Genomic DNA, 116,450 nt, shown 5'->3' on the forward strand with positions numbered 1-116,450 from the left:
GGCTACCCAGAATCAGGGCATTTTATGGTTTGTGGAGCATATTTGACTTTCTCTGACTGATCCTGAGTTGGAAACGGGCGAAAACTGCAGAAGTTGGCACTTCCACTGACAAGTCACTGACCAAGTTGTGACTGTTCTGGGCCGTTTGCTGCAGAGGTTACAGTTTGCGTTCCTGGACAGGTTGCTGCAGAGGCTGAGGGTCAGAGTTCTGTTGTCGTATATGGTCTGGCCCTTGTCTGTAGATTGAGTCTCTCACAATGGAAGCTTGCCATCACAGATATTTTAAAAGCCTGGCTGATGGACCATATTTTACTTTTTAGCGGTTGAACTAGGAGTCATATAATAATAATATTTGGCTGTATAACTCTTAAACTTTCTAATATACTTCCAAATACATTCTTCCCCACTTTTATCCTTACAGCAACCTTGCGATTCTGGGAGGTTAATTACCTAAGGTCACTCAATGGATTTGGGCTAGAATTAGGATTAGATCATAGTAGAGAGTGATTTGCGATATATCACTCAAATTGTCTGGTGTAGATATCATCTATAACGGCTTTAAAATAAATATTTTGGGGACCAGCTCAGTGGCGTAGCAGTTGGGTTTGGGCACTCCGCTTGGGTGGCCTGGGGTTCACTGGTTCTGATCCCAGGCGTGGACCTATGTACTGCTTATCAAGCCATGCTGTGGCAGGTGTCCCACATATAAAATAGAAGAAGACAGGCACAGATGTTAGCTCAGGGCTAATCTTCCTCAAAAAGTAAATAAATAAATAAAACCAATTAAAGTTTTTAAAAAAAATAAATAAATATTTTGGGTTCTGTGCTCTGGTAAAGGATCTGTTCCAGTTGTTTCTGATTTCACTGCTCCAAGTTACGATAAAGCCTTGGAGAGTTACAGGTCTTTTCAAATACCTTCGAGGCTGTCATGTGGAAAAAGGATTAGGTTTATTCCTATGACTCCAGAGGGCAGAACTCATGTCAGTGAGTGGAAGAGAGGCAGATTTCACTTTAGAATGTGAAATATCTCTCTAATAATGAGACACTTGCCCCCAAAAGAAGGGGTTGCCTTGTGAAAAAGCCAGTTCCTCATCTCTCCTAGTGCTGGGTGCGACTCCATGATCCTTCTGCTCTGGAGAATGCTTGAAATGGCCAGGCCAGCAAACCTAGAAGGACGTCCTAAACTTCAAGTTTATGAAATTGTGTTAAATTCTAAAAAGAGGGGTAGACATTTTAAATATAGCAGTTTAACATCATTCAAATTCTGGATGAAATTATGTTTCTCAAAAACAGTGAGGTCTATTTTAAACTTTACCCCTAGACCCTCTTTGTATTTCTGTTCTTACGCCCGTACATTTTCGAGAACAGTTTTTAAAAGATGACAATTGTCCTGATAAGGAGTCATCTAACTCAGTCTTCCATCAGCATTGTTTCCTGACTGTACAGTTATAAAACTTTGTACCAAATGTATTGTACTCATTGTTGACGTTTTAATGAATTGTAGGGATTCAATGAGGTAAAACAAGACAAAAACCAAAAACCTCCCTTTGAATGCTAAATGTTAGGATTTTAATCTGTAATCTTAACTCTTTGAACATGATCTTTTTCTTCTTTCTGGCTTCTTTATTAATGTTCCTTCAGGTTGAACGCAATTAGATTCTTTTCTAGTTTAAAAATAACTTGAAGCTGAAATAAAACAGCAAGTCCTCTTCTCTACCTGAACTGATTGTTTTTCTCCCAGGATTTCCGCGGATCTTCTCAACTTGCTTTTTATCTGCCTCTTTAGCTGTTTAAATTGCATTCCCTAATTTTTGCCAGAAGAGTATTTCCTTCTAATGATGGGCTGTGGTTTCTCTCATTTGAAAAACAATACAGAAGCCTGGAGATTCTCCCAGAATCTAAGAAGTCATTGCAGACGTAAAGTAGGCAAGAAGCTGGGGCGGAAAGAAATGCCCTCTGCATAAATCCGGTTACTCTGAGTCCTTTTTGACAACTTCCGGGACCAGACTTCAGGCGGTGTTCAAAATTGTCTTCTTCACCTTATCTATTTATTTTTTCACGATCGTACATATTTACATCCGTACGCATATGGCGAGCGGGAGAGAAAGCGATGACGTGAGGCTCTCGTTCAAAAGAGGAGGTAGTGAGGAAATGAAACAGGTGTCTGGGAACGGGTTCTGCTAGAGAAGGGAAAATTGAGAGTTAACACCCCATCATTCAGACGGCAGGAGTTCTCTGCAGGTAGCAGACTGGAAAGGCGAACTCGTGCACCCTCTTTGGGGACAGGCTCTGTTGCTTTCCATTTCTTCGCTTGCAGCCAGGGTGCACATTTACTTGAAACCGACTGAATTTCCTGCTCAATGGCTGGTCAGGTTGACTCTTCAAGACTAGTGGCTATTTCTTTTTAATGTTTCCAATGTTTTTACTTTCTTTCTGTCTTTTTTTTCGAGGTTGAGGGGAAAGAGATCGGTAGAAATTCTCGCTGGGTAGGTGGAGGATTCTCAGAAATGAGAAAGGGAGGAGGAAACGGACTTAGAAGCCGGAGAGCAAAGCAGCCCCCGGGCTCTGTATCCTCCGCCCTCCCAGCCCCTGGCCGCTGACCTCCCGCGGAGACCCCAGGCGGCTGCATCAATATTTGATCGGCCTTTCGCCAGCGCGTTGCCAGCACTCGCCGGCAGAGCTTGCCAGGCATCGCCGGTGCTGCGCTGCGGCCGGCGGCCGGGCCCGCGGGGGGCTTTGGAAGGACCGGCTCCGCGCTAGCCCCCTCGCGGGGCGGCGCCCACCATGCGGGGCTGCCCGCGGCTCGCGCTGCTCTGCGCGCTGCCCTGGCTCCTGCGGGCGGCGGCTCCGGGGCGCCCCGCGCAACCCCGCGACCCCCGCGACCCCGCCAGGGGCGCAGATTTCAATCGCGTCTACAGCGGGGTGGTGAGCCTCAGCACGGAGAACATCTACTCCTTCAACTACACCAGCCAGCCCGGCCAGGTAAGACACTCGCTCCCCTCACTCGACTCCCAGGAACTTGCCAGATCTCAGAGCCCCGTCGCTGCTTTGGGTCCCCTGGGAATCGACCTCGGGAGACCTCAGGGTCCAGGACCCTTGTTCCTGTTCTCCTTCGAAGTAGTCGCTGCCCTGCCCGAGCTGCCTCATCCTCCGCAACCGGCCCGGGGGACGACTCCGCTGGTTTCGCGCCTCCCCTGGCCTGGTCGCTGGCATTTCTCGGCTTTGCAGAGGCGCTGGTTCCTCGCGCCATCTGCGGGTCCTGGCCCCCTGCTGGGCTTTTCTCTAGGAAACTCGCGATTTCTAGGGTTGCGGAGGGAAGGGAGCGCACCTCTGTTTCTAACCCCCTGCGGGGAAGGAATCTCATTTCGTTTGAATGATTCAGCCAGACCCTTGGATTTCATAGTTCATGGGGAGGGAGAACTGCTCAGAATCTAAAATGGAAATGTGTGAGAACAGACGCAAGCTGCAGAACCTGTGTGTATTCAGTAGTCACTTCCTGCGTTTCTCTTCCATTGTCACACGTATGTGCTTCAGAGAAACCAGAAGACCCAGCCAAAGATATTGAAACTGCAGCCATCAGCTGATCTATCGAGGTTTTGATTTTAAATAAGAACGGATAATTGTGTGAAAGTTCTAGACCCGTTTCCGACAAGAATTGAAGTGAGACACGGGAAAGAAATGAGTGTTTCAGCGACTATCTGTTTGACACATATACCCTGATTATATAATGTAAGAAAATGCATACAGTTAGATTTTTTCCTCTAATGCGGGACCCTCTGGGGCCCAGGGGAAAGAGAACCCCTCCCTCTGCAACCTCCGCCCAGGTATCTGCCTCTGGAACTTCATCCCATATAAATGTGTATAGGTATCCCTTTCTATGCCAGCATTTCTTACTCCCTTGGAAAATTCCAGAACCAGATGCTTGGGATACAACTATATGCCTCCCTCTCTCACTTAAGATCAGAACTCAGAAACCTGGTAGCTTCAGGTAATATTGAGCCAGAGGGACCAGTGCGCCCATCACCACTCTCAGACATCTCCCAACTGTGTGTGTTGAGCAAGTGCCCCATCTCCAGTCTGGCACCAAATCCGAAGGTCCTGTTACCAAGGCAGCACAGCCCTCACCCTGTCCTGTCCTCTGCTGACCTTCAGGTCGCATGTCCCAAAGTGAGCAGAGTGGCATGTGCAGAGCCACTCCATTGTAGACAAGTGGGAGGGGGCGGTTTTTATTCTTCAAACCCCATGTAAGTGACCTCTTCCTGTCCAGTGTGGAGTATGAACCAGCTGACATTATACGAGAGGTGTGTTCCTAGCCCTGTGATTGGCTCAGAACAATAAAAGTCTGAGAAACCCCATGATCTCTGGGGGTATACTGTCAGTTTCCCCTAAATCATTGGTAAGGAAACTCAAATGATGTGTGCAAAGTTAGTCCTGACATCTAGACTTCAGTATTTCTTGCATTTCTGCTTAGAGATAGATTGACCATTGTTCTGGCTTTTTAACCCTTAGTATTCGGTGAGCTCCTCTACTAACAGCACAGTGTGCACTGTTTGCAGTTGGGGTCACCTGCTTGACTTTCCTAGAAACTCGTGAGATCTTGAGGACAGGAGCAGCTTCACATTCATCTCTGTACCCCAGGACCTAGCACAGTGCTTGGCAAATAAGAGGTTTACTATTTTTGAAAAAATGAATAAATAAATGAGGAAAGATTTAAGGAATCTTTTAAGATTTAAGGTGAAGACAAAGTAAAATATATACTGTTTCAATAGGTTTAAAGTGTGAGATCTTTTCAGATAAAACAAAATTTTAAAAATTGTTCTGAGATTATGCCCTTTCCATTTTTCCTGCATGTATGTTAAAATGCCCTTTATTTTATGAAACAATGGTGATAATTAGTTTTTTAAGTTTCTTTGCATAACACAATAAAGAGTTGACAACCCCAACAGTTCCTAAAATTTTACTACTCTCAGAAAAACAGGTGGGAACCATGCAACTGGCAAATAACTCAAGTATTTTAATTATTTTAATGTCAGTATGCAATAATATGACCCAGATGTCCTCCAATCTTACAGCTGAGACTTCTATTTAATATACAAATAAGACAGGGAAATCCTCAGCCCACTTACTTTGGGAAATGACCCTCCTTTCCCTCCAGTCAGTACTTCCACGGATTTCTCCAGAGATGGCATTTTTCTGATCTATCCTTCCAAGCTATTCTTCTCTTTCTATTGATGGCCTCCGCTCTTCTTGGTCTCTTTTGCCCCACGGTGGATACCAGTAGCCCTTCCTTCCAATATGATGAGCACAATGCTATTGGATGTAGCAGAATTTTACTGAAGGTTTGGAGTAACATAAGGGAATTGCAGAACAACACAAGATAGGTAATAGGTTAAATCAGAAATCTAGAGAACACTGTCGTAGCAATTTACCAGCTATTCCCCACCAGGGGAAATTGTTACCAAACCAGATTCGTTTTTGCCCGCCGCTCAGAAAGTCAAGCACTGAGAAGACGAGATTGCAGCAGAGAGTTTACTCACAAGGCAGCCACGAGAGGAAGCAAGGGCACGAGCCTCAAATTTGCTTCTCCGAAAATAGGGACTCAGGGATATTTATGAGATAGGGGGCAAGGTGGTCTGAAATGTGGAGAGAGGTGATTGGAGGTGAGGAGAGGTGAGGTAATAGATGATCTGCGCAAGCGTAGTCAGACTTCATGCCTTTTCATAGGACCCATGTTCACAAAATGGTGGCGTTAGCATGATCTGAGGGTGGAGTTTTTAGCCCCTTGACATAAATGGTCGCCTATCGGACATCTGCGCGGGCCTAGATGATGAGTTGGTGGTCTCAACCAGCCTGAAGTGGACAAGGAGTTCTAATTCCTGAAAACCAGCTCACACACCTATTACCATGGTGACCAAGGCTCCAGGGAGATGTTATCTATAGGAGCCTAGTGGGAGTCAGAGAGCACATTGCCTAAGCAGCACAGTTAACAATGGGTGGGTTAAACAGCTAGAAGCTGTAATCAGTAATTGCAAAAAGGAAAAAAAACTTCAGTACCTAGATACTTAATCATCAATGGCTGTTTGCCGGTTTCAAAATTTCAAGATGGTAGCACTATTTTTCAGCCCCTGGCTTGTCATGATCGTTTTGGTTACCACACATCCTAATGTTGACCTCCCACTCTCTAAATTTTTGTTACTTTCTCACGTCAAGCAGTTTTGCCCCATTGCTGACCCCAAACTCACTAAAGGACTGTGCTAAATAAAGATCTATGAACCCAAAAGCAGAAGCTTGGACATGATCATTTTTCCTTTAACCTGAGCAAAGTCTTGATCGGGGCCCCCTCCCAGCAGGGGTCATTTCCCACCCACCTCTCTTCAGTGCAACAAAGAATTTAGTTTAGGAAAAGAAGTCTAATTTTTTGAGTTTTAATCTTTTTTCCTTTTCTCTTCAAGCCATTGCTATGTTTGCCATGATCTTCCAATTGGCTTGGAGGAGAAAGACTACTCTAAGTTTAGGCTTTGGTGAAGAAAGGAAGCTGCCTAGGGCCTTGGCTCCTAATCTTTCCTGTCAGCCACTGTGTCTCTGGTCATGCTCATCAGCTGAGCTCAGCACCAGGAAAAGTCTCATATGCCTTCCAGGCAAAGAGTAATGTAAATATGACGTGGCCATTAAAAAAAAACATCACTGGAAGAGTGGAGGGACTGGTTTAAAGAGAATAATGAAAATAATGATTGAGGGTACAGATTAGGCAAGACCATGGTCCTTGTTATTTCATTTCCCTGGAGGGGAAGTGTCTGGAGACTCCTTTTAAGGGGAGGAGGGCTTCACTGTGGATAAGAGGGTGTTCTATAACCACAGGGCTGAGCTAAACTAGAAGGAAATCACCTTGTTGAGAAAGTTGCCAGGGATATGTTTGATGCGGACAATAGCAGGTTTATTGGGAAACAAGGATACTCCTGTAGAGACAGGTGGCAGCAACAATCAGATGTTTATATTTGAGCTAGCTGGTGATAAGAAGCCTTCAGTGAAGATCTATCTGTGGGCAACAGGGTGTCGTCTTCTCTGACATTTTCAGTGACAGAATTCATTGTTTGCCACTGATTTTTCAATTTGAAATGTTTCCCTGGAAATATTTCTTTTATTTTGTTTATTAAACTGGGCATTTTTCTTTTAATGACATATACTCTGCTCAAGGAACAATCGTTGGCTTTATTAATATCAATCAGTAGTTGTATATCTAGAACTGGTTACACTAGCCTCTTGGATCCAGATTCGAAAAGCCTGTTTTAGTTCTCATGAAAAATAAAATATATATCAGGAGGGTCCGGCCTGTGGCCGAGTGGTTAAGTTCACACACATGGCTTTGGCAGCCCAGGGTTTGCCCGTTCAGATTGTAGGGGAGAAGACATTTCCTCTATCTTCTCTGGGTTCGTCTGGCCGGAGAATGAATTAAATTCACATGAGACAGAATAGCAAGAGAAAATTAAACAAAGCTTTATAACATGTATACATGGGAGAGTTTCTGAGGACCATGGCCTGGGGTCTTTCTTCCCAAAGGAAGAAAGGGCACCAAAGAAGTGGGGTGCACAGAGTGGTTATATACCCCCAAACAGGATGTTTCACATATCATTGAAATGTCCCTCCCACAAGAGTCACAAGATTGCCCTGTCGGCACAGGCACAGCGCTTGATGGACACAGCAGGTAGTGGGTCTGCTATCTCGGAGGACGTAGCAGGAGGCAAGTCTATCGTCTCAAGCTGGTTAGTGGGTGGTCACAGGTGAGCGCAGCAATCAGTTCCTAGCCTAAAGAAAGATGCTTCATCCTTAAGGAAATACCAACGTTGGGAGAGGGAGGGAAGTTGCACCTTTATCTCAAGGACCTTTGTTCTTGCCATGGTAAATGTTTTAAAGCAGATATACAATGCATGCTCAACGGCCTTCGGCCTTCATCAGGCCCTTTTGGAAAGACAAGATCAGGCCAAATTAGGTTTACACCAAATGGCTTCCTCATGTACGCCAACACATCCCATTGCTTGCCATTTCTATTTGTCAATGTATAGATGGGAGAGGCTCAGGCAAGCCGAGCAACTCGCCAAAATGGCCAAAACCCCCACAGCTGAAATATCATATCCAGCTAAAGACAAAGGAGGATGTTGGGGGTGGGGGAAGTCAGTTACAGGAGGTTACCAGACAAGCACAATAAACAAATGTAGATTTAAGTCCTTGCCTTCACCATTGATTAAGAGTTTCTAGAGACAAGTTCATCCCCCCTTCTTCCTGGTAGAGAGGGAGATATCTTTACAGATGGAGAGTTCCTTTACAATGTGTCTGTTACAAAGGGTAAGTAAATTCTGCTTTACAGTTGCTTTCCTGTCTGCAAAGTAATGAGCCTCAAATAATCATCATGCCAAAGAGACATATCTTGGGGTGGCGAATTCCAGGCCCCCACAAGATCCTGGGCACAGACCTAGCACCGCTCATCAAGCCATGCTGAGGCAGCGTCCCACATAGAAGAACCAGAAGAACCTACAACTAGGATATACAGCTTTGTACTAGGGGGCTTTGGGGAGAAAAAAAAAGAGGCAGATTGCTGACAGGTGTTAGCTCAAGGCCAATCTTCCCAAAAAAAGGAGAGCGTATATTTATATATCAGGATATTACTAGTTATGAAGAAGAATTTAAAACTTCGATGTGCTAGCCTCAGTTCTCCCAGTCTCATGTGTACTTTCCCTGTGTCCTTTATGTACCGAGGCGGAGAAGCCTGTGCCACTGTCCCCCCACATCCTCTGATTGAACTGGACTGGTGCTTGTTTGTGAGGAGAGAATCACGGCATTAGCACAACATCTGGGTGATTGGTTACTGTCTCAGTCACTTTGGGCTGCTATAACACAATACAATAGACTGAGTGGCTTAAAAAAACAAACATTTATTTCTCACAGTTCTGGAGGCAAGAAAGTCCAAGATCAAAGTGTCAGCAGGTTTGGTGTCTGGTGAGAGCAGCCTTCCTGATGTGAAAACAATGCCTTCTAGCCATGTCCTCACTTGGCTCAGAGAGCAGAGAGAGAAGCAAGCTCTCTCCTATCTCTTCTTATAAGGACACTAATCCCATCCTGGGGGCTCCAACTCATGATCTAATTACCTTCCAAGGACCCCGCCTCCAGATACTTATCACATTGGGGACTAGGCTTTAACATATGATTTTGCGGGGGGGTGGGGGGCGGGGTGAGGGTAGACGCAAACATTCGGTCTGTAGCAGTTGCCTACCACATTTTTCTCTGTGGTTCTGAAAACAGAGCATCAATGTGTCACAAGCGTGTCTAGGGGCTGACATTACCCCAGTTGTGGGTCTGATTTTCTGGAGCACCCGTCTGCCTGCCTAGGCCTGATAATCACGTGCTGAATTGTATAATGGATTCTCTAAGTGTGTGCTGTGTAATATGGCAGCCATTACCTGCATGTGGCTGCTGAGTGCTTGAAATGTGGCTAGTCACAAAATGAAATGTATTGTAAGTGTAGAATACACCAGATTTTGAAGACAGTATGAGAAAAATAACATAAAATATATCAATGTTTTTTATTGATAATATGTTTAAATGATAATATTTTGGATATATTAGGTTAAATAACATATTAATAAAATTAACTTCACCTGCTTCTTTTTACTTTTTTATTGTAGCTACCAGAAAATTTTAAAACGCATATGTGGCTCATATTATATTTTTATTGGACAATACTGCTCCAACTACTACAAGACTTTAGAGAACTCATCATCCCACAGAGAGCTTTGTTGGAGGAAATGAGGCTTAAAAAGGTCATAATAGATAAGCAAAACTTGGGTTGGCAGAAAGAAAAGGGAAAGTTCTTCCAGATATAGAAGGATATATCTGATTTCTTTTTTGGCAAGGCTATGTCTTGCCAAATGTCTGGCACATAATGTCTGGATTTTGTGATATTTTTGTGATGATAGCCACTACTGATCATGATTGCCTATTTTCATGAATTCATTAGGAATGGCAAGATAATGATATTTTAATTATATCATTTATTTTTTCATTTATGAGCTAGAATATTTCTCTAACAAGAAACCTCATCATCTATTTGGTTGCCTTAAGCTAACGTGGAATGAAGTCTCCATTCTTTCCCTTTATTTACCAATTTTCAAAATAATGAAGTGGTCTCCTACCATCCTGTAGCAATGGTCAATGAGATGTTATTTAGCATGATAGAGCTCATGAATTTAAACATATCTGGTGTGTTTCAATCTGTGCAGTTACTATCCTTATTTAAGTTCAAATTGCTCATATTTGGGCGGTGAAAGTCAATTTGAGTTGGCTCCTGAATTCTTTTGATAAAACCCAAGTGCTCTCTGATGTCTTCCTTTCTGTCTTGAAAAGTTATTCAGGCCCATCAGGTTCAGTTCCTGTCCCCAACCTAAAATCAGCCATTTCTCCAGGAAAGTCAGGTTCTTTTGACTGATAAGTAGTTTCTGGAGACCACAGTTTGAGAACTAGAGGCCTTTATTGCTAATGGTTTGGTCATTTTCTTCTAAGCCTCCTCAGTGGACAGAGCTAAGGAATACATTATATCATGAGTTCATCCTAGTACTTCCAGTTCAAATTCAGAAATACAGGGTTTGTACTTAACCTCACTGATCTTACATCTATATCTCCTTTCTCCCACACCCAAAATCCTGGTTCTCAATTGTACCAACTTAGTTACTGTAGGGGAGGAAGACAATTCCTCTACCCTCTAGGTCCTTCTGGCTGGCCTAAGAATTAAATTGGCATGAGACAGAATAACAGGAGGAAATCAAACAAAACTTTCTAAGATGTATACATGGGAGAAACCCAGGAAAAGTGAGCAACTCATCAACATGGCCAAAGCCACCACCTTAAATACCATCTTCAGCTAAAGACAAAGGAGGATGTTGAGGGTAGTGGTTTGGGACTTCAGGGGAGGAAGACAATTTACTTGGAGATGGAAAAGCAAATGTTTGATAAACAAATGTTTGTTCGCCATCTATAGACAATGTGACCTGGGAGATAATGGACTTGGCAAGGAGCCTCCCAGTATACCATCCCCAGAGTTATCTATGGTGATGGCCAGTGACCATAGTCCTGGGACAGTCCTTCTATCTTGAATTCTTTTAGGCAGTTAGGGGGAAGGTCAAAGTTTCTTTCAGAGTCTTTTGTTCTTAAAAATAATCAAGGCAAAGAGACACATTTTGAGGTGGCCAATTCTGATCCCTCAATGACTCATTTGCTTTAAGCCACAATAAATACACAACAGTTTTAGATAACAATACTAACATTATCACCAACCATAACATTAGTGGAAACAGTTTAAGGTTTATTGTTACACTTCCTTTTACCTCAGGGTATATTTCGTTATGGATGCTGAGTCAAATTATTGTGTTTTAAACTAAGGTAGCATAGTTCTTTCCATTTGTTTCATTTTACTTTTGAATTTTAGGGACATTTTTTAATTTTGTTTGAAAATTAACAAACAAAAATCATGCAAAGCATGATTCAAAGAAATCTAGCTTCTATCCTGTCCCCGGGACCCTATGCCCTCTCTTCCTCCATAGATGACCATTTAAAAATGTATGGTCTATAAAATAAAACTTTTTTTTGTTCTAATGGTTTCCTTTTTACTGATAGGTTTAAATAATGCCCTCAGTCTTCTCTGTTTTATCTATCGTCTGTTAGTTCTCTATGATGAGCAATATTCAAATTAGCTGATACCTTCTCTTCTTTCTTCAATCCCCAAATCTAAACCCTAGTTAATACCTATAAAGAAATTAATGAATTTATTTTATTTTTCATACACTTTCTCCACTTTCCCCCTATTTTTGGTGTCTTCATTGTCAGAGCATATAATCATTACAAGCTTTACTACTGCCCTTAGAACCAACATTTAGTCTTAGTTCTACAAGTATATATATATTTAAAGTTCACAACTAATCGTTATGTTAATGTCCTCCAGTCACTTTGATTGTTGAAAGCTTGTTCTCTAGGAAGTGACTCAGGAAAGACTCATGGGAACAATACTCCTAGAATTCTTTCATATTCATAACAGTTTGTCCACGGCCTTTGTACTTGCAGATCTGTTTGGCTGACGATAAAATCCTTGGCTCACATTTTTTTCCCTTGACTTTTAAGTATATATACTCCTTTGTCTTCTGACAAAAGTGATAATTAATTATTTTCTTTCCCTTAAAAGTAACTTAATTTTTCTGCCTGGATTCCTGAAAGAATTGTTTTCCTTTTCTTTGAAATCCAGTAGTTTTACCAGACTGTGTTTAGTACGTCAATTTTTTCCAGGTCTGTAGTCTAATCTTTCAACATGTAACTTCAATGATTTTTTTTTAATTCAGGAAATTTTTCTTAGAGTTTTTAATATTAGTCTATTCCACTGCTTGATTATCTTCTTTAAGAATTCCCTTTTTACTTATGGTGGCCCTTCTTTGTTGTTTTATATCAGTTTTTCTAGAATTATTTTTATCTCTTTCTTTATTTCCTGCCTGAATTAAAATTTTTTCCCCTCCTTTCCATCTTCTATTTTCCTTAAGACATTATTGAGTTTTTGTTATATCCTTGTGCTCCTTCAAATGAAATATGCATTTATGAAATAATTTGTTAATTTATTTCTAATTTTTTCCCGAGTTCTCCCACTTCCTTTTTTAAACGCTCATTTTCTCCAATCATCTCATTTCTAAATTTTTAGAATTCTTATTTATACTTTTCTTTCATAGTGTTTTAAATTTTCATAATTTTTAATTTTGAAATATTAGGATATAATTTCCATCTATTTTGTAGGCATGGCTTTCTGGCCTATGTCAGCCATCTGAAATGATGTTTTCTGCTTCTTATTCTCTTTTACTTACTGTGACTTTATATGGGGTTCAACTGCTATCCTCGTCTGTTGCTCATCTTTATATTAGGTGTGTTTTCATTACTTTTAGAAGGGAAAGGTAGATCTGGAGAGCTTTCCTTGCTTTCTTCTGCAATCTTTGTGAAATGATCAAAATGAGATTTTCTTTCTGAGGTCTTCCTCCACACTGCCCCTCCCCCATTTTATGGGGAGTTCTCTTTCCTTTACCTCTGCTCTGTCCTGCTCAGTTTGAATTCCACTGCCACAGCTTTTCCTCAGGCAGGGCTTTTTCTAGGAAAGGAGTCTTGATTAGTTAGCTTTGAGAATTGATGAGGTCTACACTGTTCTGGATGCTCTGGACTTCCTGAAGTATCCTTAAATTTACCGACAAATTGCAGCCTACAAAACTCCCTCCAGTTTCAACTGCTGTTCTCAGATTGGCCCTCCAATCTTTTCAGTGAACACTTTTTGAAGAATTTTGGTGTTCTCTGATTCTCAGAGCCGTCAGATCCCCATGCCTTCCCTCTGCTTCACCACATAGTTGCTAACACCACAGAGGTGTTGAAGCTCTTGATAATTTGTTCCCACTCATTGATGTTTTGGGGATACCTTATCACCTTGGGGTTTTTTTGGTAGGGGTGGTCCATGGAATTTTGATTCTGCTATTTCAGTTGCTCTGTTTTCACGGGGGATATTCAGCGAGATTCAAAATCTATGCTGCTGCTGACACGATCTTCCCAGAATCCTCTCCTCATTGTTTTTTTTTCTGTAACTTTTAATTTTGAAATAACTTCAAACTTACAGAAATGTTAGAAGAGCGGTATAAAAAACTCCAGTATTCCCTTCACTTCAGTTTCCCAATTGTTAACATTTCGTCACATTTGCTTTATCAGTCTCTCCCTATAAGCACATTTTTTTCCCTGAAACACTTGAGAGTAAGTTACAGACATAATGCTCCTTTGTCCCAAAATACTTCAGTGTATATTTCCTATGAACAAGGATGTTTTCTTATATAGCCACGGAACAATTATCACAATCAGAAAATTAACATCGATACAGACTTTATTCAAATTTCACCAATTTCCCAATAATGTCTTTTATACCCAAAAAAAGTGGGGTTTTTTTCCCTTTCTTATCCAGAATCCAATCCAACAATACAAGTTGCATTTGGTTGTCATGAATCTTTAGTCTCCTTAATCTGGAATTTTATTTCAGAATGTCAACATTTTTGAAGAATACAGCCAGTTATTTTATAAATTGTTTCTCACTTTGGATTTGTCTGATGTTTCCTCATGATTAGATTCTGGTATACCATTTTGGCAGAACACTGCAGGCGTGATGTTATATCTTAGGACATCATACCAGAGGCACATGATATGAAGTTTTCCTCTTACTAGTGTGGGTAACTTTGGTTGCCTGGTTAACACGGCCTCTCCCAGTTTTCTCCACTCTAAAGTTACTATTTTCCTTTTGTAATTAAAAAGGAATTTGTGCCCAATTGAACTAAAATTCTTCTTTATCAACAATTACATTCTTTTTAGTTCTTGATGGTTCTCATGAAGAGTAGAATTTATTAATGCATTTTTCTGAGAACAGCATTTATCACTTATACTCATTTATCACCTTAAAGAACAATGATTTAAAAAATACATTGATGGTAAAAAAGTCAAAATAAGACATTGATAGCAGAATTTCGATGATGACTAAAGTGCAAGATAAACATTAAAGTTTAGAAGTGGTAGCTCCAGCAAGACTAAAACACCACTGGGGCCATCGGTGTCAAGAGAAATAGTTGGTGTTTACTCAGCATACTGCTAACTACTTCTTACATAAACAAGATGCTAAGAAACTTTGTCACAAAGTTACCCTTTCAAAATATATTACATATTATTGTTGGCATTTTTTACTGATAAAAATGGGTTATCAGATAGATCTTATTTATAACAATATGCTATGTTAAGAGATTAAACAGTTTCAAAGAAAGGAGAGACAACTGAACTTAGCATCTTTTTTTTTTTTTTTTTGAACTTAGCATCTTAATCTTGCTGTTCTGGAATCTGACTGCTCAAGTTCAAAGCATAGCTCTGCCACCTCACTACCTGAGTGATCTGCAGAAAGTTGTCTAATCTTGCTTAAGCTCAGTTTTCTCATGTGGGAGACAGGAATGATAATAAGAGATTGTGGTAAGGATGAAGTGATAATGGGCGTGTACGCTTTCAACACAGGCTCTGCTCCATAGTAAGTGATCAACACAAATTAGCTCAAGTTGTTATTGATAGTGTTCATAATATTTCAGCAATATCACTAGAGGGTTTTCAACAGAGGAAATATATGCTCTAACTTAGGTTTTAAAAGGTTCACCCAAGCTTCAGTGTTGAGAACACACTGGAGGCAACAAGAGCAGAAGCAGGATAATTATATAAGTGGCCATCGTAAGTAACTACCAACTTGAGAGTGTAGGAAGTGGTGAGAAGTGGGAAGGTTATAGAGACGTCGTGAACGATTGCCTTATCCACTGGACATTGGGTTTGAGAGAAAGAAAAGAGTCAAGATAACTAAAAATTGTAACTAAAAATTGTTGATTCTGTTTTGCTTTTCATGTGTGTGTGGAGGGGGGTATGTATTTGCTTGTTTATTGGGGGTTTTTGTTTTTTCTGAGTGACTGGAAGGATGGAGTTTGAAGTGGCAAGATACCTAGATGGGGATAATTATGCAGGTGCAGGTTTGGGTTGAGGAGGTGAGGATGACTAGGAATGTGGTTTTGTGTATGTTCAGGTAGAGATGCCTATCAGACGTCCATATGGAGATGTCAAGAAAGCACTTGGGTAAACAAGAGGAGAGGTCTGGGCCAGGGACTTAAAGCTAGAGCCACCAATGATTAAATTATATTGACGGATTGAGACTCAACTGTGAGATGCCAAGTTGAAAGAAGGCAGTCCCAAGTGGGCGGTTAACTACAAGGTAAACTAGGTTTTCCCTCAGTAGGGATTTTTTTTAAACCCTTAAATTATCTGAATAATTGCTAAGCTGTGTGCACAGCACACTTTGGCGTTGCCTGGATGTTGTTAAATATGTCTGGAAATCTCACACTCTTTAAAGCTACAGACCACTGTAAAAAAAAAAAAATTCATGATTCTAAGAGATGTCTATCCTGAAATGTGCATATCTGAGTAAAAACACAGGAAGTGGCCACTCCTCAGGAAGGAGAGAGATATAGTCCACGGATCTCAACTATTGATCCAAGAAACACTAATCTTTGCTTAGTTATAAGATTCCGACGTTAAAATAACTCTGCAATTCAAATAGGCAGTTGGCTATAGTCTCTAATAACTTAGCATATATTCATTCAGCCAGCCAGTCACTGGGCATAAAGATGAAAAGCCAAAGCTGGAGCATAGAGGTGCCTACTTAGGGAGACATGATTGTTGAGGGAGAAATTCCCACGTGTTCTTCTAAAGGCTCTCAAGGAGCTGTGGAAGCACAGAGATGGAGTCAGTCACTGGATCCATGCAGAACCAGGACAGACTTCCAAAAGGAGGTGACTTTTTAAAAAGATCTAAAGGAATCTAGGAACTTGCAAGATTGGGAATAGGGAATGGAGGAAGCGTGCTAGAAAAGGGAATGCCCAATGAGGGGCACTTCTCCATGGGCTTTGCTCTGCCCCCTGTGGCTGTTCTATTCTTATTTTTTAAACTGAACTGTCTTCACATCACTCAAAATTAAGTAATTGATTTTATAAGTTGACAAAAATAAATGTAACTGATTCGCAGAACAAACCCACTTTATTTTCAAAGGTTCTTACCTGGGCATTTATTCTTTCAATACAGGCATTTTGGAATGTAGACGGAATCTTCATCAGTGATCTAAGCACAGAGTTCGAGAAGTTTCAGGAAAGCTTCTAGGGCTGCCCATCATACTTCCTGGCCTGCAGATGCCCCAAATACCATAATTGGCTATAACTCATTTGAATCTAAAAGGTGGATTAAAATGCAAACATCGTGAGAAGTTGGTGATATTTACATCTTAATGTCGCTTGAGGGTATCAGATTCTGAAGACCTTCCCCAAAAAAGTGAAGTGGAAGAAGTTACAAGCACCTAGTGACAGAGCCAAAGACAAGAGGCTCACAGTAGACGTACACTGTGGTGGCGAAAAGCCTCATGGAGCGTAAATATCAGGAAATTGAGTTTATGATGTTTATCTGATTCATAAATGAAGAAAACTCTATTTACTTTTTATTGGTTAAAAGAGAGACTAAAGCAAGGCCAAGAATGTTGATTGATCATTGATTCTTGTTTTATAGTTGTGTTAGAAGTTTTATTATAATGAAATGCATTTTAATATTGCAAAGATGTAATAGAGGAATAAATAATATATCACTAACTGAAAAAAAAGTAATTTGTGGAGCAGTATCTTGAGACTATGTAAATGTTCCATGTCTCATCAAGGTTTCAGCCATTAGTTTTAGCAACCATTGATTATCTTTGCCTGAGTCAGCTATTACTATGATGGTTTCCAGCTAGTGATTTCCTAATTCATCATTCCTTCTACATTTATCAGTTGAAATTCTACTGTAAGAAAGACCTTTTCCTTCTCTCTCTCTCTCTTTTTTTTTTAAAGACTTTATTTTTCCTTTTTCTCCCCAAAGCCCCCCGGTGCATAGTTGTGTATTTTTAATTGTGGGTCCTTCTAGTTGTGGCATGAGGGATGCCGCCTCAGCGTGGCTTGATGAATGGTGCCATGTCTGCACCCAGGATTCAAACCGGCAAAACCCTGGGCCACCAAAGCAGAGCGTGCAAACTTAGCCACTCGGCCATGGGGCCGGCCCCTCCTTCTCTCTTGTTTATTTATTTATTTATATCAGTATGGGCTTATAGACTCTTATTTGATCCAATTACTCATTGCTTTTATTTACATTAAAATTTTGTTATAAGTAACCTATGATAAATAAATGAAAAGCAGTAGTATATATTGGAGTATATGAGGAAGACATTTGGTTTAAAACTAGTTCTGCCTGATCTTGTTTTTCCAAAAGGGCCTGATGTGGCCTGTTGAGCATGCATTGTACCTCTCCTTTAAACATTTACTATGTTCCAAAGACAAGAATGATCCCCCTAAAGATAAGGATGGAGCTTCCCCCTGTATCAGCATTTCTTTGAGGATAAGCATCTCTTCCTGGAAACTAGGGACTAATTACTGACCTGCTGTGCTCACCTTGTCACCACTGACCTGCTGACCACTGACCTGCTGTGCCAGCTAAGCGTCTCTTGATGGTAGTTAAGCGAGATATTCCTGTCATATGTGATATATGTTCTCTGTTCCAAGACGGTATATAACCACTCTGTACACCCCACTTCTTTGGTGCCCTTCTTTCCTTGGGGAAGGAAGGCTCCAGGTTATAGTCCTCAAACTTAGCTCATAATAAACTCACCCCAGTTGTGATTTATAGATTGATTATGGATTATTTGCCTTGACACCTACCATTCCAAGTTTTATGGGATTTTTTTCCCTTCAAATCTGTTATACCTCATGTCTTTAATGGGCAAAATAAGAATCTTTTACTTTAACCGAGAAAGTAGGTTTCTTCTCTCTCCTGTGATATTGTGGTTTAGAATAAGAAATATATGTTTGGTCTTTGACCCTTCTGGAACAAGCTCCTAAAACCCTTGGAATTTCCTAAGTGAAAAGAGTGATAACGGTGTCTTGTTATTCATAACAAACCCCTTTCAACTACACCTGAGCTCATGTTAATGAAGTGACTTTTGGAAAGCCCTTAAGTTTGGGGACTGGTTGCCAGGAGAACCAACCATATGATTGGAGGGTTGGAACTTTCAGTCCCACTTCCCTGACCTCAGGGAAGGGGAGAGGGCCTGGAGGTTGAACCCACCCCCATGGCCAATGACTTAATCAATCATGCCTGTATAATGAAGCCTCCATAGAAACCCAAAAGGACGGGCTTCAGAGAGCCTCCAGTTGGTGAACAGGTGGAGGTGTTGGGAGAGTGGTGGGCTCAGAGAGCACAGAAACTCTGCACCCCTTCCTGCACACCTTGCCCTGTGCATCTCTTCCATCTGGCTGCTCCTGTGTTATATCCTTTGTAATAAACAGGTAATCTGCTAAGTAAAATCTTTTTCTGAGTTCTGTGAACTACTCTAGCAAATTAATTGAACCTGAGAGGAGGGGTTGTTGGAACCTTCAATCTGTAGCCCATAGGTGAGAAGCCCAGGTGACAACTTGGACTTGGGATTGGCGTCTGATATTCGGGAGTGGGGCAGTCTTATGGGACTGAGCTCTTAACCTGGGTGATCTGGTGCTGTCTCCAGGTAGATGGTGTCAGAATTGAGTTGAATGGTAGGACACCCAGCTGGTGTCTGAGAATTGTTGGTGGTGTGAAGAAAACAGACACCTTGTAATCAAGGGTGCAGAACTGTACCACCCCATCACCAGCAAAATAATGATCTATCAGGGGCTTTTAAGGAATCACAACGTAGTCATCTAGGTCATTTATTGGGACCCATTATCCAGATCACCTGTTGGGTCCCAAGCAGATCTGCCCATAGATCATTTAATGAGTATAGTAATCTTCCACTTTGAATTTACAGTTAAAAGGATAAGCATTTAATTATTTTTTTATTCATGAGAAACTGAAAGCCAGAATAATGAAACAAATTATATGAGTGACAGCTGAGGCTAGGAGTCCTGAGCATCTGATTTCAGGTCCATAATTGTATCCATTTCAAATCCTGCACTATGGAATTCTCAGGATTTTTTTTTAGAAGATTGGCACCTGAGCTAACATCTGTTGCCAATCTTCTTTGTTTTCTTCTTCTTCTTCTCCCCAAAGCCTCCCAGTACATAGTTGTGTATTCTAGTTGTAGGTCCTTCTGGTTGTGTTAGTGGAACACCACCTCAGCATGGCCTGATGAGCGGTGCCATGTCCGCGCCCAGAATCCAAACCGGAGAAACCCTGGGAGTGTGCAAACTTATCCACTCCGCCGCGGGCCGGCCCCCTCAGGATATTTTTTTAAATGTGGGTTTTCATTAGTGGTTTCTGAAACATGATAAACTTTGCATTATCACTGGGTGGTGAGATTATGGGGAATTTTACTGTTCTTTTTTGTATTTTCTAGATATTTCACAGTAAGCATGTTTTACTTTTACCTAAGGCAAGGACAGTGAACAACCGAGAGGCTGAGCAGTACTGGGGACGAGCACCGGGTGGGCCATCAGGAAATGTGTGTTTTTAGCCCTGTAAGTACCTGTGGACCGTCTGCAAATCCTCCTCCCTCTCTGAGCTTTCTTTTCCCCACTGATGAGACAAGAAGATTGCATTTTGATCCTTGTTCCAGCACTGAGATTCAGTGTTCTGACATTTTATACCATATGTCAGACTGTAATTTTTTTCTTAACTATAGACAAGTAGGATAAACTTCTTGCCAAAAAGCTCATTTCTAACTCTTTGTCTTGAAAAAGCAAGTAAGTGAAAACTTTAAATTACTGTGTTCTAAATCTACTCTTTTTTCATTCGTTTGTTTTCATTTTGAGAAGCTTGCCATAGCGCTCTCCACAGCATGAAAGTGCTTTGTTTTGTTTTTTCCCTTTACCCTCACCCCGGGTGCTGAACTTGTGTTATAAGCCCTTTGTGTTTCCTGCTTGTACTCTTGCTGAACGCTGCCACGTGGAGAGGCTTGCTGTGGTATTGGTTTGGGTTTCTTGGTTGTTTTGTTTTGATTTTACTGCTGTGATGGTCCCTTCCGAGGGGGTATTTTGGGACTCTGATGCAATATGTAGGGATTTTCAGCTTTGCTTTCTTTCCCTCTTTGGTTTCAACACGTTACTTGAAGTATCTTCTATGTCATTTCTCACTGTTGGCTTAAATCTCAAAGACCAAACGTCTTGAAGATACCCTGATACCGTGGAACTTCTTTGCTGCTAGAAGGTGCCAACATTTCTTCCTTCTTTTCAAATAGAAGCAACCACGCTGTGTTGATATTATTACACGTTGCTGTGCAGCACCCCAAAGTATGTTAGCCAGCTCTCCCCACATTGTTGAATTCTGGGGCTAACTGAAGTTCCATGTCAACACACCATGATGGTGCATTAATGATTTAAAGGCACAGCTAACAAGCTATCTGAACTGGGGCCTCACCATCCTTTCTGCTTAATGCTAGGGAAAATATCAAAAATATCGTAGGGCTGCCAGATAATACAATCATAGTCTTTTCTATTTTGCTAAAAAAAAAAATATGAATCTATAGACATTGCTTTTTTTCTTTTGTTGGGTATTTTGAAAATGGAAACTTTGAGATTTTTTTCAGTACATTAGTTGGCTATGCTAACCACATCCAAAACCAAAACCAAACTTGAGGGCTTGTATTCTGCTGAAAAACAGCAAAAAGAGCAACATTGTCTTCTGTTGAGTCCTCAGTCTAAGATCCTTTGGTTTTCATATATGATAAGTTTCTAAGAATGTGTGTAAAAATTGTTTGTACAGGAGGAGCAGATGACTTACATGTTAACAGATAGCGCCCCATTCCTGGGAAGGGAAAAGCCAAGCTGAGTGTTACACGGCAAATGAAAATTATATATTAAATGTTATTAATCAAATTAACTTAAATTAACTTGTAGAAATTAATTACTTCAAATTCTCGTTCCCCTCATTCCCTCAGTTCATCTGAAATGACAATAATAGACCAAAAAAAAAAAATGATTTGCTGACAGGCAGAAGGATGTGCAGGTGTTGGTTGTGTACAGGCTTGAAGAGGGGATTTTTCATTGAGTTGAACGAGAAGAGAAAGTTAAATATAAGCTGCCTTTCCTAATAAGAAGGCTAGAGGAATCCACTTCCCTTTCACAGCTCCCAAGAACTGGGAAATTTTCTGTCTATTTGGACCAATGAAAAGCTTTTTAGGAGCTAGTTCTCAACCTATAATTTTAAGGAAATTTCTTTTGGACCCAGCCTTCTGCGTTGAGCCCAAGGCTGCCCAGGGATGTCAATATGTAATTATGAAAGTATTGGTTTACTTAAGGATAAAGATCAGCTATGTTTTGGGTAAACTCTTTTTTTTTTTCTTTTTTTGAGGATGATTAGCCCTGAGCTAATAGCTGCTGCCAATCCTCCTCTTTTTGCTGAGGAAGACTGGCCCTGAGCTAACATACATGCCCATCTTCCTCCACTTTATATGTGGGACACCTACCACAGCTTGCCTACCATGCCTACCATGGCTTGCCAAGTGGTGCCATGTCTGCACCCGGGATCCAAACCAGCAAACCCCGGGCTGCCGAAGCAGAACGTGTGCACTTAACTGCTGCACCACCGGGCCAGCCCCTGGGTACACTCTTAAGTCTTTGAATAAAATACTTTACTTCTGAAAATGGTGCAAAATTAAAGTTTACTGACATTAAGTAACATGTTGTCCTGAGTAAAAGCATCCTCTGGCTGCCTGGCTACACTTGATACCTTGGGCCTTTTAAGAGTGCAGATAAAGGTTTGCGGCTCCCTCTCTCTAACCTGGGATGCAAAAGTTTTTCAACTTTGCTTCCTCACTGTTCCCCTATATATATTTTTAAATAGATTTTATTTTTCATGGCAGTTTTAGGTTTATAGAAAAATTAAGCAGAAAGTGCAGAGAGTTCCCATATACCCACTTCCTTCACCCCCGCCACACACACATGCAGTTTCCCCTATTATTAACATCTTTCATTAGTGTGGTGTGCTGAAAACGAACCAGTATTGATGCAATATTGCTATTGTATTGGTCTTTATTATTTACTAAAATCCACAGTTTACGTTAGGATTTACTCTTGGTGTTGCACAGTTTTGACAAGTGTATCATGTCATGTGTCCGCCATTATGGTATTGCACAGAATAATTTCACCCCTTTAAAAGTCCCCTGTGCTCCACCTATTTATCCTTCCCTCCTTTCTTTAAATCCTGGCAACCACTGATTTTCTTTTTTCCGTCTCTGTAGTTTTGCCTTTTCCAAAATGTCATGTACTTGGAATCATACAGTATGGAGCCTTTTCAGACTTGCTTCTTTCACTTAGCAATATGCATTTAAGGTTCTTCTATGTCTTTTCATGGTTTGATAACTTATTTCGTTTTAGCACTGAGTAATATTCCATTGTCTGAATGTACCACAGTTTATCTGTTTACCTATTTAAGGACACCTTGGTTGCTTCCAATTTTCAACAATTATGAAAAAAATCGCTGTAACATTTGTGTGCAGATTTCTGTGGGGACATCAGTTTGCAACTCATTTGGGTAAATACCAAGCAGTTTAATTGCTGGATTATATGGTAAGAATATGTTTAGTTTGGTAAGAAACTGTCAAGTTTATCTTCCAAAGTGATTGTGCCATTTTGTACTCCCACCAGCGATGGGTGAGATTCCTCTTGCTCCACAGCCTCATCGGCATCTGCTGTTGTCAGTGCTTTAGATTTTAAGTGATATCTCATTGTTTTAATTTGCAGTTTCCTAATGGCATATGCTGTTGAGCATCTTTTCATACACTTATTTGCCATCTGTATATCTTCTTTGGTGAGATGTCAATTCAGATCTTTTGCCCATTTTTATATTGGATTGTTTGTTTCCTTATTGCTGAGTTTTAAGAGTTCTTTGTAGATTTTGGATACCAGTCCTTTATCAGATATATGTTTTGCAAATATTTTCTTCTTGTCTGTGGCTGGTCTTTTCATTCTCGTAATACTGTTTTTCACAGAGCAGACATTTTTAAGTTTAGTGAAGTACCACTTACCAAGTTTTTCTTTTCATGGATCATGCCTCTGGTGTTGTATCTAAAAAGCTGTCGCCAAATCTAAGGTCACCTAGATTTTCTCCTGTCTTATCTTCTGGAAGTTTTAGAGTTTTATATTTTACATTTAGGTCTGTGTTCCATTTAGGGTTAATTTTTGTGAAAAGTGTAATAAGGTCTCTGTCTAGATTAATTTTTTTTGCATGTGATGTCCAGTTGTCCCAGCACCATTTGTTGAAAAGACCACACTATATTTTTAGTATTACAGGATTGTGTATGTGTGTTTGCATTTATAGCCTGTTTTGGACCAAAGGGTTTGAAGCAGATCCATATCTGGGGCCCATCATTCTTATCACTGTTCCCAGACTCCCCTTCTGCTGCCACTACCTTTAATCTCTTGTCATTCCTTTATTCTGTGTCTCTTATGTCTCTCTGCATCTCCCATCCTTTTTGTCTTGCAAGTCTTTTATGAACACTGCGGGCCCGTCAAGGTTCTCCCACTTCTCTGGTTGATCTCCTCGGGTTGTTTGCAGCTTGGCTACTGGCAGAGACATTCCTTCTCCTTCATCTCCGGAGATATGTTTTGTTCCTTACTTCCTGATTCAGAGCCATGATGGGTAATCTCAGTTACTAGAGAGCTGGGGTCCCCTGATTTCCAAAGTTTTGCTATAGAATTTTAGTAATACCAATGATGGAAGTTGAAGAACATACGTTAGTTGGGCAGTTAGTATATATTTTTGTTGACTTCGTGTGACATCATTTCATTTTCAAGGAGTCAAGATTTTCTTCATCAAGTCTGCTCAGCTACAGAAGTGTAATTGGGCTTGTGTTTGAGATTTTTTTCTGTTCTGTTTCCCACCACTAAAATAAATTTATATAAAATATCCCTCAAAACCGTAAGAAGTGATTGTATTTTATACTTAAGATCTTAAAGGACCTTTTAAATCACCTAATCTCTTTTCACTTAACGGGAGAGAAAATTGAGATCCAGCGAAATAATTACTTGTCCAAAATCATGTAACTAGTTTGAAACAAAGCCAAGAACAAAACTCAGCTTCCTGAAGATATTTCCTCAAGATATGTCTATTAAACCACTCTCTCTCTCCCAAAAGTACATCTGTTATGCTTATCAACAACAATAAAAATAACTTTAAAATAACATAGTCATACTTTCACAGTCAGGTTGTTTGATCATGCAATTTAAGAGCTTAATGTCTGACTCCCTTACAAATTTATTGAAAATTGAAACAAGAGGTTTTTGTTATCATCTTTTCCTCGTAAATTGTCCAGGCATCCACTTGTGTAAGTCAGGCAAGCAGGGTTGACACTCAGTAAAACTGTGAAGTTGGCAGATTTTCCTCAGTGTTTTGTGGTGCCAGAGCCATCCACCAACCATGATCTTATTCTGACTCTCTGTGGACCAAGAAGGCCAATCTTCATCATTTTCCTGCTGTGTTTTCATCAATGCTGGGTTCCTTTTTTTGTGCCAGATAGAGGGCAGCCTGGAGACCCAAGCAATTAGCCTATCTGTTGCTCCAGGGCAGTATTAACCCTGAGAACTGGTATTTCTGGATCCCCATCAAACAGCCATGAAGATAAGCCATGGCAAACAGGAATAACGAGCAGTTTCTGTTTCTGTAGATTTAGCTGCCCTTTTGTGGACAAAGTGACTCATAAGTATTCGATCAACCAAACTGGAAGCATATGATATACTCCCCCAAAATTAACATGTGAATGCCCATGGTTTTGTTTTATTCTCTCCAATATTTGCAAAAAGGGATCCTGTATTTGTCTCCCCTCTCTCCCATATCATCTTCACTCGAGTGGAGGAATTATAGCTTGCTAGGAGAGAGATAATGTTTACCTTGGTAATAAAGAGATAAAAAGTGGGGATGAGGAGAGAGGCAAAGAGTAGCAAAGTCTAGGTGTGCAGAGACAGTTTGGGGAGGTCTGTGGACAGTGAGGCTCCAAGTAGCTGCAGAGGATGAGTGAAGGAGAAAAGGAAAGAGGATGTGGGGTCAGGCAAGGTTCTTGGCTGCAAGCAACAGAAATCAACTGGCTAACATAAGCAGAAAAAGAATTTATTAGAAGCATATTGGGTAGCTCGTAAATCTGAGTTGCTAGGCTTAGACTATGATTGAGGACCAAAGGAGACTAAGCTACAGGAAATGACATGCAGCAGGAATGGTTTGGCTGGGATGCATGCCTGGATACCGCCTCCTCCACTGCCATTAGATATGATCACCCCTGGACACTGCTGCCATGGACCCCGCTGGTATCACCCCTGCCAATGAATTCTAAAACTCTCCCTTCATCTTCGTATCATTTAATCACCGTTGAAACTACCGAGTGGGAGCATCCAACTCTCCAAGCGTGGGTCATGTATCTGGCCCCTTTGGCATCCACAGGTACCCCTGCCTCCCACAAAACTCACACAGTGAGGTGGAGTGGAGGAAGTTCCTCTGAAACATGCAAGAGATTTGGATGATGGGTAACCCCAAAGTCAACCCCACCAAAAGTCTTCATGAGGTGTTCTCAAGCTAGGGCACCTGTCGGAGGTTATGTGGATCTACACATAGGTGATCAGGGACCAAGGTGTGGCAGGCAGGAAACCTGGGGTGCTGTAGCTTTCTATGCCCATTTAAAGAGGAACATCTAATCTGAGCATCAGAGAAGTCAAGCAGTCTATGTTATCTCTGCCACGATGTTCACTGCACAATTAGAAATGCTTTTGTCTCTTAAACATAGCTTTCCCTGAGGCCTCTTCTGCTTATCTCAAGAAAATTTTTTTGAAGATTTAGAAGAGGAAAATGTTTGCAGATGATCGGTTTTGTCTGATTTAGAAAGCAGTTGCCTTAGGTAATACTTATATCCTGACAAATACTTATTTAATATTATAGATGGCACCAGCCTGGCAATAAATGGAAATGAATGGCTGCTAAGTGTCAAATCATAACTCTGACAGTCATAACAATAATTTTCTAGTGCTTTTCCATCTTCAGAGCATTAATTAAGTAGGCCTCAGAATAGCTCGAGGAGAAACTTGCCTGCAGTGCAATCACTCAGCACATAAATAAAATCCAGGGAGTAGATCCTTGAGTTCTGCCTCAAACCATAAAATAATTATTTTTCCCTCTTCAACCCCCTCACAGGAGAAGGAGTATAAGCAGGAGATAGAGAGAAAAAGGCAGGAAAGAAAAAGAGGAGAAAAGGAATCATGAACAGGAGGTGAGCAGACTCAGATACCTGAGATGATGGTAAATCAGCACTGGCCACTGGCTTTCAGCCAGGAACCCACCCTGGAGATCCCAAAGCCAGAGGGAGGTCAGTGGACAGAGGGACCAATGGAAAATATGTGAGAAACCCTGGAGAGACAGAAGATGGTTAGCTCTTGGAGGGAGAGGCAATTTAGCAATTACATCATATTTTCATGTTTCATAATATTTGCTAATTTTTCCATGTATTTGTTTTGCCTCTCTTTGAGGATTTCATCTGTGACATTTTTGGAATCAAGCATGTATTCAACACTTAGTACATACACTACAAACACTTACTGTTTTTATATGAGTAGAGGTAGTCCAGCTGAGGTTGTAGCTTTCAACGAGTCATAAATAACACCCCCAGGATATCAGGGAAGTAGCTGTTCTGAATTCTTCAGCATTATTTCTACAAATATTTCTTTCTCACCATTTGTTTTCTTCTTGTGGGACCCCTGTTATGTAGATGTCAACACTTCTCCTTCTGCTCTTACTATTTCTTAATTTTTATTTCTTTCTGGCTTTTTGGTTTTTTTTGTTTTTTGAGGAAGATTAGCCCTGAGCTAACATCTGCTGCCGATCCTTCTCTTTTTGCCAAGGAAGACTGGCCCTGAGCTAACATCCATGCCCATCTTCCTCTACTTTATATGTGGGATGCCTACCACAGCATGGCCTGCCAAGCGGTGCCATGTCCACACCCAGAATCCGAACCAGCAAACCCTGGGCTGCTGAAGCAGAACGTGTGCACTTAACTGCTGCACCACCAGGCTGGCCCCTCTGTTTTTTTTTTTTTTTTTGAGGAAGATTCGCCCTGAGCTAACATCTCTGCCAATCTTCCTCTATTTTGTATGTGAGTTGCCACCACAGCACAGCTGATGAGTGGTGTAGGTCTGCACCTGGGATCTGAACCCATGAAACCAGGCCACCAAAGTGGAGTGCGCAAACTTAAACACTACACCATGGGGCTGGCCCCTTAATTTTTCTATTTCTATTTTACATTTCTTTAGGTAGATCTTCAATCTGATCCTTCAGTTCTCTAATCCATTATTCATTTTAATTTCTGACCCCCTGCTGAGGTCTTTACATAAAGAGCATTATTTTTAAAATCTGGGATTTTCAGTTGGTTCCTCTTTATAACTGTAACCTGCTAAATTGAGTAGTAGAGTCCATAAGTTTGAGCATAAAATGATGAGATTGGGGTGACTTAGGGTCTTCAGGAAATACCTAACTTGACACCAGTTCTTGTGAAAACTATCTAGGGCAGCATTTCCCAAAGTCTGTTCTATGGAACGCTTGTTCTGTAGGATAGTCTTGGTGTTGCATGTAAAAGGGGTTCCACGTGAAGTGGAACTTGGCTGTGTTTTCACTGCCCAACACCTAAATCACACCCCCAAGATCAGGCATGGGCATATGGCCTCCATGCTGCCCTTCACATCTGCTTTCCCCAGACTGACTGGGGAACCAATGATGCAGGGAAGCAGCTGTTCATCAGCAACAGAGGCAACACTGTGTTTCCAGGGATGCCCGTGGCAATGGGGTGGTGGCACTTAAAACCTTCCAAAGGCTTTTTATTGCCCTCAGAGTAAAGCCGCAACCTCCCTAAGATGACTTGTAAGACTCTTCAGGACTATAATGGTCCTTCATGCACCTCGTGCTCCATCCAGACTGATTTTCTCCTAATTCTTCAAACATGCTTCTTGCCATCTCTCTCTTCTCTTTTTCTCCTCCCCTCCCTCCTTCCTTATGTCTACTACACTGTTCCCTTTGTTTGGAAATTTCTCCTGCTCTGTTCCACATTTTTCTGGTTAATTCCTCCTCATCCTTTAGGAAAACATTCCCCATGAGAGTCTACGCCATGCACTTCCGCAGGAGCTCCAGCATTAATGCAATGCTTCTTGAATTGCCATTTCAGGTGCAAACCTGTGGTCTCGGTGAGGTGGTGACTATGTCTACACTGCTTAGTAATCTAGCTCCTGTGCTCAGAACCATGCCTGGCACAGGATAGACAGTCAAATACTTATTGAATGAACAAAGTTCATCTTAAAGCGGCTAGAATCTGGGCTATACACTGTTCTGTTATTCCTGGCTTGCTAATTATTATTCTTCTCTTCAATGTTTTCCCATGTTTATTGGAATTGAAATTTTCAATATAAAATTTAGCTCATAAACTAAGTAGGAAAGCTTGTATGAACGTATTTGTGTCTAGGTTGTTGTTGGCATAATGAAATTGGTAAGATGAGGTCTGTAAAGTGCTCTTCTTAGAAAAGTACTCTGAATGCAAAATACTGAGAATCTGAAAGTATAGAGAATAAATAGTTCCCAAGGGGTAAACTGCTCTTTTCAATGAGATGAATGAGCTGTTCCAGGAAAGGTAGCAGCCAAGTTGTGAAAGGAAATTAACATAACCTGCTCCTTTGCCAGGGGCAATAGGCTTATAAATGGGTCTCCACACATGGAGAACAGACAATCAATAACTGGTTGATTGGTGAGTGTGTGGGGATTATTGAATTTCCTGGTGGGACAGGTCTGCCTTCTACTCTGCAGGTCACAAAACTGTCACCCATAGTCTAAGGAGGTGGATGGTCTGGATGTTACTGTTCCCAGTCGACAGTTGAGGAAACTGAGGCCCAGAGAATGTAAGTGATTTGTCCAAGGTCACGCAGACAGTAGATGCTAGTGCTAGAAACAAAGCCCGGGTCGACATATCTTTCTTCATTATGGCATAAGTCTACAGAAGTTGGTTTCCAAGGCTGAATCAGGGAGAAGGAATTTTAAACAGTCACATCAATAACTACAGGAATTATTTCAATGCTTGTCTTAAAAAAAAAAAGTCTAACCTATTATTGAGGAAGCTCAGTTCCCTACAGTAGTTATGAAAAGCTTCATTTAAAAAATGAAATGCTTCATTTAATAGGACTTTCTAGCCTCTAATAAGAAAGAGATTCAGAACTGTAAGGCCACTTGGCTCCAGGGCAGCTGTTTTCATACAACAGTCACCCACAGGGGGCTCTCCCCGCAGGCCTGCCTTCACTCACCATGAAGGGTCTTGGCAGGTAGGTACAAGCTGGAGATAAACTGATGGCCAGGGAAAGGTAAAGTCTTGGAGAATGACTTTATCTTAAAAATTGTCCAAATCTAATGTCACGGGTTGATTTATGTCCCCCCAAAATATATGTTGAAGTCCTAACCCCTGAGACCTGTGCGTGTGAGCCGATTTGGAAGCAGAATCTTTGCAGATGTCATCAGGTTAAGAAGAGGTCATTAAGGTGGGTCCTAATCCAATGTGACTGCAATCCTTATAAGAAGAGGGAAATTTGGACACAGATATGCACAGAGAGGAAAATCACATGTGAAAACAGAGACACACAGAGAACTCCGCGTGATGACAGAGGCAGAGGTGGGAGTGGTGCGGCTGCAGGCCAACAACACCAGGGATTGATGGCCACTGCCAGAGGCTAGGAAGAGGCGAGCAAGGGTTGCACCCCAAGTCTCAGAGGGAGCGTGGCCCTGCTGAAACCTTTGTTTCAGACTCCCCAATCATATTTCTTTTCCAGGGTAGAGCAATGGAGACATGAACCATGTTAATGAGACCAAAGACAATGCAAAGTTCTACAGCTGGGCTGAGACAACAAGAGAGGCAGCTAAGAGCCACTGTTTCTTCAGCACCATATCCTGAGCTATATATATATTTATTTATTTATTTATCTAGAGAGAGAAACTGTAATCAATGAAGTTAGCATAAGCAGATGGAGCACCAGAGTAAGGACAGACTATGGCAAAGTGAGCCAGGAGAGCAATAGGACTGTGTCTGGGGACTGCATGTTTGCCACATCCCTGAATAACAAAGAGCCTGTATAAAATCAGAGGTGTCACTCAGAAGAGAGCAAACACAAAGGCCACATTATGGCTTCTTTTGTATTATGATTATGAAATATTTTAGATATATAAACAAGTCTAAAAAATAATATAACACCTGTGTACCCACAACTCAGCCTAAGAAAAAGAATAGAGTTCCTTATTTACCCCACCCATCCTCTTCCTTCATCCCCAAAAGTAACCATTTTGGGGAGGCAATTCTTTATAGGTTTCTCGATTTCTGCCCATCTTATAGGAAGGCACCAATTGAAATTTTTCCTATACTGTCATTTCAAGGACATTTGTATAGCGAACACCCTCAGAAGATAGAGTGTCCGTCTCTGGAGTAAAGGTCAGGCAGGCTTACTGCACATGATAGAAGATAAGACTTGCCTAAGCTCATGGTTCCTCTCCTGTAGTGCAGCCCACTTCATGTATGTAGGCATCTATCTGGGCCCATTCACATCACCTTCATGGTACCTGGGGGCAGAGAAACTGATGCAAATTTGCTGATGCTAATGCTGCTTCCTGTGACAAGAGCAATAAAGTCCTTTATTTCCAACCCAGGAGTCTGTGTCTTCTGTGAGCATCAATGAAACTGTGACAAGTAGGGTAAAGTCTCAGATCCTTCAAAGCTTTTGAAAACCATTATCTTAAATTTTTGTTTAGGGGCTGGCCTGGTGACGTAGTGTTTAAGTTCGTATGCTCCACTTTGGTGGCCCTGGGTTTGCAGGTTCAGATCCCAGGCATGGACCTACTCACCACTCATCAAGCCATGCTGTGGCGGCCTCCCACATACACAGTAGAGAAAGATTGGCACAGATGTTAGCTCAGAGACAATCTTCCTCAAGCAAAAAGAGGAAGACTGGGAACAGATGTTAGCTCAGGGCCAATCTTCCTCATGGAGGAAAAAAAATTGAGGTGTTTATTATTTCCATGTATGTATATTTTACTAGAGATTATATATAAAAATATAGTATTGTTTTGCTTGTTTACAAAGTTTACATAAATGGGGTCATGTAGTATGTACCATTCAGCAACCTGCTCTTTCTCTCATTTTATCTTTGTGAGAGTTATCCATAATGATCCATATTCTAGTTCATTTATTTTTAACCACCGAACAGCATTTCATTGTATGAATACAATTTACTTATTCATACTCCTGTTATTTAGCTTATTTTTCTTGCTATTTAGGTTGTTTGAACATTTTATTATTGCAACCAATGCTTGCAATTAACATTCTTGCTCATGATTCCCTGTGCATATGTAAGAGAGTTTATCTTGGGTATAAACTTAGGAATGGAAAAGCTGGAATCTGATGTGAACGCATCTTCAGCTTTACCAGATATTGCCAACTTGCTCTCTGAAGTGGTTGGACCAAATAGCACTTTCATGCATGATATGCAAGAGTTCCTGTTTCTCTGCACCGTTGCAAACGTGGTGTTCGTCATACCTTTGAGGCTTTACCTTTCTGATGTGCTGAACATCTTTGCACGTGGTCATTGGTCATTCTTCTCCTCCTCAGTTGCTCTTTCTATCCTTTACCCATTTTCCTGTTGGTTTTTTGTTTTTCTTATGAGTATTAAGGGCTCTTTATATATTCAAGATACTGACATTGTTTTTTATATAGGTACAAATAACATCTCCTGGTCTGTGGCTTGTCTCTTCTCTTCATTTACAGGGTTTATATAGCTTCACAGTGGAATAGGAGAAGCCTACAGATCTCACAGTGGAAGAGTAGGAGAAGTCTATATCCATTGTAGTGTTCAAAGGAACCAGGGATTCAAAATAGGGATGATAGCATGATCTGACCAAGCATTGTGTGGAGACTGGGGTGCAAGGAGCTTTCGTTCTAGTCATGATTCTTCTATAGCTAAGTATCCTTGGGGAAGTCACATCACCTCTATCTCTCAGGCTCCTTGTCTGAAAATGGAATCTTTGGACTAGGTGATCTCTCTGAGCACCTTCCCAGATTTAAGGTTCTCTAACACTATGAGTCAAGGTCACGTGCACCAGCCAGGCCATGGCAGGACTTATGCGGACCAGCCCAACTTTGCTACAACTTGGGAAGTGACTGACCAGCTTCTGTCTTGTTTTCCCTGACTCCCCCACAGGGGTAGCCTCTTTGTCTTCTGTGTGCCCACAGCACCTGCTCACATTGCTACCATATTATCATCACGTTACGCTGCTGGTGGTGGGTTTTCCATTTGTCTCTTTGACTAGATCATGAGCTGCTCAAGGTCAGAGCTGCCTTTAGTATAGGCCCAGCACCTTCTATAGCTCCTGACTCAGTGAATGTTTGATGAATGATGGAGGGAGCATGGGATGGGTGGAGGGAGGGGGAAAGGGAAGGAAAGGAGGACCAGAGAACCTAAACACCCCCAGATATACCCCCAGGGAACATAATAGAGTTACTAAAACAGTTATAGCTTAGTAAAATGAAGCATTAGCAAATACTATTGTAGTTCTTTTACAAGTGGAGTCAGTTTTTCAAGATCACTCGGGAAAACAGTGGTGTGCTAAATAATAGAAACCAGTAATTTCTGATTCTTAATATAACGTTCCACTAATAGAGCCTACAACCTCATTATCTTAGCAAAACCAAACTAGATTTTGAATTAAACTCATTTTCATCCTCTTCGTTCAACAGAACTATATTACTTATAATTTTGAACTTTTCCCTACTGACATGTTATAAGATTTAAAAGACAGTCTCTAAGCTTTGAGATCTTTCATATGGTAATCTATATAACATCTGAGAAGGGAGTACTTAAATAATTCTTCTCTCTTAGCTATAATGCACTTCCGTGTTTGTAGTAAACACGGGAAGAAAGCAAGAGCTATATGATAAAAGTGCTCTTGTTGTCATGACAACAGGAGGAAGCAACAGGGAGGAAAATCTTGGCTCTTAGGAATGGTCTGTTACAAGGTGTCAGGGTCCATTATGTGTGGTCAACACCCTGCCCGTCATTTAGTTTTGCCTTACACGGCTTACTTCACTGTACAAATGTAATCCAATTTTCTCAGTTGCACATTAGCCTCTGGAAAAGCAAAGCAAATTTTGAACAGGACTCTTTATCCTTTCCTGAGGTAATGCATTATCTGTTGATCTTGAAAAACTGCCTGGTGTCTGCTATCTCCTTCTCTAATATATTTTCTTGCAACTTATTACGCCAGTATCTCTGAGTGTGGTTTTATTATAATTAGTAAGATCATTATTAAATAATAAAATGTAAGTAGATTACAAGAGCCAGAGCAGGAACAAAATTAGGGCATGGAGATGAGCGGTGGAGTGGGATCCCCGTGGCAGTGGCACATCTGCTCTGCTCTCCTGGCAGGCCTCCATTCTCCCAGCCCAGACTCAGCCTTCCCAGACACCAGCTTCCAGGTGTGCTAGTGACGTTGGTGATCTCAGGAGTGTGCATCTCGTAATAACGGGGTCATCCACTCGACGGTGTCTTCGAAACAGTACTTCCCAAAGCGTGGGCTCCAATCCACATGCATCGGAATCCCCCAGCATGCTTGTTAAAAACGCATATGTTTAAGTTCCATTCCCGAGCTGCTGAATCAGAAAGGCTGGAGGTGGGCTTGAGGGATTTGAATGCTAAAAAACACATTGAAATTTGAGAATCACTGCCTTAAAGTAAAGAGTGAGGGAGAAAAAAGGAGGGAAATATTTTTTGGCACTAAGTACCTAAGAAGGGAGGAGGGGCTGAATCCTGAGTGACATAAAGGGAAGCAGACAAGCTAAAGATACAGCTTGCCTAGTTCACAGCTTTCCTTGGGTTTACCTCGGTTCTGACTGCTATAGATTTAAGCCAGACTCAAGAGTGCTCTAAAAACATGTGCTGTAGATGCTAGTGTTTGTGTTACGAACCTCAAAAATGAGCCTGCTTCTAGGCTAATGCATTCTGCCAGGCACTAGGGACGCCAAAGATGAAGTTTGTAGCTTCCTAGAAGAGCCAGGCAGGTAAACTAAGAGTTAAAATACTATATGGTCCACAATGAGATACCACTTCACACCCACTAGGATGGTTACAATCAAGAAGACAGACAGGAATAAGTGTTGGTAAGGATGTGGAGAAATTGGAACCTCTTACACTGCTGGCAAGGTAAATTGCTGGAATGTGAAATGACGCACTGCTTTGGAAAACATTTTGGCAGTTGTTAAAAAGTTAAACATAGAGTTACTATGTGACCCAACAATTCTACTCATAGGTATACACTTGAAAGAATTGAAAACATATGTTCACACAAAAGCTTGTATACAAATATTCATAGCAGCATTGTTTGTAAAGGCCAAAAAGTGGGAACAATTAAAATTTCCGTCAACTGAAGAATAGATAAACCAATGTGGTCTATTCATACAATGGAATATTACTTAGCAATAAAAGGGATGAAGGATTGATACATGCTACAATGTGGAAGAACCTTGAAAACATTTTGCCGAGTGAAATAAGCCAGATACAAAATGACATATATTATCCATTTGTATGAAATTTCCAAAATAGGCAAATCCATCGAGATAGAAATTAGATTAGTGGTTGGAAAGGATGGGAGGAAGGAGGCAATGACGAGTGACTGCTAATGGGTATAGGGCTTCTTTTTGGGGTGATGAAGATATTCTGAAACTAGAGAGTGGTGATGGTTGCAAAGATCTGTGAATAAACTAAAAACTACTGAATTGTACACTTTAAGAGTGAATTGTGTGATGTATGAATTATATATCAGTTTTTTAAAGTGATAGAAGAAATGGCCAAGAAAAAAGTAAGAAATTTGACTACATAAAAAAATACTTTGTGGTTGTCTATAGGAAAAACTCACTTCTATTTTCTTCTATTCATGCACACAACATTTCTGACACCATATGTGTGGGTTTTCTACACATCAAGCAATTCTATAACACCAATGGGGTGTCCTACAATTCAGTCCAGTTCTGAAACTATCTACCTGCTGTTAGCATCAGATCTCGTAGGTTAGGGGCTCAGTCCCGCAAAACTGCCCAACCCCCACTTCAGACACCAATTGCAAGGCCAGGTTGTCACCTATGCTTCTCACCAACTGGCTATAAATTGAAGTTTTCCGTGACCCCCTCCTCAGGTTCAATTAATTTGCCAGAACAGCTCACAGAACTCAGGAAAACAGTATTACTGGCTTACTATAAGAGGATATAACTCGGGAACAGCCACATTGAAGAGATGCACAGAGTGAGGTCTAGAAGAGTCCCGAGCACAGGAGCTTCTGTCCCTGTGGAGCTGAGGTGCACCATCCTCTGGGCACGTGGTTGTGTTGACCAGTCCAGAAGTTCTCTAAACCTTGTACTTTGGGGATTTTTGTGTAGGCATGATCAATCATTAATGATGTGGATTAAGGCTGCCCCAGCTAGAGAAGCCCAAGGTGACCTGGCCTACATGCCAAACTATATGACCCAGTGGACTTTTTTTATGGTATGAATTAGGGCTTCCCCAGGGAGAGAAGCCCAGGGCATCCTCACCTACATGCCAATCTATATGGCCAGATTCGTATCTAAAGTTATATGACCGCACAATAACCAGACCCCATCTGCACTGAAATCATATAATGACTTTTTACATCATCTTTTCTTTTTTCTAGTAAAAATAAGTCACGTACCCATGCCTTATAAAATTAGCCCTAACCCTCAACTCAGGGCAGCAGCAGGAGCTCTGACTGCCTGTGGGTCCTGTCCCCACGCACCAGCTCTGCCTGCCCATGGGTCCTGTCCCCATGCCAGCGGGGGCAGCAGCAGCTGCTCTGCCTGCCCATGGGTCCTGTCCCCGTGCTATTCCACACTACTCTCTAAATAAAAAGAGCACTACTGCCAGATCTTGAGAGTCCAAGAAATCTTTCTTTCAACCCCTCGGCTCACCGACCCCGCATCAATTAACTCAGTCTCCACCTCCTGTCCCCTTCCCGGAGGATAGGGTGTGGAGCTGAAAGTTCCAAGCTTCTAATCCTGGCTTGGTCTTTCTGGTGACCAGCTTCCATTCTAAAGCTATCCAGGAGCCCACCAAGAGTCTCCTCAAATTTTGTACCCCAATTTTTTTTTTAAAAACTGGAAAAAAAACCCCACCATTTTTGAAACAAATGAAGATGTTCAAACACTGTGGATATCGAATAATTTTAAATAATTATTAATTTCATTAACTGTGATAATGGTAATGTGTTGATGTTAAAAAGAGGAGGCTTTATCTCCTAAAGATATATATGGATTGAACTATTTACAGAAAAAATGATATTGTCTTTAGAGTTTACTTTAAAATAGTCAAGTAAGACTGTGTGTGTGAAATAGAAGGTATAAATGAATAAAGTGGTACATTTGTTAATAATTATCAAAGCTGGATGATGAGTACATGAAGATTCATTATACCATTCTCATTACTTTGGGGTAAATCTGAAAATTCCCAGAACTACTGGAGGCCTTTTCACAGGAGAACACAAAGATGAAACTGGCATTGGAGCGGGCATACCCTGGGGATTAGAAGAGTGGATAAGGTGCTGTCAATGAGGGTCACTGTGAGAAAGGACTGGACTATGAGAATGTCATTGGGGCTGGAAGGGAGGCTCTGGGTGTGGAGAGTGTGAAGGAGAGAGAATTATCAGAGTTGACGACCTGTTGACTGAGGAAGATACAGAATCAGGAGTCAAGGATGACTCTCAAGTTTGAGGCGTGATGAATGGCTACCTGGTGAAGCCGTTCGACAAGCAAAGGAATTCAGAAGAAATTCAAGTCAGGGGTGAAGGGAGTGATAGGTTCCATCGCAGACAGGTTGAGTTTAGGTGCCTGTGGATCATCCAGAGCTGTAGAAAGAGATCTGCACCAGAGATAGGGTTTCGGCAATTTTCAGCTGGAGCATAATTTCCATGGAAACTTGTAGAGTGTGGGCATGAAAAAATGCTCCCTTCCTGAGCAAGCACTTCTTATCAAATTAGTAAATTACTTTGGACTGTGTTAACATTAAAAAAGCAAAGTGGCTTAATCAAGGAGAATAATATAAGAGAACCAAATGGTAACGTGTGCTATCCATGCTATTCTGTTTCCTCTCAGCTTCTGTTTTGAACATGTGATGGATCTCCAGAGTTCAACTGCAAGAATTTCCTGTTCATTTCTTCCCCTAATAAGAGAGTTTTCAAAAGAACAATAAGGCTTTAATTCATTGGCGGGGGTGGGAGGGAATCTCATATGAAAGGTCAAATTTTACTTTTTCTTTTTTTTACCTTGCTTTTTTCTATTTTGCTCTTTGCATGTTGTCTACGGTATTATAAAAACTGAAGGAAAGCACCAAAACCATCTAGATCCACGGCCACAGTTCAATCTCCTGTCTTTAAAACAGTCATGATAGTATTAAATCCTTGGGTTGACATGTATATTCAGAAGGAGCCATGGAGCTGCTGCTATAAAAAAGCATTTTGTGTCAGCTTGATGTAGGCCTTGGAGCAGGACAAAGAGAGGATTCCTCAGCCCCAACGGACCTGTGGCTGGAGGAGCATCAGGCCGTCTGCTAGGCTTTCATAAAACATGGCAAGAGCATTTTGGTTTGAAGCACAGAATGTTTCTCTAAACTGAAATTAAAGTTTGTCAGCAATTGAGGCGTTTGTAGGTCTTTTTCTCTTCTTTTTAAGATATTTTTATCTTTAGTGTTTTGATTCAAATAAGAAGAGAAGCACATCAGTGTCTTTCTTTTTCTGTTCTGGCCTTATTCTCAAAATCTTGTGTTGACTGCCCAGTCCAAACTCCTCAGCCTGCCTTGAAGCCTCCGTAACTTGGCTTTCCCAAGACCACTTCAATCAGAATTTCGGTGGGCTGGACCCAGGCGTCAGTTTTTAAAAATCTCCCCCGGTGATTTCAGCGTGTGATCAAGGTTGAGACCCACTGTGCTTACAACATAAATGAGGAAAAGACAGCTGGGGCCTTCGGATTATCTATGGTCAGAAGCAAATGTGAGAAATTCAAGTTTTTCAGAGCTTCAGATGGCAGCTATGATGTCTGTGCGTGTGCATGTGTGATTTGCAGTACTTCTCTCTCTGTCCTGCTCACAGGTCATCGCCGTGCGGGTGTATGTGAACAGCTCCTCGGAGAACCTCGATTACCCAGTCCTCGTTGTGGTTCGCCAACAGAAAGAGGTGCTGTCCTGGCAGGTTCCTCTGCTCTTCCAAGGACTGTAAGTGGATCTTTCCCAGACAACTTCACTACATTTGGTTTCTTTCAATGTCCTAGACCTTAATTGGTTTTTTCCCTAGTGAGAGATCAGACATTTGAAATGTTGACATATTATGCATGCTAGGTGCAAACAGTGGTCATGGTGCATACCCTGACTGTTCAGCTCTGTTTAATTTCCATCCTCTTGGAAGTTCAGATAAGCACTCTGCCTAGATTTGTAACACCTGGAAGAACTTCTAGCATTTTAATTCTATCCAGAACGTTCTGTAGCTCTAGGTCGGTTAGTGGAGCATCCACTGAGGACAAGACTAGGCCCAGCAGTCCACTTAAATGAGCAACACCTCCGCTATACTTCAAAATGCCTACCGAGTGTGCATTCTTCATTTCATAATATTTATTGAGCACTACTAAGTGCTAGATACTAGGGAACCGCAATGGGAAGAAAAACAAAACCATCAAAGTCCCTGCCCTCAGGGAGTTTCTATTTTCGCAGGGAGTACTCTATAAGGCACTGTAGCACTGACAACAAAAACCCAGGAGGCATTCAGGCGTGGGCACATAATCTGGTGCTAAATCATTTTTAGAGGTTGAGGAATTTAGGGATTGAAATACTGACTCTGATAGTCTTGACTTGGACTCTGGGACTTTTTATGTCCCATTTAACAAAAGCTTAAAGCGTGGAAAAATGGAATCAACTGGTTGTTTTATCAAGACAGTTTCCCCTTCAAAATCTGATATTTTTTCCTCATTGAATTAGGAGGATGGTTTAGTGTAATGTAGACATGGCTGAGTGAACTGGCCAGCCCTGAACAGTCCTCACATCCCTGTTATTATGTCACACAACCCTATGCTAAAAACACTAGCTCTGAAATCACTATCAATAGGTCCAGTCTGAAATTCAAAACTGAAATTTTTAATGACTTGAAATCAAGTTCGGGGAGAGGTGAAATGAGACAGGCTGCCTTCCCTGCCGGTTCACTGAATCTCGTTCTTGTTCTTGCTGGGTTTCCCCTCCATTGACTGCTACAGGTATCAGAGGAGATACAACTACCAGGAAGTGAGCCGCACCTTATGTCCCTCAGAAGCCACCAACGAAACAGGACCGCTGGAGCAGCTGATGTTTGTAGACGTAGCCTCCATGGCACCCCTGGGTGCCCACTACAAACTGCTGGTTACCGAGATCAAGCACTTCCAGCTGCAGTAAGCAGGACTCCTTGTGGCCCTTCTCTGTTCATCTGCTCTTCCTGTGCTGTGCATGCTCCACGCAACTTCCCCCTTCCAGATCGTCACTCAGGAAGGAGATTATCCACTTGGCTTATTATCTCAGCACCTTCTGAACTCTCCTGCTGGCAGCAGGGCCTTATATTTTCTGTGCCACAGAAAGGTGGAAGTGCAGAACAGAAGTGCTGTGACCTCACCAGTGTATCTGTTCCGGGGGTCTCTGGGAGGGCCCTGTCCTGCCTGTAGTCCAGGCCAGAGGCACTGGCGACTGCGTTCTTTTGTATTACTCACCAGTGCCACTCTCCTGAAGGAAGTTTTGTTTTTGTTTGAAGGAAAACCTGAAGCTGTTTTTCCTATCCTTGTTGCTCTTCCAGTTTTCTCCTTCCAGGTTAGGAATGTAGCAAGGTAGAAAATAATATGTAATGCAGCTTTGTCCTTTGCAAGAACTAATGACCATTTCCTCCTCCTCCTTGCACGACCATCCTTTGAAGCCAAATCAGTTGGGATATATCATCTCAAATTGTTTATATCAGACCTGGAGTATAATAAGTGCAGTTGGGGGCATTGTCTCCAAGGGATCTGCTCTCTCCCAGAGGTTACTCTTATAAAATATTGTGTAAATCTGTGTGAAAGTTTAAGCAGAAATCCTAAAGTTATTCCTTAATAAGACCATAAACTTCTGTTTTACCCTACTCTAAACTCAAGGCTTCTCAAGGGTTCAAACCATTTCCTCTCTTCTCAGTGTTTTAAATAAATTTTAAAAGAAAATATTGTTAAGTTTGTTACATTAGAATTAGAAATTGTACCTATCAGATGGCATCATTAAGAGAACAAAAAGACAAGCCATAGACTAGGAGAATATATTTCCAACACACATAACTGACAAAGGGCTCATATGCAGAATATATAAAGAACTCCTACAAATCAATAAGAAAAACAGGCAAGTTCTTGACTACTATTCTCACTATCACCCACCCTTCTGTGGGCTCTGGCTTCTTATGGGCAAGAATCTTGGAGCCTGTGAGTCTGGGCACTGCTCAGGGTGGGGACTGGTACACAGGTGTGTACGAGTCTGTGTGCCAACAGATCAAGACTCAGCTTCACTAGAGCAAATATGTTTTCTGAGGCAAAAAGTGAGGAAATCTCAGGAGCAGAAACTATACTTGAGAAAACATCCTGTGACCTGGACTTCTCTCCAGAACTTTGAGACAGAGACAGAAGAGTCTCAGAAGGGGAATCCATGTTTATATTTACCCAATGAAATGGGTAAATATATCCAATAAATGGACTCAGATATGCCAAGTAAAAGACTAAGAATGTCAAATGGGATTTAGAAAAAAGAAAACTAAATATATGTTTCTTACAAGAGTATAACCTTAAATAAAAGAACATATAAATGTTGTAAATAAAAAGATAGTAAAAGAAATACCATACCGTCACTAACCAAAAGAAAGTTGGTATAGTATATCAATAGTATACAAGATAGTTCTGAGTGCAAGAAGCATTATTAGAGATAGAGGATATTTCATATTTCTTAAAGAATCATTTGCTACCAAGACACAAATTTAAACTCTAAATTTGTATGCACTTAGTATCATCACTTCAAAATATACAAAGCAAGAATTGCAGAATGAAAAGGACAACAGGACAAATCCACAACATTTGTGGGTGACTTCTCTATAGCTGAAAGAATAAGAATAAGAACAAGACCAAAAATTTTAAATACATGTGCTGTATACAGTAAATAAGTAGAACAGGCATTGACAAACTATGGCTCATAGGGTGGCCACTGTTTTAGGTAAATAAAGTTTTTTGGAACACAGCCCTGTCCGTTCATTTACATGTTGTCTATGGCAGCTTTCGTGCTACAGTGGCAAAGTTGAGAAGTTGAGACAGAGACATTATGGCCTGCAAGCCTAAAATATTTACTGTCTGGCCCTTTAAGAAAAAGTTGGCCAACACCTGATATGAAAGCAGATCAACATTATTAACAAACTTGAACTAATTAATATATTTAGAAAACTGCATCTCAAAATTGATAGAATGCCTAATCTTTCCAAGTTCATATGCAGCATTTACCAAAATTGCCAAACTCTAATGCATATCTTGATAAATTTCCAAGGACTGAAATGCTGTATATGGACTTCAGATAGAAATCAACTTCAAAATGATATCTAGAAAATCCCCAAATGTTTGGAAATTAAGTAGTCTACTTCTAAACAAATATGAGTCAAAGAAGAAATCACAAGGAAAATAATTAGAAAATATTTTGAACAAATGATATGGAAATATGACATATCCAAACTTCTGGGATGCAACTAAAGCACCGCTTAGAGGAAAACGTATAGCTTTAAATGGATATATTGGAAAAGAAAAATGGCTGCAAATCAGTGTGTTAAGCATTCATTTTAAGAAGTTAGAAAAAGAAATGAAAATAAAACTCAAGGAAAGTAAAAGAAATTAAAATAGCACAAAGCAATGAAATAGAAAACAAATCAACAATGGACAAAATGAACCAAACCACAAGTCAATTATTCGAAATGACTAGTATTATTTTTACTCTTGTTTTTTAAAAAATGAAAAAGACAGGCAAGCCCATTAAAAAAAAAATAGGCAAGGGGGCCGGCCCCGTGGCCGAGTGGTTAAGTTCACGTGCTCTGCTTTAGCGGCCCAGGGATTTGCCGGTTTGGATCCTGGGCACAGACATGGCACTGCTCATCAGGCCATGCTGAGACGGTGTCCCACATAGCACAACCAGAGTCACTCACAACTAGAATATACAACTATGTACTGGGGGGCTTTGGGGAGAAGAAGAAGAAGGAAAAAAAAGAAGATTGGCAACAGATCTTAGCTCAGATGTCAATCTTTAAAAACAAAAAATAGGCAAGAGGCTTGAACAGATACTTCACCAAAGAAGCTATTCAAATGCTCCCAAAACACAACCTCCTTCTCTATCATAAATGCAAATTAAAATGATGATGAGATTCCACTATAACTACCAAATTGCTGTAATTTGAAAGGACTGACAATGAATGCAGTTCCACTGCTAGCTGTATACCCAGCACCTACATATGTAATTGTAGTATTCATTCAACGGAATACTACACAACAGTAAAAATGGACAAACTGTTACTACACCTAACAACATAGATAAATCTCACAAACACAATGTTGAGCAACAGAAGCCAGACAAAAAGTGCACATACTGTTTGATTCCATTTATATAAAGTTTAAAAACAGGCAGAACTATTCGATAATGTTAAAAGTCAGGAAAATGGTATCTTTGGGGAGAAAAGGGAAAATACATAGTTATGTTTACCTGGTGAGAATTCATTTGGATGTATACTTATGACTTGTGCACTTTTCTGTATGTTTGTTATATTCCAATGAAAAGATTAATTTTTTAAAAGTCAGAATATGTATTTAAAAATAGTATATATTACTTTTTTACAGCTTATTTTTCTGATCAGAATGTTCTGTTCTATTATAAAGCTCCCCTTAAATTTTCTAAGGCAGTTTGTAAAGAAGTCTGTAGCCAATGGAATTACTAATAGGAATCAAATATTTGTCTTGGTCTTCTCAATACCCCTTGACAGTGCTATACTCATAGAGACAGATGGACAGATACATGAATGAATGGAATGAAGGATGGAGAAGTAGTCACAGCATTGTTTTTCCAAGTTCCTCCATTAATTTCGTTGTAGAAAAAGGTGACATGATAATTTCAAGAACAAAGAATGACACTCCTCCCCACCACACACACACAAAAAAAAGGCAGGAAAAAATTCTCTGGTGGATAAGATCCCCCCAGATCAATTAAGCGAGAGTCCTAGGAGGAAGATTTGAGCATTAGTGTATATTTTCTAGAGTTTCCTAGACGATTCTAACGTGTAGCCGGAGTTAAGAACCACTACACTTAAGCAATTTCTAAATATGGTGCTTACGTTTGTTTTAACAGTTAAATCTATTTATGACGTTAAGCAATATGGGAATTCATGGTTATACCTTTGAAGGAGGCGGCAGCACATTATTTGAACAGGGTGCGGTTTGAACTTTGGAGAAGCCTTGCCTTCACTGTTTGGTTTCTGTGTCTTTGACCTGTCACTGTCACTTGGTGACAGTGTACTTAAATTCTAGGGCCATTTTCTGTGAGGCTAATTAGACCCTTTGGAGAAATGAATTCTGTGAAACTGAAGTCATAAGGTCACAACTCTGTGTAAGTGTTAATGAATGATGTGTGTGCTGGGGAAACTGCAAATCTGTTCCCTCACATTGTTTTCTGTTTCCACCCCTTACAATGTGACCTGACCTCAGCAACCAGACATCCAGATCATTTCAATGCACGCAGTTACCAGGGCTTTTATGAGAATAAGATAAGCCTGAGAAGAGATGGTAACTGAGATATATGTGTCTCTTCCTCCCTGGCTCTGGGTTGTCCCACACCAGCCTTGCTGGTGACCCAGAAATCCAGAGGATGATGGTAATGAGTAGGAGCTGAGAATGGTGGTAAGATCGGGACTCTAGGTATTGAGAGAAACACTGAAGAATTAACTCAGAATTCCTAACATTGTAGTTTCTGTTGTATGTTTTTGAGTGGCAGATTAGAAGATACATGAAATATGTTCTAGGAATTTTTTTTCCAGAATCATAAATTTTAGGAATGGAAAGATCTTTGGAAATTGAATCCATTCACCTCATTTTTACAGATGAGAAAACTGATGCTCAGAGAGCTCAAGTAATTTGTCCAAACTCACAGAGCTAGAAGAGGATAAAATCAAGACTAGATTCTACTTCTGACTCCCAATTCTGAGCTCTTCCCACTATAACATGCTATTCCTACTTTCTGTTTAAAAATGTCCTCCCAATTTTTATTTTCTCCCAAAATATGTTTCTCAATTCCAGGAAGCATTTATTTCTTTAAATTTAGCTTTAAAAATAAAATTCTGCCCTAAAGCATTGCTCACTGGCATCTAACTCTCCCCCACCCACCTCCACTTAGCTTTACCAGCACTCATTTTCCCAAACTCCAGCGCCCTGGTGTCAATGTTGCAGAGTGTGAAGTTGCAGACAGGGAAGAGCAGGAGGCTGTAGCAGCGGGCAGCCGCCTGATCATGGGGTAGAAGGAGATTGGAAAAGTTCTTAAAAATTTTAGGCATTGTCTAAATTATGATAGTTGCGTGGAGAATGGATTTGAGGGGGATAAGACTGGATGTGGAGAAATTAGAAGGCTGATGCAGTAATCAAGATAAATAATGAGATAAATTGAAGAATGAAAGTGATGAAGGTGAAATTGACAAAACTCGATTGGATATGAGCAGTAAGAGAAATGGGAGAGTCAAGGATGACCGTCTAACACGTAGATGGTAGTGCCATTAAGAGAAAAGGAGAATTTTGAGGAGAGAGGGAAGAGATGATAAGTTCACTTTGGGCCATGTTGAACCTGAAGTGCAGATGGCCAGTGGAGTGTTGGATATATACCTGTATGATGCCCAGGAGAGAGGACTGAGTTACAGACAGCAGACTGAGTAGAAGCGCTTCAGAAGGCTGGTCCGCATGGTGCCCAAGGCACAGTTACAGGAAATAGGGCGGAAGACCAGGCGGGACCCAATCCTCCATCTCTGAGATCTTGTACGCTGCACCAGGGAGCTCAGACTTCACCTTTCAGGTTATGGGAGCCACTAAAGGATTTTAAGTAACAGAATAACATGAGCAGATCTGATGTTTAGAGGTGACTTTAGTGGCAGTGTGGAAGATGAACTGGAGAGAGGAGAGGGGAGAGGCAAATAGTCAAAGGTAAAGTTATTTGGATAGAGAAGGATAAAAAATGGTTAGGGCCTGATCATGTATTATGGCAGCAGCAAAGTTTAAGGGAGAAACAGAGTCAAGTAATACATGTGGGGATACTTCGCAAATTCGAAAAATACATGTAGCAGAATCAAAAATATAGTCCTACAGGAGTGCTTGCAGCCTTCAACCCTCCTCTAGCCCTCTAACAGGGGACCTTGAATCTTTGTTTTGAGACAGAGTTTTGAGTGAGCTAGCTTAGCTACCAGGCTGTGAAAAGTGGTCAATTTTTTGAGGAAATGGATGAGTGAAGAGGCTTTTAGACTATTTTCCCATGTGTCACACTATGTAATCACCCTTTGGTATTTAGGGGTAGATGACAGTAATGACTTACATTACTTTCCAATTTTTTTCTTATTAGATGCTATATTGGGCAAAGGTGGCTTCAGGTCAGAGCAGGTGCCAGGGGTACTTTTACGCTAAAAGAATCAGTGAGACTTGGTGACCAGTCAAATGCAGAAGTTGACAAAAAGGGAAGAGACCAAGATGACTCTGACATTGATGTCAGAAGTCTAGTGAGGTTTACTGACAAAGAGAGCAGTGGGTCAGGATCAGGACAATAATGGTACCTTCCATTTTGATTGTGTGGAGTTTGAGGGACAGTCAAGTGCAGAAGGCCAGCAGATAACTACTCTTCTGTGGCTGGCGCTCAGCAGAGAGCCTGGGCTGGACGGGGAGACTTGAGATTCACTGGCATTTTTGTGGGTTTGGGGGACAACTGAAGATACACATAATTGGGATTTTCATGGCAATTGAATACAATATTTATATATATAAATGTATGTGGCCTAGGAAAACGAGGAGATCAAGAACAGGACCGTGGGTTACATTCTCATGTAAGGGATGGTCTGAGAAACGGGGCCTATCAAAAGAAGCTGAGAAGGCATAGCCAGGTGTGTGGGAGGAAACCCAGGAAGGTGGGTGCCACAGAGCCCAAGGGAGGAAAGAATGTCAAGACAGAGGGAGTGGTTGTCGGTGTCAGATGTCAGAGAGAGATAAAGTTGAGGATTAAGTCACGGGATTTAGCAGTTAGGAGGTGACTGTTACCCTTAGCAAAGGCAACTTCCGAGGGATGGTGGGAAAAGACTCCTGACAGCAGTAGGGAGAGGAAAGAGAGAATGAGAGATGAGAGCAGAAGGTCTGTGAAGGAGAGAGAGGATATAGAATGACATCAAAGGAGGGAAATACATTGAAAAGGGAGGAATTTTATTGGGGCGTTTTTGTTTGTTATTTATTTTGAAAATGGTTGCAAATAGAGTGTATTTATAAACCAAGGGGTAGAAAGGCAGATAATTTATAAGAGAGTTGAATTTCGGAGCAGCGAAATCTCAGAGAAGGGAAGAAAGGATAGGACTTAGCGCATGCGCAGAGTTTATACTTAGACCAGAGCAATGAGGCGATGGGTTACCGGGACAAGAGGGTGGGTAGAAGGGTGAGGATTCATGAATGGTGTTCATGACAGATGGCAGTAAGGCGATAACAGGGAATGCTGTTCTGAAGTCCATAGTACAAATGAATAATAGGGTATGATTTCCTTCAACAAACAAGTGGAGGTTTTGACCGCCCCCTGTGCTCTGGGCTAGGGGCTTGTATCACAAGATGAGTAAGGTGTCATGAATCTCACAGTCCTCTCTGGTACTCACCTCAAAAATGACTTGGCTTTTGTCCCTGCTTCTCTTCCCACTTATCCTTTCTTCCCATCCCCTTTTTGTTTTTCTTCTGTTTGATTACTCCGTATGTGTTTCTCCTTTCTCTACCTTGGGGCCCCTCTTCTCTTCTTCTGTCTCCCTATCTGCACATCCACCTCTCTTGACTTCATCTGTTCGTTTTCTCTTCCTCTCTCCCTCAAACTAGCCAAAACAAGGAAACAAAGTCCGTTTTTAGTTTTTCTTATTTATTGAATAAACATTTGTTTCCTGTGTTTAATTTTTTAAAGACAAATAAGTTGGAAATTTTATACTTTTTTTTTTTGAGGAAGATTAGCCCTGAGCTAACATCTGCTGCCAATCCTCCTCTTTTTGCTGAGGAAGATTAGCCCTGAGCTCACATCCGTGCCCATCTTCCTCTACTTTATATGTGGGATGCCTACCACAGCATGGCCTGCCAAGTGATGCCACATCCGCACTCGGGATCTGAACGAGCGAACCCTGGGCCGCCAAAGCAGAACGTGCACACTTAACCACTGCGCCACCAGGCTGGCCCTCTACTGCTTTTTTTAAAACTAAACGTGTATGTGAGTCTTAATTCGCTATGTTCTATTGGTGAATGACCCTTGATAAAATAAACCTTCCCCACCTCTGTCAGGGCCTATGGGGAAGGAAGCACTAAGTTTCATTTGTAACAGACACAATGTTTATTTTGCACACACTGTTGACTCTATGAGAAAGAGAGGACTTAATGTGATAGTCTAAAGAAAACAATATGTTTTCAAAGTTTGTAAGTGTTGTGCTAGTAAAGAAAACATAAAGAACAAGGTTAAAAAAAACCCAGAAAATTCATATTGATGTCCATACACTCAATGTTACAGTTGGAATTTATATGAGAGGGGAGAAATAAAAAACAAATTTCAGGCCAAAGAAAATTGGTTGCTTCTGGAAATTTCATGCTTTCTGTTGCTAGCCAAGAAAATCAGTGTCCTTTTCATTCCCCTGACCTGGCAACGAACAGGATTGAAGGCCCCATGTTGCCCTGGTAACAGCAGATGACACTCCCCACACTGCTGAGAGGGTGTTGCCCAGCCACACACAGCACCGCAGGGCCTGCCTCTGGCTGTGGGATCTCAGGAGCACACACACAACAGGGTTTGACACTGACTTTAGCTTCTTTAGGTGACTTAAGGCCACAAGTTTTCAACTGTGCTTTAACAGAGCCAAACCCTGACACTGATGGATGATTTCTGTTGAGAGCGGACATGTAAAAATTACATCCATTACTAAATTCTGAACCTAGTCCACCAACAGCCTAAATTGTTGGTCATTACCTTCAGAAATAGTGCTCAAATTTTATGACTTCTAAACAACACCTCCAATTATAAACTTCTTGCTTAAATGTCCTGACATGCCCTTTCCAAAGGAGTTTTTAATACAAATTTTTTAAACTGCTTAACTTTTATAAAAGGAAAATTAGGAGTGGAGAGAAAGACCCTTTAGAGAGCACCAGAGGATGAAGCTGGGGAGAGACCAGAGAAGAAGTTCAGGTTCAGGGTCCCAGAAATGCAGCCACATTGGAAGGGTGGGGGCATGCCATTCCCAGGTGTGGACCTTGAGAGCACAGTGGGCTTATATGAATGATCTTCACAGCTACAGATGAGGCATGAGCCAGAAGGAGCATAAGAGTCCTTAGAAACCCATAGAGAAGACCACATTTGTCTTTGTGTTTTCCAGCCTCTGGCTGTTTCACGTGTGTTCATTCCAGACAGCACTCTGCGCTGCAAATCGATGCTCCCTGCACGCTCCTCACACTGTCCTTTCCTCAGTGCTGGGTCGTGCTGTCTTTCACAGAAGGATAAAAACATCTAATAAATAATTCACAGTAAATTACTAATTGGAGAAAAAAATAACTTATTTTGTTCTTTTGGTGGTATTTGCATTTTAATGGAGGCCCTTAGAAGGCAGTGCCTAACCCAAAGAGGACACAGTCTTGGAGAAGAATTTCAGCTGGTGTGGCAGGCAACTGGGGAGGTGCTTGGGGGCAGGAAGAGCATACTCCTGTCCCTAAGGACCCTCCCATGGTGATTATCTATTCACCATGTTTTTTAAAAAATGATCTTTTGCCATGGATACATCAAAATTATTTTGAGGGCCAACCTCAATGGCCTAGCAGTTAAGTTTAGCGTGCTCCACTGCAGTGGCCTGTGTTCGGTTCCCAGGCATGGAACTACACCACTCATCTGTCAGTGGCTGTGCTGTGGCAGTGACTCACATTAAAAAAAAAAATAGAGGAAGATTGGCAATAGATATAAGCTCAGGGCAAATCTTCCTCAGCAAAACAAACAAACAAACAAACAAACATTTTGATTTGTTACCTACAATATCCAAAAGGACCTCAAACTTTCTTTTCCTCTCTTTTAGCCCACTTCTGACAACTAAACCCTGTAACATCTTAAGTGAATCCAAAGGCAAAAGTGTCTACAAAAGTAAACAAAGTACTTACTTTTATAGGTGTGACTTCATGGGTATACAAAGACATAAAATTGATCCCCTCCCCAATTTGATCATTCTTGAAAACTGAAATCACCAAGTCCCCATGCAGTTTACTTTGTCAGTTTGATGGAACTGGAACTCCCTTCACAAAGGGAAAGGCTCTCCTTGCGTCTAGTTCAAGATGGTTTTCTTATAAATAAATATTTTTTACATGCTAACTTATGCTTTTCTCTCTCTTTTCCTCCTTTCTGCTCTCCCACTTACATTTCTCAGGACGAATGTTGCCTTTCACTTCACCGCCAGCCCCTCTCAACCTCAGGTAAGTGAAGGACTCCAAGGTTATCCTGAGTCTACCTGTAGGTGTCACCCAAAGAAACCATGGTAACAGGTAGAGTCAGCACGTGGTGTTGACCTGGATCTTTCACAACTTGAGATATATTTGTATTTTTGGACTGTGGCTCATGTTACTGGGATTTTGGACACAGCATGTATTTAACCTTATCACCTTAATTGGTGTGAAGTGGGAGGCATGACATTAGTTTGTAGGTGTTTGTTGGCTCAACTTTCATTTAACAAATCGTGTGCCTACTATGTACCAAGTACAGTTTTAGACTGTACCAGGTGCTGAGGATAGAAGGATGAAGAAGAGAGATGAGCCACTTCTGCCCTCATGGACCTTATAATCGGGATGGAAGTGGGGGAACAGGGAGTGGAAAGCCAACTCTATAAACAGATACACAAATATTTAATTGATCTGCAAATACAATAAAAATAAGACAGATATTAATTTTTAGTGTTATGTGTGGAATAAGTTAGTTTCTCCTGTCATAAAGAGAGAACAGGGGCACTGGCCTGCTGGCGTAGTAGTTAAGTTTGCATGCTCCACTTAGGCAGCCCAGGGTTTGCAGGTTCAGATCCCAGGCATGGACCTACACACTGCTCATCAAGCCATGGTGTGGCAGCGTCCCACATACAAAACATGCCCTTAACATTTATTGGCCACTTAATTCGTGAAATATTTGAAAGCACTGGTTGCTAGGTGCAATGGGAGATATCTAGAAAGGGAGGAAAAAACTTGTACTCCAACTACAGAAAGAGGCCAGTCTCACAGTCCTGTGCAGAGCTAGAATAAATATGATATACTGAATGTCATAATGCACTTCCAGTTTGTAGACTAAAAATGGCTTCCTTTTATTTTAAAAAATTATGTAAATATTAAAGCCTAAGTATTTTGTATATAAACCCCAAACTAGAGTAAATAGAATAAACTAATAAAGCAAAATGCAAATTCTTTGATATCTATGAAAGTCTTACTTTATTATTAACTGTTCCCATTTTAGCCTTCAACTGTAGGAAAGATTTCCTATTCCTATAAACTCACCCAAACTATTGCACATTCTCCGACAACCTTCACTGTCACTGTATACCTCTATTCTTGTAGATAGAAGTGGATTACAAAAAATTGGGCAGGTAATCAGGACCCTAGATGATGATTTTTGGACTAAATTTCAGCCATTGCTTTGGGTACTTGTCATTTGCTTCTTTCTGGAAAATGTAGATTATCAAGGCTAGGGTCAAAAACATTTATTTGGGGTTTATGGTAATTTAAAGATAGGGAAGGTTGATAACATTTTGGCATATAGGTAAGGCTTCAGTAGATATCTACTGCTTGCACAAAACCAGCTCCTGTAATATATAGGAGTTTATATGATGATCATTATTGCTAACAGTAGTCATAGCAATGCTCTTGAGCTTCAAAGTCGGGATCCCCTAAGAACCAAAAACACCTCTTGGGAATCCCAGAGTATTCACCTGTGGAAGAGCCATATTTCATGTATTTGAATCAAACTCCAAAATGAAAGCGCAAAAGGAAGTGGGTTCTTGGGAGTGTTGCCATCTGTTACAAGGCGTGAACAGACTTCCAAACAGCAGCGTTAAGGACACTCCTTAATCTTGAGGTTATTTTTTCCCCATCAGAAGGCTTTGGATTATTGAAAACCATCCTATTTTTATTGCTCTGGTTCTCAGAATAAGGTTAGTCAAGACGATGTTGGAATACAAAATTAAGTTTTAACGTGTTTTGCCTGTCCCTTAAAGTGATAGCTTTATTAGAGTCCTAAGATATAGGGGGTTGTTTTTGTCAGTTTCCTCAAAATCTTAATCATGTGTTTCATGTCAAGCTTCTCAACCAGTTACCATATTTATAATTATTGGGCAAAAGTCCCTTTTCTTCATTATTAGCAATATGTTTAAAACTTAGAGTTAATAAATTTTTCTGGTAGATCCATAGTCTAAGTAGGTAAATGGTGTAAACTTTTTGTATTATAAATGTTTCCTGATTCTGATGATATTTGAGATATACTTTTAAAGATGTCTCAGCATGCCCTAAATTGTGAACATATTTCAGGGGGTCAGCTGGAGGGCTTGGGGTTTGAATCTAAATGTCATCTCACCATATTCCATCCAGGAAGTAGATTCTTTAGCAAAACATCTACAGGAAGGGTGGATCTAGTGCTAATTCTTGCCTATGGGAAGATGCTTAAGATTCTTGAAGAACAAGCTTGTCTGCTTTTTAAGATGGAGCTTCATATTTCAAACTGAGTACACAGAAGTAAACCTTTTCTCATGTTACATCCCACATATCCCTAATTCAAAGGGTTGGAGGGGTCTTCTTAAGTAGAAAGTGGAATGAAGTTTAGCAAAGTTTAGTTGAGAAAGAAATACCGTAGAAAATGGAACGGCAACATTGCATGAAATGGCTGCTTGGTCTTGTTGCCTAGTACCTAGCACAGGGCTCTCTCTCTGCATGGAGCAGTTGCTCAATATGTATGAGATAAATGGCTGACTGAATTAATGGAGTTTTACATCTGACCTGTGTGCCTAATATTAGAGGAAACAATCCTATTCATGTGAAAATAGTTTTGAGTTTGTAACTCTAAACATTTCTTAATATTTATGAATCATGTCTTTCTTTTTCTTATTCTCAGTATTTTCTATACAAATTCCCTGAAGATGTGGACTCAGTTATCATTAAAGTCGAGTCTGAAATGGCTTATCCATGTTCTGTTGTCTCAGTCCAGAATGTCATGGTGAGTTTTAATAACTTGTCAACCTTCCAATGTGGACCATTATGTTGTCCCAGGAGAAATCAAAGAGAAGGGTGGGGACCATGTCAGCCTCTTACTATGTCTCCTGCAAAACTGCTAAATAATGAAAACAGTGTCTCGTGCACACAACTGGGCAGTCTGTCTTTGGAGACACTGATTTGGGGAGATAGAGAATAGTTGACTCGTCACCAAAATAGAAGAAGGAAGGGCGAGAGGATCATGACAAAGAACAAGGAAGACCAAGTTGTGGGCTGCACAAGAAAAATAGAAATCTACCATTTGTTTTACGTTTTTTAATTTTTATTATAACATTAGGCCCTTTCTGTCTCATAAGGTGCTAACAAAAAATGAGAAAGGTGTGACATACTTTAAAACAATCTTTTCAGTTCTCTTTGATTTAAAGTGGTCTTTATATCAAAGCAACTTTAGAGGACAAGACACCAAGTTATAGGAAAACTGTTTCATGACTGTTCTAGGGGGAAACTTCTCATGGTTTCCGGCTTAGTAAGGAACCTCCTCCTCTGTGACCCAGGGGGTGTGTGGTACGTGTAGTGTGACTTTAGTGATGCTTTCTTTTTTATCCCTCATGCGCGTTACAGTGCCCAGTGTATGATCTCGATGACAATGTGGAGTTTAATGGTGTCTATCAGTCCATGACCAAGAAAGCTGCCATCACACTACAGGTGAGACATTACTTCTCTGGTCACCATTGTCAATGACAATGCACAGTTGACAGTCGGGTTACCAGTGGACCAGCATCCCAAAGGGAATGGTCATTCACTGTGTACCTTGAACCTCTTTCCTTTCTGATTGGTTTTAAAACAAAGATAGCTGTTCTTGAACCAAAGCCTGGGTGATGGTGGACAATGCTACTCTGCCAGGTGCCCCACTCCCCTTGGGGAACTGTGGGACATAGATCTGACAGATTGCTTAGAGAGGTAAGGTCAGATTATAGTCTGCTCCTTGGAGGATGCCAATTTAGGGTAAAGTTTACCTGATCCATTTACAACAATTAAACATATTCTAATAATTTATACCAATAACAGTAACCAAAAGAGGCCTTCAACTCTGGACGGAATGGATAGGTTCAGAGGAATATGGACCCCATTGGTACAGCAGTTTGCCCTTTGGCATTTAATTTTACCATTAAATCATTTCAATGGTAATTTTATAGTTAAAGTGTACACTCATCAGGTCACTAAATTTTCAAGGAGATTCTGTCCCTGCCTTCAGGTGGTACTTACTTGAGGTACCTACAATTTGATCTGTTCTTAGGTGAAGTGAAACTGTTGTTGAATAACAAGCAAAGGAGGAGGAGAGGTTAATTATAATGTAGGTATCAGACCTGAAAACTCCTATCAGTCAGGCTTTAACCTTCCAGTGCCTCAGATTTGATATCCCAAATATCCGCTCTCATTCATTCTTGGGTAAGGCGACGGGACACGTAGAAGCACACGTGCAGAAGGTCAAAGTCAGGACTGTAACTCAGGTCTCCTCACTTGAGTCTTTGCCTCCTTGACCTAAATTAGTTACTTAACAGCTGACTGTGTGACTTTTAGGAAAGTCATTTAGCATTAGATTTTTAAATAATAAAAACTTAATATAGCAAACTTAAATCTGCTCTAAAAAATAAAGTTTAATGATTTAAAAAAACAATATACAATATTAATTGTTAAACGTAGGCTGTTGACATATTCTTTACGTGGGGCCTATTACAGTTCTAAGCACTCAAGTGGACACAAGATAGATTGAAATTAGAATAGTGTATCTATCGCTTTAATTCCTTGGATGTAACAATTATTTTATTGTGGATAATCTGGAGAAGATCGTGGGTATGTGAAAGTCCTCTCTGGGGCGGGGTGAACTTTACTTTTCTTCTCTTTCCTCTTTCTTTCTGGCCCCACCCCCACTGCCATGGACTTTCTCCCTTCTTTCTATCTTTCCTGCCTGGTTATAAGATTGTTATATCTTATGCAGAAAAAGGATTTTCCAGGAGAGCAGTTCTTCGTAGTATTTGTGATAAAGCCTGAAGATTATGCCTGTGGAGGATCTTTCTTCATCCAGGGTAAGTGATAGTGAGGAATACTTGGCTACTTAGAAAAACCTAATGAAATGGAAGGGAAGCCAAAAGATCCCATTGGCCCCTTATGACCACCTCCAGTAGCCACTAAGTGACCGTCATCAGCAGTGACTTGCAAGGCAGTCTGAGAGACTTGAGAAAAATTAAAGGGAAGAAGATGATAGATCTAAAGATATTACTGATACCACAAAATGTCACTTAGTGCATTGCCTCTTCTGAAAGTCTTATGCTCCCTCAGACCATGTGAGGTCTATTTACTCAGTTGGCCTTTTATGCAGCAAATACTTGCTATTATAAAGTAATGATTTTGTACAACAGATCAAGGTCCATTTTCTAAGATCGGTTTGGTAGCCAGCAGTAGTGGAGCCACTTATATTTGTCAGTAGTCATCATTTCCACAAGGACGTACAAGGAAAATTCAGTTCTCAATTCCAGTTGCCAAAATTATATCTTGCAAGACGGTAAGAAAGCAAAGTGGGACAACTTATCCTAATGACGGGTTGTGTGAGCTCTTAGGCGTAATACAAATGGTTATGGGTAACTACCCACGGAGTACCTTGGGAATGGAATAGGCTGTTGATTGAAAATACAGTCGCCCAGCAGCTGATGAGCTATATAAGATCAACACAGAGGGTGTTTACTGTTGAGTGTAACATGGTTCCCTTTGTATTTAGGTGAAATTTCTGCTTGTGTATTCTTTAATCTCTTAATCACAGAGCTCTAGAGTTTTGCCAGTGTCCAATGTTCTTTGGTAGAACACGAGTCCTTTGATGACTATATAAGAAAACACAAATTCTCCCTGGCTAGAAAAATGCAAAGCAAAAGACGAGGTAGCTTTCTATTTTTGCAGTTGTTTTCTTCCAATGTCTGTGGCATGTTGAGCCATGTGGATATCAGAGGAAGGTCAAGCCTTCTTCATTCAAGAAGGGAGGCTGCAGTCTCATTTGTGTCAGTTAGTGTTATCAAAATGCACTGGCAAAGGCCAGATTGAAAGTTGAACCAAAATGGGTACTAGGTGGTTGCAGGTTTAGGGTTAGGCCTTCCTCTAGTTCTTACTAAAAAAAATTCAGCAACCAGAGTTAATTCTGGACAGTTTTTGAACAAAAGTTCACATGAGAGGCCAAGAACCAAGTATCTGATCCATTGTGTCTTTTTCTTTTTTACCAGAAAAGGAGAACCAGACCTGGAATCTACAGCGAACAAAGAACATTAAAGTGACCATCGTTCCATCCGTTAAAAGTCAGTATTGGCTCTAGGATTCGGTGGAGAGATTCCCATGTCAGGAAGTCAATCACATAACTCAACGTTGATGTCATCTTTTCCAATAAACATCATAAGAAAACTAAATGTTTACCTTAGAGATAGAAGAGAGAATCAAAGCATTTTTTTAAATCTCTTCCAGAAAGAAAGAGAACTCAATTATGAAGTCGTATACAGGAAGTCCTTCCCAGCTTCCACTGGGAAGTCATCACTGTGAAAGGCAGCCATTTGTGGATAATGTCTGGGTCACCTCCAGTAGCTTTGCTGCTTTGAATGGAAATATCTTAGAGGACTAAAGAATGGGTGTGATGGAGATGGGCCCTTGAAGCTGTCTTGCCCCAAACATATTTCTCTTTTCTCCGGAGGACATCCTGACCAAAGTTGTTTCTCTTCCCTCAGAATCCGTGTATGTGAGAGTCAGTGTTCTCACTTTCTTCACCTTCTTCGCCTTCTATGTGGGATACCTGGTTTTCGCATGTGTTCATTATATCAGGTAGGTCAAGAGTTTCAAGAAATCTTAATCCTCTTTGCCTATCTCTGCTTAGTGATTAGAGCATTAGGCCCTAGAGCCATACTGACTGGATTCAAATCTGCCTCAGCCACTAACTGTGTGACGTTGGGCAAGTTACTTAATTCTCTGTGCTCTAGTTTCCTCATCTGTAAAATGAGCTAATAATTAACTTCATAGAATAGTATAACTGCAGTGTTTATGTTGATGTCCTACATAGACTAAGTGCCGGTAGAGGTTTGTTGATTTTCCTAGTTAATGAAAACTCAACAGAAAGACAGCTTAGGTATTTTTTAGACCAGAAAATACTCACTATGAATCTTATGGAAATGATGAATTCTTCCTAACATGGAGATTTAGAAACAGCTTTAAACATTCCATCAAAAAGTAAAATTAATGCCTACAATAAATCTTGAGGTAAAATAAATATGAGGGCAATATACTAGGTGCTTTCTTGCTGTTGTAGAATCACTTTTCTAGTAAAATGTCCCTGGAGAGAAAAAAGGGAGATAATCATGCTGTAATTTGATCAAAGAAAATTCCCTTCCCAAGAGTTTGGAGCCCCTAATAAAAGGAGCTCCAGTCTTCCTAGCAGACCTGAACTTTGAGAATGCTGTTCTTTGTGGTGGTCTCTGTGAAACAACTACGAAAGAATGGCAGGAGGTTTACAATATGTAAAGAACACCTAAAGAAAACAAACCAGCATCAAGTTTTCAGACTACTGAGCACGAATAACTTCAGCTGTAGTAAAACCTCACGGCTACCCCGGTGATCCAACCATCTTGCAATATAGGCCTATCTCTGTGACAAAAATAACTCCCTTCTGTGACCTGTGTGAAGCTTTACTGTTGAGAAACTGGCTTCAAAGACCTTGGGACTATCACTGGCCACATCTGGGACAATTTGGGGACCAAAATAATTAAGGAGAATAATGAATTATAAACCATTGAGAAAAATAGAAATTCATGAGTCCATATTGATAAAGAGCGAAGGAAAGAAGGAAGGAAGGAAGGACGGACCTAAATAGCTGCAGATATACGTCCACTGAGTTCAACAAAGTTACTAAAACAGGTACACATTGGAGAAAGGAGGCCTTAGCAAAGACTGACAGCAGAAGCGAGGACTCTTGCCTACAGAAGAATGCCAAAAGCTGACAGCAAATGTGGAAGGAGGGCTGGAACTGGAAAAGCATCATTTTGCATAGATCGGGTTAAGAATCTTCAATGAATACTAAAACTAGGAGGAAATCTGAGGATGATCAGGATATTTGCATAGACTGAAAGTGTATCCCCACAAATTGCTTAGTAGTTGAAGGGAAAAAGATTTAACTATGCAGTGGAGAAATCAGATAGGCTTGACTGGGTGATCAAAATTAATATGACCAAGGGGAAGATGGACATTGTGTGCCTCCAGATGTGACAATCTGAGAAGGACACAACATCATGTATGCAGTCTCCCAGCCAGAAATGCATATTTTGAATATAATCATAAGGAAAAATTAGACAACTCAAAATGACAAACATTCTATTAAAATGTGTCACAATAGACAAAGAAAGGCTGTGGAAAAGTTCCAGAATGAAGGAGACTAAAGAGATGTGGCAACTAAAGACAATACCTGATCTCAGACTGGATCTTTCACTAGAAGAAAAATATGCAATAAAGGATATTATTGGGTCGATAGCAAAATTGTAATATAGACAGTAGTTTTAGATGAGTATCACATCAGTGTTAAGTTTGCTGAATTTGATAGCTATACGGTGGTTATGTAAGAGAATATCTTTATTATTTGGAAATATTTAGGCATGAATATACGTGACGTATGCAACTTATTTTCAAATGATTCAGAAAGAAATTTTTATATATACATATGAGTATGAATGTGTGTGTACATATATATACACACACATATAGACAGAGAATGATAAAGCAAATGGGGTAATATGCTGACAAGTGAATCTAGGTAAAGGGTATCTAGGTGTTATATTTTCTATTCTTATTCTTACAACTTCTCTGTAAGTTTGAAGTTACAGTAGTTCCGCCTTATCCATGGTTTCACTTTGGTTGCAGTTACCCATGGTCAACCATGGTCCAAAAATATATACGATAAGGTATTTTGAGAGAAAGAGAAAGAGACCACATTCAAATAACTTTTATTACTGTATATCGTTATAATTATTCTATTTTATTATTAGTTATTATTGTTAATCTCTTACTGTGCCTAATTTATAAGTTAAACTTTATCATAGGTGTATATGTATAACAAATACATAGTCTATATTGGGTTCAGTACTGTCCATGGTTTTAGGCATCCACTGGGGGTCTTGGAACGTATCCCCTGCGGATAAGGGGACACCACCAAATTTTCAAATAAAAAGTTAAAAACAAAAACCCCAGTCTGCAGGCAAGTATTATCCCTGGAAAGTATATACACTAATTGATCATCAGCTCGGTTGATTTAGCAGATCATATTCACTAACATTTAACAGTCCCTGCTCTGTGCTAGGCTCTGGGTGGAGCCCTCTAAGCAGACTGTTTCAGCTAATGCCCCACAACCATGGCTACTAGTATTGTCACCATCTGACGGTTAAGGAAATGGAGGCATAGAAAAGGTAAGGAATTTGACCAAGAATTCACAGCCAGTAAATGAAGAAGCTGGGACGTGAACTCAGGCAGCCTGGCTCCAGAGCCCTGGCTCTTAAGCAGGCTGGTCAAGATGAATCTGGAGTCAAGATGGTCAAGGCGTGTGAGAGAGGACAGGAGGCCACACCAAAAGCCTGGCACTCCAGCATGGATTTGATTGAAAAAGAGTCCAAATTTTGACTCGGATAAGCTCCAACACCATCAAAAAAGTTCCTCTCTTCTGCCTCTCAGGAAGACTGTCTCTACTCCTGATGCTTTAGATTTTAGAAAATAGGACGTCACCTGTTTAGTTAGATAGCATGCGTAATCAACATATAAACAAAAAATCAAATTGATCGCTGGATATCCATCTCTCTAAAGTTGTTATTCAGCCTACTGAAGTGAGTACAGGTTTTGAAAGTCATCGTATAAGGCTCTGTTGAAATCTCTCACTGCCAGATTATTTTGCTACAGTCAATTGCACAAGCATAGATTCTGTCCAAATATAGACAAACTGAAAATAGGGTCCTGGAGACATAAGAACTATTTGGCATTCTAAACAGGGGACTAGACTGAGGGAAAATGCCAGCAGAATTCTTCCTTCATTGAACTAATCAGAAATAAAGTTTTCTCCATAACCAAATGAAGCCAGTCCTGAAGCATAGTGCCATTTGCTTGATGAGTCCCCTGAACCTGTTATTAACGCATGTGGGGCTTGCAGTACACGCTATGAGATCAGGATGGAAACATTGATAAGAGTCACGGCCCCCTCCCTCAGCGAGCTAAGAATCCAGCGTGTTTTTATGCCTTATTGGCTTGAACCTAAACACCATCCCCTCCCATCCCCAGCTGCAATCCATTCAATAAGTATTTAGGGAGCCCCCACAGTGAATGCACAGGCCCTGGACCAAGCACTGCACACATGTTCTCTTAGTCATTCCTTTCCACCACCCTGCCAGGCATTGAGTTCAAACTTGTATTAGTTATCTACTGCCACAATAATGCTGCATAAAAATCGACCATAAAAGCTCCAATGGCATACAGCAATAAATATTCAAGTTTGCTCACAAATCTGTGGTTCAGCTGGATGATTCTGCTAATCAGGACTGGGCTCAGAGAGCTCAGCTGAGTGCCGTCATAGAATGCAATCAGCTGCCAGGTCAGCCAGGAGCTGGCTCTTCTAGACCAGCCTTCAGCTGCATTTGGCCTCTCACCCTCCAGCAGGCTAGCCCTGGTTTATTGTATCTCCAAGAGAGACAGCAGAAGAGTGTGAGGCCTCCTTAAGACTTAGGACATTCAGGAGTGGCACGATATCACTCCACCCTCCTTCTATTGATTAAAATAAGTCATGAGGCCAGTCTAGATTCAAGAGGTAACAATGTAGAGCCCCCCGTTAGATTGAATGAGCTGGATGCAAGACAAGGTGTAGCCATTTTGCAACCAATCTGACCTGGTTCTCATTTACTATTTTTCCCTTATTGTATACTGCCTGCCTCACCGAGCTTTGTCAATCATTTAACTCCTTTAATGAAGAATTTTATCAGCTCCAAAACCTAGGGCAAGTGTGGGTAAAGCCTGCTAATGCAAACACACAATCCAAACACATCATCTTTTATGAGTCCATATAATTGCTTGCCAGTCAATATCACTCAAATTGTGGATAAAATTTCACTAAAGCTTCATTTGCCAGCCAGAACAGTCAGGCCAAATTGTAACTGCTTCCTTAATGATATGCCTTCTTCATCTGACAAATAGTTAGTCATCATTTCCTATGCACTGGGGCCCTGTCCTACAGCTTAGGGGTGAATAAGACAGTCTAGATCCCTGCTCTAATAACGCTTACATTGTAAGAGAAGAAACATATAAGTAGGCCAGCAGTTAATAAAGAAAATAATTTCAGCTAGTGACAGGAGGAGAATAAACACAGTGGTGTGATGGAGAATGATTGGCTTGGGGAAGCTACTTTAGATTTTATTTGTTCAGCAGGGAAGACCTCTCAGAACCAAGACCTGAATAACAAGAAGGAGCTGCATGTGAGGATCTGGGGAGGGGGCGGCCCAGGCAGAGAACAAAAGCAAAAGTCCTGAGGCAGGGATGAGTTTGCATGTCTAGGAACAAAAGAGGTGTGAAGAGAAGTTCTTCCACCAAACATACCAAGATCTGGAGTGAGCAACTTTTAGAGTCCCAACCTGGAAGTAAATGAGAGCATGCACCAAAGCCCAAACACATCTAGTCCCAACTTTCCCCCCTCCCACCACCTCCTCCCCAGCCTTACATCCAAAAGTAAAGCTCATTTAGGGGGAAGAGAGTAATTCACATTGTAATTTTTGATAGACATTCCCAAATAGTATATCTGGTTTTTTAAATAATAGCTTTATTGAGATATAATTCACAGACTATAAAATTCACCCTTTGAAATTATACAGTTCAGTGGTTTTTAGTATATTCACAGTTGCACAACCATCACTATGATCTAATTGTCCTCACCTCCAAAAAGAAACTCTGAGTTCACCGAGATTACAGAATAAAAGATCAATATACAAAAATCAATTGTATTTCTATACACTAGCAGTGAACAATCCAGACATGAAGTTCAGAAAACAATTCCATTTACAATAGTGTCAAAAATGATAAAATACCTAAGAATAAATTTAACAAACTAAATATGACTTATACATTGAAAACTGCAAAACATCCTTGAAAGAAATTAACGAAGATCTAAATAAATGGAAAGATATCCCATGTTCATGGATTGGAAGACTTAATATTGTTAAAATGGTGTAGTAGACAGAATAATGGCCCCTAAAAATATCCATGTACTAATATCCAGAACCTGTGAATATGTTACTTTACGTGGCAAGAGAGATTTTGCAAATGTGATAAAGTTATGGAGATTATCCTGCATTATCTGTGTGGATGTAATGTAACCACAAGGGTCCTTATAAGAGGGAGGTAAGAGGGTCAAAGGCAGAAGAAGGAGATATGTTGATGGAAACCAAGGTTGGAGTGATGCACTTAGAAGATGGAGGAAAGGGCCATGAGTCAAGGAAAGCAGCCCGCCTCTAGAAGCTGGAAAAGGCAAGGAAATGGATACTCCCCTGGAGCCTCCAGAAGGAATACAGCCCTGCTGATACCTTGATTTTAGCCACATAATACTTATTTTGGAATTCTGACATCCAGAACCATAAGATAATACAGTTGTATTGTTCTAAACCACTAAATTTGTGATAATCTGTTACAGCAGCAATAGAAACTAAAACACATGACAGTATTCCCTGAATTTATCCACAGATTCAACACGATCCCTATCAAAATCCCAGCTGACTTTCCTATATAAATTGGCAAACTGATCCTAAAATTCATATGGAAATGCAAGGGACCTAGAATAGGTAAAACAATCATGAAAAGGAGAACAAAACTGGAGGTCTTACAATTCCTGGTATCAAAACTTACCACAAAACTACAGTAATCAAACTCTGCCGCTGACATAAGGGAAGACACACAGATCAGAGGAATAGAATTGAGAGTTCAGAAAGAAACCCTTCCATTTACGGTCAATCAATTTTTGGTAATTCAATGGAGAAAGGATATTCTCCTCAACAAATGGTGTTGCCAAACTAGGTATCCACATGAAAAAGAATGAAGCTCTACCCCTACCTCACATCATATACAAAAATTAACTCAAAATTGATCAAAGATCTAAATGTAAGAGCTAAATCTATAAAACTCTTAGAAAACATAGGTGTAAATCTCCATGACCTTGTATTAGGCAATAGTTTCTTAGATAGGACACCAAAAGCATAAGTAACAAAAGAAAAAATAGATAAATTTGATTTCATTAAAATTAAAACTTTTGTGCTTTTAAAAGGACATTATCGGGGCCGGCCCAGTGGCGCAGCAGTTAAGTGCGCACATTCCACTTCTCGGCAGCCCTGGGTTTGCTGGTTCGGATCCTGGGTGCAGACATGGCACTGCTTGGCAAAAGCCATGCTGTGGTAGGTGTCCCACGTATAAAGTAGAGGACAATGGGCATGGATGTTAGCTCAGGGCCAGTCTTCCTCAGCAAAAAGAGGAGGATTGGCAGTAGTTAGCTCAGGGCTAATCTTCCTCCAAAAAAAAAAAGAAAATGAGTTAAGAGTTTGAATAGACGTTTCTCCAAAGAAGATATCCAAATGGCCAATAAACATATGAAAAGATATTTAACATCATTAGCCACCAGGGAAATGCAAATCAAAACTACAATGAGATATCACTTTATATCCACTAGGATGGCTATAATAAAAAAAAATTTTAATGGAAAAAGAGTTGGTACGGATGTGGAGAAATTGTGACCTTCTACATTGCTAGTAGGAATGTAAAATAGTTCCTGCTATGAAGCTGCTGTGGACACCAGTTTGGAAGAAAAAGTTAAACGTAGAGTTACTTCATAAGCAGCACTTCCATTCCTAGGTATATACCCAAGAGAATTTAATATGTATGTCCACACAAAAATTTGTATGCAAATGTTCATAACAGTGTTATTCATGATAGCCAAAATGTGGAAACAGCCAAAAAGTGGAGACAACCCAAATGTCCATGAAGTGTAAACAAGTAAGGTAAACATGTCTATCCATACACTGGAATATTATTTAGCCATAAAAAGACCAATGTATTGATTCATGCTACCACATAGGCGAACCTTGAAAGCATTATGCTAAGTGAAAGAAGCCGATGAAAAAAGACCACATATAGTATGATTCCATTTATATGAAATGCCCAGAATAGGCAAATTTATAGAGACAGAAAGTAGATTAGTGATTGCTAGGGGCTGCAAGGAGTGGGGAATGGGGAGTAACTGCTGATTGGTTCAAAATTTATTTTGGGGATAATGAAAATATTCTGGAATTAGATGATGGTGATGGTTGCACAACTTTGTGAACATGCTAAAATTCATTGAATTGTGCACATTAAAGGGTGAATTTTATGGTCTGAATTATCTGACAATAAATTAATGAATTTATATATATATGTCTTGGAGTGGAATTGCTGGGTCATATGGTACCACTGTGTTTAACTTTTTGAGGAACCCCTGAACTGTTTTCCAAAGTGGCTGCACCATTTACAAGCCCACCAGCAATGTATCAGAGTTCCAGTTTCTCTACATCCAAAGGCTCATTTTTAAGAGCTCCTAGCAGACAAATCTTCAACAAAGTCCATAGGGAACGAATGTAAAGTGCTGAGGTTTCACTGTCTTAGGAGCATGTGTATGTGCTTGTTTGCAGGTTTCACAGAAAATCCATCGGTAAAGGCTTTGGCTCCAGTGATGGTAAGAAAATCCCTGGTTTCAATTCAAAATGATGTCAAGTATGTGGCAACATCCGATTTGGTACTTCTTTTGTCCCTCTGCCTTTTGTAATTTTCAAACCCTGCCTTGATTCCTATGCCATGGAGTAGTCTAATCCAGTGTTTCTGCAGAAAGCAGAGCTGGTGAGAACCAATTTTTAGAACTGATAATTACTGAGATACGGAGCTCACACTGAGAACCTGTGCTTGGAGTGTCCCTGGCAGTTATCCACGGCCCATTTGGCAGCCATTCATCTTTTTAAAATGTTTAATCTTTTCTAGGACATAAATTGTTCATACCTATCTTATCCCAAAATCGATTTGTGAACGGGTAAGAACTTGTGTCAGCTATGATACAGAATTTACTTTTCCCAAATTGAGATAGGGGCTTTTTTGTCAAGAAGCTAGAAAACTGAAATATTTGAGACCAGCAAGTGTAATAAAGAGTGTAACAACTTTGGGAAATCCAGAGTAATTGATTATCCAGCCAATGTAATGCGTCCTTTCCTCCATTCTGAGAATTTGAACAAAGGAATTCAATTGCCTGATCTTGTCATCAAAACTTAAAAAAAAAATTAAATGTCATTTTTTAAACTTGAGATATAATTGACATATGACACCGTATAAATTTCAGGTGTACAACAAAACAATTTGATATTTGTATATACAGTCATGTGTCGCTTAACAATGAGGATGCATTCTAAGAAATGCATCATTAGGCAATTTCCTCATTGTGTGAACATCATAGAGTATACTTACAGAAGCTGAGATGTTGTAGCCCACTACACACCAGGCTATATGGTACTAATATTATGGAACCTCTGTCGTTCATACGGTCTATTGTTGACCGAAACGTTATTATGTGGCACACAAAGTGATCACCACACTGAGTCTAGTTAACATCCATCACAACATATAGTTACAATTTTTTTTTCTTGTGATGAGAACTTTTAAGATCCACTCTCTTAGAAACTTTCAAATATACAATACAGTCTTACAACGAGCCCACAGAATCTTAGAAAGACACAAATCGACCCCCTACCCCACCCAGCAGGAACGTTTCTCCCTCTCCTGGAAGGATGCTTCTCCTGCCTCCCTTTGACTTTTGTCTTCCTTAATGTCAGCATGTCTATTTTTCCAGCCACCCAGGCAATTTGTTTTAGTAACATTCAGCTGACAATGTAAAAGACTGTGAAAGGACACCTGCTCTAGTGTCTAAAATGCTAAGTGCTACTTTCCCCTTTATTCATAAAATGTTTAAGTGAGTTTATCTTCTATCTGGATCTCATCATTTTCCTCCAGTGCTCTCCAGGTTTCACTCTTATTTTAGGCCTGGTTGAACTTGGGAAGCCTGACTGGTTGGATCCCATTGGTGCTCTGTGAATGAGTGGTCTGTTATTTTTATTGTATAAATGAAGTTATTTTATTACTGTAATGAGAATTAAAGAAATTCCATGTTTGGAAGGGTCCCCCAAACAATGAAGCATAGGTGGACAGAGCTGGGACTTGAGCCAGATCCTTGTCCAAGATCAAGAAAGCTCTGAAAAGTAGCTGAGAGCTAGAGGCACCCTTGAGAGGGCAAGCAGAAATGAATGAGTGACCAAAAAAAAGAATAAAGATGCATCAGTTAGGATTCGTGTGGCTGCAAGTAACTACAAAATATATCTGAAACAAGCTTAAATGATGAAGAGGCTTCTGTCCCTGGAAGTTGAGCGGAAGGTTGAGCTTCAGGATTGACTGAGTCCAGCAGTTCTGGTCCTGCCATTCCCTCACCTCTGCTTTACTCTCAGTGCCAATGGCGAGAGGGATCAGGTTCGTGCTCTCACCTGACAATGTCCAGAAGGAAGGACTTTTTCAGAAGCGCCCAGCAACTTCTTCTCATGTTTCATTGGCCTAGAGTGAATCACATCCTTCATGTTATACTAGTCACTGCAAAAGAATAGACTTACCTGCAGATCAATCAACTCTACTTATGAAATCACAGTGGGACCATCTTTCTCCAAGGCCGGGGTTTCTGAAACTCAACATTATTGACATTACAGGCCAGATAATTCTTTGTTGTTGGGAGCTGCCCTGTACATTGTAGGATGTTTCACCGCGTCCTTCACCTCTACCTGCTAGAAGTAGTACACTACCTCCTTGTACCGACTAAAAATGTCTCCAGACGTTGCCAACTGTCCTCTTGGGGGCAAAACAGTCTCCCACCTGCAACTGAGAATCACTGATTTATATACATTGGCTGCCAGGCATAGGTGAGGATACCTGAACAAAATCCCAGCTGAGTTAGGAAGTAGCGACTAGGAATGTTCACCACAAAGGGCTTTGAAATCGGGGCGGGCGGGGGGGGGGGGGGGGGGGGGGGGACAAGAAACCCCTGCCGTGCAGACAGGCTACAGGGAAAGATGGCACATGATCGCTAGTGAGACAAGACCTAGATGCTTAAGACAAGAGCAGAGAAGACAAGCTCCACCTGTGGGAAGAATCAGTTAGTAATTGCTTTGAGCACATCAACAGAGCATTGGGAAACCAGCATGGAGCAAGAGACAGAAGCGAGTGAAAAGCGCTTATCTGAAAAGCTTATCTGAAAGCTAGTATGAGAAACTCAGGGAGGGGAGCCAGGAGACAGAAATGTCTTTCTCTTGCAAGGGACAGGATCAGCGTGGCTGTGGGGCTCTGGGAAGCTCAGTGGAGCTCAGAGCTATAGGAAATGCCCTGGGGGCTGGTGCCCAGAGAAAATGCTAGGAGCAGTGTCTGAAAGAGGAAGGGGATCCCACTAGACTTGGCATGGTGTCTGCCCACATCAATGTGGAGCTAGACATCTGAGGAACTTGGCCTAATGCTTTCACCTTAGGTATGCTTCAGGTGGAGGAAATAGAGCCAGGTCCCTATAAGTTGCCAAATTGGTGGCAGCTCTGTTTTAGTTGCATGATGATAGGAATGCTGCCATTGGAAAATCTGTCAGCAACTCTGCATTTGTTTTTCTTTGATTTGCCTTCAGTTCTTTAAGTTGTATTTGAAAAATGTTGACATTGGCTCCAACCATACTAAATAGCAAAAGGATCTCTTTCATACTTCATAGGATAAAGAAGGAGATAAGACCCTAGAGCCCAGGTAAAGTAAAAATAGGTTGATAAAGAGCTGCTTCAGGCTGTGAAGGGACTTGATTACTGTGGCGTGAGTGAACAGACACTGTATTCTCCCTTCGTCACTTAGTACTGAAGACAGGTGCTTCTGTGGGAATCTGAGGGATACTAGAAAAGGCTCTGTGCTCTAAAAACGTTTCCTCCAGTGCCTCTCAGAGTGGAGAAATCCCCCATTTCTCACCATTGTTAAAGAGCCTGTACAGAAATTCAGTTATCAGCTGGAAAGAGACGAATGAAGCGTGCCTCACCAGCTTCTGGGACCACACGAACCTGGAGTGAAGCATCAGTGAGGGCTGCTTTCTCAAGTGAGAGAGCTCGACAAACCTGTAAAGTATGTAGATTTAAGAACTAATTGGCCAATCAAATCCTTCCCTGGATAGAGCCATGACTGAATCAGCCTCTCAGCAAAGAGCAGGGTCCAGAGGGAATAAGACAGGCAGTGTGTTGAGACTGGAGGAGTCAAGGAGCACGGGCCATTATCAGGTTCTGTGGCAATGGGTCTCAGACTCTAATTCTGCTCTTCTCCAAATTTCCTTGACTTTTGTTGCCTAGCGTTTTCTTCTAGAGAATTTTACTTTTACATCAATCTGTAAAGATTGGTGGTTTTCTTCATTTTCTCCTCAGCTTTTGGAACAAAACATGAAACTGGTTGGGATAGGTAGCCAACTGGGATAAAAGTGAAATTTCATGGCAGCGAGTTCACATCATCTCTGACTCCCTCTTCAGAGTTCAACCTCCTGAATCCAGAAACAGAACGGGGCAGGACAATTATAATCATGAAGTCCTGAAAGATCCAAACATGCTCAAAATGAAATGAAGTTTTTCTCCTTACATGGAGCATTTAACATAAAAAGCAAGCATGCAAGCATGTGCTGTTCTGTGTTCGTAAAGTGACAGATGGCAAAAGGCTCATGCTAAGAGAAAAACGCACCAGAACAAGTTTGCTCATTGAGATGAGCCCACTCACGACCATATACGTGTGCTTCTTTCTGGCCGGAACAGCTTGGTCTGTCCTATAAACTGATATTTTGTGTTTAATTCTGCTTTCTAAACACCGTATAGTTAAATACATGTGTGGCTTGCCTTCTGGGAGCATCGATCATACTTGAGGTTCGGGAGAGAATGCTTTAGTTTTTGCATTCTAGGAAGGCTTTAGATTAGAAAAATTGACAGACTGCTGTTATCCCATGTTGGCCAGTCTCATATTTAAATGGTGCATATAAAAGCCCATAGATTTAAATCATTTTTATGTGCTGGCAGTTGTATTGCACATGAACATCTCGATGCTCTTGTCCATCACAGAACCGCCTGTGTTGCGGTTTCTCAGGGTGAAGGGACTGGCGACTAGTCAAAGCCTGATCACGTGTGGATCCAAGTCGGAGCAGAGCGCCGAAATCCGTGATACCTCCAGGTCTGAACGGACCCACACGGCTGGCTTTGACTCTTTAATGAAGTTGTTGCCTAACAAAACAGGGATCATTCTTGTTTGCTTGCTTCCTTTGATTTTAGTCTCTGTGCTTTTTCCTTTTTTGATTACAGACCCAAAAAACATTGGTGCCCACAAACCACTTCGACCTCCTGCCACAACTGAACTCAAGCATTTTCCTATGCACACTTCTTCCCACAGCAGAGGGCTTCCCAGTAACACCAAAATGCCAAAAATTCTGGGGGTTAGGATTTTAGTGTCATTCTTTACCTGCTATTTGCACGTTTAATATTTTTTAAAAATTACATCTTAAATAAGGGACATCAGTTAATGGTTAAAAATAGGGAGCTTAAGCTTGAAAAGAGAAAACATGAAGGATACTGAGGGAAATGTAAGACCATCACCGGGGCCGGTGGGGAGGCCAGTACAGTGGTTTCTGTGAGGCTCCCTGCAATGAACTAGGCAGAAGGAAGGCACTAGCGTGACCCAACAGGGGCCCACGGGCAGCAGCAGTCAAGCTAAAAAGCAAGAGACTTGTGCTTAGATACCTTTTAAAATGTGAGTTTGTCGTGGTCGAGATGCAAATGAGCCTCAACCTCCTTGTCTCCTTTGAAGCATATTCGTGAGCACTCCATGAAAGTAACACACTTAGTGCCAGTTATTCATGTTTTGAAGGAAAATTCCTGTATTTTTTCTTTTTTTTTTTTTCTTCAATTAAGTTTAATAATTGACCGAGACCAATACAATGAACCACTATCCATCCACTATCTGACTGACTCCGGGCAAATTACTTGATCTCTCAGCACCTCCCTTTTATCATCTTTAAAAAGGTGAGAATAATAGTACCCACCTCATAGAGTTGTTGAAAAATTAAAAAAGTAAATTCCTGGAAAGAACTTAGAAGAGTGGCTGATACACAGAAAGTTTCAATAAACTACTTAGAGTTGTGTTCTTTTGTTTTAGCAACTGGACATAAAGTGGCTGCCTCTTTGCTTTTCTCTTTAACAGGCTCTGGAAATATGGCGGTGTCACATCCCATTGCTGCCAGCACCCCTGAAGGGAGCAATTATGGGGCAATAGGTATTTCCTACAATGAGTCCGTTCACGCGAGTGTTTCTTTATTCTCCAGAAAATAGGATACAGAGGGCTTTCCAGCCACTAATAACTGTGAGAGTTGGCAAGACAGTCATCATAGAAGATTGTCTTTTGTTTATAAGATGAATTGGTTGGACGATCTGGAAGGCTCTTTCCAGCTCTAACTTTCTCCAGTTCTATTGTTCTCTTTCTTGGGTCCGCTAGCCATCCTTGAGCAGAATTCCCTACTACGGTTGCCATCAATTTCTAAAGCCCCCATGGGAATTTTTTCACACCCAGCCTGAGTTAGGGCATGAAAGATGTGTCCGAGTCTGATGTCAGGGAGCCCATCAATTGACCAGTTGTTTCATTCTCAGGTTTCAGTGGAGTAAGGGCGATGAGAAGACTCAGGCTGTGCTACAGGTGAACACGGCTGAGGCCTGATGATCTTCCATTTGGGCTAACTTCATAACTGAACCTGCTCACTGCCACCCAGTCATGCACACGCAACCCCCAGGGTTCATTCAGTGGCCTGAAAGGGCCAGAAATCCTACCCCTGTCTTGTCAGAGTAGGGGTGCATTGATGCTTCCATGCACTTCCCTGGCACCTGTGGGCCTATGAAGGGTGTGCCTTAAATGTCAGTGTAGAGGGACCGGGAATCCTGGATCCCTGCCCTCTCATTCTGTAACTTTGAGGAGCATGTGGGCTCAGTGCAGGCGACTTATTTCTGGCTCTGCAAGAGCAGGGTTTTTTTTTTAACCATCTGAACAGAAGAAATAAAGCGGAAGGTAGGCTCGGCTCCTGTGCTCATCAAGCTGCACAAATTCCCATCTGCTCTGGGAAACATTCATGGGAACACAAGGACTCTTCTTCCTGAGAATGTTGTTTTCATTATATAATCACAGATATGGCATGTGGGGGATTTCTGTGTACAAATACTTTATCTACAAGAAATGTCTAGCTGCGGGATATGTATGTGCTTACACATATATGTGGTGGATGCTATACATAACTATGTGCATGTGTATGGTTATATATTTATGTTCATATTTTAAAATATGAAGCATGAAATATAAGCATAATATTATCTTTGCATCCAAATAGTTAACAGAGCAGATGCCTTTATATTTCTCATATGTATTCAGCCCTAGAAATAGACAATCTAAATATAAAAATAGGAGAAGAGGAAAATTAGAAGTCCATTGAGGAGGAATTGAGAGAAAGAACATGTGTCATGGGTAAGGAGTTAGTTTTTACCGACACAACATTTTCAAGAATGAGTCAGCTCTGTGCTTTTTGAAGAAAGGAAGGGGTGGGCTCCATCGGTTCTTCTGGACTTTGGAAGGTGGCTGAGTCTTCTCTGTTTCAGATGACTCAAGCTCCAGTCCTGGCAGGCAGATGTCCTCCTCTGACGGGGGACATACCTACCAGTCAGATACGGACAGCTCCGTCGAGGAGACTGACTTCGACACCATGCCGGATATTGAGAGTGATAAGAACATCATCCGGACCAAGGTACCGATGCCTGGCCATACTCTTGGGGAGGACACCAAGTTGGCAGTCGAATACAACTTCAGCAATGCCTCAGTTTCCCTTTTTTTATTTTCCCTTCAGGGGAAGTCAGATTTCCCAGAGGGCTTTTTAGATAAGACATAATTACAGACTAAAAGCAACACTCTGTTAATTAGCACTTCTTTCTGGAGGAAGAAAGTGAGAGCATTAAAGAGAACAGAGCGTTAAACAACCCCCAGAGTCTGAAGGGGCTGACTGAGGATAATAAAGGAGGAAGGGATCCAACCAGATGGAAGAAAGGATTCATTGAGGGATGTACCTGGGAAAATGCCCAGTTCTGTACATATCATCCTTCAGGAATGGAGCTCATTTCTTTCTGGTGTGTGTTTATTATATTGTGTTGTATCTAGTAAGGGATATGCAGTGAATTGCATAATTTCAACCCTGTGATTCAAGAACCACACAGTGGACGTCTCTGAAAACTGGGAAACCAATTCTTGAGATATAAGAGGCATTCAAGACTCCCAACAGATTTCCCACATCAGCCAATCCTTATTATTCCAAGAGAAATACTAGAATTTTTATTAAGGTATTCTGGGAAAAGCAAAATTAAAAGAAAAGTCTTGTTAAATAATTTTAATCCCTAGTGAGGGATTGAATTGAAATTTGTAAAGCTCTCCTTTGTATCTTATGCAGAAAAAAGCCAAGTACAGTTTGCCTTCTCTTTTTATTTGGCATCCAGATGTTCCTTTACCTGTCAGATCTGTCCAGGAAGGATCGAAGAATTATCAGCAAAAAGTATAAGATTTATTTTTGGTGAGTAGATGACCAGCAGGACCATGGTTCCCTTAAGTAGAATTAAAGTTTTCTTTGTAAAAGCCACAGTTACTTGGGGCTGGCCTGGGGGTGTAGCATTTAAGTTTGTGCCCTGTGCTTCGGTGGCCTGGGCTCTGCCAGTTTGGAACCCAGGTGCAGACCTCCAGACGGCTTATGAAGCCATGCTGTGACAGAGGTCCCACGTATAAAGTAAAGGGAGATGGGCACGGATGTTAGCTCAGGGCTAATCATCCTCAAAAAGAAAAAATTAAGAAAAAAAAAAAAGCCGCAGTTACTTATGTCACGGGTCTCAGTGTTCAATGAGATGCACATATAGGTGTTTCAAGGATCCAGGTCACATTCCATAGGAAAAACAAAAATAAGCTAAAAAAGGAAACTGGTCCTAAATTAAATAAATACAAAGTAAAAATAAGAACAGTAGTAGACATCATCGCTGATCATCAGGGAAATGCAAATCAAAACTACACTAAGATATCACCTTACCCCCATTAGAATGACAAAAATATCTAAAACTAATAGTAACAAATGTTGGAGAGGTTGTGGAGAAAAAGGAACCCTTATACACTGCTGGTGGGAATGCAAACTGGTGCAGCCACTATGGAAAACAGTATGGAGATTCCTCAAAAAATTAAAAATAGAACTACCATACGATCCAGCCATCCCACTACTGGGTGTTTATCCAAAGAGCTTGAAGTCAGCGATCCCAAAAGTCCTGTGCACCCCAATGTTCATTGCAGCATTATTTACAATAGCCAAGACATGGAACCAACCTAAGTGCCCATCAACAGACGAATGGATAAAGAAGATGTGGTACATATATACAATGGAATACCACTCAGCTGCAAAACAGAACAAAATCATCCCGTTTGCAATAACATGGATGGACCTTGAGGGAATTATGTTAAGTGAAATAAGCCAGCTAGAGAAGGATAATCTGTGTATGACTCCACTCATATGAGGAATTTAAAAATGTGGACTAAGAACAGTTTAGTGGATACCAGGGGAAAGGTGGGGTGGGGGTGGGCACAAAGGGTGAAGTGGTACACCTACAACACAAATGACAAACATTAATGTACAACTGAAATTTCACAAGATTGTAACCTATCATTAACTCAATTAAAAAAAAAGAAAAAAGAATAGTAGCAGAATCCCATATGTTTAGGGAGCACCCAAAGTCTTCTTCCAGAAAGATAATCTAACAATAACATTAATGTCACTACCTTCTAGGAGACTTGCTAAACTGTACCCATTCCCTCCTCTCCTCACCAGGCCTTGCTCTTGGTTTCAGGGACTAGATGCCTAGAGCTTCTCAGAGTAGCTGGAAACTACCCTATTTATCACCAGCCAATGATAAATAGACATGTGATGGTCAAACACACAGAAGCAGCTTCCCTCCGAGCTGAGAGGCTGAGCTGCCTGGCAGGGACTGGTCCCTCCCCTCAGAAACCCCAGACTGATGCTTGTGACAGCTCTTCCCATTCTTTTCTCTGCTCTTTTACCTGGATAAGGATATTGAGGGGGGAAAAAAGGGACAGGTGGGGCCACATGGAATTCCGTAATGGGACCATCATTTTGGAACCCCGGAACCTTGGAAGCGATACCTCAGAGGGTCACATCCCTTTCATATGATCCATCACCCGTTACTTAGACTCTGGTCACTTTTAATCTAACAAGATCCTAAAGAGATAGGCTCTCGTTAATCATTTGGTTAAACCAGAAGCAAGTATAGTTGACACTGTTTTACAAATGACTGGAGAAAGAGGAGCCACACAATCAGTTTCTGATTACTTTTGTGAGTTAACTAGGGAGTTATAAGGTGCAAGCATTCTTTTAAAAAAGTGAGCAAAGATTCCATTGTTAATTCGGAAATAACTATTTCTTTCTGCCTGCATAGGAACATCATCACTATTGCTGTGTTTTATGTACTGCCTGTGATCCAGCTGGTCATCACCTACCAGACAGTAAGTGTTGTCCTGAACCCCAGAATCTTGGCTTTCCTCCTGCAGGGAGAGATCTTTGCTATGACTTACAGAGAAAAGCATAACTTGGGATCAGTCCAAGAATTATTTCCCGTTTGGGTTCCAATCGGACTTCTCTAATAATTCCTATTTGACTGATCTTGAAGTCTAGTTCTTGATTGTTTTATCACAGAGGGACCTGGGACCTCTTGTGTTATTTTGTCTACCAAGCTGAGAATATTCTCTCTTGCACTCATTCAGTCATCAAATCTATCAACTGCATCTGTTATTTACCTGTCTGAACTTTCCACCATCGTGGGATAATGAGTAGAATAAAGTTCTAGAGCAGAACAAAGAAACTTTATGTCTAATTTAGTCCGTGCCCTCTCATTGAGGGTAAATATTTTTTGTAAAGCTAAAAACATCTTCACAAAACTAATAAAATATTAAAATAGAAAATAAAAACTACAATAAACAAATAAATATCATAATTAAAACAGCTTGAGAATCCCCGCTGTTCCTTCATAGAACCTTCTCTAGGATTTATTATACATGCAAAAGTCCTTTTAGAATACCATGAGGCTGGAGGTGTTTCTAATGCAATGGCTCTCAAAATTTGCTGTGCGTTAAAATCATCTGGGGAACTTTTTAAAGTCCCAGTGTCCAAGCTGTACGCCACACCAATTAGATCGGAGTCTCTGACAGTGGAACCAGTCACATCATTGGTTAAACTCCCAGTGATTCCATCATACAGCCAAGTTTGGAGCCAATGGTTTTATAATATTTAGCCAATTTCATACTTATTATCTGATGAGGACAAGGCCTTTATGAGGTTTGAGCACCACAGTTTATAATCTAAATATTTTCTGAATATTTAGGGGCCTTGTCAGAAGATATAGCTGTCCTGTGATTTGGGAATGTTCTTAGGTTCTTAATGATAAATATGGAAAACTGAACACACATCTTCCCATGTCTCCCTGCCCTGTGGTTATCATTTCCACATAGAGGATGGGACAGCTCCCTACCCTCCGAGCATTCGTCTAGAAAATAGGACATCGTATATCATGACAGTCCTAATAGGCATGTCCCAATGTCAGCATCTTTTCACATTTCTTGTATAATGAGAACAAAGGAAACGTACTCAGTTGAATCCACACTGAGGCCATGACATGGAGGACACAGAATATTTCAGTTCAAAGCAAGACAGTGGCATTTAAATGAAATGTGCCTGAGCTGGGGAAAGGTGGCAGACAATGGCCCATCCCCTGCCGAGGAGGGGCGCTGGTTACACTGGAAATCACTGACTATCACTGTGAGCAGAGTCTGCTTTTTGTGCTTTCAGGCTGGGCTCAGGGGACGGAGAAAATCTGCATTTCCTCTTCTCACTCTTGGTCTTGCAGGTAGTCCACGTCACTGGCAACCAGGACATCTGCTACTACAACTTCCTCTGTGCTCACCCCCTGGGCAGCCTGAGGTAGACCCAGTCCTCTAGTTACTCTTGAGGCATTTAGAGATTCCTTTCTGCGTAATGTTGTGATTTCAGGTTTTAAAAATACTAAAAACAACTGTGGAAAACTACCCCAGTCAAGGGTAAAAAGAATGAAATCAAGAACCTATGCTCCTCTCATTCCTGTGTGGGGGCCTCAGGAAACGTTCCTAATAAACTGCTGAGGAGAAGGCAGGGATGTCTTTGAAAAGATGAGGTCCCTGGCTGTGATGACGCTCATGCATGGACATGAGCTGCTAGTCATTCAATCTGTTAAATAGCTTCATAAGCTAGGTGGGGTCATTCTCACCTCTTTTAAAGATGAAAAGTGTAAGGACTTGTTGAAGGTCCCTCAGCTGTTAGTGATGTCGGGATCCGAACCCAGGCCTGCTGCCTCTAAGGTCATGCTCTAGCCACCAAAACATGACAAAGTGGGAAGAGCATTTGCCTGGGGGTTGGGAGCCTGGCATCTTGTTCCAGAACTGAACCAGCCTCAGTTTCCTGAAATAAAGCTGCTGGCTGTGACCAACAGACACATATCCTGAAATTCACAGTTCCACAGCTGAAATATTGACACGTAACATGGGCCCATCTATGAGAATTCCCTCTCACAGTATAGCTGAAGCTTGGCCAGACTGCTGTCTTTGGAGCAGCTCTCTTTCCTAGGATTGGTTCCATGCCAGCGCCACCGGGACAAGAGAGGCTTGGGCGGGTGCTAGGGAAGCTGAGCAGGCACTGCTGAGAGGAAACATACACATTATCACAGTCTACGCATCCTAAAATGAAGGAGCTAGGTTAAAGATGATTCCTGATGATCTTCCAGTCCTGAAATCTCTTGAAAGTTTAGTGGTGGAAAATACGAGAAGCTGAGTTCACTCACTCGTTCATGATTCATTTGTTCTCTGAATCTCTGATGGCCTTGACTCTCATGGTTTCTATCTCATCCCTTTAGTGCCTTCAACAACATCCTCAGTAACCTGGGCCACGTGCTCCTGGGCTTCCTCTTCCTGCTGATAGTCTTGCACCGGGATATTCTCCATCGAAGAGCCCTGGAAGCCAAGGACATCTTCGCCATGGTGAGGAGAGGGAGGGTAAATCAGAAGCAGGAGCCAGGAAGGGTTATGGTTCCAAATAGGATCTGCAAAGGGGAGGGACATCTGGCTTGATGATGTGATGATGGACTATGTGCAATGAACCACACAAGGCCAGAAGCCTAGGTTTCTAGGTTCTGTGGCTATGTCATTAATGAGTAGCTTTCTGTTGACCGTGCTTTCTCCTGTTTCAGGAGTATGGGATCCCCAAACACTTTGGTCTCTTCTATGCTATGGGCATCGCGCTGATGATGGAAGGAGTGCTCAGTGCTTGTTACCACGTCTGCCCTAATTACTCCAACTTCCAATTCGGTAATTAGAATTTACATCAACTACATGGATTTGAGTTATAGGAGTCTTATCCTGGGACCTTCCAAAAAAATGCCAAAGTCATGCCTGTAAGAATTAAATGACATTTTACTTGAATTGATGTGATCTAAGGGCATCTCACCACAGGGCGTGGTTTCTGCATGTCGTACCATCTTTTCTCTCTGACTACCTTTCAGACTAGAAAATGCTCGACACTGAATGTTGATCCCATGGCTGGATCTGTAGGTGGGCCGTGCGCTAGGTGTTAGGCAGCAGGTCAGGTAGAATCCACCAACAGACATCTGGAAAGGTCCCTCAGTATAACTTGACCTAACTTAGCAATAGGCTGCTTTGGGATGAAAGTAATAGAAAACCGAATTCAATTGGATTAAATAATATGGACATTTATCAGGTCACCCTCTGCAAATCCCAAGGTAGAAAGGGCGTGTGGTTGGTCTATCTAGTGACTCTGGATCCCTTTCTCTGAGAACCCTTTGGTTGTGCCCAGCCTGCATGCTGGTTTATCCTCAGGCTATCAGGGAACCGATGGTGGCAAAAATAGCTACAACAGGTCCTGGGTTTCTCTTTCTACCCAACGATGTTTGGAGGATGCAGCAAGCTGGCTTCCAGGAGCCTTCGTTTAAGAGCAAAAATCCCCAGATGATATCCCCTCACACCTCAGTAGTTTAAACAGTCATGAGCCCATTCCAGCATCCTTCCCGTGATGGTTGGCTCAGGCCTTGGTCGCTACACCAATCACAGTGGCAAAGGACATGGGATGACCTGTAGACCAATGAGAGCCATCCCTGGAACCAGGGGTGCAGCTAGCCTTACCAAAGCAAATGGACTGGGAGGGTGTGCATGTCTGAGTTGAAATGGGGCTAAGATATTTGAGTCACTATCAATACTCTGTCAGGAAGAAGGAAGAGAAGAGTTGATGTTGGTGGTAGGCAATTAACAATGTCCTTCACTCTCAAGTACTATCAGAATCTTTTTAAAGAGTCATTTTTATGTTTGTGCTCTAGCCTCTGGCTGGTAACTCAGAACACCACAGAAATTCTCTGCAAATTTTTTTTTTAATTAGAAAACATTTTCAACAGAGAACACCGTAGAGAACAGTAACATTCACCACTCAGAATGAACAAATGCCAACATTTGAAAATATTTGCCTTACATCTACTTTTTAAGAAATAAAACATTGTGTAAAGTTGAGGTTCTGTTTTGAACTGCTTTCCATAGCTGTTTCCCTCTCTGCTTCCCTAGAGGCAACAACTATGATAAATTTGATGTTTATCCTTCCAGGTTTTTAGTTTTACTATATTTGTAGTAAATTAATTTATTGCACTTTGTCCTGCAACCTTCTTTTTTTCCTTTTTTTAATTTTATTGAGGTCATAATAGTTTATAACATTGTGAAATTTCAGTGGTATGTTATTATTTGTCAGTCACATTGTCATATAAATGTGCCCCTTCACCCCTTATGTCCACCCCCCAACCCCCTTCCCCTCTGGTAACCACTAAACTGTTCTCTTTGTCCATGTGTTAGTTTATCTTCCACATATGAGTGAAATCATACGGTGTCTGTCTTTCTCTGTCTGGCTTATTTCTTTTAATATAATACACTCAAGGTCCATCTGTATTGTTGCGAATGGAATGATTTTGTCTTTTTCATGGCTGAGTAATATTCCAGTGTGTGTGTGTGTGTGTGTGTGTGTGTGTATACATACACCATATCTTCTTTATCCAATCTTCAGTTGGTGGGCACTTGGATTGCTTCCACTTCTTGGCTATTAATGAATAATGCTGCAAGGAACACAAGGGGTGCATAAATCTCTTTGAATTGTTGATTTCAAGTTCTTTAGATAAATACCCAGCAGTGGGATAGCTGGGTCATATGGTATTTCTATTTTTAATTTTTTGAGAAATCTCCATACTATTTTCCATAGTGGATGCACCAGTTTGCAATCCCACCAGCAGTATGTGATGGTTCCCTTTTCTTCACATCCTTTCCAACATTTGCTATTTTTTGTCTTGGTGATTATAGCCATTATAATGGGTGTAAGATGATATCTTAGTGTAGTTTTGATTTGCATTTCCCTGATGATTAGTGATGTTGAACATCTTTTCATTTTCCTGTTGCTCATCTATATATCTTGTTTGGAAAAATGTCTGTTCATATCCTCTGCCCATTTTTTGATCAAGTCATTTGCTTTTTTATTGTTGAGTTGTATGAGTTCTTCATATGTTTTGGAGATTAACCCTTTGTCGGATACATGATTTGCAAATATTTTCTCCCAGTTGGTGGGGTGTATCTTCATTTTGTTTCTGGTTTCCTTTGCCTTGCAGAAGCTCCTTAATCTGATGAAGCTCCATTTGTTAATCTTTTCTTTTGTTTCCCTTGCCCAAGTAGACATGGTATTCGTAACAATCCTTCTAAGATTGATGTCAAAGAGGGTACTGCCTATATTTTCTTCTAGGAGTTTTATGGTTTCAGGTCTTACCTTTAAGTCTTTAATCCATTTTTGAGTTAATTTTTGTGTATGGCAAAAACAATGGTCTACTTTCATTCTTTTGCATGTGGCTGTCTAGTTTTCCCAACACCATTTATTGAAGAGAGTTTCCTTTCTCCATTGTTTGTTCTGGGCTACTTTGTCAAAGATTAGCTGTCCATAGATGTGTGGGTTTATTTCTGGGCTTTCAATTCTGTTCCATTGATCTGTGTGTCTGTTTTTGTACCAGTACCATGCTGTTTTGATTACTATAGCTTTGTAGTATATTTTGAAGTCCGGGATTGTGATGCCTCCAACTTTGCTCTTTTTTTCTCGGGATTTCTTTAGCTGTTCAGGGTCTTTTGTTGCTCCAAATGAATTTTGGGATCCTTTGTTCTATTTTCGTGAAGAATGTCATTAGGATTCTGATTGGGATTGCATTGAATCTGTAGATTGCTTTAGGTAGTTTGGACATTTTAACTATATTTGTTCTTTCAATCCATGTGTATGGAATATATTTTCATTTCTTTATGTCATCATTGATTTCTTTCAAAAATGTGTTATAGTTTTCATTGTACAGGTCTTTCACATCCTTGTTTAAATTTATTCCTCGATATTTTATTCTCTTTGTTGTGATTGTAAATGAGATTTTATCCTTGAGTTCTCTTTCTGTTAGTTCGGTATTAGAGTATAGAAATGCAACTGATTTTTGTAGGTTGATTTTGTACCCTGGAACATTACTGTAGTTGTTGATTATTTCCAATAGTTTTCCAATAGATTCCTTAGGGTTCTGTATATATATAAAATCATATCATCTGCAAACAGTGAGAGTTTTGCTTCTTCATTGCCTATTTGTGTTTGTTTTATTTCTTTTTCTTACCTAATTGCTCTGGCCAAAACCATAGTACTATGTTGAATAAGAGTGGTGAGAGTGGGTACCCTTGTCTTGTTCCTATTCTCAGAGGGAGGGCTTTCAGTGTTTCCCCAGTGAGTATGATGTTGGCTGTGGGTTTGCCACATATGGCCTTTACTATATGAGGTACTTTCCTTTTATCTCCTTTTTATTGAGAGTTTTTTTAATCATAAATGGATGTTGGATTTTGTCAAATGCTTTCTCTGTGTCTATTGAGATGATCATGTGGTTTTTATTCCTCATTTTGTTAATGTGGTGTATGACGTTGATTGATTTGCAGATGTTGAACCATCCCTGCATCCCTGGTAGAAATTCCGCCTGATCATGGTGTATGATCTTTTTAATGTATTGCTGTATTCAGTTTGCCAATATTTTGTTGGAGGATTTTTGCATCTATTTCATCAGCAATTTTGGCCTGTAATTTTCCTTCTTTGTGTTGTCCTTGTCTGGCTTTGGGATGAGGTTGATGTTGGCCTCATAAAATGTGTTAGGAAGTGTTTCATCTTCTTCAACATTTTTGAACAGTTTGAGAAGGATGGGTATTAAATCTTCTTTGAATGTTTGGTAGAATTCTCCAGAGAAGCCATCTGGTCCTGGACTTTTATTTTTGGGGATTTTTTGATTACTATTTCAATCTATTTACTTGTGATTGGTCTATTCAGATTCTCTATTTCTTCTTGATTCAGTTTTGGGAGGTTGTATGAGTATGAGAATTTATCTGTTTCTTCTGGATTGTCTAATTTGTTGGCATATAGTTTCTCATAGTATTCTCTTATAATCCTTTATATTCTGTGGTATCTGTTGTAATTGCTCCTCTTCCATTTCTAATTTTATTTATTTGAGCTTTCTCTCTTTTTTCCTTAGTGAGACTGGCTAAAGGTTTGTGAAGTTTTTTTATCTTCTCAAAGAATCAGCTCTTACTTTCATTGTTACTTTCAACTATTTTTTGGTTTGAATTTCCTTTATTTCTGTTCTAATTTTTGTTATTTCCCTCCTTCTGCTGACTTTGGGCTTTGTTTTTTCTTCTTTTTATAATTCTCTTAGGTGTAGGTTAAGATTTCTTTGAGATTTTTGTTGTTTGTTAAGGTGGGCCCATGTTGCTATGAATTTCCCTCTTAGGACCACTTTTGCTGCATCTCATATGAGTTGGTATGGTGTATTTTCATTTTCACTTGCCTCCAGATATTTTTTAATTTCTCCTTTAATTTCTTCATTGATCCATTAGTTGTTTAGTAGCATGTTGTTTAGTCTCCACATATTTGTCACTTTCCCAGCTTTTTTGTTCTACTTGATTTCTAGTGTCATAGAATTATGGTCAGAAAAGATACTTGATATGATTTCGATCTTCTTAAATTTATTGAAATTTACCTTGTTTCCCAAGATATGGTCTATCCTTGAGAATGTTCCATGTGCACTTGAGAAGAATGTGTATTCTGCTGGTTTTGGATGGAGTGTTCTGTATATATCTATTAAGTCCACCTGGTCTAGGTTTTCATTTAAAGCCACTATTTCCTTGTTGACTTTCTGTCTGGATGATCTATCCATTGGTGTAAGTGGTGTGTTAAGGTCTCCTACTATTATTGTCTTATTGTTGATATCTCCTTTTAGGTTTGTTAATAGTTGCTTTATGTACTTTTGTGCTCCTGTGTCACATGCATATATAAGTGTTTTGTCTTCTTGCTGGAGTGTCCCTTTTATCATTATATACTGCCCCTCTTTGTCTCTCACTGCCTATTTTATCTTGAAGTCTACTCTGTCTGATATAAGTATGGCAACATGTGCTTGCTTTTGTTTGCCATTAGCTTGCAGTATCATCTTCCATCACTTCACTCTGAGCCTGTGTTTGTCTTTAGAGCTGAGATGTGTTTCCTGGAGGAAGCATATTTTTGGGTCTTGTTTTTTAATCCATCCAGCCGCTCTGTGTCTTTTGATTGGTGAATTCAATCCATTTACATTTAGAGTGATTATTGATATATGAGGGCTTAATGCTGCCATTTTATCACTCGTTTTCCCATTGTTCTGTATTTCTCTTGTTTCTTGTCCCATGTATTTCAGACTACCACTTCAGTTTGGTAGTTCTCTATGATGGTTTTCTCAGTTTTCTCTTTATTTATCATTCGTGTCTCAGTACTGATTACTTGTTTGGTGGTTACCATGAGACTTGTGTAAAAAATCTCATAGATGACATAGTCTATTTTCTGATAGTCTCTCATCTCCTTAGACTAAGGCAATTCCATCTCTTTCCTCTTCCCCTTCTAAGTTATCATTATTACAATTTATTCCATCTTGTGTTGTGAGTTTGTGGTTAAAATGATGAGATTATATTTATTTTTGATGCTTTTCTTCCTTTTATCTTTATTGTTAATTAAATGTTTGCTAACCTGTTCTGATAGATAGCTGCAATTTTCTCATTTTGTCTGTGTATTTATCTCCTTTCCTAAGGCTTTTTAAACCACTTCCTTTTCTTTCAGGTACGAGGGCCTTCTTGATCATATCTCGTAAGGAGAGTCTTGTGGTGATGAACTCCCTTAGCTTTTGTTTATCTGGGAAAGTTTTTATTTCTCCTTCATATCTGAAGGATATTTTCACTGGATAGAGTATTCTTGGCTGAAAATTTTTGTCTTTCAGAATTTTGAATATATCATTCCACTCTCTCCTAGCCTGTAAGGTTTTTGCGGAGAAATCCTCTGAAAGCCTGATAGGGGTTCCTTTGTTAGTTATTTTTTTTTTGCCTTGCTTCCCTTAATATTTTTTCTTTGTCATTGACTTTTGCCAGTTTTACTACTACATTCTTGGAGAAAGTCTTTTTACATTGGTATAATTAGAAGTTCTATTAGCTTCTCTTACTCATATTTCCAGCTCCCTCCTCAAGTTTGGGAGGTTCTCAACTATTAATTCTTTGAACAAGCTTTCTTCTCCATTCTCCTTCTGTTCTCCCTCTGGAATACCTATAATCCTTATGTTACATTTACTAATTGAGTCAGATATTTCTCAGAGAATTCTTCATTTCTTTTTAGTCTTAGTTCTCTCTCCTCTTCCATCTGATGTATTTCTATATTTCTGTCCTCCAGACTGCTAATTCTGTTGTCCACAATAGCAGCTCTGTTATTCAGGGAGTCCAGATTTTTCTTTATCTCAGCCATTGTGTTTTTCATCTCCAAGTTTCTGATTGGTTTTTCTTTATAGTTTCAATCTCTTTTGTGAATAATTCCCTCTGTTTATTAATTTTGTTCCTGATTTCATTGAACTGTCTATATGTATTTTCTTGTAACTTGTTGAGTTTTTTTATGATAGCTATTTTGAATTCTCTGTCATTAGGTTATAAATTTATGTGCCTTCAGGATTGATTTCTGAGTGCTTGTCATTTTCCTTCTGGTCTGGAGTATTAATATACCTCTTCATCCTATTTGATGGGGTGGATTTTTGCCTTTGCATAGTGATGGTATGTGGTTGCAGCTTCCACCTGCCACCACTGGGGGCAATCAAGAGCTGTGTATTCTGAGGCCACTGTGACCCCTGGTGACTGTGCCTGTCCTTTGTAGTCTATGCTGACAGGTCCTATCTGTGATTTCCAGTTCACTCACTCACAGCTGCTGCTTTTCTAACTTATGCACAGGCACTCTGGCCAACCAGCTTAACTGGAGCACCAGGAGGGAGGAGGGGCACTATCTTTCACCTGTGTGATCCCGGCTGCATTCTTGCTTTGCCTTCACTGTCTGCTCTCCTGAGGGGCTGGCTTGATGAAAACACCCCCACAATAGCTTAGCCACCTCTGTTTGGGGCTTTCCCATGGGCTGTGACAGAACTTGGAGAGTGAAGGTGTTCCTTGGAGAGCTGCCCCTTTCCCCTTTCTCAGAGCCATGTGCAGTCCTGTGCCCTGGGTTGCTGACATTTGGAGAGGGAGAGGAGATCCCCTTACCTCTTTCCACTTCCTCCAGGAGGTCCAGCACCTCCACTTTCAGACATATGGCTGCGTGGGCCTCTCACATGTATTTTGTGTTGTGTGAATGTCCTCTGTTAGTTTATCAGTGTGCTTTTTGTTGTATCTTAGGGGGGAGAGTCTAAGGGAAGAGTTCAGTCTGCCATGATGCTGACATCACTCCTCTGAAACCTTCTTTTTTTATTCAACAGTATGTTTTCAAGATTTATTAATATTGAATCAAGGACATCTAGTTCATTCATTTTTAAGGATTGTCATATTCTGTAATAAAAAATATATCATAAGTATCAATTTCTCTACTGATCATTTAGATTCTGCCAGTATTTTGCATTACAGACAATGCTACAATGAATATCCTTATATACTTATCTTTGTGCACATGTGAGAGAGGTTCCCTGGGATATCTGGAAGTAGAACTTTTGGGTCACCTGGTTTACACTCCTTCCATTTTACCAAAAGCTGCCAAGTTTCTATCCGGTATTAATTCCCACTCCCAGTAGCTGAGTGAGTGTTCCCATTTCCCTACATCATCACTAACGTGTTTTTGTTAGACATTTAATTTTTTTGCTACATTTTTGAACAACGTGGACATTGCATTGTTGTTTTAATTTGCATTTCTGTAACTCTCATGCAGCTAAGCCACATTTAATTTCTAGCTGTTTTCCATCCCTCGGCTATAAAGCTATAGATGAGCAGTAATCAATGTGGTTATATTTCAGGATGCTGAGAAGGACCTCTGACACCCACCTACGATTGTTTTTATTGTCACACTGCCTTAACTGTCACCATGATGGCTTCTTTTGTTATTGTCATTGAACATCAGCATTTAAATGCAAATACTCCTGCAAGTAGAGAAAGTCAACTATTTATCATATCATCAGATACTTCTCTTCTGTGAACTAGAAACAGCCTTGGGTGGTTGAAGTGGAGTAAGTGGAGGTTGCCTAGAGAATGTCCCTGGGGAGGCTGGCATGTTGGAGGTCTCCACACAATGTGAGGGCAGCAAATACTCCAAGGCCTGAAGGGAGGGGAGTCTCCAAGGCTGAAGAGAAATCCGTCTGTCATCTACTGGATCCTGATTGTCTCGGCCCTTCCTCTGTGCCCGCAGACACCTCTTTCATGTACATGATTGCTGGCCTCTGCATGCTGAAGCTCTACCAGACCCGCCACCCAGACATCAATGCCAGTGCTTATGCTGCCTATGCCTCCTTTGCCGGGGTCATCACTGTCACCGTCCTCGGAGTGGTGCGTCCCTCCTCACAGCCTCCAGCCCAGCTCACAAAAAGCGCCCTCTTGGGAGGTTTTTGTTGTTTATTCTTTGGGTGAACAGGTTTGAATTAATCATAATCCTTGGTTCATGACACACTCCCACCATTGGTCCATTCATGGCATTTTATTTAATTATTTAGCTAGATATTTTTATTAATGTAACAGACCCCTGTAAAATCACCCCTAGAGAGTTTTAATGTAAAGCTGGGACCTGACTCATGTGAGACTGAATAGAGATGTACAAGCTGATTGGAGAAACTGACTTGAAGAACAGAAACTGCTTTCTAAATGTGCATAGACAGCAACTAATTGGTTGTCTTCAGTTGTTTGAAGGGCGTTAGCCCCCAACTTTAGGCCTATTGCCCCTTCGCCATTATTGTTCAGCTGCCTCACCCATTTCTTCCCTTTTCCATTTTCACTTGCCCAGGTAGCCATTCTTTTTCCTGCCCTGGGTGCACTAAGAGCTGTGTAAGCTCAGAGAAGAGGGCATCCAAAATGCACGCATAGCTTGGTTTTGACTCCCTACGCATACATGAGGGCCAGAATGATTTTAGTGAGTTCTCTGGGAAAATCCCCAGATGAAGGTAACTTCCATCTTTACTCCTAGGTGTGTGGAAAAAATGAAACGTGGTTCTGGGTCATCTTCTCTGCAATCCATATCCTGGCTTCTCTGGCCCTCAGCACTCAGATCTACTACATGGGTCGCTTCAAGATAGGTGAGTCACCTGTTACTCTTTATTAAACATGCTGATTAACTTAGCCTAAGAAAGCATTGTCTTTGCTTATCCTAAACAGAAGTGTTACCGGGTTCTGTGTTGTGTTTAATTAATAGCATATATTCTCCCCAGGAGCTTCCTCTCCTCTATAGGATTGCGATAAACTATGATCACTGGTTATGTTCAGCTGAGAAACTAAGCTTGCTGTCCTCAGAGCTCAGTCATACCTCCAGCTCCAAGTCCTAACCACTTTACAATCCACCAAACTTTGAAAGTGAGTTTGTAGCACTGTATGATCATTACACCACTATTCTACCCAGCGGAATATTTTTAGGTTTGTAGCATTTAAAAGGAGCATTTTCTCTAACCATGCTAAAGGGTTATCAAGAATTAATTATATATTATTTTCAAATTCTAGGACTAGAATTTTTTGAGACCAACTTGCCAATCTTAGAGGCAGGACACCTGCAGAACTCCCTCCAACCATGTAAATGCATCACATTAGAACACTGAGTATTCTCCAGAAATCAGCTTCTGATCTGCTATTGATCAGACATCATTCCTGGGAGCAGGTTTAAGTTATTTTAGAGCATTTATATTTCTATATAACATAAGCCTATGCCTAATGTTTGCAGAGCCCAGGGCAGGAGTTCAAATAAAAGCACACATACCATATTTGTAAAAATGTAAAGTTATATAGCAGACTGAAAAACTACTAAGCATGTGAAATAAGGCAAGGATGGAAGGAAGGAAGGAAGGAAGTGGGGGAGGGAGAGAGAGAAGAAAGGAAGACCAACAAACTGATAAATATAATATGCCATCATAACAATCTAAAAGGTCCAGGTTCAAATTTAGAATTCTCATTTCCTCAGAAGAACACTCCAGAGCATAGCTCTATGGGACAGCTGGCCCCAACCTCTGCCCCTCTTTTCTTCCCACCTCCATCTCTGTCCTACATCTTCAGAGATCTTGTAGGTATGCATATGGGCACCATTGCCCAGTATCCGGTTGGCCACTCCTTGCCCCTAGAGGTGTACCGTCTAGTGGTGCCATCTGCCCTCAGGAAGATAGACTAGGGCAGGGGCCATATAGACTCTGAGACAGGCTCATGGCCATCTGGGCAGAGAATCTGGAGTGTGGCCTAGAAGGAGAAGGAGTAGGCCCCTGCCCGGCAGACTCTTCACTCAGTGGGGAATGAGGGCCTCTAAAATATAAGACCCCTCTTGACCAGATCTAAGAGAGATTCTCCGTAAACAAGTGGCTCTAAGTTTAGAAGGCTGAGTAAGACAATTTCTCATTTTCGTGGTTTGGTTTTCCCTGTTGGCTTGGTCAGTAGATTTTCCCTTGGCATTAACACGGCCAGTGTGCCTCCAAATCCCCCAGTGGAAACATCATTAGCTCGTTGTGTAGAACATTTGGTTTAGCACTGTGGTCATTTCCCATCCTCCAGACTCAAAGCTGAGTGAAGTCATACAAAGTAAAGCTTTCAAAAGGAAAATGCTTTGGAGCATTGTTGTTCTGGGTTCTCTCAGAGTTGGAAAAATAAACTGGACTGCAGACATATCCAATGGTAGGGACCATTAATACATAGAGGAGCTTTTAATATATTTATACCACCTTTGCCCCATACAATTTTACAACATGGAATTATTTTCTCTTTTTAAAAAGGAGAAATTTAGTGTATTATATTATGACCAATGTAATATATCTGTCAGCCATCCCTGGTGGTCTAGTGGTTAAGAGGTGTTGCTCTCACCGCCACGGGGTTCGCTTCCCAGTCAGGGAACCACACCACCCGTCTGTTGGTTGTCATACTCTGGCAGCACGTGTTGCTCTGACACTGAACGTTATGCCACTGGTATTTCAAATACCAGCAGGGTCACCCATGGTGGACAGGTTTCAGGGGAGCTTCCAGACTAAGACTAGGAAGAAGGACCTGGCAACCCACTTCCAAAGAAATTGGCCAGAAAAACCCTATGAATAGCAGTGGAGCATTGTCTGGTACATCGCCGGAAGGTGAGAGGGTGGTGCAAAAAAACTGGGCAGGGCTCCGCTCTGCTGTGCACAGGGTCACTAGGAGTCAGAGTGGACTCGACGGCACTAACAATAAAATATATCTGTCTGGGTCTCAACAGGAAAAAGATGTCACACGCAAAGTGAGAGAAGGATTTCTTCACAAAGGGACTATTCATAAGACAAGGATGGGGTAGAAAAGAATGAAGAGGGTAGCACAGTAACCTGAGGTCAATAGCAGAGTAACTTTTACTATCCCCATAAGCCCAGAAGGACAGGGAGGAAGTGGTTACCAAAACATGTAAGGAAAGCATCCGGAAGAGGAAGTCACACTGGAAGGAGCAGTGACCTTTAGTTGACAGACCCAGCCAGCCTGAGGCAACCTCACAGGGAGGTCACCAGTAGATAAATACTCTGAGCTCACTCTCCTTCTGTCCCTCTAGTCTCCTGCCCGGGTTCCTGTTGTCCAGATCCATGGGGAATGAGGAAATCCACTGATGAGGTCAGATAGTCAGCCTCCAGGGCATGGTGCAGGACAGAGAGACGTGGCAAGTGCATCTGGAAGGGCAAGTGGAAGATAGCCAGGGTACAGCTCAACTGAATATTTTGGATTTCTGGACATTGGGAGTCTTCCCCAAGGGGTTACAGATTTACCAAAGTCAAAAGGAAAATTAGCTATTTCATTGTGACAATTGCATCTAAATTGAGTCCAAAGGCAGGAAGCTGGGTTAGTGGACAGTGGCTCAGGCAACACCAACCTCTCTGCCCATTTCACAAGCTGCCTTGGCTTTCTCAAGTCACGTGCTCCTTTCTCTGTGGCCCTCAGGCCACGCCTGGAATAAACATGGACACAGGAGAGGCAGCAGCGGTGCAGTGGAGCATTTCATAAGTAGGACAGAAAACTGTGGAGCTGCTTGTCCGGATCATACCATGTCCCTTGCTACCAGAACCCCAGCAAAGGGCCGCAGGGATGGCTCCTGAGAGGATGGATTATACGCTGCAAGTGGTGCACAAAAGTCGACAGGGAGCGAGAAAAGTCTGATTCTTTCTTTGAGGAATAGTGAACTTTTGAATGTTTGAGACAGGAAGAAGGATTCTTTGTCCTTTATGATGAACAGACATTACTTTTATAATCAGAAAGTAAAATTAAAGTCATCCATTTTGAGAAAAAAACAAAAAGATCAGTAGTTTACTTTTTTGGCTACCTTCTTACAAATCATTTTTTTCTCATTTCTTCTCTGCTTCCCACTGATTCAGATGTGTCTGACACAGGTAATGTTCAGCCGCCCTTCCCAGGGTCCTAGATTGTTTGCTTAACAATCTGTCCTGCCAGCTCTGCTCCCTGCACACCCCTTCCAGGTTGGGCAGGACCAGTGGGAGGAGGAGCCCAATAGGCTCAGAGGCAGCATGCCCTCCAGCCCAGCCACACTGCGCCTCTTCTGGACTACTGCATGGACGCGCATCCCCGTCCTCCCTCGGTATAGCTAGTCTGGTGAAGCTGGTTAAATTGACCTTGGGAGTCGCCTTGAAGATGAACAGCATTCACAGTAGAGCTGGGATCCCCCTCCCTGAAACCCTTGCTCTGGGCAGACCCCAGCCTTGTATGTGATGTCCACAGTGTGGACAGCTCATAGAAAGAGAACCCCAGGGGCCGGCCCCATGGCCTAGTGATTAAGTTCCACACGCTCCACTTCAGAGGCCTGGATTCGTTCCCTGAGCACAGACCTACACCACTCATCAGTGGCCATGCTGTGGCGGCAACCCACATACAAAATAGAGGAAGATTGGCACAGGTGTTAGCTCAGGGCTGATCTTCCTCAGCAAAAAAAAAAGAGAGCCCCACCCGTGACTCTGACTCTGTTCATGTAACAATTAAAACACACCCACTGGCTGTGTTTCATACCATCCTTTTGAAGGATTGCATTAAAAAAACCTTTCCTCTCTTTTTCTCCCTGTCTTAACTTACATTCCCTAGGCTATTGCTTCAGGGCGAGTTTAGGCTTTCTGAACATGCTTAGTAGACCCCAGTATCCCTTGGGTCGATTCTTACTGACTTATAACTGCACTGAAAGATACAGAGTAGAACTTTTGCAAGCTAAGATTTCCCATCCTCTAGAGAGAGCAGAGGTTTTAAGGTGGGTTTGAGGGGCCCCGTAGCATCTCTGCTCTAAAGGAAACACTGCTGGAGGAAATTGTAAACGAGGGGAAATCTAGCTGAAGGAGATCGTAGAAGGGTTGGCCAACCACCCAAATTATTTGTGTTTGTTCCTGGTGTCCATCTTGCTTGCCCTTCTTGTTTATGATGCATGGACATGGCATGTGTCCTCCATGACAGCACAGGTGGTTGTGGGAGCCGTTTTTTAAAGCAAACATTTATTGCTGACCTATTAGGTGCAAAGCACCATTTTTACGATGTGAAGATGACATCATTCTGGCCTCAAAGGCTTGGGCCATCTGGGAGTATTTTGTGTTACCTCTGACTGAGCCTTCTTACTATGCAATTGTGTCGCCAGCAGATTTGGGAATCTTCCGGCGCGCCCTTACGGTGGTCTACACGGACTGCTTCCAGCAGTGCAGCCGGCCTCTGTACACGGTATGTGCGTGTTCCTGTGTTCCTTGGCCTTCTCCCAGAGCGCAGGGGAACAGCAGGAGGGGCAGGCTCGGGCAGTCACTCAGGCTTCCCAAATCAAGGGGGCCAGATGGCCCAGGGTGGCGGAGGTCCAGGTGGTGGAGGATGAAGCGTGTTGCTGACTCTCACCCATAAATGACAAGCGGGGGTGGTTCCTTTTTTGTGCGTGAAATATTGCTAGTATATAAAGAAGAAAAAAAATACATATATATATATATAAACAGAACTATTCCACATCGTTAATTACTATAGGGGAGGATCAAGATAGGGTGTCCCTGTAAATCATCATCTGAAGAGGTATGATTATTTCACCTTGAAAGTGATAATTGCCCCAGTTCAGCAGACATATGCCAGGACTGTCCCCAGCAAACACGGACATATGGTCACTCCTATCACTTTCATTAGGAACTTACACTTTCCACCTTATATATTTCTTTGATTTTTATACATTGTTCGATTTTTACAATGAGCAAGAATACTTTTCAAAATTGTGGTTATTGTTTGATGGTTGAAATATAACTTTTAAAAATTCTCCCTTATAGTTTTCAGTAGATTATACATTTCTATACCAAGCAGAGGGATCTGGGCCCTGGTCCCAGCTGTCTTGGCTCACTGGCCAGTGGCCTTGGGAAGGCTACAGACCTCCTCTGAGCCACTGCCTGAACCCTTGCATAACTCTGTAGTCGGAACTAGTGATGCTCTCTGGGCCTGGCACACAGGAGTTCAGTAAGTACCCGCTAATGATGTATAATCTGAAGGATTTTTACATAAAGGAATGTGAGGGTCTTTCAGTTCCATAGAGCTCGGGCAGGAGTGATAGGCACTAAAAACTGAGGGAATTGAGGCTGGAGGATTTTATTTCAGCAAGAATTTAAAAACCCATTAGGACCTGTGAGTATTTTGAGAGTGAAGCATACCTGAGCTGTGAACCATGAGGGAACATTAATGTTTTTGTTTGTTTACATTAAATGATATAGGCTATCTTTTTTTTTAATAAACTATTTTTAGAGTTTTAGGTTCACAGAAAAATTGGGCAGAAAATACAGAGATTTCCCGTATACTCCCTTCCCCAACACATGCACAGCCTCCCCTTTATCAACACCTCCCACCAAAGGGGTACATTTGTTATAGCCAATGAACCAACATTGACACTTCACAATCCTCAAAGTCCGTGGTTTACATTGCAGCTCACTCTTGGTGTTGTACATTCTGTGGGTTTGGACAAATGGATAATGATATGTATCCAGCATCATTGTATCACACAGAGCAGTTTCACTGCCCTAAAAATCCTGTGCTCCACCTGTTCATCCCTCCCTTACCCCTCTCTAACCCCTAGCAATCATCTTTTTACTGTCTCTGTAGTCTTGCCTTTTCCAGAATGTCGTATAGTTGGAATAATATAGTAGGTAGCCTTTTCCAATTGGCTTCTTCCACTTGTTAATATGCACTTAAGGTTTCTCTATGTCTTTCCATGGCTTGGTAGCTCACTTCTTTTCAGTGCTGAATAATATGCCATTGTCTGGGCATACCACAGTTTATTTACCCATTCACCTACTGAAGCACATCTTAGTTGCTTCTGAATTTTGTCAATTATAAATAAAGCTGCAGTAAACATATGTGTGCAGGTTTTTGCATGAGCATATGTTTTCGACTACTTTGGGTACATACCAAGGATGGCAATTGCTGGATCATATAGTAAAAGTATGTTTAGTTTTCAAAGAAACTGTCAATCTGTCTTCCAAAGTGGTTATACCATTTTGCATTCCCATCAGCAAAGAATGAGAGTTCCTGTTATTCCACATCCTTGCCAGCATGTTGTGTTGTCAGTGCCTTGGATTTTGGCCGTTCTGATAGGTGAATTATTTTTTTTTAAACAAAAATATTTCCTCAAATTGGGTGGATCACCCAAAAGACAGAGAATCACTGCTTTTAAATAGGAGATGAGTGGCCATGCAAATTAAAGTATGATCGGATAGTACCTAGAAGGTTTAAGTGGCATGCAAAGGAGCAGGACCAGATTGTGAATTAATCTCTATCAGAGCAGCTGTCCTTTGAGATGGACATTTCCTCTCTATTTTCTCCCCTACCAATACCTTTAATGTTAAGGTTGTGTATTTAGAGACCAGGAGCCTGGGAGCTGCAGGGTCTCCTCGGGGCCAGAGTAATTTGTAGGAAACCCAACTCTTTATGGATGAGTTTCGAGAGCTGCCTTGGAGCCCACCAAGTAACACAACCCAGGGAAATGATTTGTAGCACCAGTGGCAGAATTCTTTTAACTACTGACTAATCAGGACACACTTACCAATCTCCCAACCAAGAAGTGGGCCCTGGTGCCCAGCTCCCTAAACACTGAGGGGAGATAGCAAGGTCTTGCTTTACTTGCCACATTTCCCTTTCCAGAGACAAGGTCATGTCTGTTTGGTCAGAGGCTTTGCCATTTAGTCTGCATCAAGGATTAGGGTTTGACCGTAGGCACAGTTCTCTTAGAACCATAGAAAATTCCTTTTCACCAAGGCAATTGTTTTCCCATAGTTGATGCCTCCCCTACGATAGGTTAAAAGAAAAGCAATGTGTGCGGCATCTTATTTGGTGTTTTCCGTCCTCCTTTCCAGGACAGAATGGTGTTGCTCATCATGGGGAATCTGGTTAACTGGTTCTTGTAAGTAGTCTTAGGAAAACATGCTTTTCTCTTTATGAATGTCTATAGCACTGTGGTTTAGCTTTCCTTGCCTGTCATTTTTATAAAGAAATCTGAAATTAAGGAGAGTGTAGGATTGTGCTTGCCCTAGAGATTTGAAAGAAAGGTATTTTTCTCCTGCAAAGAATGCACTAGGAAGCTCTTGTGTACCAATAGTAGCCTCTCTGAAAGTATTGAGTCCAATGCATTGATGCATTGAGTTCATTTGCTCAACAAGACCAACATCAAATTTGTTACGTGTGTGGAAGATTAGATAGATAGATAGCTAGATATTATGCCAGTAGATGCGAAAATGCAACATAGGGGCCGGCCCGGTGGCGCAGCAGTTAAGTTCGCACGTTCTGCTTCTCGGTGGCCCAGGGTTCACCAGTTCGGATCCTGGGTGTGGACGTGGCACCGCTTGGCAAAAGCCATGCTGTGGTAGGTGTCCCACGTATAAAGTAGGGGAAGATTGGCATGGATGTTAGCTCAGGGCCAGTCTTCCTCAGCAAAAAGAGGAAGATTTGCAGTAGTTAGGTCAGGGCTAATCTTCCTCAAAAAAAAAAAAAATGTAACATAGTTTTAAATTCTTTTGTAGAACGTTCCATAAAAGCTACCCAGTAGGCATTTCTCTTTCCTACTAAGTGTGTGTATGTCTGTGTGTGCACATGTGTATGAGCAAATCTCCTTCCTTTTATGTTTTTCTCTCTAGGTCTCATTCCTCTTACTCCACGTGTATTATTTTTCTTCCTTTTCTTTTCCCTCATCACTTTGGCCTTTTTTCCTTAGATGGCCTCAAAATAAAACAGTACAACAGATGTATATTTTTGCTAGCTGTAATGATCTTATGCAACCTATTCTCAATTTAAAAATGTGAATGAGGGGGCCAGCCCGGTGGCATAGTGGTTAAGTTCATCTACTTTGCTTTTTTGGCCTGGGGTTCGCAGATTCAGATCCCAGACATGGACCCAAACACCACTCATCAAGACATGCTGTGACGGCATCCCACATACAAAATAGAGGAAGATTGGCACAGATGTTAGTTCAGACCCACTCTTCCTCAAGCAAAAAGAGGAAGATTGGCACAGATGTTAGCTCAGGGCCAATCTTACTCACCAAAAAAGTCAAAAGTGAATGAGTGAAATATTGATGTCTCAAAAAAGGGGTGAGTTAGTATAGCTGCTTTTATTAGTGGCTCTTACTTGATGTTCTCCTCTGGGTTGATGATCTTTGATAGAAATATGCCTCCCTACTCCTGCCCCCCTTAAGACATAAGAGGGATGAAGAAAGAGGCACACCTTCAGGGGAAGCCAGAATCTAGTCATGAGAATTCAGATCTTATTTGGGTGCCATATGCTTCTGGAAGAAATTTCCCATAATGTTGTCACCCCAAGGATTACCTTTGGGTAAGGTCCAGACCTGTGAAGGACCCCTCATTTACTTGGGGGCAAGTGGAAATGGTGGTTCTTGGTAGTGGTCACCTGAGGTGCTTTTCTTGACCACCCTTTTAGGGCAGACTCCACAGTGCTGGTGACTCTGTAAGGTAGCGTTCAGGGTGCTGGTGGGAGAAAGGCGACCAATTGCTTAATAGTGAGCAACCAATGACTGTCCACAGCACTCAGAATCACCTGGCTTATCCCTGCCTCTTTATATAACTAAGATCAGACCCACACTCTGGTCAGAAGACAGAGTGAATGGGCTCTCTCTTCTTGGAAAGGAGCTCTGTGGGACTCCAAGGAGTGAGGGAATAAATGAGGCATGATGACACGCTAATACCGTGACTACCTGGTAGAGGGTTTCTTCCCTCTCGTCGTCCTCAGTACCTGTGGACAAGACATGGAGTGATTTCATATGAACCTTGAATGTTATTTTAAGAGGAATCACTCTCATACAGTCTTGAAGAAGAATAATGGTGTGTGTGTGTGTGTGTGTGTATTCATGTAGAGAGAGATGTATGTACGTATATATGTGTATATACTTGTGTATGTATATTCAGAGAGAGAGAATAATAAAATAAATGTGGCAAATAATAAAACAAATATAATAATTGATGAGTCTGACTGAAGAATATACAAGAGCTTTTTTGTTATACTAAAGATTTCAAATTCTGAGAGGAGGAAATTTCCTCTATTATATAGAACAGAGTTGGTTACAATAAAAAATAAACAAAAACAAAGTCCATTAATAACAGCTTTACACTTGAAATACTTAGGAATAAATTTGAAAGATGTGCAGAATTTAATTACCTTATTAGGAGACATAAAGGAAAATAGCTAAATGAATAGTGATGTCATGCCCTGGGTGGGAAAATTAACTGTTGTAAGGATGTCAATTCTCAAGTTAATGTAAAAATATAGAATTAGATTTGGAATTAAGTTAATAAGATTTTATTCTGAAATTTATTTGCCTACTTAGGCAAAATTTTCAAAGGTCTCTTCAAAAGAAAATTAACAGAAGGAAAGAGAGGCAGAGATGTATAGGGCTAGCCCAGCATTATCCATAGAAATTTCTGGAATGATCTAAGTGTTCTACACTGCAGGGTCCAATACGGTAGCTATTAGCCACATGTGGTTACTGAGCACTTGAAATGTGGCTACTGTGACTGAGGAAGTGCATTTTCAATCTTACTTAATTTTAATTGAAATTTAAATAGCCATGTGTGGCTACCATATCGGGTAGTACAAGCCAGCCTAACCAGAGAGTCTAACATATTATAAAACAATGATCCAAAATCAGAAACATAAATTAGTGAATCAGAATGAAGAGGACAGAAATCCAACTCTATCTATGTGCGTGTTTGTGTGTTTATTAAAAACAAGCTTTCCAAAACAAGGAAATAAGAAAGGGTTATATAATAGAGTTTTGTTATAACTCAGTAGAAATTTGGAACAAAATTAAGGCTGAACTCCAACCAAAATAAACTTCAGTATTAAAGACCATAAACACCTAGCAAAAATTTTATAGTGTCAAGCCAATTATTGAAATAATTCTGCTTCTAGTAATCTAGTCTAATGAATTAATCTTAAGTGCAAAAAGAAAAAAAGCATGATATGTCTGAAGGTATTCATTTATCCGTTGCAGTGGTCTTTATAATCGTGGAAAACTGAAGTGCGAAGGCAAAACACTTTATTTCAGCCAGAGAGGAAAGACGATTCTTCATGGCACACCCACCTATGGGAACCTTGCAATCATTAACAGTGAATGTTCTGAGGGAGACGTAATAAGTGAAAAGTTACTTATGACATGTTAAAGCGGCTTTTTTTAAATTCCGCTCCTCCCTAAATGGGAGTAGGGGAGTAAAAAAGCCAATAATGTTACAAATCCACCTTCATGGCTGCAAAATAATTTCTCCCCGTGTGCTCAGTGCCTTCTTTGGACTCATCTATCGACCCAGGGACTTCGCCTCCTACATGCTGGGCATCTTCATCTGTAACCTGCTGCTCTACCTGGCCTTTTATATCATCATGAAGGTAAGAGTGGCAGCTGGGAGCCGGGCAGCGCCGGGGCCCTCCCCAGGCCATGCCTGCAGCTTGGCAGCATCTGCTTCTCACCCACAGCTGCGCAGCAACGAGAGGGTCCTCCCCATTCCATCTGTCTGCATCGTCGCCACCGCTGTGGTGTGGGCCGCTGCCCTGTATTTCTTTTTCCAGAATCTCAGCAGCTGGGAGGTAAGAGGACAGTGTTCTTGTCCAAGAAGATGCTCTCTCCGTCCTGCCTTTTTGACCTTCCCACCTCCCTGTCCTCATGTGCTTGTTGCTGTTCATCTTTTTTATACTCTCTAACATGAAAACTTTCTCTAAAAGGGATGATTTTTAATACCTACACATAAATGGTCACTAGATGGCATGTTGTCACCATTGTCAGGGTAGCACTTCTTAAATGTGTAAGCCCCACTGACACTGCAAATCTGACCTTCATTAAGCGTTGTTCATATGATCTTGTTCCTGATGGATGCTTAACGTGCAAAAAGCTTGATTACTGTATTTTCCCCTCCTTTCTCATTATAATCACCATTCATAAACAGATCCCCAAGTGCAGGTGTTTATAAATCCCTTTCATAGATAGGAAAGTTGAGGCCTAGGAAATCAGCAATATAGCTGAGGCACAGAACTGGGAAGAAGTCGCTGCTCTGCATCAGCACAGCCACCACAATAGATTTCAGAACATTTTTATCACCCCAGAAAAAACCTTACACCATTAGCAGTCACTCCCCATTTCTCCCTAACCGCTTAGCCCTAGGTAACCACTAATCTATCTTTTGTGTCTATAGATCTGCCTATTCCGGACATTTCATATAAATAGAATAAAACAATGTGTGACCTTTTGTGTGAGGCTTCTTTCACTTAAGAATGTTTTCGCGGATGACCCGTACTGTGGCATGTATCTCCACTGCATGTCTTCTTCTTGCTGAATAATATTCCATTGTGTGGATATACTGCTTGTTATCTATTCATTCATCAGTTGAGGGACATTTAGGTTGTTTCTACTTTTTGGCATTTATGAATGCTGCTGCTGTGAACACTTGTGTACAGGTTTTGGTGTGGACATATGTTTTCTTGGAAGTGAACATTTTGAGCCAGGCATCTAGTAGTATTTTTGTAGCTTTCTAGATGCACAGCCCTCTTGGCAGTTGAACTGTGGGAATTCCCACCAACATCCTGCCTCCATTCCCTCCAGGGAACCCCAGCCGAATCCCGGGAGAAGAACCGGCGGTGTATCCTGTTCGATTTCTTTGATGACCATGACATCTGGCACTTCCTCTCTGCTACTGCCCTGTTTTTCTCATTCTTGGTGAGTTTATAATACCTTTTCGTTGATTTCTTCTCTCTTTAATGCTGTACTTTCCTTTTTTCTCTTCTCCTCTTCCTGATATCCCCCTTTGTGTTCCCCTCTCATTTCCCTTTCCAAGTCCTCATTGTAATTCAATGTACAGATTATCTTTTTCTTTCACATTGTATCCTTCAGTTAGATCTTTATTTTCTTTTTCTTTTTACTCTTCAATATTTTAAGACACAGAGTGACAAAATGATTTTCCTTCAGTTGCATAATGTTTGGACTGAATTGGTTATGAGAACTCACATGCCCAGAATCCCACCAGGAACCACGTTTAGCATCCATGACAATTTCTGTAACATTAGGTCACTCCTTCTTGCGCTGTACTCACGTTCCTCCCTGCCTTTCAGTCTCACTGAATCTCTGACAAATATGTTACAAATTCCTGGAGTGGCTCTGGAGAGCAGCCAGGCCTCTCCTGCTTTCTAACCAGTCTCTTCCAAGTCTCTCCTGTGGTCCCTCCATTTTTTTGCCCAAACACCTTCCCAGGAGCCATGCATATTACACCAACCCTGGGTGATAACCCTCGGCATCCTTTCATCTTAATTTTGACTTTTCCAAATTAAAAGTCCTTGGTGCCTGTACACAAGATCATTTGACAAATAACGCTACCGCTAGACCTCCCGGACTGCCCACTTTAGTCTCGGCCATATAACCTCAAGTAGAGCAGGGCTACCCCCTGGTGGCCAGCTTGGGAAGTTTAACCAATCTGTATAAACGTTCCTTAAGGATTTCATTTTTTATAGTTACCTTCATTAGAGAGATGGGGACAACAAAAGTGGAGCTAAGGGTTCCATGTGGAGAGAAGGATGGAGGAGGGAACTAAAAAGGGAGGAGGAGGGTCCGTTTCTTATAGATTAGCAATACCCTCTGCAGTAAGACCTCACTCCCTTTAGGTCCTGACCCAAGTGTCCCTTCTAAGTAATGACTTCCCTGGCCAGCCTATCGAAATTTTTTACCTCCCTCCACTCCATACTTCCTATATTCTCCCCATAGTTTGATTTTTATCCTTAGTACACATTACTACCTAACATACTGTACTTAGAATATATCACTATCTAACGTCTGTATTTTACTCCTGTGTTTGTGTCATATCTGAAGCACTCTCTCGATTTTAATTCCAGGAGGGTAGGGATTTTTGTCTCTTTCATTCCAAGCTATATCTCCAGCATCTAGGATAGCATGTAATAGATCCTTGATAAGCATTTGAATTAATTAGTAAATGAACTATGTAATTATAATAAGTGCCTGTTAAGAGCACGGCATTGCAGAAAGCTGCAGAAGACAGGAAAACGCATGAGGACACTTGGAGTTTTCAGTATGCGTGAGTCTTAGGGAGAAAGTGGGGCCTTACTGTGACTGTGCATTCCTTTCCTTTCTCTGCCCCTCTCATTTCAGGTTTTGTTAACCCTGGATGATGATCTGGATATGGTTCAGAGAGACAAGATCCGTGTCTTCTGAGCCTTCCAGCATTAAGAGGGGGAGATGGAGCGATCGATCTTGGTGCTGTTTCCTGAAAATACAGGCACTGCAGCAAAGTAACCACTGCCAAATGCTCCACCCGCCTCTGTGGAGTCAGCTCTGGATGCATTGACACAGAGAGGAGAGAGGCATGGGGAGATTCAAACCTGCAAGAAGTGGGGCCACGGCTGTGACAGAGGCGAGGCCTAAGGGTCGAGAGACACCATCCCATTCCTTTGCAACTCTAAGCTAGACATGGACAAAAGCTGCATCAGAGTCAGCTTGCTCTCTTGAGACCCCTCCCACCCTCATGGAGATTTGCCAGCAATGGCAGGACGATGCTGCCGTCTTCCTTCCAGCTGCCTCCATGCCTGGAAAGGCCAGCAGCTCGGATTCCCCCTCCCTCCTCTAGAAACTTCGGGTTGGCCCCCTTTGCACCTCTGTAACGTCCGATACTCTGGGCATCCCAACACCAGCTCTCTTCTCCAAGGTCCTGGGCTGACGGGATTCCTTGGAGTCTGGTAGAGGGGTGGACCCAAGGTCCTTCCAAACTGGGACAGATGTTCCAATAGCACCAGCTAGTCGCCTCCTCAGAAGGAATGCCGTAGGTTTCCCCCAGGTTCCTGACCCCATTCGAAGGACTCACGCTGGGCTGTGTCACACTGTCCTCCTCACGGGTGACCATCTCTGGGACCAAGTCTTGGTGCTTACCTCCTCCTTAGTGTCTTCATCTCACTGCTGTGTGTTGACCCATAACTCAGGCTCTGCCTTCTCAGGAAGGCCCTGTCACTCCACAGCCCAGCTCCAAGGTGGAAGGGGAAACGGGGACACTCTCCCAGCAGCAGGAGGAGCCAGAGAAATGACCGGCAGCACTAAGAGACTGGCAATAGCAGCACCAAGCAAACAGGCCTACCCTAAGGATGTGGGCACACAGAGCTAAATGAGCGAAGGCGAAAGTGCTTCCTCACGCCTCCAGTTTCCAGAGCTCAGTTCTGTGCCCACCTCACCTCTGGCAAAGAAATAGGTGTTCTAACCAGGGGCACTGCATGAGGGGTCCTCTACCACCCACCAGGCCCCTTCTCTGTCACCCTATGCAGATCAGAGGCTCCGGACTTTCTCCCTGAAGTTCTTTAAAAGTACCTCTCAGGGTGGACACATTCTACTCCTCCTCTCTAGCTGCAAAGAACCCAGCCGATTTAGGACTGTCTCCTGGTTGCACCTGACTCCCGTCGTCTCCCCAGAAAGGTGTTGAAAAGCTCCCACTTCACTCCCACTGTCTGGCAGCTCTGCCCCCAAGAAGTCCCATTCTGACCACACTCCCTTGTTACCTGGAGTATGATGTCATCAGAAAATATACACAAATGTGCAAACATGTATGTTTGCCTGTGAAATTGATCCACCTCTCCCCTCTGCTTTCCTGACCATTCATTAGAGAAATGGATCAGGCATTCCGTTTTTTAAAAATTTATTATTCTGTCTCTAAAATTCTTGTGTAATATTCAAAAGAACATTTTGGACGTTCAAACAGCAAACTTTCCCTGATTTTAAAAACACAAAGATGCTTTTAATGAACTATTTTGTGACTTTTTTTCTAAAATGCCCCTAAATTTTTAATTGGTTTTCTGTTATTCTTTTTTTTTTTTTAGGAAGATTAGCCCTGAGCTAACATCCACCACCAATCCTCTTCTTTTTTTGCTGAGGAAGATTGGCCCTGAGCTGACATCCATGCCCATCTTCCTCTACTTTATATGTGGGACGCCTGCCACAGCATGGCTTGATAAGTGGTGCGTAGGTCTACACCCAGGATCAGAACCAGTGAACCCAGGCCACCAAAGTGGAACATGCAAACTTAACCGCTGTGCCACCAGGCCGGCCCCTCTGTTATTCTTTATTCCTGAAAACTTGTTGGCTTCCACAGGCCATAGGAAGTCTACCTATTAAGTGGTTGTGTTAATCTAAGATCTGAAACAAATTTTAAACCTGTTTAACTATGGCTGATTTGACCTAATTCTTTTATTTTAATGCATTAATGGTTTCAAATCCAAGAAAGATCTGCTAAGGATATGTGAACCAAGCTTGTTAAGTCGCCCTGTGGCCTGAAGTCAGTAAATTTTAAGACGTGTTCACTCTTCAGTAACCTGTTTGGGAAATAAGTCCATGGAAAAGGGCGGGGGAGCCTGCAGAAACGGACGGATCGTGCTGCTGTGTTCTTCACCGTTTCCTGATGATGTCTGTCATGTGCTATAAACTCACATATTGTGGTCAGTTTTATTCTCTGCAGGACTAAAACCCCAGCCCAAGCCTGCTCTTATAAACATCAATTCTAAATGTCCTTGTTGCTAATTCTTTCTATAGTGCCAATCTCGTGGTTGGAGGACACAAGAAAGCCAGTGACTGCCATCTGTGGGGTCGATAAGACTGCAGGGTGGAGGGGCAACCAGTTTTTAATAGCTGAGCGGTCACTCGTCCACATGTGGTGCAATGCCTGTGCGACTTGTGCCTGTGCTCAGGGACGTCACTCTTGAAAAGAGAAGGGTCAGGCATCTCTGAAAGCCGAGATCAGCAGGAGGGGAACTGGAGAGAGACAGCCACTGTGCAGAGTAATGAGAGCAGTTCAGCTAGAGCGGGACAGAGATGTGGCAGCCAGAGGGACAAAGTTGTGCACATGAAACATGACCTCTTCTCACCGCTGGCGAGGGCTGGCTGGGCCGCGCACCTGCTGACACTGGACGGTGAGGGATTAGCCCGGGTTTATTTTAGCAGCCGGAGAAGCCAGTGGAAACTGGAATCTATCTGGGGAAGGGACTTTCCGTGACCGAAGGGATCACTGAGCCAGCTCCAGGGGCAAAGAAAGTGGCAGCTGCTTCCTTTGTAGCTCCAAGCACCTACCAGAACGTTCTGTGGGGTCGTAAAATGCATGTGTCAGTAAAGTGAATAATACCCAAATGTTTCTTCATTCTGGGAGATAGTCTCTCATGTAAAACTTGGGGGAAAGGGGAAGCAAAGATAAATTTTCTCCATGGAAGGAACAGGATTCCTGTTCTGAGTTTCAGGATTCCTGAGTCAGACTTTAGTCCAAGTATGTTCACTTGCTTGCTGTTTGACCTTGGGCAAGTCACCAGAACTCTCTGATCCTCACCTACCACAGCTACCTGACACTACATGAGGGTGACGAAGGTGGCAGTGTGCAGAGCACCAGGAGCAGAGCTGGCGCAGAGAAGATCCTCTCCCCATACCTCTTGAGTCCAACGGGGGCAAGGCAAGAGCGGATCCCTCAGCGGGGACTCGCCAGTTAAACCAGCTGTTCCATTTCCTGTCCTCAGCTCCAGGCGGCCTCTTCACCTTCAGAGACACTGCCCAGAGTGATCAAACCTCCCAGCCCCAGCCCTTCTTCGCCCTTTATGGCTGCATTTCACTGCCTGTGGCCCTTAATACTCAGTCCAACTCAAATGAGAAATTGCTAGCAAAGCTAAGGCCAAATGGAAAGTCTGGCTGTGTATAAGGTCACACCTCATTACTACCGTCTCTGCCCTGGGAACCTCAAAGACAATCTAGATTTTTCTCCTCTCTCGAGCAGCCGTTACTGCCCGGGTTCGGGGAATGCCATGTGCCAGTGTGCCCCCACCCTTCCCGCCCTTCTCCCCATGTGTTCTGTAGGGGGAGCCTGCATGTTCAGCCTGGATGAAAAGAGGCTTCAGCCTGCGGGGGACAAACAGGTCCCAGAAAGAGGGAGCAGCGGAGGGTCCCTCAGGTTTGGAAATGACTCTAATGTCCCCTGGTGACGCTAAGGAAAAGCATTATGAGTAAAGATATGATTTGCCTCTGCCCGAGCCATGTGACACCCTTGCTTACAGTGCTTCTGCCCAGTGTATACTAGTTTTTTTGTTTTGTTTTTAACGTTGTTTGGTGGAGACAAGATATATTCGTGTGACTAAGTTTTAACGTCTCCTCAGCATTAAAGTGCCACTGTCAACAAGGTTAAGTGCCTGCTAAATCTCGGGCCCTAACACGTGTGAATTTGAATAACCTTGGCAAGGGTCGCAGATCAGCCTTCACTGCCGAGTTTCCAACAGGCCATCATAATAGAGTTTCACTTGGACGGGACGCCTCTGCAAAGAGACCCCCACTCTGCGAACTCCAAGGGGCACCTTTTACATCCTACAGTTGTCCTGAACTGTGGTCTTGCTATTCTCAAAATACAAAGAAGACTATGTTGTTACCATCATTTAAATAGAATTACCCTTTGGTCCCCCAATCTTAGGGAAACGGAGCTCTGCCCTTTTCCTAAATATCTCTAGACTTGGAGATTTCATCATTTTCCCTGAACTTTAAGTTTTGAAAAATTCCTTGCCTCTATCCTACATCCTTTTCATTGCCTTGAAGTTCCTGTCATCTATGACTTACCCATTTCATTAGAGATGAATAATAGCCAACCACCATATTTTAACATGGAATAGCCTTGAAGTCATATCACATTTCAGTCAAGTACTAAATAAAGTCTAGGTATCTCACCCCTTGTCCCAGCATTATAGCTATGATTTAGAAAACAAGATATTAAACGGTGAAAGATTCTCAAGTCAGGACAAGAGGAATCTGACATACAGTCCTACGATGGCCAGCTCCTGGGCCCTTAATTTCCTCTAACTCTCAACATTCTTCATGAATTCAGGCTCTAAGTCATTTAAACAGAAGATTATCTGAAATAATTCAAAAGCTCTCCATTTTAGGGTGCTATAATGTTGCCATCACAGAAAAAGTTGATTTGCATTTTATGATTTTTATTATGTCGCTTATCTGAGCCTGTCTCAAGGCTCAGCACCCAGTTCTAGGCAGGCCTCTTCGAGGAAGAGGGCAGTCAAGCCTGAGGGCTGCTCTGCTTCTCTCTCAATGTGGGACACCTGGTAAAGTCACCTGTTTTTTAGGGGGTCCATTTCCCCTTTATCCCCTCCTTCCTCACGACTTCTCCGTTCACTTACATAGAATCAGAAATACTGCTCAGTCCATAGTCAATCAAGAAATATTCGGGCCAGGCACTGAGGCCCTGGGCACAGCAATGGGCAGAATGTACAGTCTCTTCCACTGTGGGGCCTATGGTCCAAAAGGGAGGATGGCCATGAAACAATTCTAAGTTGTTCACTATAAGTGGGCAAAAAGCTCCAAGAAGAGAACGGCCTGACAAGAATCGTATCTTCAGGTGCAGAACAAAAAAATTCCCAATAATTATCAATTTTCATTCCCAGATGTGAAGCCCTAAATTGCTGACACCACATGGCATCTCTCACAACCAAATTCCTGGAAAGAACATTTGACAGGTCTCTGGAAGAGACCTCTTCAGGGAGGTACCGGTTTTCTCCATCTGTGGTTCCCAGTTCTACTACACAATCAAAGAAAGAGATGAAATAAGCAGAGGAGACCCTGCTCAGTATCAGAGAGGAGGGCGCTAGTTCTTGGTGTTGTGTGACTTTGAAGAAATAGGCTTATTGCTAAGATTGCTCCAAATATGTCTTTCAAATGGACTTTCGAGTACTAGAACAATGTAGTAACTAGGTGGATGGAGCATTAACGAGAAACAAAACTGAAATGAGACAAGAAAAAGAAATGTAAACCTGGAACACCTAATGAGATTCAGTTGAAGGTCAGGTTCAAGCAGGAGTGTTTTCCTAAGGGGAGGGAAACAGACGAGATTTCAGCCTGAACGATCGCTAAAAACTATAAATGTGGAAGAGGGTAAACTGAGACTTGATTGGGACATGGAGGGGAAAGTAACTGCTTCTCTGAGTGATGAAAGTTAAAGAGTAAACCAGAAGGAAAAGAAAGCTGTTTAGCTTCTGGAGAAGCACTGGGCGGCCATGTTGGCGGCACTCAAGATGGATAGAACCTAAGGAATGTCTTTCCAGTGAGAACTCTGTAAAAAGGGATGGGAAGGCTACTGGCCCAAAGGGAGAGGGATAAACATTTGATGTGGTGCATTTGTGGGTTTGATTTTGTTTGTTTTCAGGCAGACTGGAAGCAACCTGAAAGAGACCCCTGGCCTCACTGAGCTGAGACTGAAGAGCTGGGCCGTATTCGAAAAGGTCATATTCGGACAAGGAGGGAAGAATAAACCCGTTGGACTCTCACAACCTGCCCTGTCGTGCGCAGAGGAGAAGAATCATTGTGTCCTCCTACATAAAAGGGGAGAAATCAGAAAAATAAGAGAGATGCTTTGAACTGACCATCTCAAATTTTTCCTAAGAAAAATGAAAATTCCAGATTTAATCCCAGCAGAGAACAGAGATTAGAGAGAGAAGGTTGTGGTGGGATCATCTTAATCCATCCTTGAAGATATAAAAACAGCTCCCTCTCCCTAAGCCTTAGGAATCGCAACAACCGCTCCTTGCTGGAGGACAAGCACGGACTGCACTTCCGGGTCTGTCCTTTAGTGGGATCTTAATATTGGGAAGCGTTGCCCTCAATTCCCATCTCTAACCCCCAGACCATTAAAGTTGGCAGAACTGATCATTGAAACAGTAAACATTTGTCATCAGGCATTCTGCCAAGGGTTTTATATACATTTCCATATTTAATCCTGAAACACACCCTCCGCTGAAGTCAGTATTGTTATTTTATTTCCCAGATGGAGAAACTGAAAGGTAGAAAAGTTGCTGTTCACGAGATGAAGTGAACAGTGCAGAAACCTAGATTTGTAGTCAGAAATGAGTAGTTCAGGTAAGGAGACCAGAGAAAGGGCAGACAGATTGTGTTACAAAGAAGATTCAATTTGTATTTATGCACGTATCTATATATGCAAATAGCACAGCCTGGAATTATGTAACTATTGAACGTATTAACAAAAAGAGAAGGTTTTTCCAACATTCAGAAGATCTGTCCTTTATCTGAACCCAAGCAGCAATGAAACGTACTGTGCTTTAGGGAAGCCAACCAATAACACCGCCTTGGATCATTTGGGCTCCAGAAACTGGAACAGCTGGATTCACGTGAAGACTTGCTTCAGTTTCTAAGCTTGGAAAGTTAAGAACCAAAGTCCTTTTTATAAATTCAATGTTTGCACTTGGCAAAGGGCTATAGACCAAAGATTCCTTCTAAATTAAAATATACATGGCGTGAGGTGTCAGGTTTCCACTGGGAGCCTGTTGTTTCAGAAACAACATTAACAATGGAGAGAAAGCACAGCGATATAATGTGTTTTTTAATTTCCTACAAAGCATTGAGAGGCTCAAAAAACTGTCAAGAGTCAAAAAGTCTTCCAAAGTTGCCTCTGGAGCTGATCTTTGCTGGCTCAACAGATGAGGCCGAATCAATGACTCCCATCAATGACTGAACCATCTTTGTTCTCAGTGGTGGGGCCCAGCCCTCTCCTCCTACAGGGGAGTGATTTCATCTGGCCAAACTGAGGCAGAGGGACCAGGCAGCGCTGAACTGGAAAATCGTAATTCTTCATTTGGGGTACACAATGATTTGGTTTGAAACACTGACATACTAACAAATTTTCTTCTCCTACACTAAGCTGTCTTTTGGGCTTTTTTTTTTTTTTAACATTTAATGTGAATTTCCACATTTACCACACCGCAGCATTCAAAAAATAGGATTTAGCCTAAATGAATCATGAATTCTCAGAAAACTTCCTTGAAACAGTAAGTTCGCCACCACTACAGTTTGGCTTCAGCCTGTTTCCAAACCTCAGATCTGAATGTGATTAAGGAATGTAAGAAAACGCCAACAACAACCAGACCTGCACAGCACAAATGTCGTTAAAAGCTGGATTTTCATATCCTCCCAAAATTCTGTAGCTTACTTGATCGTGTGAGAAACTAAGTGGCACATTGCTACTAGCTGATCAATCTCCCTGACTTCTGAACCTAAGCAAATTAGTATTATCTCCTTAATTTCTCACAGGAAGAAGAAAAAGTCAAAGGAGCTGTTGACACTGACAAACAAAGTGTATTCTCCTGGAGCCCTGCGTTTCAGTCTCATGTGTGGGAGAGATGGAAATGAGGAAGGTCATGGAAAATAATTGCCACTTTACCTTTAAATATTCCTTTGCAACATAATGAAAATATTTTCAAATATACAACCTCATTTGTCTTTTACAGCAACTCTGTGAGGTAGACAGAACAGATAATGTACCAACAAATAAACTAAGATGCCAAGAGGTTATGCCACTTACCCAAAGTCACACAGCCAGGTAACGGGAGCCAGATACAAAATAGTGCCATCGCTCTTTCTTTTTCTAAAGAGCGACAGTTGCAAAAGGTTCCTAGATCCAATTCCAACGTATGCGCGTGTGCGCGCACGTGTGTGTGTGTGTGTGTGTGTGTGTGTGTGTAGGCTTCCCCACACCAGAGAGCAGTTCTCAGATGCCAGCAGGATGTCTGAGAATTCAACTCAATTCTGACACTGTCAATCTGGAGATGGAATCAGATTCGACAGGTAAAGGGCTCAGACCCACAAGACCACCCTCCTAGGTTTGATTAATTTGCCAGAACAGCTCACAGAATTCAAGAAAACCTTTATTCACTAGATTACCAATTTATTACAAAGGATATTAAAGGAAACGAATGTACAGCCAGATGAAGCGATACATGGGGCGAGGTCCTGAACAAAAGAATTTGGCCCAGCGCAGTGGCACATGGAAGCGCTCTGAAAAAAGGCCTTTGAGCTTTCTTTTTGGGGGTTTTTATGGAGGCTGCATTAGGTAGTCATAATTGACTAAGTCATTGGTCGTTTGGCAACTGATTCAACCTCAAGCTTCCTCCCCTCCCCGGAAATCAGGGGATGGGACCGAAAGTTCCAGTCATCTGGTCACATGGCTGGTTCTGCTGGCCACCAGCCCCCATCCTGGGGTGGGGTCCAAAGGTCACCTTCATTAACATAAATGAGACACCTTTATCACTCTCACACTTAGGAAATTCCAAGGGTTTTGGGAGCTGTGAGCCAGGAACTGTGAAGAAGACCACATATATATGAGAACATATTTTTGTCATCTGAATGTCCAAATATGTATTTCTCATAAATCACAATATCACAATAGTAAAATAATGTTTCGATTTTGCTGACTCAAGAAATTTATCAAGAGAAAACCAACGTCAGTTCCGACTTACATAGATAGTTTTTATTTTAACCTTTTTTTTGGTATAAAATATAGTAATGTACAAAATGTAGACTAATCTTAACTGCACATAAAATGGTCAATTTTTATTTATATGTGTGTACACACACACACATATACACCAATGTAACTGAAACCCACAGTAAGAAACAAAACAGTTCCAGTATCCTCGTGCCTATTCCAAATTAACCCCTGCCCCAGGGATAACCACTCTTCTGACTTTTCTCCTAATGGATGAATTTTGCTTGTTCTTGGACTTCATATAAATGGAAGTATATAGTATGTACACCTTTTTGTCTGACTTCTTTCACTGGATATAATGTCTCTGAGATTCATCTGTATCAGTAACTTCATTCATTCATATTGTGAACATATGACATTTCATTTATCCATTTGCCTATTAATGGATGTTTGGGTTGTTTCTAGTTTGTGGCCATTGTAAAGAAAGCTTCTATGAACATTCTTATACGTGTCTTTTGGTGAACTTTTACAAACTTTTTTTTCCAGGATATATACGCAGTGCACTGTGGAATTGCTGGGTTATAGGTAGATAAGTCTTTAGTTTTAAAAGATACTGTCAACAGTTTTCCAAAGTGGTTGTACCAGTTTACACTCCCTTCAACACCATATGAGAGTTCCAGTTATTCCATATATTTGCCAACACTTGGCACTTGTCAGTTCTTTCAATTTTAGCCTTTCTGGGTGAGAGTGTAATGGTTTCTCACTGTATTTTATTTTGCATTTCTCTGATGACTACTGATGTTGATCACCTTTTCATAGATTTCTTGGCCATTTATGTGAGGGATTTTTAAAAAAATTCTTTGCCTATTTTTTAAATCAGCTTATGAATCTTTTTCTTTTTGATATATATAAAAATCTTCGGGTTAAGTTCGCACGCTCCGCTTCGGTGGCCCAGGGTTTCACCAGTTCGAATCCTGGGCACGGACATGGCACCGCTCATCAGGCCATGCTGAGGTGCCGTCCCACATGCCACAACTAGAAGGACCCACAACTAAAAATACACAATTATGTACCAGGGAGTTTTGGGGTGAAAAAGGACAACTAAAATCTTTAAAAAAACAAAAAAAAACTAAAATTAAAAAAAAAAATCTTTGCCAGTCTGTGGCTTGATGAAGAAACATTCTTAATTTGAGTGAAGTCTAATCTAACAATTTTTTCTTTTATGGTTGTGGTCAGATGATATTTCCTATGGTTTCTTCTAGAACACCAGTTCTCAAATTTTTTGGTCTCAAGACCCATTTATACTCCTAAAGATTATTGAGGACCCTAAAGGGTTTTTGTTTATGTGAGTTATATCTATCAATATTTACCACTTTAGAAATAAAAATGGAAAATTTACAAATATTTATTAATTCTTTTAAAGATGATAAACTCATTACATAACACAAATAACATATTTTATGAAAAAATACCTATATTTTCCAAAACAAAATAATTGTGGGAAGAGGGCCAGTGTTTCACATTTTTGTAAATCAATTTAACATCTGGCTTAATAGAAAATAGCTGGGTTCTTATGTTGGTTTCTGCCTTCACTCTGCTGCAAGCATGGGTTTTGCTTAAAAGGAAGAAAATCGAGCCTTACATAAATATGTAGCTGGAAAAGGAAGTAGACTTTCCAGATAATTGTAGATATTCTTTGATACTACACCAAAACTCAGCAAATAGTAGTTTCCCAAAGATTAGTTGCAACTGGAATTTGAAACCATATCAGTGAACTTTTCATGTTTTCTAACGTTAAAATCTGTTGGTCTATCTTGTAATTTGAATGGATCTTTTTACCCATGCATGGTTTTGTAACAGCATGCCTTGGTCACTTGGAAAATATTGGTTCACTGAATTGTGCAAGTCTTCCCAATATTTACACGTTTAATTATATAATTATTAATAAAGAAATATATATACACACCAGTCACTGATATCACCACTGATTTCATCAAAGAGGTTAGTGGGAACCTGTCAAGCTCACAGTAGTGGATACAGTGATAGGCTCATTTCACTCATTTTTGAGAAAATGTCTGCCAAATATTCAAATCTGAAAAGGCACAGATTTTAGTCATTGTTGCAACTAAAATAATATTCCATGAAGAAAGCCACTGTTTGAGTCCATGGTTCAAACACCAGTGCTTTTCCTTACAACGGCCACCAAGCTCCGGTTTGCAGTGGAAGAGCTTTATGCTCGCTTCCATCTTCTCACAGAATACTAAATATTAGTGTAATGTTTAAAAAGAATATGAAATGGAAGCTTACTCAGAAGTCAAGATTTAATGAAATTATTACTTTCTATTGCTTCATCAAGGACATTCTAAAGTGAAACTGGCTTTTTTCTTTTTTACTGTGAGTTTATGACAATTAAAAATACACAGTAGTGGTGCCACTGCCTTGATTGTTGTTGCACAGTCAGTGCAAATGTCAACACAGTGTATAGGCATGTCACATCTTAGTACTATTGTAAAAATAATTTTGTCTCCACAGATTCCATAAAAGGGTCTCAGAGAACCCCAGGGACTCTGGGGACTACATTTGAAGAACCACTGCTCTAGAAGCTTTAGTGTTTTACCTTTTACATTTAGGTCTATGACCCAACTCAAACTATATTTGTGTATGGTGTGAAGTAGGGGGGTCTATGGTTTTTTTTCCCTCTCCATCCTCATATCCAATGGCTCCAGCCCCATATATTGAAAAGACCATCTTTTACTCACTGAATGCAGTTGGCAATTTTGTCATCAATGAAGTGACTATACTGTATTCTATAGTCTGTATAATAACATATAGTAATGGGGCTGGCCCCGTAGCTGAGTGGTTAAGTTCATGTGCTCCACTTGGGCGGCCCAGAGTTTTGCCAGTTCAGATTCTGAGCACGGACCTGGCACCACTCATCAAGCTGTGCTGAGGCATTGTCCCACATAGCACAACTAGAAGGACCTACAACTAGAATATACAACTATGCACTGGGGGGCTTTGGGAAGAAGCAGAAGAAAAAAAATGATTGGCAACAGATGTTAGCTCAGGTGCCAATCTTTAAAAAAAATATATAATATATAGTAATACATCGACTATATTGTAATTAATCTATTTTTGAAATTTCTGTTCCATGTCATTGGTCTACTGTCTATCTTTGTGCCAATATCACACTGTTTTAATTACTGGAATTTTATAGCAATTAAAAATTTTTTTTATTGAGGTATAATTGACATATAACATTATGTTAGTTTCAGGTGTACAACACAGTGATTTGATATTCGCATATATTGCAAAATGAGCACGACAGTAAGTCTAGTTAACATCTGTCACCATACATAGTTACAAAATTTTTTTTTCTTGTGATGAGGACTTTTAAGATCTACTCTCTATAGCAATTTTTGAAATCTGGTAGTTTGTCTTCTAACTTTGTTCTTAAGATAGTCTAGGTTATTCTAGGGCTTTTACATTCATATAATTATCATATACATAATATTTATATAAATGTTACATATTTATATAATTATTTACATTTATGTAAATATTTACATATAAAATATTGCATAAATTTTAGAATCAGGCTGTCAATTTCAACCCAAGAAAAAAATCCCTGTATGATTTCAGTGGTAATTGCATGAATCAATAGACAAATTTGAAGAAAATTGACGTCTTAATGACAATGTATTATTTTTGGGGTCTCCTTTAATTTTTCCCAGCAATGTTTTATAGTGTTTGATGAGTAGCTTTATTCCTTGGTAACACACTGGCTGGGAATGCCAATAAAATGTTGAAAAAATGGGTGATAATGATCATCTTTGGGGCCGGCCCAGTGGCGCAGCAGTTAAGTTTGCACGTTCTGCTTCGGTGGCCCAAGGTTCGCCGGTTCGGATCCCAAGTGCGGACATGGCACCGCTTGGCATGCCATGCTGTGGCAGGCGTCCCACATACAAAGTAGAGGAAGATGGGCACGGATGCTAGCTCAGGGCCAGTCTTCCTCAGCAAAAAGAGAAGGATTGGCAGCAGATGTTAGCTCAAGGCTAATTTTCCTCAAAAAAAAAAAAAAAAGATCATCTTTGTCTTGTCTCAACTTTGGGGGAAATCATTAAGTATGATATTAGCTGTAGTTTTTGGGTTTTGTTTTTTTGTAGACATGCTTTAGCAGATTGAGAATGTTCCCTTCTCCTATTTTGTTTAGAGTTTTTACCATAAATGGATGCTCAATTTTACTAACTGAGTTATTGTATGTTTTTTTCTCCTTTATTTTGTTAATACAATGAATTGCATAAGTTGATTTTAAAATGTTAAAACAAACTTGCGTTCTTGAAATAAACCCCATTTGGTCATGATGTACTATTCTTTTCTTCTATCACTAGACTCAATTTGCTGACAATCTTATAGAATTTTCACGTCTATGTTTATGAGGGATATTGGCCTCTAACTTTTTTTACTATAATGTTGTGACAGGTTGGTATCAAGGTTATGTTAACTTCCTAAAACTAGTTTGGAAGTGATTCTTGTTTTCCCATTTCATGAATTGGAGTAGATTAGTGTTACTTCTTCTTTTAATAGAGGACGTTTCCACTAAAACCCCTTGTGCTAAAGAAAAAACCCAGCTTTATTGAGATATAATTCATATATCATAAAATTCACCCATTTAAAGTGTATAATTCAACAGTTTTTAGTGTATTCACAGAGTTATGCAACCATCATCACATCAATTTTAGAGCATTTTCATCACCCTGAAAAAGAAACCTTGTAACTGTTAGTCACACTTCACATTCTCCCAAACTCCCCAACCCTAGGCAACCACTATCCACTTCCTGTCTTTACAGATGTGCCTACTCTGGACATTTCACAGAAATGGAATCATACAATACATGGTAGGAAAGTTTTTAATTACAGATTCAATTTAGCTAACAGGTATAGGACTATAAAGACTTTCTATTTCTTCTTGTGTCCGTTTCCGTAAGTTGTATTTTTCAAGAATTTTGTTCATTTCATCTAAGTTGTCAATGACATTGGCATGAAGTTGTAAATAATCTTTTATGTTTTTAATTTTCATATGATCTTTTGTGATGTTCCCTTTTACATTCATTTTATTGGTAATTGGTATTTTCTCTTTTTTTTTCCTGATCTGTCTTTCTAGGAGTTTTTGTTTGCATTTCAACCTTTTCCAAGGATCAACTTTTGAGTTTGTTGATTTTCTCTATCATATGTCTGCTTTTCCTTCTGCTTATCAGTCACATTTTCCTGGATGTTGTATATATTTCCTGGACATTGTACATAAAAGAACTGCAGAGGCTGAAGCTAACGTTCTCTTTCACCAGACAGGGATCATGCTTTTGCTTTGTTAGGCAGATGGAGAGTTGAGCTGGGTGAGGGCTGGGATGTAGCTGTGGTTAGGTTCAGTTGACTTCTGCTTGTAAATGTCTGCAGGGTGAGACTGCTCCCTTCAGTAGGAATGTCTTCTAACCTTCATGAATCTCTGGGAGCTTTCACTCTTTCTATTCAACCCAGACTCATCAAACATCCCCAGGGGGAAAAAGGCAGGCCAGAGATCTCAGTTCACCTTGGGAAGGTTTTTCTCTCTGTGGAATTTTGTTCAGCTAGTCCTCTTATATTTGATGTGTTTTAGTATCTTTTAACGATTTTTCTAATCTCTCGCTTTTTGTTCTGGTTGTTGGAGTGGGATTGATGACCTGCCACTAGCTACTATATCTTACCTAAAAGTGGCAATCTCCTGGATAGCTTTTTAAAGAGATGTCACTTATTAAAATCATTTCACCTCAAACATCTAACTAAACTGTAAAGCTAACAAAACTTTAAAGTATATAGTTATTATAACTTGCACATTCATTTTAGGGAAATCAAATTTACGCTTAGCAGTTGCATTTGTATGGATTGTATACCCTTTATGGCACATAAGGGCTCCTTGTGTAATCAAACTATATGATACATCCATGACCTCTGTATGAGAGGCAGTGTGCAACAGTAGGAAAACACCAAACGCTTGATAGTCAGAATACTGAGGTTTAATCTGAACTGTGAAGCTAGGACAAGGAAAATATTGTGAGCATTAATTTCCTAGAGCACATGTGAGAGTAAATAATCTCTGAAGGTCTTCGTTTTACCTGTGTTGACATTAGGATATATTTTACATATTCGTAAGACAAAAACTCCAGGTATAAATGAGATAAATACCAGGTATCTGCTATCCAATTCAACAGAACATACCAATGTTTTTGAAGCGCCTCTCCTTGATATCATGTCCCTCCCTTCTTTCCTAAGAAGTATCCATTTTTCTGAACTTTGGGTTTATCATTTCCCTAATTTATAATTTTTACATCTGCAGGCTATTGCTAAACAATCAATTGTTTGCTGTGTAGGCATTTAAACTTCATACAGCTTTATACTGTGTAAGTTCCTCTGCAACTTGTTTTTTCCCCTCAAACGTCCTGCTTGTGAGATGTGACCAAGCTGATGTGGCTGTAATGAAAAACCTAATTCTCGTCCCAAAGTTCTGTGCTTCAGTTTCCTCCACTATAAATACAGAAGCAGAGTTTAAC

General features: G+C 41.1%; 1 protein-coding gene across 3 annotated transcripts; it reads left to right on the forward strand.

Annotated features, from left to right (window-relative positions):
• Positions 1-2,713: 2,713 nt before the first annotated feature.
• SIDT1 (SID1 transmembrane family member 1) lies at positions 2,714-102,392 on the forward strand. Of its 3 annotated transcripts, none has more exons than XM_046659910.1 (25): positions 2,714-2,982; positions 38,797-38,918; positions 39,947-40,117; positions 50,398-50,443; positions 53,112-53,213; positions 53,831-53,914; positions 55,209-55,296; positions 56,479-56,550; positions 56,971-57,064; positions 64,960-65,003; positions 70,598-70,669; positions 72,034-72,179; positions 72,919-72,992; positions 74,908-74,974; positions 76,372-76,445; positions 77,410-77,533; positions 77,743-77,860; positions 86,307-86,443; positions 87,075-87,183; positions 91,710-91,789; positions 94,438-94,484; positions 97,867-97,972; positions 98,060-98,170; positions 99,180-99,293; positions 100,734-102,392. In XM_046659910.1, exons 1-25 carry the CDS (start codon positions 2,785-2,787, stop codon positions 100,794-100,796), a joined length of 2,463 nt encoding a protein of 820 aa, XP_046515866.1. In that variant the 5' UTR covers positions 2,714-2,784; the 3' UTR covers positions 100,797-102,392. The 3 variants fall into 3 exon arrangements, with proteins under 3 accessions (XP_046515866.1, XP_046515867.1, XP_046515868.1); XM_046659911.1 differs by having other exon boundaries at positions 91,713-91,789; XM_046659912.1 differs by lacking the exons at positions 91,710-91,789; positions 94,438-94,484; positions 97,867-97,972; ... (1 more) ...; positions 99,180-99,293; positions 100,734-102,392 and adding an exon at positions 90,023-90,963.
• The last annotated feature ends 14,058 nt before the right edge of the window (positions 102,393-116,450 follow it).

Source organism: Equus quagga, chromosome 4 (genome assembly GCF_021613505.1).
Source record: "Equus quagga isolate Etosha38 chromosome 4, UCLA_HA_Equagga_1.0, whole genome shotgun sequence".
NCBI classification, from domain to species: Eukaryota; Metazoa; Chordata; class Mammalia; order Perissodactyla; family Equidae; genus Equus; species Equus quagga.

Bases quoted from the DNA above. Each gene is read 5' to 3' on its own strand.
- SIDT1 (XM_046659910.1), top strand. From the start codon at position 2,785: ATGCGGGGCTGCCCGCGGCTCGCGCTGCTCTGCGCGCTGCCCTGGCTC. The intron at 76,446-77,409 runs GTAGACCCAGTC...TCATCCCTTTAG, and splicing joins CACCCCCTGGGCAGCCTGAG to TGCCTTCAACAACATCCTCA. The intron at 87,184-91,709 runs GTGAGTCACCTG...TTGTGTCGCCAG, and splicing joins CATGGGTCGCTTCAAGATAG to CAGATTTGGGAATCTTCCGG.